Below are 144,179 nucleotides of genomic sequence, written 5' to 3' on the forward strand. Positions count from 1 at the left end.
ATCTTTCCTCATAACTTAAATTTTCCATGCCCCTAATTAGCTTCGTTGCTCTTCTTTGTATTTTTTCCAACTCCAGGGCATCCTTTCTATGAACTGGAGCCCAGAACTGAACTGCATATTCTAGATGAGGCCTCACTAATGCTTTGTAAAGTGGTAATATTACATCCCTGTCCCGCGAGTCCATGCCTCTTTTAATACACGACAATATCCTGCTGGCCTTTGAAGCAGCTGATTGACACTACATGCTGTTATTGAGTTTATGATTTACAAGTACACCCAGATCCTTCTCAACAAGTGAATCCGCCAGTGTAGCGCCCCCTAGGACATATGATGCTGCAGATTATTACACCCAGATCCTTCTCAACAAGTGAATCCGCCAGTGTAGCGCCCCCTAGGACATATGATGCATGCAGGTTGTTGGTACCCAGATGCATAACTTTACATTTATCTACATTAAACTTCATTTGCCAAGTGGACGCCCAAACACTTAGTTTGTTTAAATCTGCCTGTAATTCATGAACATCTTCCATAGTCTGAACTATATTGCATAGCTTGGTGTCATCTGCAAAAATAGAAATAGTGCTATTAATCCCATCCTCTATATCATTAATAAATAAGTTGAATAATAGTGGTCCCAGCACTGAACCCTGGGGTACACCACTTATTACCGGGGACCATTCAGAGTAGGAATCATTGACCACAACTCTCTGGATACGGTCCTTGAGCCAATTCTCAATCCAATTACAAACTATATTTTCTAAACCTATAGTCCTTAATTTACCCATTAGGCGTCTATGGGGGACAGTGTCAAATGCCTTTGCAAAGTCCAAAAACACTAAATCCACAGCGGCCCCTCTGTCTAGACTTCTGCTCACCTCTTCATATAAACAGATTAGGTTAGTTTGACAACTTCTGTCCTTAGTAAAACCGTGCTGGCTGTCACTTATAATGCTATTTATTGTCACATAATCCTGTATATAGTCCCTCAATAGCCCCTCAAACATTTTCCCCACGATGGATGTTAAGCTTACTGGTCTATAATTACCCGGCGAAGACCTAGAGCCCTTTTTGAAAATAGGCACCACATTTGCCCTGCGCCAGTCCCTTGGCACTATACCAGTCACTAGAGATTCTCTGAATATTATGAAAAGGGGGACAGAAATAACTGAACTAAGCTCCTTAAGAACTCTAGGGTGTAACCCATCTGGTCCCGGGGCCTTGTGCACATTTATTTTATTTAATTTAGCTTGGACCATATCTACATTCATCCAATTCAGTATATCAACTGATATATTAACAGCACTGGCTGCGGCTACATCAGCTGCTCTTTCTTCTGTTGTATATACAGAGCTAAAGAACCCATTTAGTAACTCTGCCTTCTCATGATCCCCTGTGATCAACTCCCCATTACCATTATCTAGGGGTCCTACATGTTCAGACCTTGGCTTTTTTGCATTTATATGCTTGAAGAATTTTTTAGGATTTGTTTTACTATCCTTGGCCACCTGCCTTTCATTTTGTATTTTTGCTAATTTTATTACATTTTTACAGATTTTATTAAGCTCTTTATATTTTACAAAAGCTACAGATGTACCCTCAGATTTGTATTTTTTAAATGCCCTTTTTTTGTCATGTATTGCCCCTTTCACAAAAGGTGTAAGCCATGTGGGGTTTAATTTGAGTCGTTTATACTTGTTACCTATAGGAATACATTTTGCACTATAATAACTCAAAGTAGATTTGAAAATCTCCCATTTATCATTTGTTCCATTATTTGACATTAGTTCTTCCCAGTCCATATCCTGAATTGCCGCCCTCATCCTGGGGAAATTGGCTTTCTTAATATTAAATGTTTTTGCCCTCCCAGCCTGCGTTTGTTTTTTACAGTATAGGTAAAATGTAACTATATTGTGATCACTGTTACCGAGGTTTTCACGAACATTGACATTCCCAACAAGATCTGCATTATTAGAAATGACCAGATCCAACAGAGCTTCACCTCTAGTCGGGTCTTCCACAAACTGGCCCATAAAATTTTCCTGCAACAGGTTGAGGAAATGTCTCCCCTTTGCAGTTGAAGCCGAACCATGACACCAATTAATATCCCGGAAATTAAAGCTAATTTTTTCTCATTTCCACAAGGACTGAAGGAGAAAAAACACCACACAATTTGGAAAGCAATTTCTCCCGAGTAAAACAATACCCCACATGTGGTAATAAACGGCTGTTTGGACACACGGCAGGGCTTAGATCGGATAGAGCACCATTTGGCTTTTGGAGTTCACATTTAGCAGGAATGGTTTGCGGAGGCCATGTCACATTTACAAAGCCCCTGAGGGGATAAAACAGTGGAAACCCCCCCACAAGTGACCCCATTTTGGTAACTACACCCATTGAGGAAATTATCTAGGGGTACACTGAGCGTTTTGACCCTCCAGGTTTTTTGCAGAAATTATTGTAAGTAGGCCCTGAAAATAAAAATCGAAATTATTTCAAAGAAAATGTAATTTTAGCTAATTTTTTCTCATTTCCTCAAAGACTGAAGGAGAAAAACCACCACAAAATTTGTAAAGCAATTTCTCCCGAGTAAAACAGTACCCATGTGGTAATAAACGGCTGTTTGGACACACGGCAGGGTTTAGAATGGAAAGAGCGCTATTTGGCGTTTGGAGATCACATTTAGCAGGAAAGGTTTGTGGAGGCAATGTCGCATTTGCAAAGCCCCTGAGGGGACAAAACAATGAAAACGCCCAAAAAGTGACTCCATTTAGGAAACTACACCCCTTGAGGAATCCATCTAGGAGTATTGTGAGCATTTTGACCCCATAGATGTTTCATAGAATTTATTAGAATTGGGCAGTGAAAATAAAAACAATCCTTTTTCTTCAATAAGACGTAGCTTTACCCCAAAATTTTTTGTTTTCTCAACAAATAAAGGACAAAAAGAACCCAACATTTGTAAAGCAATTTCTCCCGAGTACGGCAATTCCCCATATGTGGTCATAAACTGCTGTTTGGGCACACGGCAAGGCTCAGAAAGGAAGGAGCGCCATTTGGAGTGCAGATTTTGCTGGATTGGTTTCTGGGCACCTGTGGGACCAAAACTGTGGAAACCCCCCAGTAGTGACCACATTTTGGAAACTACACCCCTCAATGCATTTACCTAGGGGTGTAGTAAGCATGTTAACCCTGCAGGTGTTTTGTAGAAATTAGTGAGCACTCGATGTTGCAGAGTGAAAATGGGATTTTTTTTCCATAGATATGCCAATATGTGGTGCCCAGCTTGTGCCACCATAACAAGACAGTTCTCTAATAATTATGCTAGGTTTCCTGGTTTTAGAAACACCCTTCATGTGGCCCTAATCTTTTGCCTGGACATTCGACCAGGCTCAGGAGTGAAAGCGTATCATGCGAAATTGAGGCCTAATTTGGCGATTTATAAAGTATTGGATCACAATTGCAGAGTCTCAGATGTGAAATAATAAAAAGAAACCCCTGAGAAGTGACCCCATTTGGAAACTGCACCCCTCATGGCATTTATTAAGGGGTGTAGTGAGCATTTTCACCCCACAGGTCTTTTCCATAAATGATTGTGCTGCTGATGGTCCAAAGTAAAAATGTATATTTTTCCCTAGATAAGCCATTTCAGTGGCAAATATGTCATGCCCAGCTTATGCAACTGGAGACACACAACCCAAAATTTTAGGAAACTGTTGTTTGGGCACACTGTAGGGTTCAGATGGGTGGGAGCGCCATTTGGCTTTTGGAGCGTGGAATTTGCTTGGTAATAGTTTTGTTTGGAGGGCATGTGTGAGCTGGGAAGAGTACATCAGGGGCATAGTCAGGAGGTATAATAATGGGGCCTGTGAAGCAATCCTTTCTGCACAGGCCAGTGTCACACTGATACAGTGAAGGAAATAAGTATTTGATCCCTTGCTGATTTTGTAAGTTTGCCCACTGTCAAAGACATGAACAGTCTAGCATTTTTAGGCTAGGTTAATTTTACCAGTGAGAGATAGATTATATAAAAAAAAAACAAAACAGAAAATCACATTGTCAAAATGATATATATTTATTTGCATTGTGCACAGAGAAATAAGTATTTGATCCCTTTGACAAACAAGACTTAATACTTGGTGGCAAAACCCTTGTTGGCAAGCACAGCAGTCAGACGGTTTTTGTAGTTGATGATGAGGTTTGCACACATGTTAGATGGAATTTTGGCCCACTCCTCTTTGCAGATCATCTGTAAATCATTAAGATTTCGAGGCTGTCGCTTGGCAACTCGGATCTTCAGCTCCCTCCATAAGTTTTCGATGGGATTAAGGTCTGAAGACTGGCTAGGCCACTCCATGACCTTAATGTGCTTCTTTTTGAGCCACTCCTTTGTTGTCTTGGCTGTATGTTTCGGGTCATTGTCGTGCTGGAAGACCCAGCCACGAGCCATTTTTAATGTCCTGGTGGAGGGAAGGAGGTTGTCACTCAGGATTTGACGGTACATGGCTCCATCCATTCTCCCATTGATGCGGTAAAGTAGTCCTGTGCCCTTAGCAGAGAAACACCCCCAAAACATAATGTTTCCACCTCCATGCTTGACAGTGGGGACAGTGTTCTTTGGGTCATAGGCAGCATTTCTCTTCCTCCAAACACGGCGAGTTTAGTTAATGCCAAAGAGCTCAATTTTAGTCTCATCTGACCACAGCACCTTCTCCCAATCACTCTCAGAATCATCCAGATGTTCATTTGCAAACTTCAGACGGGCCTGTACATGTGCCTTCTTGAGCAGGTGGACCTTGCGGGCACTGCAGGATTTTAATCCATTACGGTGTAATGTGTTACCAATGGTTTTCTTGGTGACTGTGGTCCCAGCTGCCTTGAGATCATTAACAAGTTCCCCCATGTAGTTTTCGGCTGAGCTCTCACCTTCCTCAGGATCAAGGATACCCCACGAGGTGAGATTTTGCATGGAGCCCCAGATCGATGTGGATTGACAGTCATTTTGTATGTCTTCCATTTTCTTACTATTGCACCAACAGTTGTCTCCTTCTCACCCAGCGTCTTACTTATGGTTTTGTAGCCCATTCCAGCCTTGTGCAGGTCTATGATCTTGTCCCTGACATCCTTAGAAAGCTCTTTGGTCTTGCCCATGTTGTAGAGGTTAGAGTCAGACTGATTCATTGAGTCTGTGGACAGGAGTCTTTTATACAGGTGACCATGTAAGAGCTGTCTATAATGCAGGCACCAAGTTGATTTGGAGCGTGTAACTGGTCTGGAGGAGGCTGAACTCTTAATGGTTGGTAGGGGATCAAATACTTATTTCTCTGTGCACAATGCAAATAAATATATATCATTTTGACAATGTGATTTTCTTTTTTTTTTTTTTTATATATAATCTATCTCTCACTGGTAAAATTAACCTAGCCTAAAAATTCTAGACTGTTCATGTCTTTGACAGCGGGCAAACTTACAAAATCAGCAAGGGATCAAATACTTATTTCCTTCACTGTATATGGCGTCCTTTCTTATCCCCCTTTTGGTCCACACTCCGCACCTTTGCAGTTTGGGGAATTTTGCTGGGAAGTGTTGTCCTGGTATAATACAGGCACCCTCGCTTCCAGCAGATATGTTTGGGCCCTCCCCTTCCTGGTTCCCTAATTTTAGATCCTTGATAAATCGCCTCTTGAAACAGAAGAAATGTTCCCCTCGGGCACAACTACATATTTTTTATTTCCTCACTTATTGGAGCCATAACTCATTTTATTTTTTCATAGACGTAGCGGTATGAGGGCTGTTTTTTTTTTGCAGGACGAGTTGTAGCGATTATTGGTACCATTTTGGGGTACATGCAACATTTTGATCACCTTTTATCCTATTTTTTGGGAGGCCAGGTAAACAAAAAAACGCAATTCTGGCACAGATTTTTTAGGTTTTTTTATACAGCGTTCACCATGCGTTATAAATTACCTGTTAACTTTATTCTGTGGGTCCGTACGATTCCGGCGATACCTAATTTACAGAACTTTTTTATGTTTTACAACATTTTGCACAATAAAATTGCTTTTGTAATAAGAATGTATTTTTTCTGTCGCCAAGTTGTGAGAACCATAACTTTCCAATTTTTTTGTCGACGGAGCTGTATGAGGGCTTGTTTTTTGCGGGACGAGCTACAGTTTTTATAGGTACCATTTTTGGATACGTGCGACTTTTTGATCACTTTTTATTCCAATATTTGTAGGGCAAAGTGACCAAAAAACAGAATCTCAGGTAAAGTTTTTACGGGTTTTTATTTACGCTGTTCACCGCGTGCAATAAATAATATAATATTTTGATACCTCAGGTCGTTAATGTCGCGGTGATACCAAATACGTATGGTTTATAATTTTTTTTCAATAATAAAGGACTTGATAAGAGAAAAAGGGCGATTGTGTTTTATTTTATTACTTGAAACTTTTATTGTTTTCAAACTTTTCACTTTTTTTTACACTTTTTTATACTTTCTTTTACACTTTTTTCAAGTCCCACTAGGGGACTTGAAGTTCCAACTGTCTGATGGTTTTTTTCTGATACATTGCACTACCTACGTAGTGCAATGTATTAGATCTGTCAGTTATTCACTGACAGCAAGCCGATTAGGCTTCGCCTCCCGGCGGGGCCTAATCGGCTTCCGTAATGGCAGAGCAGGAGGCTATTGTGTCTCCTGTTGCCATAGCAGCAGTCGCCAGTCCTGATTGCCTGTCAGGGCTGGTGATCTGCTAGTAACCACTACGATGCAGCAATCACTTTCGATTGCTGCATCAAAGGGGTTAATGGCAGGGATCGGAGCTAGCTCTGGTTCCTGCCATTACAGGTGGATGTCAGCTGTAACATACAGCTGACTTCCACCGCTGATGACGCCTGATCAACTCCTGAGGCGGCGCCATCTTGCCGGCGGCTACGCCGGGCGGATCTTGACCGGCTTCCGTGCTAGGCAGACCGGGAGGCCAGTATTTGGCCTCCGGTTGCCATTGCAGCCACCGGAACCCCGGCAATTTCATTGCTGGGGTTCCGATGAGCTGCAAACACCTTGAGTGCAGCACTCGCATTTGAGTGCTGCACTTAAGGGGTTAATAGAGGGGATCGAAGCTAATTTCGGTCCCCGCCATTACAGCCGGATGTCAGCTGTAAGATACAGCTGATATCCGGCGATGATGGCACCGACTCAGCTTCAGAGCCGGTACCAAACATTTGGCGTATGGATACGGCAATTTGCGGGAAGTCATAGCTTTCCATGGCGTACCCATACGGAAAATGTCGGGAAGGGGTTAATGTAAGGATGTGTACACTTAATTGTGCAGCAACGCTTGTTGTCTCCATTCTATGTCAGTGTGGGAAGTAGATGTCCGGCCTTATGATTTTGTGATATGTGATAGACCCAGAATCCCAATCACCAAACCAAAGAATGCAAAATAAAGACACAAAACATTATAATTGGGTGTTAAATGGTCAAAACTTTTATTATATTATATGACCAAACCCAAAATGGCAAACCTCCGACTCACGAAGAGTCACCCTCCAGCACGCAGGAAAGGAAAAACCCCCTGTGGGGGAAACCTCTAGGGAAACCATGGCTGGAGGATTGCCCTTCCTCTGGGCTTAGAAGGTGCCAAAATATCATTTGTAACAGAATTTGTACGTTTTCTCAGATTTTCAAGGAAAGACATTACAACGAACGAACGAACGACATAAAACACATAAATCGGCTGATCTGGTTGGCTAGGCGGATGTCTCTCTTCCTGGGCACCTATTAAAATGAATGGGCGATGCTCGGTTGAGACGGGTCCTCCAGAGGGGTCCTCCAGATGCCTCCTTGTAGCACCTGTCTCTGCTCCGGCTAATAGGGGGGATCTCCTGCTGGAAACCCCCCTCTACTACAGACAACCCGTATGAAGAGGATGGCATCACTGTGATGAAGAAGTGGTCTGGGGTGAAGGGTTTCCCTGCTAGAACCTACAAATGACATCAGGTCGGCATTGGTGGGGAAGTCAAGCTCAAGGTCCTCAGTCCCATCCAATATGGCGCTGAATGGGGCAGTAAAACCTTCTAATATGGAATCTTCTTTATGTCATAAACATTTGTATTTCAGCACCTTCATCATCATTACTACAGGAATTTATTACCACTGCACAACTCAGACATTGTGACGTCACCCACAGTGGTCTGAAGTGTTAACCCTTTACTGACTGGCAGTGTACTTACCACAGAGGCCATAAAGCTGAATAGAACATATCAGCGGCCATAAAGGAAAAGGGATAATGCAGGGAGCATCTCCGCACAAGAACAATCCATGACAAAGGGTTGTCCAGGATGAGATAACTTGTCTGCTTTCTCCAAAAACCAGCACCACACCTGTCCATAGGTTGTGTGTGGTACTACAGCTCATTACCATTCACTTCAATGGAGCAAACCTGCAATACCAGATACAACCTGTGGATAGGTGTGGTGCTGTTTTTGGAAGAAAGCAGCCATATTTTTCTAATCCTGCACATTCCCTGTTAGAAATAGTTAAAAAAAAGGGGGGAGAAAATAAATTTAAAAAAGGTAAAAAGAGGAACTCTGAGGTAAAAGAAATCAAACTAGACTGAAAGGAGTCTGCTGGAGGTGCCAGATGGAAAGACAGATTTCTGCCATGGGGACCAGATGAAATTTATCTTGAAGGGGGGCTTCAGAGAGTGGGTTTTAGCACCATAATTGTAATGACCCGCAGAATCAAGTTATCATGCAATCCATGCCGCCCGATGATCACAGTTTTTTTAATTCACCCCACAAAATGTAGGGGTTTTTTTACATTTTTTTTGAATACATTATATGGTACATTAGGCCACAGGGTAAATTCCACGTAAACAGCGCATTTCATTGGTTAACTGTTTAACCCCTTAGTGACCACCAATACGCCTTTTCACGTGAGTCACTAATGGGCTTTAGGCTAGGCTGACACCTTTTCACGTCAGCCTAGTCTAAGTCCTGCACGGGTCTCCCGTGCAGGCTGGAGCCGGGGCTCAGCTGTCTGATGACAGCTGAGCTCCTGCTCCAACGCCCGCGATCGAAGTTTACTTCGATCGCGGCCGTTTAACCTGTTAAATGCCGCCGTCAATAGCGACCGCGGCATTTAACTTTGTTTACAGAGGGAGTGAGCTCCCTCTGTCACCCATCGTCAGCCCGCAAATGCAATTGCGGGTCTCCGATGGGTTGTCATGGCAGCCGGGGGCTTGATAAATGCCCCCAGGTCTGCCCTGGACATATGCCTGTTAGGACGCGCCGGAGGCACGTCCTAATAGATTGCCTGTCAGATTTACACTGACAGGCAATAATGTTCTGGTATACGAAGTATACCAGAGCATTATAGCAGCGATCTGAAGATCGCACAGTAAAGTCCCCTAGTGGGACTAATAAAAGAAGTCATAAATGTGAAATAAAGATTATTAATAAAAATTACAGTAAAAAAATAAATAAAACCATTTTTTTCCATAAAAAGTGGTTTTATTTAGTAAAAGTGTAAAAAATAAATAAAAGTACACATATGTGGTATCGCCGCGACCGTAATGACTCCATTAATACAGCTAATATGTAATTTAAACCGCAAGGTGAACACCGTAAAAAAAAAAACGCAAAAAACAATGGCGAAATTGCAATTTTTTTCCATTGCCCCCCAAACAAGTCATAATAAAAATGAATCAATAATTGCCATGCACCCTAAAACAGTACCAATCAAAACTACGTCTCGTCCCGCAGAAAACAAGCCCAAAAAATCACTACATTGATGGAAAAATAAAAAAGTTATGGCTCTTGGAAAGCGACGATGCAAAAACAAATAATTTTAGTTCAAAAGAGTTTTTATTGTGCAAAAGTCGTAAAACATAAAAAACCTCTACATATGTGGTATCGCCGTAATCGTACCGACCCATAGAATAAAGGTAACATGTTATTTACGTCGCATAGTGAACGGCGTCAATTTAAAAACGCATAGAACAATGGCGGAATTTCAGGTTTTTGTTATAATCCCCCCCAAAAAGGTTAATAAAAGTTAATATAAAAATTATATGTACCCTAAAATGGTGCTATTAAAAAGCACAACTAATCCCGCAAAAAACAAGTCCACATACAGCTATATAGACGAAAAAATAAAAAAGTTATAGCTCTTTGAATGCGACTATAGGAAAACAAATAAAATAGCTTGGTCATTAGGGCCTAAAATGGGCTGGTCACTAAGGGGTTAAATGATACCAGTTCAAGTGACCTTGATCGAAAAACACCATAAGACATTTTTTCCCAATTAACCTTCTAATTGGGCCTAGCATGTGTGATACTGTCTGCTAAGCCGTTGTATCTAAGCATATTATATGTGATACTGTCTGCTGAGCCGCTGTCTCCTATCAAGTAGCAGAGCTATCAGGTGTCATAGTCTTAGGCCTCATTTACACGAGCGTAATATACGCGCGTGCGACGCGCGTGCTTTTCACGCGTGTCTTACGCACCTATATTAGTCTATGGGGCAGTGTAGACGATGCGTGAATTTTGCGCAGCGCGAGTGCGTTGCGTAAAACTCACGACATGTTCTATAATCGTGCGTTTTTCGCGCATCACGCACCCATTGAAGTCAATGGGTGCGTGAAAACCACAAATGCCGCATGGAAGCACTTCCGTGCGAACTGCGTGATTCGCGCAAGAGTGGTCAAAAGGATGAATGTAAACAGAAAAGCACCACGTGCTTTTCTGTTTACAAACATCCAAACGGAGTGTCAAATTAGAGAACTCCTTTTGACCGAACCCGGCAAAAAATGTTCGGGTACGCGACAGCAGGAGACAGTCACTGTCCACGGTGCTGAAAGAGTTAAACTGGTTCAGCACCATGGACAGTGACTTCCGATCACAATATACATATACGTGTAAAAAAAACAAGAGGTTCTGACTTACCGAGAACAACCGGCTTCTTCCTCCAGTCCGACCTCCCGGGATGACAATTCAGTCCAAGTGACAGCTGCAGCCAATCACAGGCCAAGCACAGGCTGCAGCCAATCACAGGCTGCAGCGGTCTCATGGACTGCCGCGTCATCCTGGGAGGTGGGGCCGGATGACAAGAGAGGGACGCGTCACCAAGGCAACGGCCGGGAGACCGGACTGGATGAAGCAGGAAGTTCATGGTAAGTATGAACGTCTTTTTTTGATTCACAGGTTGGTGTATATTGTGATCGGAACTCACTGTCGAGGGTGCTGAAAGAGTTACTGCCGATCAGTTAGCTCTTTCAGCACCTTGGACAGTGACGGGCGTCGACTAGCCTCATCTCTATGATGGCGGCTGCGCGAAAATCACGCAGCCGCGCATCATACACGGATGACACACGGAGCTGTCAAATGCCTTTTGCGCGCGCAAAACGCAGCGTTTTTTGCGCGCGCAAAACGCACACGCTCGTGTAAATCAGGCCTTAGGGTTCACACGCAAAGTCAAAAATGGCTGAAAATTACAGAGCTGTTTTTAGAGAACACAGACTTTGATTTACAGCCGTTTTTGAAGCTGGAAACGTTTTTTTGAGGTGTTTTTTTCTAGATGTTTTTGGAGCTGTTTTTCCATTGACACAATGAAAAACATCTCCAAAAACGTCTCAAGAAGTGACATGCTCCTTCTTTTTACGTGACGTTTTAAAATACAATAGGCAGATGTTTGTAGGCATTGGGCTACCGATTTTTCAGTCGTATTTGAAGGTGTTTACGCCCCGAAATACGCCTGAAAACACAGCGTGTGAATATACCCTTAAAGATACACTGTCTCAGATATATAAATCTTTTTTTTTTTTTTTTTTTGTGGTGTGGGCAAACACATGTCTTGTGTCACAAGACAGTCTGATTAGTGGGGGAGATACAGGGTCTGGCTTAAGCCTTTTGTTACACACTCAATGTAAAATTGTACACTAGCTCGGAGCTGGCGTTGATTTCTGCTTTACATTACGCCCGTTACTGGTGTAAATGATAGTAAAATTGTCGGCCCTTTCCGCAAAGCGCCACACACTTTTCAAAAAGTGCCAAGCGCAGCATAAACTGCCCAAAAACTTTCCCGCACTTTTGGGACTTTTCTATGCCAGATTAGTGGCTTAGCAAGGTTAATAAATTCTCCTCTAAGGCTACAGACAGTAATACAATATCTTAATGCAAGGATCTGTACACTCCGTGTCTGACTGAGGTACCTTGGACCCACCAAAGGAAATAATTATTTTGAGTCTAAACTTCAAGCTATATAGAAATAATTTGAACACTCTTAATTGTGTACTAAAAACGTGTGTAGTAAAACAAATACCAATATTCCCACCATATTGTGACAGATATCAGTCCTACACAGGCATTCTGCAGACCATATAAGTGAATACAGTGCAGTGAAATTCAGTGACTCACACGTGACATCTTCTCAGATTGGAGTCGTTCACGTTCTCTTTTCTTCTTCATCCGGCCCAGAACGCCATGATGACTTCTTCCAGTCTTCTTCATCTCCAATGCCCAAGCGCGTACCACAAGATACGTCATGAAAGTGTTCATGTAACCTAGATACCATGTGTAATGACGGGGTAGGGAGACAGACAGGTGAGCCCTAATCTACCCGCCACTCAGTCCCTGCCTACTTGCACGGCCCGTCTTAGGCGACGGCGTACAACTGGACGACGGTCCCTATGCTCAATATGTGCACGACAGACAAACACACAAGGGTACACAGAAGCTAAGGGAAATGGGGCCGTGAGCAACAGGCGTAGTGAACGAGCCGAGTCAAACCAGGAGTGTACGAGGTAACAAACGCAGAGCAGGAGCGTAGTCAGTAAAGCCAGGGTCAAAATGAAGCAAGGACAATAATAATAGAAGGAGCAGCAGAGCCAGGAAACAGGAAAGCATAACAGGCAAAGACAAGCAGGAAATGAAGGTATAAATAGACCGAGGGCGGGAGCTAGAACCGTCTGGCCAGGCTGTGATAGGATCTCCCACTCCTGAGCCTACCAGCCTAAGTGGTAGCAGATTGAGTCACTCTATCAGACCTAGGAGCAGGTGCAGACTGATTAAACACGGGCGTCGATACAGAAGCTGTGTCTGGCAGATCCTTTACAATATCCCCCCTCTTATGAGGGGCCACTGGACCCTTTCTAGATGGACCTGGCTTATTGGGGAACCGAAGATAGAACCGCCAGAGCAATACACCAATGTGAACATCCCTGGCGGGTACCCAAGTCCTCTCCTCATGCCTGTATGCTCTCCAATGGACCAGGTACTGGAGGGAGCCTTGGACCATCCACAATCTTGGCCACCTCGAATTCTACCCCTTCAGGGGTGAGAACAGGGACCGGAGGTTTCCTCGAGGTAGCCAAGGACGGGGAGCAGCGTTTCAGGAGGGAGGCATGAAACACGTTGTGTATTCAAAAAGACGGGGGTAACTCCAGTCGGAAGGAGACAGGGTTAAGGGCGTCAATGAAATAAAATTAACAGAAAAACATGACATCATGCATTCATTACCCCATTTGGTAAGATCCCCAGTATTCCAGTTACACGTGGGATTATGCATCTGCAACCAGGGAAGGCCTAAAAGCAAATTGGACGACAATCCCTGCATCACCAGTACAGAGCACTGCTCCAAATGCATGGAGCCAACAATGAGTTCAAGAACAGGGGTATGCAGAGTAAAATAACCATTAGCAAGTGGAGGGGAGTCGTTACCCACTACCGGGACAGGTTTAGGCAAATCAATCAATGGCATAGCTAGAGACATAGCAAATTCCACAGACATAATATTAGCAGAAGTCCCTGAATCCACGAAGGCACTGCCGGTAGCAGACCTACCCTCAAAAGAGACCTGAAAGGGAAGCAATATCTTATTAGGTTTCATATTTACGGGAAATACCTGTGCGCCCAAGTGACTTCCCCGATGGTCACTTAGGTGCGGAAGTTCTTCCGGCTGCTTATTCTTACACCTAGGACAGTTGTTCACTTGATGCTTGTCATCCCCACAGGAGAAGCAGAGACCATTCTTCATGCGGAGCTCTCTACGTTGTTGGGGAGACACAGAGGCCCCGAGTTGCATTGGTTCATCCGAGTTTTCCCGTGGAAGTACGAAGCAACGGAACCTCGGGAGCCATAATGGAGGAGCCAAAGGAGAAAGCACAAAAACGTTCAAGTCGTCGTTCCCTGAGACGTTCGTCAAGAGTCGTACCGCTAAAGCCATAACCTGATCTAGGGAGTCAGAAGAGGGATAGCTAACTAGCAGGTCTTTCAGGGCGTTTGACGGACCCAATCTAAACTGGCACCTCAAGGCAATATGCCACGTCACAGCGTATTCAAATCATGGAAGCGTCCGGTCTACATGACTACCGACCGTCATGGTGTGCAAACCTTAGATCAAAATTTCGACATATAACTAACTAACTCTAAACCTCATAAGGTAATTTTCTTTAGCTATTATACCAGGATGTAGGCGGAGGACTAGGCTAAGAGAATGGAAAGTGGCCGAGGCGGGAGTTGGGCCAGAGTGAATATGACGCTTGACTGGGGTCTGGGGAGGGGAAGGGGAGAGAGACAGCTGGGAAGGTGGGAGCAGAGGGGCAACATAAAAAAAAATATTAAACTGAATCTACTGCTTTAAAACAGTCACTCACCAAGTTGCAGAGCTGGCCGCTGCTTCTGGCCCCTGCATGGGTCCCATTCCTTTCTACAAACCAATTACCGCTGATCATAACCTTGATGAGCGGCGGCTGCCCACTTTATTTTACTTTTGTGGCCAGGCCCCTGACAGTAGTACCAGCGGTACTACCCTGATGGCAGGCCTGTTTTCAGGGGTACTAGCCAACTACGTCACAGATAACCCAAGTTTCAAGACCATTGAAAGTTATGGATTTTTGGCATCCCAAGGGTTTATAAGAACAATAGGGAATTCTAGCAGTAAGTATTCTGCCTATTTCTTGGCTAATACTCCTAATCAAATTCCTTCTTCCAGCAGATTTTTTAAAGATTCCTTACATGTGGTGCTTGGTTTCGCCACAAGTTTGCGATATGTCGATTCATTGTCTAAAATGGTATGAACGTGTCTTGGATATAAACAGGAATCTAGAACAACTCCTGCTCCGTAAGATTTGGAGGACACAGTTATACGCTGGATATATGGTGAGCACCTCTGTGTTTTCACCTTTAGCCCTTATGTGTATATAGTGAACCTTTTAGAAGGTTAATCTTTACCCGCTAAGGTGGAAGGGTTGGTTCCAATGCCTAGTTATGGTGGTGTCTGAGGAAATAAAGGTCCTTTTAGACGTCCCGATACTGACCATGAAAACCAGCTCCAATCGACGATACAGCGTATCACAAGGAGCAATCATCGGTAATGTATGGGGGCAAACAATCGTTACTACACCAGACCCCGCACCGATCTGCCAGTCCAGCTGCCTCCGGGCACTGGACAACACTGCCGGAGTGGTGAGGTAAGTACATTTTTAAAATGTATTTTATTGTCTGATTGGGGGGGCAAACAGTCTGATTGGGTGGGAGGTATGGGTCTGGCACGGACCTTTGCCTTGATATGCCCCCCAGAGATAAATCTGGGCCACACTATACACATAGATTTCTTCTATAATTTATATCAGTTACTGGCGTAAATTGTAGTAAAATTGTTGGCCATTTCTTCTAAGCCCTGCCCATTTTTTGCCCCCAAAAATGTTGACATTTGCGCATTTTGTGAATTTTTTACGCTAGTAAACTGTTGTAGAAAGGTTAATATGTTCCCCCCAAAGGCTACAGACCGTAATACAATATATTAATGTAAGGATGTGTGCAGCAACACTTGTTGTCTCCATTCTATGTCAGTGTGGGAAGTAGATGTCCGGCCTTATGATTTTGTAATATATGATAGTCCCAAAATTCCAATCACCAAACCAAACAAAACACAGGCCGGACAGACCCTGCCACAGTGGAGGGTAGGCCAGACATGACGGGGATAGGAGGGAGGATCGTGTCACAGCCAAAGGTGAGGGTTAGTGGAGGGGTTGGGTCTAGGAGAGGGAGGGGATCCGGTGAGGGTTAGCCGAAAGTGCGCTGAATTCCCGGTCTTTTGGTCGGGAGCAGCGCACGGAGTAAGACATCCATCCACGCATCTCCCATCCGGCGGCCATCTTACCTCATGTCAGCGCAGCAGTTCATTGAGCAGATGCGGGCGGCGGCTGCTGCATTCAGCCCCGCCTGGTTGGAGGAACAAGCTGCAGCGGTGGCCAACGCTCCGGTACCTTCGGCTGTCTCTCCCCCGCGCCGGGCCCCGACGCTCGTGTCCTCCAGAAAGGCTGAGCCCCAACATTGCTCCTCGGACTCGGCGCCGCAGAGGGAGCGCTGTGAGGGACCCTCCGCCTCGGGCGTCTGGCAGCACTGATACTGCAGCCGTTTCCACTTCGCGGCGGAGTCCATCGGAGGTGTGGGGGGTGTGGCCTCTACTTCCGGTCACCCCTCCACTCGCCAGTTCTACGCCGGGTTCCATGGTTCGGACGGCTGCCCCTGGGGATGTGCCAGCTGGGGGTGGAGCCCCACGGCGAAACGGAGGAAGCAAGGGACCTGCATTGGGCCGCAGGCCTAGGTCGTCCGTTTCGAGGGTGACTTCCGGGCGGCGAGCTGCCAGAGAGAGAGCATGGGAGCCCGCCCCTCCCCCACCTCGGTTCCGGCCGTTGAGCACACCTGTGCATGCTGCCATGGATGGGGGACCAGATCTGCCGAAGACCTTGAGGATGGGGAGCTTCGTGGACAGGACGGTCCAGCTGATGGGTCCACAGCGCCTGTGCAGCTCGGTGAGTCGTTTTCACCGTCTTTACCTTTTCCTGTTATACTTATGTCTCCTGTTTCAGGGGAGGGTTCCGCGGTTGGGGAGCGGGTATGTGATGTGGGGCCTGGGTTTGTGAATGTTGGGGGTGGGGGGTATAGTCTGCGAGAGTTGGTCGGTTACGTTAAGGAATTGTTAGGTCTCGCGGTCTCCTGTGGCGGCGTGGGTGGGGGCTGGTGGGGTAGGGTTTAATGCCCCGGCGGCGGACGCTGCGAGTGTAGGAGCAAATACGGAATCGGTGGCTGTGTCTGTTCAGACCGACTCGGCGGCGGCGGTTTATGGTGTTCGGTAGGACGATAAAGCCAGGGGGAGGTTTATTTGTGTTTTGAAGGACCTTTGGGGGCAAACTTGAAGCAGGAAGTTCGGGAAAAAATTTGGAACGACGAGTACGTTGAAATGTTTTCATTGTTGCCCCTGGAAAAATTTAATCTGTAGAAGGGGTAGCGAGATGAGAGTAAGAAGGAGGAGGAGGAAAAGCATTGTTACCGCCTTATCCTTAAGACATTTGTTAACTGGTTGCAAGCGTTCGCCATTTTGGCCAGTGTTATTGGTGAAAAGGCTCTGGAACATTGCTCCCCCCTGTTTTGCTATATGGATGTCATCGGGGAAGCCCATAGGGTATATGGGGGGTAGCTTGGCTACGTTATGATGAGCAGTTTAGACAACGGAAGGCGGTTCGGCTCAATATTAGGTGGGACCACAAGGATATTGCCCTGTGGTTACGGGTAACGGCTCCGGTTCGACCGGGCCAGTCCTTTCCCGGGAGCGGGGGGGGCAGGAGTCTGGTCAATCCAGCTCAGGGGGCAACGCAAAGCTCGGGCTGTGCTGGCAATACAATGAGGGACAGTCTAAATTCGGTGCAGGTTGCAAGTTCAAGCACCTTTGTTCTCAATGCAATGGGGCATCCCATGGGGCATCTAAATGCTTGTGCAAGGGAAAACGAGGTGGGGGAGGGGGTTTTAACGCCAGTTATGGGGGTGACGCCAGTGAAGCTGGAAAGGATGGTCAGGTTTCTAAATAGTTATCCGGACAGGGCCAGCGTGCAGTTGTTGTTTGATGGTTTTAATGTGGGTTTTTGTATCCCACTCCCCTCCTCACAGGGTCCCCTTTTCCATAAAAAATCTGAAGTCAGCTTACCAGCATCCTGACGTGGTTAGGGAGAAGTTGGCAAAAGAGGTGGATTTGGGGCGCATGGCGGGGCCCTTTAGTTCTCTCCCCATCCCGGGTTTGGTCGTCTCCCCGCTGGGGGCTGTCCCGAAAAAGGAGGCAAACAAATACCGTTTGATTCACCATTTGTCTTATCCTAAGGGCTTGTCGGTTAATGACGGGATAGATCGGGATCTTTGCTCGGTCGTGTATACGTCATTCGACGCGGCGGTGCAGTGGGTGCTTTTTCCATGGTAGGGGGGCGTTAATGGCCAAGACGGATGTCGATGCGGCTTTTCGGCTGTTGCCGGTGCATGCGGATAGTCATCGTTTACTGGGGTGTTTTTGGGGGAGCGGTTTTTATGTGGATCGGTGTCTCCCCATGGGTTGTTCCATTTCTTGTGCGTACTTTGAGGCGTTTAGCTAATTTTTGGAATGGGTGGTCAAATCTGTGGCGGGGGTGGATTCGATCATTCATTATTTAGACGATTTCTTGTGCGCAACGATCTTGGGGCCCGCCCGTTCCGTGAATTGGTTCGGGACATAAAACACGATCTGTTGCACCTGTGGTCGTTGTACCCGAACTTGATCACGGTGTGGTCGGATATTGTGCCTAGAAAATCCTGGCGTTTGGCATGGTCGGTGGAGCGGATCAACAAAGCCAGCATAAAAGTTAACAGGGCGGTGTCTGCATTTGTTGCGCGGAATGGTGGCATATGTGTTCGGCACTGGGACTTGGAAGCTGGAGTTGGAGCGTATTGGAGTGCAGATGGTGTTCACCTGAATGATGTGAGAACAGATTTCTGGTGCTTGGGATTGCAGGATGGCATTGAGAGGGCTATTTTGTTGTGGCGGGACTCTCAGGCTTGAGGGGGTCAAGGCCTGTTCGCTGTGGCTGGGGAGTCCTTGGAGTTAGACAAATAATTATTGGGGGGGGTGCATCGTGGGTATGGATCCCCTCGGGTTTTAAAGATGAAAGGACACTGTCTGGCGGTTGGATAGTGTGGTTTCCTTAGGGTGTTATCCCTTGGGAGAGGTGGCAGTTACCTTACGGCATCTGCCAGGAATATTGGTGCCTCTGAGCTGGGTTTTTACGGCTGGGGGTAAAATGGTGGGGCAGATAGCCGGTAACATAAAAAGTTAATGATAGCTCCAAGGACTTCTCCTAGTCTATGTGTTAATGTTTGTTTGTCAGTGGTGTCTGACGTGTTTGGGTTATAATTTATGGTTCGTGCATTATTGATTTATTATTGTTTTTGTTAATAAATAATATGGATATTATTTATTTATGGTTAATTGAGTTAACTAACTTTTATATTTATTTCTTAATAAAATGGCTGCTGTGGCCACTTTATCCAAACCCTCGGAGTCGAGTCTTCTTGAGAGAAAGGTGTGGGTTATGAATGGGGAAGAGATATATAGGTAAGTGTAATTTGCATACACATACATCACTCGACTTACCCCAAGTCATGCAAAATAAAGACACAAAACATTATAATTGGGAGTTAAATGGTCAAAACTTTTATTATATTATATGACCAAACCCAAAATGGCAAACCTCCGACTCACGAAGAGTCACCCTCCAGCAGCAAGGAAAGGAAAAACCCCCTGTGGGGGAAACCTCTAGGGAAACCATGGCTGGAGGATTGCCCTTCCTCTGGGCTTACAAGGTGCCAAAATATCATTTGTAACAGAATTTGTACATTTTCTCCGATTTTCAAGGAAAGACAATACAATGAACGAACAACATAAAACACATAAATCGGCTGATCTGGTCGGCTAGGCGGATGTCTCTCTTCCTGGGTACCCATTAAAATGAATGGGCGATGCTCCTTTGAGACGGGTCCTCCAGAGGGGTCCTCCAGATGCCTCCTTGTAGCACCTGTCTCCGCTCTGGCTAATAGGGGGGGATCTCCTGCTGGAAAACCTCCTCTATTACAGACAACCCGTATGAAGAGGATGGCATCACTGTGATGAAGAAGTGGTCTGGGGTGAAGGGTTTCCCTGCTAGAACCTCCAAATTACATCAGGTCGGCATTGGTGGGGAAGTCAAGCTCAAGGTCCTCAGTCCCATCCAATATGGCGCTGAATGTGGCAGTAAAACCTTCTAATATGGAATCTTCTTTATGTCATAAACATTTGTATTTATGACATCAGCGCATTCATCATCATTACTACAGGAGTTTATTACCACTGCACAACTCATACATTGTGACGTCACCCACAGTGGTCTGAAGTGTTAACCCTTTACTGACTGGCAGTGTACTTACCACAGAGGCCATAAAGCTGAATAGAACATATCAGCGGCCATAAAGGAAAAGGGATAATGCAGGGAGCATCTCCGCACAAGAACTATCCATGACAAAGGGTTGTCCAGGATGAGAGAACTTGTCTGCTTTCTCCAAACACCAGCACCACACCTGTCCATAGGTTGTGTGTGGTATTACAGCTCATTACCATTCACTTCAATGGAGCTAACCTGCAATACCAGATACAACCTGTGGATAGATGTGGTGCTGTTTTTGGAAGAAAGCAGCCATATTTTTCTAATCCTGCACAGCCCCTGTTAGAAATAGTTCAAAACAAAGGGGAGAGAAGAAATAAAAAAAAGGTAAAAAGAGGAACTCTGAGGTAAAAGAAATCAAACTAGACTGAAAGGAGTCTGCTGGAGGTGCCAGATGGAAAGACAGATTTCTGCCATGGGGACCAGATTAGTTGAAAAACTATGCAGTTCATCTTCGAATGCAGCGTCACAAAAACAAATTATTTTGTAAAAAAATTAAAAAGTGTTTTTTTTGTGCAAAACTAGAAAAACTTTTACATCCATGTTGGTTCAGGAGTCCTGGTGGTCCTCCGTGGGCTTTACCCATGGAGTGTTTGGAGACATGTTGGAGCTGTGGGGGAATGGTAGGTACGCTTACTGACATCTGATGGGATTGTAGGCACATCGCACCATTTTGGGTGGCAATAAATGCTCTCTTCGAACATGTCCTCTCCGCTCCATTCTCTCCAGATCTATTTCTTTCCAGAAGAAGGTTCTCCTCCATTTATTCAGACTAGGTTGTGCCTAGACATTGGAAGTCTACAATTCCCCGGTACAAATCTAAATGTTTGGCCACATTCACTGATATTCAGAATCCAGCAACTCTGCCGATTGTTGAAGTAATCTCAGGCATTTTCTGAGTAGTTGACCGCTAACCCCCTCCACTCTGCTACCTCGCTGTAGTGCCCGACCATTACATTGTTTTCTTCTCTCTCTGTAATTGTCGTCTGTCTATTGCTTGTTGTAATAAAGATTGAGCAGAGTTACTGCAGTTAAGCGGTGACCTTTAGCAAGACAAACTAGGGTATACAACAACGCTCAGGCAAGGAACCAGTGGGCAGGGCCCCTTATTATCCAGCAGCCATTTGGGCTGATAATTGATGTAAGGCAGCTGGACGCGTAAAGGCCCTCTAAGGCCGTGCACGCACGGGCGCGCGTGCCCTGCGGTACACAGTCCGAGGACCCGGAAGAGAGTGTCGGCGTCTCCCTAGAGGGAGTACATGCCGAGAAGAGAGGCGTCCATGGCCGGGATCGTCAAGGGGTAAGTCAGAACGACGACCCCCGGCCATGGACGTAACATACGTCCTGCTCCTGAGGTGACCTCAGGGAGGACAGAAACCTGCCATGGAACCGAATAGACTGGGGTGGTGGACATTGTTAGGTAAAGCAACCGAAAATGCAGCATGGATCAATATAGCCCACTAAATGTATGAAAATAGAGAAATGTTTAAACAAAGTCACACGGGCTGATCCAAGGGTGTTCACCCAAAAGCATCATAATAGAATATATAACCCGAAAAAGAAATGATGCTGAAGAGACACGTAATGTATAAGGAAATAGAAAAATACTTTATTAACATACATGGTATGAGACAATAGACAATGCATAAAAACAGAAAAAATCCATAGACCAACAGTTAAAAAAAGGGACAATAGGCTGTGTATCAGTCCAATATTCATGAGTGGCAGATTAGTATCTGTGATTTGACTTTCAGGAGATAGTGTATATAATATGCATATAATAAGGCCAATAAACCTTAGCTATACATCTAGTAAACTTGTGAAACCGAAATAAGGTCCACAGTAAAATAGAAGGTTAGTAAACAATGCCATGTGTAAATATAACACTATGTAAGATGGCGATACAATGTAAGTGCAAAATATTGGTGAGCTACATAAGCAAAAACTAGCAAAAGTAGATAGACCATGAATATGGTCAAATGTAAATAGATACAACAATATGGATGCAGCGATATATAGCGAAAAATGAGGTCTATATCTATATGCACAAATACAACCTGGAGGAAAGAATCAATGGATGCATAATAAAGGTGGCAATTTAAAGCGGATAAAACATACCCATGATGGGATGCCAAGGAAGACACACAGCCAACGTCCACCCCAACGCGCGTTTCGGCGCAAATGCCTTCGTCTGGGGGTGGCGTTGGAACATAAACAGAGACCATATGAATGGGACCGGACCAATAGGAGAAAGCCTGCATCACCTGCATAATATTCCTGAGATGGTAGCCTCGCTGCCTAATTATCGGTCGCTGTATCCTGGACCGTGAAGTGGCCACGCCCCCGAGACACGCCAGCCGCGAGGCGCCGGAACCAGAAACACGCGACCGCGTCAACAAAGACCCGGTCACGTGAATGCGGACCCGACGCGTCGGGGGTGACGGGAGACGGGGGCCGGTAACCACGAACCAATAGAAGAGTGACACAGTGAGGTAGGATACTGCAGGACATAGGCGATTTAAAGGAGACAATATACTGTCATAAGAAAACGTGCATTTGTATTATTATATTTAGATAATACATACGACCATCTGAACCATCAAATAACATCAGTATTTAAACCAGATCGTAAGGTAGTCATCACTGAAATGTATACATGTGCATACCATTTACAAAATAAACAAACAAAAGAAAAAGAGAGAACTTTTTCTGTCAGATCGGATGCCTTTGATGAACCGGGTCCTCTTTTTGGCCCGTTTCATTGACGACATCTTTTTGATCTGGCAGGGGACTCCAGATGAACTATCATCGTTCATCAATACATTGAATCAAAATATTTTAAACATTAAACTTACTTACAAGTGGAGTCACCAGAGTATTGACTTCTTAGACATTCTCATTAAAAAGGACGTAAATGGTTTCTTACAGACCGACCTCCATCGCAAAGAAACGTCAACCAACTCACTACTTCATGCTTCATCCTCACACCCCCGACATACGATCGAAGCGATTCCAACTGGACAATTTCTACGGATCAAAAAGATCTGCTCAACTCCTGAAGATTTAAAATTTCGATCTAATGAATTAAAGGATCGATTTATCAAGAGGGGATATAGTCACCGTAATATCAACAAAGCACACCGCCGAGCACAACAAACTCCCCGGGAACAACTACTTCAGGTAGTTCCTAAAGAGCAACGTAAATCTAAGGTGAGATTTGTGACGACCTTCAACTCACGTTGGGTGGAGATGCGTGACTCCCTGTGTAAATTCTGGCCGGTGTTGTTGACTGACCCGATCTTGCAAAAGGTTTTACCAAGTTACCCGGCAATGGCGCCCCGCAGAGCATGTAATCTGTGTGACACTATAGTTCACAGTTATCTTACACCGGTTAAACCGGGTAAGGTGTTCGGCACAAAAGGTCCGAAATGGGGGTGTAGGTCATGTGGTGACTGTTTAAGCTGTTCCAACATTGAGCGTGCAGAGTTCTTCTCCGATTCCAGTGGTATCAATCAATTTAAAATTTGCTGGCCAATTACCTGCAGTACAAAGGGAGTCATTTATTACGCAACATGTCCATGCGCTAAGATTTATATAGGCATGACTACCCGTGAACTGCGAATTCGCGTAAGAGAACACGTCCGAGATATAGAGAGTGCCAAAACAGTAGGTGATGTAGAACAGCTCAAAACGGTCCCTAGACACTTTCGACTCCATCACTTATGTAATTCTAAATTACTGAAGGTAAAAGGGATTGATCACATCAATACTCACATGAGAGGCGGTGATCTAAAGAAACTTCTCCTACAGAGAGAATGCAAGTGGATCTGGAAACTCCAAACGTTATTCCCCAAAGGTTTAAATGAAACCACTGGTTTTTCTGCATTTCTCTGATTGCCAGTTTATTTTAGTGGTGTTGGGTACATTTTACTGTTTTAAACTTCATTCATCATTTTTTGTGTGATTTTAATTATGTATATACTTTCTTCCATAGAGTTCAGAAGTATATGTCTTATTTCATTATATTTTGGAGTCCTATTTTCTTGGGTCTTCATGCCATTCTTTATGAGTCTACGGGATCGCTTACAATTGATGGTCAACTCTATTGGAGTATATGCAAAATGCTGTTCCACCGGCAACCTACGGAATCATACTTTGGCCACATGTTTATTTTATGTATTTGTGTGCATGTACGAGTGCATATATTGTTATATGTCTGTCTCGATATAATCATGTACATTCATGTATTTTCCTGCATATGAATATGCTATGTATCACTGCCAATATACATGTTTATATTATAATCTACCCCCTTTTTTTCTTATGTTTAGTTTACGTTTTATCGTATTTTTTGAGCAGTATGTGCTCTATTTTTTTCATTCATTTATTTTTATCTTCATTTTTTGCTTCAATATACTTACTCACACTTCTTATTCCTGTAACATGCATTTTTCATCTTCCACTTGCAGTATGTATATTCTTTTACTGCTGTATACACATTATCATTATATTTATTATTATATTTATATATGTGTGTATGTCTCTATATACATTCATATATATGTATATTTGTACATACATTTCTCACTTTTGACTATTTGTGCACATGCACTCATACACATGCTTTGTTTTGTTTTTTCTTTTGTTTGTTTATTTTGTAAATGGTATGCACATGTATACATTTCAGTGATGACTACCTTACGATCTGGTTTAAATACTGATGTTATTTGATGGTTCAGATGGTCGTATGTATTATCTAAATATAATAATACAAATGCACATTTTCTTATGACAGTATATTGTCTCCTTTAAATCGCCTATGTCCTGCAGTATCCTACCTCACTGTGTCGCTCTTCTATTGGTTCGTGGTGACCGGCCCCCGTCTCCCGTCACCCCCGACGCGTCGGGTCCGCATTCACGTGACCGGGTCTTTGTTGACACGGTCGCATGTTTCTGGTTCCGGCGCCTCGCGGCTGGCGTGTCTCGGGGGCGTGGCCACTTCACGGTCCAGGATACAGCGACCGATAATTAGGCAGCGAGGCTACCATCTCAGGAATATTATGCAGGTGATGCAGGCTTTCTCCTATTGGTCCGGTCCCATTCATATGGTCTCTGTTTATGTTCCAACGCCACCCCCAGACGAAGGCATTTGCGCCGAAACGCGTGTTGGGGTTGACGTTGGCTGTGTGTCTTCCTTGGCATCCCATCATGGGTATGTTTTATCCGCTTTAAATTGCCACCTTTATTATGCATCCATTGATTCTTTCCTCCAGGTTGTATTTGTGCATATAGATATAGACCTCATTTTTCGCTATATATCGCTGCATCCATATTGTTGTATCTATTTACATTTGACCATATTCATGGTCTATCTACTTTTGCTAGTTTTTGCTTATGTAGCTCACCAATATTTTGCACTTACATTGTATCGCCATCTTACATAGTGTTATATTTACACATGGCATTGTTTACTAACCTTCTATTTTACTGTGGACCTTATTTCGGTTTCACAAGTTTACTAGACGTATAGCTAAGGTTTATTGGCCTTATTATATGCATATTATATACACTATCTCCTGAAAGTCAAATCACAGATACTAATCTGCCACTCATGAATATTGGACTGATACACAGCCTATTGTCCCTTTTTTTAACTGTTGGTCTATGGATTTTTTCTGTTTTTATGCATTGTCTATTGTCTCATACCATGTATGTTAATAAAGTATTTTTCTATTTCCTTATACATTACGTGTCTCTTCAGCATCATTTCTTTTTCGGGTTATATATTCTATTATGATGCTTTTGGGTGAACACCCTTGGATCAGCCCGTGTGACTTTGTTTAAACATTTCTCTATTTTCATACATTTAGTGGGCTATATTGATCCATGCTGCATTTTCGGTTGCTTTACCTAACAATGTCCACTACCCCAGTCTCTTCTGTTCCATGGGAGGTTTCTGTCCTCCCTGAGGTCACCTCAGGAGCAGGACGTATGTTACGTCCATGGCCGGGGGTCGTCGTTCTGACTTACCCCTTGACGATCCCGGCCATGGACGCCTCTCTTCTCGGCATGTACTCCCTCCAGGGAGACACCGACACTCTCTTCCGGGTCCTCGGACTGTGTACCGCAGGGCACGCGCGCCCGTGCGTGCACGGCCTTAGAGGGCCTTTACGCGTCCAGCTGCCTTACATCAATTATCAGCCCAAATGGCTGCTGGATAATAAGGGGCCCTGCCCACTGGTTCCTTGCCTGAGCGTTGTTGTATACCCTAGTTTGTCTTGCTAAAGGTCTCCCAGAGTTTTCCAGTTCCCAGTGTTACCCGTTCCTGCTGTACCCTGTATCCCGTGCTATCGTCACCTGCTGTGAAAGTCAAGTCGTGTCTTCCTGCTGCATCCGCGGCGTCACCTGCTGTGAAAGTCAAGTCGTGTCCCTGCCACGGTCTACATTGCCTCAGGTACACGTTCAGAACTATAGACATGGTTTTGTACCTTGTTGGCCAGCTGCTACCCCGCTACGCGGTACGGCCCTGTGGGTCCACACCCCGCGCCGTGACAACGTAGAAGAATATTTATCACCGCTTAACTGCAGTAACTCTGCTCAATCTTTATTACAACAAGCAATAGACAGACGACAATTACAGAGAGAGAAGAAAACAATGTAATGGTCGGGCACTACAGCGAGGTAGCAGAGTGGAGGGGGTTAGCGGTCAACTACTCAGAAAATGCCTGAGATTACTTCAATAATAATAAACTCCTGTAGTAATGATGATGAATGCGCTGATGTCATAAATACAAATGTTTATGACATAAAGAAGATTCCATATTAGAAGGTTTTACTGCCACATTCAGCGCCATATTGGATGGGACTGAGGACCTTGAGCTTGACTTCCCCACCAATGCCGACCTGATGTAATTTGTAGGTTCTAGCAGGGAAACCCTTCACCCAAGAGCACTTCTTCATCACAGTGATGCCATCCTCTTCATACGGGTTGTCTGTAATAGAGGAGGTTTTCCAGCAGGAGATCCCCCCCTATTAGCCAGAGCGGAGACAGGTGCTACAAGGAGGCATCTGGAGGACCCCTCTGGAGGACCCGTCTCAAAGGAGCATCGCCCATTCATTTTAATGGGTACCCAGGAAGAGAGACATCCGCCTAGCCGACCAGATCAGCCGATTTATGTGTTTTATGTCGTTCGTTCATTGTAATGTCTTTCCTTGAAAATCTGAGAAAACGTACAAATTCTGTTACAAATGATATTTTGGCACCTTCTAAGCCCAGAGGAAGGGCAATCCTCCAGCCATGGTTTCCCTAGAGGTTTCCCCCACAGGGGGTTTTTCCTTTCCTGCGTGCTGGAGGGTGACTCTTCGTGAGTCGGAGGTTTGCCATTTTGGGTTTGGTCATATAATATAATAAAAGTTTTGACCATTTAACACCCAATTATAATGTTTTGTGTCTTTATTTTGCATGACTTGGGGTAAGTCGAGTGATGTATGTGTATGCAAATTACACTTACCTATATATCTGTTCCCCATTCATAACCCACACCTTTCTCTCAAGAAGACTCGACACCGAGGGTTTGGATAAAGTGGCCACAGCAGCCATTTTATTAAGAAATAAATATAAAAGTTAGTTAACTCAATTAACCATAAATAAATAATATCCATATTATTTATTAACAAAAACAATAATAAATCAATAATGCACGAACCATAAATTATAACCCGAACACGTCAGACACCACTGACAAACAAACATTAACACATAGACTAGGAGAAGTCCTTGGAGCGATCATTACCTCTTTATGTTACCGGCTATCTGCCCCACCATTTTACCCCCAGCCGTAAAAACCCGGCTCAGAGGCACCAATATTCCTGGCAGATGCCGTAAGGTAACTGCCACCTCTCCCAAGGGATAACACCCTAAGGAAACCACACTATCCAACCGCCAGACAGTGTCCTTTCATCTTTAAAACCCGAGGGGATCCATACCCACGATGCACCCCCCCAATAATTATTTGTCTAACTCCAAGGACTCCCCAGCCACAGCGAACAGGCCTTGACCCCCTCAAGCCTGAGAGTCCCGCCACAACAAAATAGCCCTCTCAATGCCATCCTGCAATCCCAAGCACCACAAATCTGTTCTCACATCATTCAGGTGACACCATCTGCACTCCAATACGCTCCAACTCCAGCTTCCAAGTCCCAGTGCCGAACACATATGCCACCATTCCGCGCAACAAATGCAGACACCGCCCTGTTAACTTTTATGCTGGCTTTGTTGATCCGCTCCACCGACCATGCCAAACGCCAGGATTTTCTAGGCACAATATCCGACCACACCGTGATCAAGTTCGGGTACAACGACCACAGGTGCAACAGATCGTGTTTTATGTCCCGAACCAATTCACGGAACGGGCGGGCCCCAAGATCGTTGCGCACAAGAAATCGTCTAAATAATGAATGATCGAATCCACCCCCGCCACAGATTTGACCACCCATTCCAAAAATTTGCTAAACGTCTCAAAGTACGCACAAGAAATGGAACAACCCATGGGGAGACACCGATCCACATAAAAACCGCTCCCCCAAAAACACCCCAGTAAACGATGACTATCCGCATGCACCGGCAACAGCCGAAAAGCCGCATCGACATCCGTCTTGGCCATTAACGCCCCCTACCATGGAAACGCACTTACTGCACCGCCGCGTCGAATGACGTATACACGACCGAGCAAAGATCCCTATCTATCCCGTCATTAACCGACAAGCCCTTAGGATAAGACAAATGGTGAATCAAACGGTATTTGTTCGCCTCCTTTTTCGTGACAACCCCCAGCGGGGAGACGACCAAACCCGGGATGGGGAGAGAACTAAAGGGCCCCGCCATGCGCCCCAAATCCACCTCTTTTGCCAACTTCTCCCTAACCACGTCAGGATGCTGGTAAGCTGACTTCAGATTTTTTATGGAAAAGGGGACCCTGTGAGGAGGGGAGTGGGATACAAAAACCCACATTAAAACCATCAAACAACAACTGCGCGCTGGCCCTGTCCGGATAACTATTTAGAAACCTGACCATCCTTTCCAGCTTCACTGGCGTCACCCCCATAACTGGCGTTAAAACCCCCTCCCCCACCTCGTTTTCCCTTGCACAAGCATTTGGATGCCCCATTGCATTGAGAACAAAGGTGCTTGAACTTGCAACCTGCACCGAATTCAGACTGTCCCTCATTGTATTGCCAGCACAGCCCGAGCTTTGCGTTGCCCCCTGAGCTGGATTGACCAGACTCCTGCCCCCCCCCCCCGCTCCCGGGAAATGACTGGCCCGGTCGAACCGGAGCCGTTACCCGTAACCACAGGGCAATATCCTTGTGGTCCCACCTAATATTGAGCCGAACCGCCTGCCGTTGTCTAAACTGCTCATCATAACGTAGCCAAGCTACCCCCCATATACCCTATGGGCTTCCCAGATGACATCCATATAGCAAAACAGGGGGGAGCAATGTTCCAGAGCCTTTTCACCAATAACACTGGCCAAAATGGCGAACGCTTGCAACCAGTTAACAAATGTCTTAGGGATAAGGCGGTAACGATGCTTTTCCTCCTCCTCCTTCTTACTCTCATCTCGCTACCCCTTCTACAGATTAAATTTTTCCAGGGGCAACAATGAAAACATTTCAACGTACTCGTCGTTCCAAATGTTTTCCCGAACTTCCTGCTTCAAGTTTGCCCCCAAAGGTCCTTCAAAACACAAATAAACCTCCCCCTGGCTTTATCGTCCTACCGAACACCATCAACCGCCGCCGCCGAGTCGGTCTGAACAGACACAGCCACCGATTCCGTATTTGCTCCTACACTCGCAGCGACCGCCGCCGGGGCATTAAACCCTACCCCACCAGCCCCCACCCACGCCGCCACAGGAGACCGCGAGACCTAACAATTCCTTAACGCAACCGACCAACTCTCGCAGACTATACCCCCCACCCCCAACATTCACAAACCCAGGCCCCACATCACATACCCGCTCCCCAACCGCGGAATCCTCCCCTGAAACAGGAGACATAAGTATAGCAGGAAAACGACTCACCGAGCTGCACAGGCGCTGTGGACCCATCAGCTGGACCGTCCGGTCCACGAAGCTCCCCATCCTCAAGGTCTTCGGCAGATCTGGTCCCCCATCCATGGCAGCATGCACAGGTGTGCTCAACGGCCGGAACCGAGGCGGGGGAGGGGCGGGCTCCCATGCTCTCTCTCTGGCAGCTCGCCGCCCGGAAGTCACCCTCGAAACGGACGACCTAGGCCTGCGGCCCAATGCAGGTCCCTTGCTTCCTCCGTTTCGCCGTGGGGCTCCACCCCCAGCTGGCACATCCCCAGGGGCAGCCGTCTGAACCATGGAACCCGGCGTAGAACTGGCGAGTGGAGGGGTGACCGGAAGTAGAGGCCGCACCCCCCCACACCTCCGATGGACTCCGCCGCGAAGTGGAAACGGCTGCAGTATCAGTGCTGCCAGACGCCCGAGGCGGAGGGTCCCTCACAGCGCTCCCTCTGCGGCGCCGAGTCCGAGCAGCAATGTTGGGGCTCAGCCTTTCTGGAGGACACGAGCGTCGGGGCCCGGCGCGGGGGAGAGACAGCCGAAGGTACCGGAGCGTTGGCCACCGCTGCAGCTTGTTCCTCCAACCAGGCGGGGCTGAATGCAGCAGCCGCCGCCCGCATCTGCTCAATGAACTGCTGCGCTGACATGAGGTAAGATGGCCGCCGGATGGGAGATGCGTGGATGGATGTCTTACTCCGTGCGCTGCTCCCGACCAAAAGACCGGGAATTCAGCGCACTTTCGGCTAACCCTCACCGGATCCCCTCCCTCTCCTAGACCCAACCCCTCCACTAACCCTCACCTTTGGCTGTGACACGATCCTCCCTCCTATCCCCGTCATGTCTGGCCTACCCTCCACTGTGGCAGGGTCCGTCCGGCCTGTGTTTTGTTTGGTTTGGTGATTGGAATTTTGGGACTATCATATATTACAAAATCATAAGGCCGGACATCTACTTCCCACACTGACATAGAATGGAGACAACAAGTGTTGCTGCACACATCCTTACATTAATATATTGTATTACGGTCTGTAGCCTTTGGGGGGAACATATTAACCTTTCTACAACAGTTTACTAGCGTAGAAAATTCACAAAATGCGCAAATGTCAACATTTTTGGGGGCAAAAAATGGGCAGGGCTTAGCAGAAATGGCCAACAATTTTACTACAATTTACGCCAGTAACTGATATAAATTATAGAAGAAATCTATGTGTATAGTGTGGCCCAGATTTATCTCTGGGGGGCATATCAAGGCAAAGGTCCGTGCCAGACCCATACCTCCCACCCAATCAGACTGTTTGCCCCCCCAATCAGACAATAAAATACATTTTAAAAATGTACTTACCTCACCACTCCGGCAGTGTTGTCCAGTGCCCGGAGGCAGCTGGACTGGCAGATCGGTGCGGGGTCTGGTGTAGTAACGATTGTTTGCCCCCATACATTACCGATGATTGCTCCTTGTGATACGCTGTATCGTCGATTGGAGCTGGTTTTCATGGTCAGTATCGGGATGTCTAAAAGGACCTTTATTTCCTCAGACACCACCATAACTAGGCATTGGAACCAATCCTTCCACCTTAGCGGGTAAAGATTAACCTTCTAAAAGGTTCACTATATACACATAAGGGCTAAAGGTGAAAACACAGAGGTGCTCACTATATATCCAGCGTATAACTGTGTCCTCCAAATCTTACGGAGCAGGAGTTGTTCTAGATTCCTGTTTATATCCAAGACACGTTCATACCATTTTAGACAATGAATCGACATATCGCAAACTTGTGGCGAAACCAAGCACCGCATGTAGGGAATCTTTAAAAAATCTGCTAGAAGAAGGAATTGGATTAGGAGTATTAGCCAAGAAATAGGCAGAATACTTACTGTTAGAATTCCCTATTGTTCTCATAAACCCTTGGGATGCCAAAAATCCATAACTTTCAATGGTCTTGAAACTTGGGTTCTCTTTGACGTAGTTGGCTAGTACCCCTGCAAACAGGCCTGCAATCAGGGTAGTACCGCTGGTACTACTGTCAGGGGCCTGGCCACAAAAGTAAAATAAAGTGGGCAGCCGCCGCTCATCAAGGTTATGATCAGCGGTAATTGGTTTGTAGAAAGGAATGGGACCCATGCAGGGGCCAGAAGCAGCGGCCAGCTCTGCAACTTGGTGAGTGACTGTTTTAAAGCAGTAGATTCAGTTTAATAACTTTTTTTTATGTTGCCCCTTCTCTCCCACCTTCCCAGCTGTCTCTCTCCCCTTCCCCTCCCCAGACCCCAGTCAAGCGTCATATTCACTCTGGCCCAACTCCCGCCTCGGCCACTTTCCATTCTCTTAGCCTAGTCCTCCGCCTACATCCTGGTATAATAGCTAAAGAAAATTACCTTATGAGGTTTAGAGTTAGTTAGTTATATGTCGAAATTTTGATCTAAGGTTTGCACACCATGACGGTCGGTAGTCATGTAGACTGGACGCTTCCATGATTTGAATACGCTGTGACGTGGCATATTGCCTTGAGGTGCCAGTTTAGATTGGGTCCGTCGAACGCCCTGAAAGACCTGCTAGTTAGCTATCCCTCTTCTGACTCCCTAGATCAGGTTATGGCTTTAGCGGTACGACTCTTGACGAACGTCTCAGGGAACGACGACTTGAACGTTTTTGTGCTTTCTCCTTTGGCTCCTCCATTATGGCTCCCGAGGTTCCGTTGCTTCGTACTTCCACGGGAAAACTCGGATGAACCAATGCAACTCGGGGCCTCTGTGTCTCCCCAACAACGTAGAGAGCTCTGCAGGAAGAATGGTCTCTGCTTCTCCTGTGGGGATGACAAGCATCAAGTAAACAACTGTCCTAGGTGTAAGAATAAGCAGCCGGAAGAACTTCCGCACCTAAGTGACCATCGGGGAAGTCACTTGGGCGCACAGGTATTTCCCGTAAATATGAAACCTAATAAGATATTGCTTCCCTTTCAGGTCTCTTTTGAGGGTAGGTCTGCTACCGGCAGTGCCTTCGTGGATTCAGGGACTTCTGCTAATATTATGTCTGTGGAATTTGCTATGTCTCTAGCTATGCCATTGATTGATTTGCCTAAACCTGTCCTGGTAGTGGGTAACGACTCCCCTCCACTTGCTATTGGTTATTTTACGCAGCATACCCCTGTTTTTGAACTCATTGTTGGCTCCATGCATTTGGAGCAGTGCTCTGTACTGGTGATGCAGGGATTGTCGTCCAATTTGCTTTTAGGCCTTCCCTGGTTGCAGATGCATAATCCCACGTGTAACTGGAATACTGGGGATCTTACCAAATGGGGTAATGAATGCATGATGTCATGTTTTTCTGTTAATTTTATTTCATTGACGCCCTTAACCCTGTCTCCTTCCGACTGGAGTTACCCCCGTCTTTTTGAATACACAACGTGTTTCATGCCTCCCTCCTGAAACGCTGCTCCCGTCCTTGGCTACCTCGAGGAAACCTCCGGTCCCTGTTCTCACCCCTGAAGGGGTAGAATTCGAGGTGGCCAAGATTGTGGATGGTCCAAGGCTCCCTCCAGTACCTGGTCCATTGGAGAGCATACAGGCATGAGGAGAGGACTTGGGTACCCGCCAGGGATGTTCACATTGGTGTATTGCTCTGGCGGTTCTATCTTCGGTTTCCCAATAAGCCAGGTCCATCTAGAAAGGGTCCAGTGGCCCCTCATAAGAGGGGGGATATTGTAAAGGATCTGCCAGACACAGCTTCTGTATCGACGCCCGTGGTTAATCAGTCTGCACCTGCTCCTAGGTCTGATAGAGTGACTCAATCTGCTACCACTTAGGCTAGTAGGCTCAGGAGTGGGAGATCCTATCACAGCCTGGCCAGACGGTTCTAGCTCCCGCCCTCGGTCTATTTATACCTTCATTTCCTGCTTGTCTTTGCCTGTTATGCTTTCCTGTTTCCTGGCTCTGCTGCTCCTTCTATTATTATTGTCCTTGCTTCATTTTGACCCTGGCTTTACTGACTACGCTCCGGCTCTGCGTTTGTTACCTCGTACACTCCTGGTTTGACTCGGCTCGTTCACTACGCCTGTTGCTCACGGTGTTGCCGTGGGCAACTGCCCCATTTCCCTTAGCTTCTGTGTACCCTTGTGTGTTTGTCTGTCGTGCACATATTGAGCATAGGGACCGTCGTCCAGTTGTACGCCGTCGCCTAAGACGGGCCGTGCAAGTAGGCAGGGACTGAGTGGCGGGTAGATTAGGGCTCACCTGTCTGTCTCCCTACCCCGTCATTACACATGGTATCTAGGTTACACTTTCATGACGTATCTTGTGGTACGCGCTTGGGCATTGGAGATGAAGAAGACTGGAAGAAGTCATCATGGCGTTCTGGGCCGGATGAAGAAGAAAAGAGAACGTGAACGACTCCAATCTGAGAAGATGTCATCTGTGAGTCACTGAATTTCACTGCACTGTATTCACTTATATGGTCTGCAGAATGCCTGTGTAGGACTGATATCTGTCACAATATGGTGGGAATATTGGTATTTTTTTTACTACACACGTTTTTAGTACACAATTAAGAGTGTTCAAATTATTTCTATATAGTTTGAAGTTTAGACTCAAAAGAATTATTTCCTTTGGTGGGTCCAAGGTACCTCAGTCAGACACGGAGTGCACAGATCCTTGCAGTAAGATATTGTATTACTGTCTGTAGCCTTAGAGGAGAATTTATTAACCTTGCTAAGCCACTAATCTGGCATAGAAAAGTCCCAAAAGTGCGGGAAAGTTTTTGGGCAGTTTATGCTGCGCTTGGCACTTTTTGAAAAGTGTGTGGCGCTTTGCAGAAAGGGCCGACAATTTTACTATCATTTACACCAGTAACGGGCGTAATGTAAAGCAGAAATCAACGCCAGCTCCGAGCTAGTGTACAATTTTACATTGAGTGTGTAACAAAAGGCTTAAGCCAGACCCTGTATCTCCCCCACTAATCAGACTGTCTTGTGACACAAGACATGTGTTTGCCCACACCACAAAAAAAAAAAAAAAAAAGATATATATATCTGAGACAGTGTATCTTTAAGGGTATATTCACACGCTGTGTTTTCAGGCGTATTTCGGGGCGTAAACACCTTCAAATACGACTGAAAAATCGGTAGCCCAATGCCTACAAACATCTGCCTATTGTATTTTAAAACGCCACGTAAAAAGAAGGAGCATGTCACTTCTTGAGACGTTTTTGGAGCTGTTTTTCATTGTGTCAATGGAAAAACAGCTCCAAAAACATCTAGAAAAAAACACCTCAAAAAAACGTTTCCAGCTTCAAAAACGGCTGTAAATCAAAGGCTGTGTTCTCTAAAAACAGCTCTGTAATTTTCAGCCATTTTTGACTTTGCGTGTGAACCCTAAGGCCTGATTTACACGAGCGTGTGCGTTTTGCGCGCCAAAAAACGCTGCGTTTTGCACGCGCAAAAGGCATTTGACAGCTCCGTGTGTCATCCGTGTATGATGCGCGGCTGCGTGATTTTCGCGCAGCCGCCATCAAAGAGATGAGGCTAGTGGACGCCCGTCACTGTCCAAGGTGCTGAAAGAGCTAACTGATCGGCAGTAACTCTTTCAGCACCCTCGACAGTGAGTTCCGATCACAATATACACCAACCTGTGAATCAAAAAAAGACGTTCATACTTACCATGAACTTCCTGCTTCATCCAGTCCGGTCTCCCGGCCGTTGCCTTGGTGACGCGTCCCTCTCTTGTCATCCGGCCCCACCTCCCAGGATGACGCGGCAGTCCATGAGACCGCTGCAGCCTGTGATTGGCTGCAGGCTGTGCTTGGCCTGTGATTGGCTGCAGCTGTCACTTGGACTGAATTGTCATCCCGGGAGGTCGGACTGGAGGAAGAAGCCGGTTGTTCTCGGTAAGTCAGAACCTCTTGTTTTTTTTACACGTATATGTATATTGTGATCGGAAGTCACTGTCCATGGTGCTGAACCAGTTTAACTCTTTCAGCACCGTGGACAGTGACTGTCCCCTGCCGTCGCGTACCCGAACATTTTTTGCCGGGTTCGGTCAAAAGGAGTTCTCTAATTTGACACTCCCTTTGGATGTTTGTAAACAGAAAAGCACGTGGTGCTTTTCTGTTTACATTCATCCTTTTGACAGCTCTTGCGCGAATCACGCAGTTCGCACGGAAGTGCTTCCGTGCGGCATGCGTGGTTTTCACGCACCCATTGACTTCAATGGGTGCGTGATGCGCGAAAAACGCACGATTATAGAACATGTCGTGAGTTTTACGCAACACACTCGCGCTGCGCAAAATTCACGCATCGTCTACACTGCCCCATAGACTAATATAGGTGCGTAAGACACGCGTGAAAAGCACGCGCGTCGCACGCGCGTATATTACGCTCGTGTAAATGAGGCCTAAGACTATGACACCTGATAGCTCTGCTACTTGATAGGAGACAGCGGCTCAGCAGACAGTATCACATATAATATGCTTAGATACAACGGCTTAGCAGACAGTATCACATATAATATGCTTAGATACAACGGCTTAGCAGACAGTATCACACATGCTAGGCCCAATTAAAAGGTTAATTGGGAAAAAATGTCTTATAGTGTTTTTCGATAAAGGTCACTTGAACTGGTATCATTTAACCCCTTAGTGACCAGCCCATTTTAGGTCCTAATGACCAAGCTATTTTATTCGTTTTTCTATAGTCGCATTCAAAGAGCTCTAACTTTTTTATTTTTTCGTCTACATAGCTGTATGAGGACTTGTTTTTTGCGGGATTAGTTGTGCTTTTTAATAGCACCATTTTAGGGTACATATAATTTTTTTATTAACTTTTATAGTGTTAGCTAAAGCTAGTGTCAACTAATACCCCATGTTTCATGGATATTTCTTACTATGTATACTACACTTTTTTTCAGGACGCAGCCGGGTCTTATATGCTGGGAGGGCATGATGTGCTGGCGTTTTGTTTGGAATGCAGAGCAGCCCGCTTTAGCTAACACTAGCGGCGTTACAAATAGGCTGTTATTCGGCAAGATACGCCATGCCTGACGACCAGCACATTATCCCTCCACGTATTACACATAGTACTGACACCCCATGTACTATTCACAGCACTGACCCCCTATTCATCACATTTATTTATTATTTATTTATTTTTATTACATTATTACACAGTTCTGACACTTTCATACATACATATTTATTTTTTACCATCCATTCACACCCTAGCACTACACTGACACTCTTTATCGCACACCTTTGAGCACTTAGTTTGCCACTCCCCTCAAGACTAGTGGGAGGGGCTATCACTATTTAATGCACACTCCTTCTGCAGCATTCTTTGACCCGTCTGCGTCCTGATGGGAACGGGTTTTCACCCACCCACCTACCTAGTAAGTATGGCCTTTTTGGTGGTTTTGAATCTATTAGGACGAGCCTCCGGTGCGTCCTAACAGGCATATGTCCAGGGCAGACCTGGGGGCATTTATCAAGCCCCCGGCTGCCATGACAACCCATCGGAGACCCGCAATTGCATTTGCGGGCCGCCGATGGGTGACAGAGGGAGCTTACTCCCTCTGTAAACAAAGTAAAATGCTGCGGTCGCTATTGACGGCGGCATTTAACAGGTTAAACGGCCGCGATCGAAGTAAACTTCGATCGCGGGTGTTGGAGCAGGAGCTCAGCTGTCATCAGACAGCTGAGCCCCGGCTCCAGCCTGCACGGGAGACCCGTGCAGGACTTAGACTAGGCTGACGTGAAAAGGTGTCAGCCTAGCCTAAAGCCCATTAGTGACTCACGTGAAAAGGCGTATTGGTGGTCACTAAGGGGTTAAACATTTAACCAATGAAATGCGCTGTTTACGTGGAATTTACCCTGTGGCCTAATGTACCATATAATGTATTCAAAAAAAATGTAAAAAAAAACATACATTTTGTGGGGTGAACTAAAAAAAAACCTGTAATTCCGCCATTTCTGTTTTAATTTTACAGTGTTCATCGGGCGGCATGAATTGCATGATAACTTGATTCTGCGGGTCGCTACGATTATGGTGCTAAAACCCACTCTCTGAAGCCCCCCTTCAAGATACATTTCATCTGGTCCCCATGGCAGAAATCTGTCTTTCCATCTGGCACCTCCAGCAGACTCCTTTCAGTCTAGTTTGATTTCTTTTACCTCAGAGTTCTTCTTTTTACCTTTTTTAAATTTATTTTCTCCCCCCCTTTTATTGAACTATTTCTAACTGGGGCTGTGCAGGATTAGAAAAATATGGCTGCTTTCTTCCAAAAACAGCACCACACCTATCCACAGGTTGTATCTGGTATTGCAGGTTTGCTCCATTGAAGTGAATGGTAATGAGCTGTAATACCACACACAACCTATGGACAGGTGTGGTGCTGGTGTTTGGAGAAAGCAGACAAGTTATCTCATCCTGGAGAACACTTTGTCATGGATAGTTCTTGTGCGGAGATGCTCCCTGCATTATCCCTTTTCCTTTATGGCCGCTGATATGTTCTATTCAGCTTTATGGCCTCTGTGGTAAGTAAACTGCCAGTCATTAAAGGGTTAACACTTCAGACCACTGTGGGTGACGTCACAATGTATGAGTTGTGCAGTGGTAATAAACTCCTGTAGTAATGATGATGAATGTGCTGATGTCATAAATACAAATGTTTATGACATAAAGAAGATTCCATATTAGAAGGTTTTACTGCCACATTCAGCGCCATATTGGATGGGACTGAGGACCTTGAGCTTGACTTCCCCACCAATACCGACCTGATGTCATTTGGAGGTTCTAGCAGGGAAACCCTTCACCCCAGACCACTTCTTCATCACAGTGATGCCATCCTCTTCATACGGGTTGTCTGTAATAGAGGGGGGTTTCCAGCAGGAGATCCCCCCCTATTAGCCAGAGCGGAGACAGGTGCTACAAGGAGGCATCTGGAGGACCCCTCTGGAGGACCCGTCTCAAAGGAGCATCACCCATTCATTTTAATGGGTACCCAGGAAGAGAGACATCCGCCTAGCCAACCAGATCAGCTGATTTATGTGTTTTATGTCGTTCGTTCATTGTATTGTTTTTCCTTGAAAATCTGAGAAAACGTACAAATTCTGTTACAAATGATATTTTGGCAGCTTCTAAGCCCAGAGGAAGGGCAATCCTCCAGCCATGGTTTCCCTAGAGGTTTCCCCCACAGGGGGTTTTTCCTTTCCTGCGTGCTGGAGGGTGACTCTTCATGAGTCGGAGGTTTGCCATTTTGGGTTTGGTCATATAATATAATAAAAGTTTTGACCATTTAACTCCCAATTATAATGTTTTGTGTCTTTATTTTGCATTCTTTGGTTTGGTGATTGGGATTCTGGGTCTATCACATATCACAAAATCATAAGGCCGGACATCTACTTCCCACACTGACATAGAATGGAGACAACAAGCGTTGCAGCACAATTAAGTGTACACATCCTTACATTAAGATATTGTATTACGGTCTGTAGCCTTTGGGGGGAATATATTAACCTTTCTACAACAGTTTACTAGCGTAGAAAATTCACAAAATGCGCAAATGTCGACATTTTTGGGGGCAAAAATGGGCGGGGCTTAGCAGAAATGGCCAACAATTTTACTATAATTTACGCCAGTAACTGATGTAAATTATAGCAGAAATCTATATGTATAGTGCGGCCCAGATTTATCTCTGGGGGGCGTAACAAGGCAAAGGTCCGTGCCAGACCCATACCTCCCCCCAATCAGACAGTTTGCCCCCCAATCAGACAATAAAATACATTTTAAAAATGTACTTACCTCACCACTCCGATTCTCCCTCCCGGATTCCCTCAGGCTCTTACAGCAGGCCGCAGCACGTAGAAAGTACTGATGACAGGCCGCGCTGCAGCTAAAAGATGGCACACATTTATTAAGAGTCATTCGCCTGTTAATAAATGTGTTGCATCTTACTCCAGCAAACTGTTTAACCCCTTCGCACTCAGCGACGTACTATTCCGTCGCGCTAACCAATACGTTCGCGCTCAGCGATGGAATAGTACGTCGCGGGAGTAACGGCCATTTCGGCAGTCCTCCCAACAAATACAGGAGCTGTGACAGCTGCTGTCTCGTACAGCAGCTGCCGCAGCTCCTACAGCGGGGACCGATCGCTGTGTCCCCGCTGATTAACCCCTGAAAAGCCCTGTTCAATAGTGATCACGGCTTTTTAGGGGTTAAGCTACAATCGCCAGCCTGCTACGCGATAGCGGCTGGCGATGGTGACTATGGCAACCGGACACCAAACAATGGCGTCCGGCTCTGCCATCGACGGAAGCCTAGTGGGTCCTGCTTGCTGTCCTTGAGTAGCTGACAGCTCTAATACACTAATACACAATATTAGAATAGCGATCAGGGACTCCTGCCCTCAAGTCCCCTAGTGGGACAAAGTAATAAAGTAAAAAAAAGATGTGTAAAAATAAGAAAATAAAAGTAATAAAAGTAAAAGTCCCCCCTTTTCCCTTATCAGTCCTTTATTATTAATAAAAATATATAAACAAACAAATAAACGATACATAATTGGTATCGCCGCGTCCGTAACGGCCTGAACTACAAAATTATTTCATTATTTATCCCGCGCGGTGAACGCCGAAAAAGAAAATAATAATAAACCGAACCACAATCACAATTGTTTGGTCACTTCACCTCCCAAAAAATGGAATAAAAAGAGATCAAAAAGTCGCATGTACCGAAAAATGGTGCTGATCGAAACTGCAGTTCATTACGCAAAAAATAAGTCCTCGCACGGCTTTATTGATGGAAAAATAAAAACGTTTTGGCTCTTAGAATAAGGAACACAAAAAGTGAATGATTGTTTACAAAACGTATTTTATTGTGCAAACGCCATAAGACATAAAAAAACTATAAACATCTGGTATCGCCGTAATCGTATCGCCCCGCAGAATAAAGTGAATGTGTCATTTATAGCGCACGGTGAACGCTGTAAAAAAATAGGATAAAAAAACAATAGTAGAATTGCTGTTTTTTAGTCACCACGCCACCTAAAAATAGAATAAAAACTGATCAAAAAGCCGCATGCACCCCAAGAAAACTACAATGGATTCCTCAAGGGGTCTAGTTTCCAAAATGGGGTCACTTTTGGGGGTTTTCCACTGTTTTGGCACCACAAGACCTCTTCAAACCGGACATGGTGCCTAATAAAAAGGAGGCCTCAAAATCCACTAGGTGCTCCTTTGCTTCTGAGGCCGGCGCTTCAGTCCATTACCGCACTAGGGACACATGTGGGATATTTCTCAAAACTGAAGAATCTGGGCAATACGTATTGAGTTGCGTTTCTTTGTAGACACTGAAGCTCCTAGGGAGAGTGTTAGGGACTGCGAGGGGTTAAAGAAAGAATGGAACATTTAAATAATACCCAGGACCAGGATTGGTGAACAAGGGGTAAGAGGGGCGTGGTTAAGGAGATATAAGGCTGGGGGTTTGGGGCAAAACGCCCTCTTACCTTCAAGCTGCAGCGGGAGAAACACCTGCCCTCCCTCCCTCCCCTAGTGGTTTTGGTTTGTCATTGTTCTACGGTTATATTCTTGTTCTGGCGTTTTTCTGTTTCTTTTGTAGATGTCACAGCTGGCGGAGAGTATGGCGAAGAAGACGGAGTTAGTACCCTACATGCCTGATGGAGTACAGGGAGCATCGGCATTTCAGGAGAAGGAGAAAAGGAAAAATATATGTCTTCATGCCGATGGTTGTGAATAATAATAAAGCTGTGGCCACAAAGAAGGTGTTGGTGTTTTTATTTTAATTAAGGATGGTATAAGGTCCTGGGCAGGTAAGGTTGATAATGGGTCCTTGCAGTCCTTGTAAAACCTTTTGTGTTATAAAAAAAATGGTATAAAGAGGATTTTCTGACAAAAAAAAAAAGTTAATTTCACCTCTACTTTGCTCTAAATTCCTGTGAAACACCTAAAGGGTTCATAAACTTTCTAAATGCTGTTGTCAATACTTTGAGGGGTCTAGTTTCTGAAATGGGGTGTTTCATAGGGGTTTCTAATATATAGGCCCCTCAAAGCAACTTCAGAACTGAACTGGAACCTAAAAAAATAAATAAATGAGGCAATACTTCGCTTCTTACATTATACTGATAATGAGCCGTGCCCACCCCGAGATGACCCCGAGTTTTGACCGTTTGTATAAACGGAGACCCCTATTAGACCGTTTCAGTGCCCGGTTTTCCCAGCATACACCCCCGAGAAGGGTATTTCTATTGATGAGTCCTTGGTAGATTTTAAAGGGAGGCTTCAATTCCGCCAGTACCTGCCGGGTAGGATGGCAAGGTATGGCATGAAGATGTATAAGCTGCGAGAGTGCATCAGGGTATACCTACAAATTTAGGATATATAAAGGGAAGGACACCAGTATTCAGCCCCCAGAATGCCTTCCCCCCCCCCCCCTTACTGGGAGTTAATGCAAAAATTGTGTGTGATTTGGTTCACCCACTGCTGGACCAGGGTTGTCACCTCTACCTGGATAATTTTTATACCAGCGTCCCACTCTTCAACTGCCTCGCTTCCAGAAGTATTGTGGCATGCGGCACTGCTAGAAGAAATCTGAGAGGCCTCCCTAAGACTCTGCAGGGCAAACAAGAAGGGGTGAGCGCAGGGCACATTCTAGCAGCAACATATTGTGTGTCACGTACAAGGACAAGAGAGATGCCACACCAATACCCATGTACCTGTACGAGGTACCAGTACAGAGACCCCCAAACCAGACTGCATCCTGGGCTACAATAGGTACATGGGAGGGATGGACTTGTAAGATCAAGCCCTGAAGCCCTACAGCGCCATGCAGTGTGGTATAAGAAGCTGGCCGGGCACATCATACAGATGGCTTTGTACAATGCGTACATGCTATATCGATGTACAGGCCAGAGGGGAACTTTCCTGGAATTTCAAGAGGTGGTTATCAAGAACCTAATCTTTAGGGACCAGGAAGGTGGGGGGGGCACCCAGTACTTCTGGAAGCGGGGCCACACGCATCGTACCAGGGCAACACTTTCCAGGAGAAGTTCCCCAAACTGGCAAGAAGGGAAAAAGTCAAAAGAGGTGCAAAGTCTGCTATAAGAGGGCGATAAGGGAGGACACAATATATCAATGTGACGCGTGTCCCGAATAACCAGAGCTCTGTATGAAAGTGTTTTAAAATTTATCATACATCCCTTGGTTTATTACTTACCCTGATGCACTCCGCACAGCTTATCCCCCTCATCTTTCCCCTCTGGGCCCTGCTCTGTGCCCAGGCAGTTGATAACAGCCACATATAGGGTATTGCCATACCCGTGAGAACCAACATTACAGTTTATGGGTTGTATGTCTCCGGTCAAAATGCTCACTACACCTCTAGATGAATGCCTTAAGGGTGTAGTTTTTAAAATGGGGTCACTTCTCGGGGGTTTCAACTGTACTGGTACCTCAGGAGCTTCTGCATACATGACTTCACACCAAAAAATCCCCAGTAGGCCAAATGGTGGTCCTTTCCTTCTGAGCCCTCCCATGGGCCCAAACAGCAGTTTATCACCACAAATGGGGTATTGCTGCACTCAGGACAAATTGCGCAACAGAATGGGGTATTTTATTTATTGTGAATATAAGACATTTTCAGCCAAAACTACATATTATTGGAAAAAAATAATTTTGTTTTAATTCCCAGCCCAATTCAAATAAGTTCTGTGAAAAAACTATGAGGTCAAAATGGTCACAACACCCATAAATGAATTCCTTGAGGGGTGTAGTTTCCAAAATGGGGTCACTTCTGGTGGGTTTCCATTGCTTTGATACCTCTGGGGCTCTGCAAATGCGACATGGCACCCGAAAACCAAACAAGCAAAATCTGGACTCCAACAAACACATAGCGCTCCTTTCATTCTGAGCCCTCCCATGGGCCCAAACGGCAGTTTATCACCACAAATGCAGTATTGCCGCACTAAGGACAAATTGGGCAACAAAATGGGGTATTTTGTTCCCTGTGAAAATAAGAAATTTTGATAAAAAATGACATCTTGCGGGGCTGGGGGGCGTGGCCGGATGAGCATGGAGTGAGACGTGTGTGCCTCAGCTCCTGAACACCAGGCATTACAAACGGCCCTAAGCGGCTCTAAACGGCTGAGAAAAGACCCAGCAAGTGTACTGAGAGCGGCACTTAAGTCCTGCTTTCTGCCCTGCAACATGGGGAAAGCTAAAAAGAAAGCAAACTCTTCTAGACTTACAGAGTTCTTTCCCTCCACGAGGTCCCAAAGTGGCGCCGGCGGCTTCCAGGCTGTGAGAACGGATGTGAGAACAGCTAAAGAGGGACCTTCTTCTCCTGCTTCCTCGCTGCAATCTTCAGCTAGTGGGAGAGACCACACCCGGTCCTCTCATGGATCCTCTCCTCAGATGCAAAGTGATACAACCAGGGGCCGAGTGAGTACTCATGTTGTTCCTCATACTCTGTCTCCTATGCCACATATGCAAAGTACAGAGACTTGTCTCTCCCCTGCTATGCACGCATCACAGTCTACGGCTTCGCCTGTATCGGAAGATACTTTAAAAATCTTACTGGATAGTTTGATAACCTCTCTCCAGTCTGACATTCAAGCTGCTTTTAAAAATATCCAAATGGAATTTGCTGCTCTGGGAGAACGTACCTCTCATATGGAGGATAAAATGGCTGACTTCTCAGCAGCGCATAATGAGCTGGTAGACATCAACAATTCTTTAGAAGAGGGAGTGGGGTCCTTACGTTTAAAGGTGGCGGATTTGGAAGATCGGTCCCGCCGCAATAACGTGCGGTTTAGAGGCATATCTGAAGCGATAAAACCGGAACAACTTGAAGAATTTCTTACTGATTTTTTTGTGGCGCTAGTACCCGATGTCTCTGTGTCAGATTTGCTTATTGATAGAGTGCATCGTATACCAAAACCCAAAGAATGACCTGCCACTATTCCATGGGATGTGATCGCTCGTTTACACTTCTATCGATTTAAAGAGAAGATGATGCAAGCCGCCAGACAACCACCTCTTCTTCCATACAGGTTTCAAGGTGTCTCCGCGTTCACGGATCTGTCAGCGATTACATTGGCGAAACGACGGGAGTTCCAAGATGTGGCGAAGATTTTAAGATCGCACAATGTTCAATATCGCTGGGGATTTCCTGTCAAGCTCATTATCACTAAAGATGGTCGGAAAGTGATTGCGAACAATCCAGCCAAAGTTCTGCAACTGCTTCAGGAATGGCATTTATCTCCGATTGCTTCCCTTCCTAAATCGCTAAGATCCAGATCCTTACCTAGATTGGAGAAGGAATGGGAAACTAAAGATCCTGACTGACTGCCTCTTGTATGTCTTGATAAATTCTGATATGATTCCTAGGGCTGTGTTCACACTGAGTTTTTTGCAGGAGGAAAATTCCTCCTGCAAATACTTCTCCAGACGGTTTTTTGCACAGTGGTTTGACAAAAACTCGTCAAAACACTCCGAGGCGTTTTTTTTCCCCTCTTTCTGACTGATTGAAATGGTGTTTTGGAGGCGGAAACCGCCTCAAGATGGGTCATGACGCTTCTTTTTACCGTGATGCGTTGTTTGTTTTTTTACTCGCGGTAAAGAAAACTCGTCCAACTCCCATTGAAATCAATGGAAAGCATTTTCGGGCGGTTTTGCGGCGCGGTTTCCGCGTCAAAAAAGGAAAAGGAAAAGGAGAAAAAAAAAAAGGGGGAAAAAAATAAAAAACTCGTAAAAAAAACCTCAGTGTGAACAGGGCCTAAAGGTTATTGCAGAATATTCTCTGTACTTCAGAAAGGGCTATGACATAACTGCCTGTTGTATATCCTTGCTGTATTTTCTTACATGCCATGGTATGGTTCACGGTGATACTCTGCAATTGATGTGTTTCACCTTCCCCCCTCTACGTCTCACCTTAGGGTTTGATGTCCTCCCTCTCAGGATACTGTTTCATTGTTGTATGTCCGTTTTTGTTAACTCCGGTCTATACAGGGCAGGTCAAAGCTGCTCTGGAAACCTCTATCTCAGACATGTAGTAAGTCAGTGGGTCTCAGGTCATTGTCTTTTAGCAGATGCATTTCATGTCTTAAAATGGTGCTACAGGTCGTTTCGCTTAACACTAAGGTTATGTTCACGGAGTATTTTGCTGAGTTTTTTGACGCGGAAACTGCGTCGCAAAACTCAGCAGAAACGGCCCGAAAACGCCTCCCATTGATTTCAATGGGAGGCGTCGGCGTCTTTTTCCCGCGAGCAGTAAAACTGCCTCGCGGGAAAAAGAAGCAACATGCCCTATCTTCGGGCGCTTCCGCCTCTGACCTCCCATTGACTTCAATGGGAGGCAGAGAAAGCGTATTTTGCGCTGTTTTATGCCCGTGGCGCTCAATGGCCGCGGGCGAAAAACGGCACGAAAATTGCCGCGAAAATCGGCGTGCATGGAGAGGAATATCTGCCTCAAACTTCCAAACAGAATTTTGAGGCAGATATTCCTCCTGCAAAATACCCCGTGTGAACATAGCCTAAAGGACTTAATAGTCCGTTTAAACGTTCTATGGTATGGAAAGAGGCGAAACAGTCCCATGCGGATATCGTATGTTTGCAGGAAACCCAGTTAAATCCGGTAGATGTAAGTAGGCTGCACCATAAGCAATTTGTGACTATATATGCCTCCCCGGCTTATCACAAAAAAAGGGGAGTCGCAATTGCGATTAGAAACTCTGTGGCTTTTATACTTAGGGAGTCCCATATAGATCCATATGGACGTTTTGTGATATTGATATGTGACATTAATAATATTACCTACACTCTGGTCGCAATTTATGCGCCCAACCAAAAACAGTTACGTTTTTTTCAATCACTGTTTAAACTTCTCAATAAGCATCGGTCGGGTTCGGTGTTACTTATGGGAGACTTTAATAAAACAACGTGGCCCGCACTAGACTCCTCAGCTCCTTCAGGGTCAGATAAACCGTCCGACTTGTACAATATTACTCAAAAAGAAATGCTATTAGATGTGTGGCGGCTCCAGATGTGCGGCGGCTCCAGCGTCCCTCAGAGAGAGATGACACCTTTTTCTCTCATCCACATAAGACATATTCACGGATAGATATGTTTTTTGCGGATGCTTTTTTGTTTCGTACAATAATATCTACAAAAATAGGTAATATCGATTGGTCCGATCATGCGCCCATTTATTTATCCATTGCAGAAAGATATAGTACTCCTCCTGCGAACCAATGGCGACTTAACAATTATTTTCTATCTGCCCCTCAATTTGCTAACAAATCCGCTGATTTATTGCAAGAATTTTTTTTGCTCAATGATACTGCCGAGGTGTCCTCGGCTACGCTTTGGTGCACACACAAAGCTTATATGCGAGGTGAATTTATCAGTATTGCAGCTGGAGATAAAAGACAGAACAATGAATTGAGACTTCAGTTGTCATCCAACATCACTCAATGAAGTGCTTCCAACAAGCTGTCTTACTGTCCACACAGGGCTGCTCAAGAATTTACAGAATCAACTCCACCAACTTGACCTTTATAAATATGAGCAGTCCCTGAGAAAGGTGAAGGCGCGTTATTATGGATATAACAATAAAACCAGCGCCTTATTAGCTTCACATCTCAGAGATCGGCTCAATCTAGGATTCCTTTCCTTTATAATAGTAAGAATGAAAAGGTATTTGATCCTCAAGGCGTAGCAAATGTACTGGCAGATTACTATGCAGATCTAGATCATCTCAAGGATCATTTAGATACCCCACAGCCTTCTGTGTCCATGATTTCTTCCTTTCTACAGGACATGACTTTGCCTTCAGTCACCTCTCATCAGTTGGAGATGCTCTCTGCTAGTATATCTGAAACTGAAATCCTCCAGGCTATAAAGTCCTTGAAACCTCATAAGGCTCCTGGCCCCGATGGTCTCACGGTAGACTACTACTAAAAATGTGGTTCTCTTCTCCTACCCCATTTATTGAATCTGTGTATTGATGTACAGCAAGGTGGTCATTTCCCTGTGGAAATGTTAAAAGCTACAGTAGTTGTTTTACCTAAACCGGGGAAAACTCCGGACAAACCGGGTAACTTCAGACCTATATCATTGCTGAATACAGACTTAAAATAGTTTGCTAAAATAATTGCGGAACGCCTAGCCGGAATTTTGCCTGATTTGATACATCAGGATCAGGTGGGATTTGTAAAGGGGAGGCTCTCATCTGATAGCACAAGGCGTTTTGTGGACTTGTTGGGCCTGGTGGAGCGAGATCGGACGCCTTCTGTGCTTCTTTCCTTGGACGCGGAGAAGGCCTTCGATCGGGTCCATTGGGGATATTTGCAGTTACTTCTGGAGGCATTTGGAATTCATGGTACGGCGCATCATAGTATAATGGCCCTATATTCTTCTCCCTCTGCATTGGTATTTACCTCTGGATGTACATCAAAATTTTTTAACATAACCAATGGGACTCAACAAGGGTGTCCTTTATCTCCACTCATCTTTACCTTGGTGATGGAGCCGTTGGCTACTTCCATTAGGTCATCTGTTGCTATTAGTGGGATAACGGTGGGGGATATATCTCATAAAATTGGCTTATTTGCGGATGATGTGCTCATTGCTATATCTGACCCTGAGACATCTCTATTAGAGGTCACTAAGATATTGGAGGCTTTTAGTGCAGTTTCGTATTATAAGCTTAATGTTACCAAGTCTATGGTTTTGAGTATGAATATTTCTCGTCTTCTTTTGGACTCTCTCCGGAAGAAATTTCTGTTTGTTTGGGTTTAGCACTCTTTCTCATACTTAGGAATACAACTTACCTACCCCACCTCTCTTCTATATAATTATATACCATTGGTATCTGCGATAGAAGCAGACTTATCCAAGTACATGAAGTATGAGGCATCATGGGTAGGGAGAATCTCTGCAGTTAAGATGATGATCCTCCCAAAAATACTATATCTATTTAGAAATGTACCTATTCTGCTATCGGTATCTTATCTTAAAAGACTCCAAGGTATAATTAATAAATATATATGGAAAAACTCCCGCCCTAGTGTAGCTGCGGAGGTATTATACCAGCCAATTATCAAAGGGGGTTTGGGTCTCCCGAACTTGGCTCATTATTATTATGCAGCAATTTTGGATCAAGCCAGAATGTGGAAGACTAAAGTTCCTATGAAACATTGGATTTCTATGGAAAAGAAATTACTTGATGGATCTTCTGTAGAAACGCGCATGTGGCTATTGTCCACTGGTGCTAAAATATCGAAATCTTCTTTTTTAACGATTGATGCAGGGCTCCAGGTCTGGAAAAAATTTACTGTTATTCACCCTATAATCCCGGTGAGATTTTCTGATCTTCCTCTTCGACTGCTTCCGCTTCTGATACCTGATATTGATATCCAAAATTGGCTGTTGTCCGGCATTGAGTGTATTTCTGACATTATGGAGCAAACTCATCTAATGGCATTAATAATAATAATAATAATAATAATAATAATAATAATCTTTATTTATATAGCGCCAACATATTACGCAGCACTTTACAATTTAGAGGGGACATGAAACAAACAATATCAGACATTACATAGTGACAAAGTTCATTTACAATTCAAACCTGGAGAGTGAGGACCCTGCTCGCAAGAGCTTACAATCTATGAGGACATAAGGGAGACACAAAGTGTAATAGTGTTTGTTCTGTACAATGGTCCGGCCATTTTTATACACATGCGGTGGTAACATAAAGCTGCATGAGCCGGTCACCAGCCACTATCCGTGTATGACGGACATGAAGAGAAGGAGTGTGAGGGAATCTTATTCTGATGACTAATCTAAAAGGAGGGCCATGGAAAGGAGTCAGATTAGGGAATGTTATAGGCCTGTCTAAATAGATGTGTTTTCAGGGCACGTTTAAAACTGTGGATATTGGGAATTAATCGGATTGTCTGGGGTAGCGCATTCCAGAGGACGGGTGCAGCACGAGAGAAATCTTGGAGACGGGAGTGGGAGGTTCAGATTATGGAGGATTTTAATCTAAGGTCGTTGGCAGAACGTAGAGCCCGAGTAGGGTGGTAGACAGAGATGAGGGAGGAGATGTAAGGAGGGGCAGCACTGTGGAAAGCTTTGTGGGTGAGAGTAATAAGTTTGAATTTTATTCGGAAGGGGATGGGCAACCAGTGCAGTGACTGGCACAGATTAGAGGCGTTGGTGTAGCGGTTGGTCATAAAGATGAGCCTGGCTGCTGCATTGAGGATAGATTGGAGAGGGGAGAGTTTAGTGAGGGGAAGACCGACTAGTAGTGAGTTACAGTAGTCAAGACGAGAGTGAATCAGAGAAACAATGAGAGTTTTGGCGGTTTCCTCCGTAAGAAAAGAGCGGATTCTGGAGATGTTTTTGAGGTGAAAATGACAGGAGCATGAAAGTGATTGTATGTGAGGAGTAAAGGAAAGATCTGAGTCAAAAATAACCCCGAGACAGCGGGCGTGCTGCTTAGGAGTGATGGTAGTGCCACACACCGAGATGGAGACATCAGGTTTAGGGAGGTTCGTAGATGGTGGGAACACAAGGAGCTCAGTTTTAGAAAGATTCAGTTTCAGATAGAGAGAGGACATGATGTTAGAGACAGCGGACAGACAATCACTGGTGTTCTGTATTAGAGCAGGGGTGATGTCACGGGAAGAGGTATATAATTGGGTGTCATCAGCGTAGAGATGGTACTGGAAGCCAAATCTGCTGATGGTTTGTCCAATAGGAGCTGTGTAGAGAGAAAAGAGCAGCGGACCTAGGACTGATCCCTGAGGAACACCGATAGCAAGAGGAAGAGGAGAAGAAGTGGAACCAGCAAATGACACACTGAACGAGCGGTCAGAGAGATAGGAGGAAAACCAAGAGAGAGCCGCGTTCTTGAGGCCAATAGAGTGGAGCATGTTAAGTAGGAGTTTGTGGTCTACAGTGTCAAAGGCTGCAGAGAGATACAAAAGAATAAGGAGAGAGGATTTACCGTCTGATTTAGCCACCAAGAGATCATTTGAGACTTTAGTAAGGGCAGTTTCTGTGGAGTGTAGAGTGCGGAAACCAGATTGTAAGGGGTCTAGAATGGAGTTAGCAGAGAGATAGCAGATAAGGCGAGAGTAGACCAAGCGTTCCAGGAGTTTGGAGATGAAGGGCAGATTAGAGACTGGTCGGTAGTTAGCAGCGCTGGATGGGTCAAGAGTTGTTTTTTTCAGTAATAGGTTTATAATGGCATGTTTAAAAGCAGAGGGAAAGATACCAGAGGAAAGAGAGAGGTTAAATATTTTAGTCAGGTGACTAGTGACAGCTGGGGAGAGGGACTGGAGGAGGTGTGAGGGGACAGGATCACTAGGGCAGGTAGTAGGACGAGAAGAAGAGAGGAGCCTCGAGACTTCTTCTTCAGTTATTGGGTCAAATGCTGAGAGTGAAGAAGAGGGAGTGCGGGAGGGAAGGGGATTGATGTTACTAGGGGGCTGGGAGATAATATCATGCCGGATATTGTCAATTTTAACTTTAAAATAAGTGGCCAGGTCTTCAGCACTGGGATCTGTGATTGGCGTCTGCACTTTAGGACTAAGGAGGTAGTGAAAAGTATCAAAGAGGCGTTTTGGATTATTAGATAGTGTGGAGATGAGAGAAGTGAAATAGACTTGTTTGGCGCGGTGAAGGGCAGAGTTGTAAGTTTTGAGCATAAATTTGTAATGGAGGAAATCTGCATCCAAATGCGATTTTCTCCACAGTCGTTCGGCACATCTCAAGCACCGCTGAAGAAAGCGGGATTGAGGCGTGTGCCAGGGTTGTCGTCGTCTTTGTCGGGTGGTTCGGAGTGTAGGGGGGGCTGCTTCATCCAATGCATTTTTGAGAGTGTTATTATAAAGTTTGGCAGCCAGATTGGGACAGGAGAGGGAAGAGATAGGGGACAATGAGGACTGTAGACTGTCTATGAGTTTCACAGTGTTAATGGCATGTAGATTTCTGTATGTCTGATACGTAGGGATGACCTGAGGAGGCAGAGAATATTTGATCGTAAAGGAGAGAAGATTGTGGTCAGAAAGCGGGAGAGGAGAGTTAATAAAGTCAGAAACTGAGCAGAGCTGGAAGAAGACCAGGTCAAGTGAATGCCCGTCATGTGTAGGAGAGTGACAAACCTAGGGACGAGGTTAAAGATAGAAACTGGGAGGCAGATGAGGAGATTGGGTTATCAATGGGGATGTTGAAGTCACCAATGATGAGAGTGGGTTTTTCAGAGGATAGAAACTGTGGAAGCCAGGCAGCAAAATGATCCAGGAATTGGCGGGGTGAGCCCGGTGGGCGGTAGACAACTGCCACTCGGAGGGAAAAAGGGTGAAAGAGTCTGAGGGTGTGGACTTCAAAAGAGGGAAATGTGAGTGAGGGGACCGGGGGAATGACCTGAAAAGTGCAGTGTGGAGAAAGAAGTATACCTACTCCTCCACCCTGCCTGTTCTCAGGTCCGGGGTATACCTACTCCTCCACCCTGCCTGTTCTCAGGTCTGGTGTATACCTACTCCTCCACCCTGCCTGTTCTCAGGTCTGGTGTATACCTACTCCTCCACCCTGCCTGTTCTCAGGTCTGGTGTATACCTACTCCTCCACCCTGCCTGTTCTCAGGTCTGGTGTATACCTACTCCTCCACCCTGCCTGTTCTCAGGTCTGGTGTATACCTACTCCTCCACCCTGCCTGTTCTCAGGTCTGGTGTATACCTACTCCTCCACCCTGCCTGTTCTCAGGTCTGGGGTATACCTACTCCTCCACCCTGCCTGTTCTCAGGTCTAGTGTATACCTACTCCTCCACCCTGCCTGTTCTCAGGTCTAGTGTATACCTACTCCTCCACCCTGCCTGTTCTCAGGTCCGGGGTATACCTACTCCTCCACCCTGCCTGTTCTCAGGTCTGGGGGCATAAGAGAACTGGAGACCACCATAAGATAGAGCAGCAGGGGAAGCAGTGTCAGACAGGTGTAGCCATGTTTCTGTAAGAGCCAGAAGGTTGAGAGAGTTAGAAAGGAATAAGTCATGAATAAAAGTGAGTTTGTTGCACACGGACCGAGAGTTCCAGAGAGCACAGTTAAAAAAGACAGGAGAAGACATACAAGGAATGGCAAGAAGATTTGCACTGTTTCTATGTGTGGCAGGTAAGTGGTTGAGCTTGGCAGAAGAAAAGGGAGGCCCAGGGTTGGGAGAGATGTCCCCTGCAGCTAGTAGCAGGAGAATGGAGAGAGACAGCAGATGGTTATGTGATTTATGAGAGTGATTTTTATGTTGGGCAGTGGGATGGGATGGGTTAAGTTGATTGAGGAAAGTGAATAGTGAATGGGAGCTGTACATGGGCGAGGCAAGGAGAGAGGGACTGATGTGGAAGGAGAGAAGGACTGATGTAGACTGTTTTTTGGCAAGGCTTAAATGGGCGATAGGATTGTAAACCAAGAGCAGCTATAATGCTGAGAGCGGTGGCAAACATGTTTGTTTGTAAACAGATAGTTTGAATTCTAATAATTAGAGCATGTGATTGTTTGTTTTGGTAATGCAGCTTACCTGTCACTGACCCTGTCCAACTGCCATGTATAACTGCCAGGACACTTTAACAGTATGACACTTAGACAGAGATGACTTCTGCCGTCGTGCCCCCCTGCACGAGTGCCTTCCCCATATGCTACATCTAAATTTATAGGGGAGTAGATGCTCAGATCTAGGCCTAATTAAGCTCGTTCAGCTTAATATGTCTGAAGTACAACATACCCCGTAGGGACTTCTATAAATTCCTTAGAATACGTCACTTGTTGAGTACATTGCCTCCTCTGATTGATTCCCCTAAAACGCCTTTTGAATTGTCATTCACTAATCTGGATAAAACATGCAAAGGGATATCAAAAATGTATAAGGTATTGTGTGAGGGTTTGCTTCGGGAGGAATTTCCTTGTCTGGGGCATTGGGAGAGAGATCTAGGAATCCCTATAAGTACGCAGGATTGGGAAGCCACTTTCAATCTATCTTGTTCTCTCTCAATGTGCGCTACACATTTGGAAGCGTCTAGGAAAATAATGTATAGGTGGTATTACACTCCTAGTCGTTTGTCGCGGATATATCCAACATCATCAGATAGGTGCTGGAGGTGCCTCACTTCTAAGGGTACCATCCTCCATATTTTCTGGGAGTGTACAGTATTGTCCAGCTTTTATCAGCAAGTAGAACATTTCTTACGATCTCTTTTAGGGGTTCACATTCAGCTCGCCCCTGCTCTAGCCCTACTGCATGTGGGATTGGTGGATTTCTCTCCGGGTGTCAGAAACATACTTTTTCATGTATTGCTGTCTGCAAAAATATTGATTGCAAAATACTGGAAATGTACAAAAGTGCCTAGTATGAGTGAAGTGATTTTATATGTTAACAATAATTGTGTTATGGAACACGCTTTAGCCTCTATTCAAGGGTCCTACGCTCGTACTTCCTTATGGGATCAATGGGCTGACTCTACTTACTCCGACATACTCTTATGATTACCTTAGTCGAATATGTGGTCAATTTGTCGTGAATGGATCCGGAGTTTTGTTTGTTTGTATGTTTCCTTTTTTTTTTTCTGTAAAAAATGTGGTCCTTATCCCAATGCTTTGTTTGCAATGTTTCATTGCTGTATGTAATGATTAGATGTATACTGGATCAATAAAAATCTGTTTATTAAAAACACCGGCCTCCTCCATTTCCCCTCTAGCCGTCCTTTCCATCTCCAATATAGGTGTGTTTTCTGCCATTTTAGGTAGAAAAAGAAAATAATCAATTTGCTTACCATTTAGGCAAAGTAGCAGGAGAGTATAGTATGCAGCTTCTCAAACTCTAACTTGGTAGGGAGCTGTCTGTTTTTTTTTTGTTTTTTTTTAATAGTAACTTTTTATCTAGTCTAGAACATCATGTTCAATCACACAATATTAAAACATACGTAAAAAGCATGATTATATATCAGCATGGCTCTTAATAAATTTGACACAACTTTGGCTGTCAAGGCTCCACAAACTGAAATCGACGCCAGAAACAATCTGCCATGGATTTCCGCTATAATTTCCGCCAATGCCTGATGTAACTTATAGTAAATCTGTCGAGCAAGAGGACCTCACCTCCCGTTGTTGCATATAACCAATGGGTGGAATTTAAAAAGACTGGCATTTTTATACGCCAATATTAAACCGAAGCCTACTGAAATAAGCTTTGAACTATTCGGACCACGGCTTAGAGCATCGGTAGCACTCTGACCGGGGATTCCAGTACTAGTGGGCCCCCTGACGTTACCGCCTTTTTATGGACAATGACGTCAGGGGTTCCCTCTAGAAGTCGAGTCCCCAGCCACAGCTTTGCCAATGGTCTGGTCTGGGACACTTGCATTAGAAAGCCCCTCACGTCACTGTCGATACATGGACAGTAAAGTCAGGGGATCCTACAGAAGCAGAATCCCCGGCTACCGCGTTGCCGACGCTTTGGCCGGCGATTCCGGCATCTCAAAGCCCCTAACATCACTGTCCATATCTGGACATTGACGTCAAGGGCTCCATCCAGGAGCGGAATTACTGGCCAGAGCATTGGCAACGCTCTGGCCTTAAATTCTCGCATTACAAAGCCCTTAATATTACTATCTATGTAACGTCAAGGTTTCCTCCAGGAGCAGAATCCCTGGCCAGAGCATTGCCAATGCTCTGGTCGGGGATTCCAACATCTCAAAGCCTCTAACGTCACTGTCCATATTTTGACCCTGGCATCAGAATCTCCCTCCAGGAGCGAAATCCCCAGCAAGAGCAATGCCGAGGTTCTGGCCTAGGATTTCGGCATCTTAAAGCTCCTGAACTCACAGTCCATTTATGGATAGTGTTGTCAGGGTCTCCTCAAGGAGCGGAATTCCCAGCCAGAGCGTTGCCAACGTTCTGCCTGTGGATTCTAAGTTTTGAAGCTCCTAACATCACTGTTCATATATGGACAGTGATGTCAAGAGCCTTCCCAAGACAGGGGCCCCCAGCCAGAGGGCTTTCGATGCTCTGGCTGGAGACTCCATAGTTGAAAGCCCCTGACATCACTGTCCATATATGGAAAGTGACATCACAGGCTCCCTCAAGAACCGGTTTTCCCTGCCACAGCATTGTCGATGCTCTGGCTAGGGATTCCAGCATCTCAAATCCTCTGACGTCACTGTCCATATATACACAGTGACGTTAGGGGCTTCCTCCAGGAGCAGAAACCTTGTCCAGAGTGTTGCCGATGTTCTAGCCTAGGATTCCGGCATCTTAAAACCCCTGTAGTCACTGTCCATTTATGGACAGTAACGTCAGGGGCTCCTCCAGGGGCCGAATCCCAGGCCAGAGCAATGCTAACACACTGGGTGTGGATTCTTGATTTTGTTTAAGCCCCTAACATCACTGTCCATATATGGACAGTAACGTCAGGGGCTTTCCTGAGCCTAGTGCTTAAAGTAGCTCTGTGCCCGAGAAATTCAGGTAACATATCCCACTGTATGTGTATACAATGGGATACATTGAGGCCTTCCGTTGGAGGTATACGTACAGTCTTCTCCCGACGTATACCTCAGTCGAAAAGAAAAAAACTTAATATGAACATACTCTAAGAAGCCCACAGCTCTGAACAAATTTGGCGCACCTTGGGTGTTCAGTGCTCCACAAACAGATACCTACGCCAGCTAGCATAGCTTTCAGCTATAATATCCGCTGGTGTAAATTATATTAAATCTGTCATGCAGCATAAAGTCTCAAAAAGCTAACATTGTTACTCAAAACAGGCGTGCGTGAAAATTTCCAATTACAATACTTCACAAAATTACGGATTTGAAAAATATTTACTTTTGAGCTACTTTGCCTAAATTGTTAGCAAATGGATTAAAAAAACACCCAGGAAAAAAAAGCAATTAAAAAACTATGCCCTCCTCCATTTCCCCTCTAGCCATCCTTTCCATCTCCAAAATGGTGTGCTTTCTGCCATTTTAGGTAGAAAAAAAAAATCTATTTGCCTACCATTTAGGCAAAGTAGCAATAGAATATAGTATGCAGCTTCTCAAACTCTACCTTGGAGAGCTGTCTGGTTTGTATTTTAATAGTAAGTTTTTAATCTAAATTTACTTTTTACTCTGTTATTTTTTCGTTCAAAATTTCGAGCTCACATTGACTTGGTCCTCCACTATAGGACCTCTCTATCTATTGAACTAAGTATCATTACTAAAACTTATCTGAATCTGATTCTTATACATCTAGTTACTACTTCTGATCATACAGTGCAGTCAGCCATGGATCCTCCCGGCGGAGCAGAGGCTGTCCCCTATGGCAGCTACCTCCGAATTACTCTCCAAGAGCTGTGCCGGTTCCGGCGTATTGCCTTCTCGTCCCGCGACATCAATGATCGGCTGATTGAGAAGCTCCAAGCCTGGTAACCTGGCGAACCCGGCTGAGATGGGAGAGATGGCCGAGGGTGACGTTGACTACTGCCCCGATAAACCGGCCAGTCGCCAGGGAACCGGCCGTAGCGCCATCTCGGACACCCAGGCCCTGCGGATGGGGGATCTGCTGACCGCTCTGGGGCCTCAAAGCTCCGAGGCCGAGCGCCTGATCATCGTTGGGGCCGTGGCCCGTGCAGTGGCACCCCCAGAACCAACAACCCCAAACCCTGCCGGGCCCCAAAGACCCCAACTACGATACAACGACCTCCCCAAGTTGGATCCTTCGTCCACGGATATCGATGCGCACCTAACCATGCTGGAGACACAGCTACAGGTGCATGACATCCCCACCACCGAATGGGCTCGCTACGTGGGGCCCAGCCTGCAAGGGAGGGCCCTTGAAGTCTACCGGAGCCTAGGTCCAGAGGACGGAAGGGACTACGGTTGCCTCCGGGACGCTCTGCTGAAGAGGTATGCAATCACCCCAGAGACTTACAGAGAGCGGTTCCGTAATTTGACGCTCGCCGGCCAGGGTACCCATGTGGAACTGGCAGCCCAGCTCCGCTTAAGCTGCTCCAGGAGGGCCGAGGGGAAGAAGGCCTTCAGTCGGGAGGCCCTGGAGGACCTCGTCATTTTGGAGCAACTCCTCTCCAGGATGGAGGTCCCCGTTCGTGCCTGGATCGTGGACCGCCACCCCAGCACCCCTGAAGATGCCGCCACCCTGGCCGACGAGTTCTTGGCCCACCGACCCCAGTGGAGAAGCCTTCCGCGCCAGGACCAACGCCGAGAGCTCCGAGCCCCTACCAAAATAGCGGAACCACCCCGGCCAACTTCGATGAGACCCCAGCCGACGGGACTGCCCCCTGGCCCAATCAACGGTGCCCTTTCCCAGACCAACCCCAACCCGGGTCGCCTTTTGCCCGGAGGCAGGCGACCCCGATGAGTGTGACCACCTCCTAGATGCACCAGAGGTGGAGGAGGTGGTCTACCACGTAGAGCTTGCGAGCCTCGTGACGAACCAGGTCCCTGTCAACATGCAGGGCCACCGACAGCCCGTGGTGCTGGGACGTCGCACCGTCCAAGGACTCCGTGACTCGGGGGCATCCCTCACCCTGGTAAGAGCGGACCTGGTTCCCCAGTCTAAGGTTCTTCCCCAGCGATTAGCCCGGATTGCCCTGGCGGACGGACAGCAGCGGTCCATTCCCTGCGCCAGAGTCTACCTGGACTGGGGCCCTGGAAAAGGGGAGGTCGAAGTCTGGCTCATGCCGGATCTCCCCGCCGATGTCTTATTGGGGAACAACCTTGGGAACGGTCTCACAAGTCAGTTCGCTGGGGCCGTGACCCGCAGCCAAGCCCGGGAGAACCTTTACCGGCCTCCACCACCGACCCGTGTAACCACCGAGGCTCCTCTTCCGGAAGCCCCGCCCCCCGAACCACCGGTGGTAAGTACCCAAGCCCCTGATGCCTCACAACTTACCGACCTGACGAACCCCCCGACAGACCTGGGGAGGTGGATAGGGTCGCTTTTAGGGAGGCCCAGCATACGGATCCTTCCCTGTCCTCTGCCCGTAGCCTGGCCGATCGACCACCCAGTGGAGGGGCCCAGGCAGGGTTCCAGTGGGACAACGGGCTGTTGTACTGGGTCAAAGCCCCGACCAAGCCCGCGTCACCCTGGACCACCTCCAAACAGCTGCTTGTTCCCCAAGCCTACCGTGCACGACTGTTAGCCCTGGCCCACGATATACCCGCGGCGGGTCACACTGGGACCAGGTCCACCAGGGCCCGGCTCTCGAAGGCTTTCTTTTGGCCAGGGCTGACTGAGGACGTGCGGCGGTACCGAGCTTCATGCTCTGTCTGCCAACGGGTGGCGGGGGCCCCGCGCAAGGTGCCGCTCAAGCAGCTGCCCCTCATCCGAGAGCCCTTCCAGCGGGTGGCCATAGATCTGGTTGGCCCCATTAATCCGCCCAGCCGAGGGGGAAAGCGTTACATCCTAACCTTGGTAGACTTCGCTACCAGATACCCGGACGAAGTGGCTCTGTCCTTCATATATGCCGAGCACGTCGCCCAGGGACTCATGGACATCTTCAGCCAGGTGGGGTTCCCGCGTGAGGTACTCACAGACCAGGGATCTCAATTCCAGGGAGAACTCATGCAGGACTTCTGGAATCGGCACGGGGTGAGTTCTCTAAGAACCACCGCCTAACACCCCCAAACGAACGGACTGTGTGAAAGGTTCAACGGTACCCTCAAGCAGTTGCTACTCCGATACGTCCACTCGGAGGGGAGAGACTGTGACCGCTCCTTGCAGCAGCTTCTCTTTGCCTATCGAGAGGTGCCGCAGGAGTCTACCGGGCACTCCACATTCGAGTTGCTGTTCGCGAGGCGGGTCCGGGGACCCTTGGACTTAGTCCGGGAAGGTTGGGAAGGGAAGTTTGCAAGCCCGGAGATCCCGGTAGTAGACTATGTGAGCCAAATGTGGGAGCGCCTAGCACGGCTGATGGATTTGGCCCATCAGCGATTGGAAGTAGCTCGAAGCCGTCAACGGGACGAGTACAACCGTAGCGCCCGACACCGAGAGCTGGGGGTGTGGGAGAAGGTACTGGTCCTCGCGCCAGTACGAGGCAACAAGTTGCAGGCCAATTGGGCTGGACCGTACACTGTAGTGGGGCGACAGGGGACGACAAACTACCTAGTAGCCCACGACAAAGCAGAAAAGCGGGTACGGAACTACCACATAAACCGGCTCAAGGCCTATGTGGTAAGGGAGGTAGGAGCGGTCGCGATATGCTGCCAGCCCATGGACAACCCTGACGTGGACCGCATCCCTGACCTACTGGCAGAGGCCCGACGCCAGACAGGGCTGGCAGATGTGCAGCTTGAAGTCCAGCTATCGTGCTTGCAGAGTAGGGAGATGGGGGAGGTGTTAGCAGCCCAGGAGGCCCTGTTCACCGCGTCCCCCGGACGTACCTCCCTAGTCGCTCACGAGGTCGACACTGGAGTAGCCCGACCCCTGAGGCAGCCCGCGTTCCGAGTGACTCCCTCAGTGCTGTCCGCGATGAGAAAAGAAGTAGAAGACATGCTGGAGATGGGGGTCATTGTACCATCTCACAGTCCTTGGGCCGCCGGCGTTGTGTTGGTCCCCAAGAAGGACAAAACCACGAGGTTCTGTGTAGACTACCGGCGGCTTAACGAGGTAACCGTTACGGATGCCTATCCGATGCCCCGGATTGATGAGCTGCTCGATAGGCTGGGAGGGGCACGCTTCGTGTCCACTCTGGATCTCAGCAAGGGCTACTGGCAGATTCCTCTGACCAAGGAAGCCCAAGAGCGCTCGGCGTTCATCACCCCGTTCGGCCTGTTTGAATTTACGTGCACGCCGTTCGGAATGAAGAACGCCCCCGCGACCTTCCAGAGGGTGGTCGACCGGATCCTCGTGGGGTGTCAGGAGTTTGCCCAGGCCTACCTGGATGATATCGCTATCTTTAGCGAGACTTGGGAGGAACACTTGGGGCACGTGGCGCAGATCCTGGAGCGCATCCGGTACGCCGGCCTCACCATCCGCCCCGACAAGTGCCAGATGGGGATGGCAGAAGTCGCCTACCTGGGGCACCGAATGGGCAGCGGACAGATCCGCCCCGAGGCGGCCAAGGTGGAGTCCATTCTCCATTGGCCCCGGCCGGCCAATCAGAAGCAGGTTAGGGCCTCTCTGGGAGTCACAGGGTACTACCGAAAATTCATCCGCAGTATAGTACCCTGGCCAAGCCCTTGACCGACTTGCCGTCCAAAAGATTCAGTCGACTGATGCCCTGGTCCCCTGACTGTGAGGCGGCCTTCGGGAGCCTTAAGACTGCCCTCTCCACCTCCCCTGTCCTGGCTGCCCCTGACTTCCACCGGCGGTTCATAGTCCAAACCGATGCCTCAGACGTCGGGTTGGGAGCGGTACTGAGCCAAGTGGACGAGGCGGGCCACGAACACCCGGTCGCGTACCTCTCCCGGAAGTTGCTGGACCGAGAGAGGGCATACACAACCATTGAGAAGGAGTGCCTGGCTGTTGTGTGGGCTCTAAAGAAGCTCCAGCCCTACGTTTATGGGAGGGAGTTCACAATAGTCACAGACCACAGTCCTCTCAGTTGGTTGAACCGAACCGCCGGGGACAATGGGCGTATACTACGGTGGAGCCTGGTCTTACAATCCTATAACTTTACCATCTCACATAACAAGGTCCGGGACCACGGGAATGCTGATGGACTCTCTCGGCAGCAGGACACTGATGGGCGGAGACTGACAGCACCGGGCCCACATCTCATCACTGACCCGACAGAGGGTCAGCAGGACTGATTCTGGATCTAAGCTGGGGGAGGTCTGTGGCGGAACGGGTGACGTTTACAGGCATTGTACCCAAATACAGGTTAAGCCTGCCGCAAACCGTCGCACTCCCGCCATCCGGGTGCCATAGCTTAGATGGCGCCCGGTGCTAGATGGGGATATGTCCCCTCAAACTGCATTACGTTATGTTTGATAACCAGTTAATTTGTATTGCATTGTATTCAGTGCTGCTTCACTGTCCTCCCCCTCTAGGGTTAATCTTACACTGAAGGAGAATGAGTCACAGGCTGAGAGCGGGAACTTATCTAATGTAAATAAGAAAAAAGGAGGGGGCCTGTTTCCTGAGGGAGGGGTGAGTGAGGGATATAGTGGTGCTGGATGAGTTCTCAGTTAGTTGCATCCCAGGAGAGGATGAGATAGCAGTGTGAGCTGCAGGCAGGGGATGTCTACCTCAGAGATGGTACCTGACCTAGGGACAGTAATAGAGGACAAGTGCTGGAGTCCCATCTAACTAAGGAGGATCTGGAGACACCCCAAAGGATGAAAGGTACAGTGGAGAGACCCCATAGTGAGGTAGCCTCTCCCATCCAGCCCAGAGGGGAGAAGCAGCGATGCATTGGTTCTGTGTGTGTCTGTCCCTGTTAATAAACGCGCCGCTGTGGTTTGTCCCCTGTTAATCTGTGTCGCCTGAATCTATCGCCCACATTCTCTTGGCGTAAACCGACCCCCACTGACCCGCTTTCGCCACAGATATTTAAAGCCATATATGCACAGTAAAGTGAGAGGCTTTCTCTACAAGCGTAATTCCCGGCCACAGAGCTGCCAACGCTCCGACTTGGAATTCTCACATTACAAAGCCCCTAATGTCACTGTCTATGTACAGACAGTAACATCAAGGGATCCTCCAGGAGCAAAATCCATATATGGACAGTGACGTCAGGGGCTCCCTCCAGGAGTGGAATCCCCAGCCAGTGCAATGCCAGTGTTCTGGCCTAGGATTTTGGCATCTTAAAGCTCCTAACGTCAGTGTCCATTTATGGACAGTGTTGTCAGGGGCTTCCCTAGGAGCAGAATCCCCAGTCAGAGCGTTGCTAACGTCAGGGGCTTTCCGAGCCTAGTGCTTAAAGTAACGCTGTGCCCGGGGAGTTCAGGTGATATATCCCACTCTATGCCTATACAGCCTTCCGTTGGAGGTATACGTAGAGACTTCTCCCGACACATACCTCTGAAGAAAATAAAAAATTGAATGTGAACATACTCCAAGAAGCCCACTGCTCTGAATAAATATGGCGCAACTTGGGTTGTCAGTGCTGCACAAACTGACATCTACACCAGTTAGCATAGATGTCAGCTACAATATCCGCAGGTGTAAATTAAATATGTCATGCAGAAGATCTGCTCTTCCGCTGGTCCCGACTTACTAGTTGAAAAGACGCGAAAACAGCATAAAGTCTCAAAAAGCTAACATTTTTACTCAAAACGGGCATGCGCCAAAACTTCCCATTACATTACTTTACAATATCATGTATTATAAAGACATTTACTTTTGAGCTACTTTGCCTAAATCGTTAGCAAATGGAAAAAAAAAACACCAAGGAAAAAAATTTAATTAAAAAACTACGGCCTCCTCCATTTCCCCTCTAGCCGTCCTTTCCATCTCCAAAATGGTGTGTTTTCTGCCATTTTAGGTAGAAAAATTTCTAATTGCTCACCATTTAGGCAAAGTAGCAGGAGGGTATATTATGCAGCTTCTCAAACTCTACCTTGAAGAGCTGTGTGGTTTGTATTTTAATAGTAACTTTTTAATCTAAATGTACTTTTTACTCTGCCTGACTTGGTATTTATTTGTTCAGAGTTTCAAGCTCACATTGACTTGGTCTTTCCCTATAGGACCTCTCTATCTGTTGAACTAAGTATCATTACTAAAACTTATCTGAATCTGATTCTTAAACATCTAGCCATTACTTCTGATCATACAGTACTGTCAGGCAAGCATATCAAATTCAATCACACAATATTAAAATAAGTAAGGAGCATGGATACATATCAGCATTACATACACATAGGAAGAACTTTTTATTGTCAAATCTTGCTCTAAAGAGCTTAAAAAAAATACTTTCAATTCATTAAAGCTCATATCCGACTACCTTAATTCATTTACCCTACCTTAACAACTAACAATGTCACTTGTTGTGATAATTGACTTTTAAGTCCTAAAGCTGGTTACATGAATGCAATGGGGGAATTTATTAGGACTGGCATTTCATATACCGGTTTTAAACAGAAACCTTCAGAAGTAAGTTGCCATAAATTTACTAAGAAGCGGACGGCTCTTAATAAATCTGCCGCAACATGGGCTGTCAGGACTCCACAAACTCAAAGCTATGCCAGATACAAGCTTGCATAGATTTCCGCTATGATTTAAACTAATTTCTGTTGTGTTTATATTGAATCTGTCGTGCAGCAGAACCCCCTACCGCTGGGACCCACTTCCTGTTTGGAAAGAGGCGAAAGCAGCATAATTTTCCAAAAAAACATAATTTTTTTTTAAAAACAGGCGTGAAACATAATTTGCAACTTTTCTTCTGTCAGATAACTACCACAAGATATTTAATAAGTCCCCCTCAATGTCTTTATTTTGACCCATTACATTGCTTTACAAAATCAAGTATTATAAACACATCTACTTTTGAGTTACTTTGCCAAAATTGTCAGCAAATAGAATAAAAAACACCTAGGAAAAAAATGCAATTTAAAAACACCGGCCTCCTCCATTTCCCCTCTAGCCGTCCTTTCCATCTCCAATATAGGTGTGTTTTCTGCCATTTTAGGTAGAAAAAGAAAATAATCAATTTGCTTACCATTTAGGCAAAGTAGCAGGAGAGTATAGTATGCAGCTTCTCAAACTCTAACTTGGTAGGGAGCTGTCTGTTTTTTTTTTTTTAATAGTAACTTTTTATCTAGTCTAGAACATCATGTTCAATCACACAATATTAAAACATACATAAGAAGCATGATTATATATCAGCATGGCTCTTAATAAATTTGACACAACTTTGGCTGTCAAGGCTCCACAAACTGAAATCGACGCTAGAAACAATCTGCCATGGATTTCCGCTATAATTTACGCCAATGCCTGATGTAACTTATAGTAAATCTGTCGAGCAAGAGGACCTCACCTCCCGTTGTTGCATATAACCAATGGGTGGAATTAAAAAATACTGGCATTTTTATACGCCAATATTAAACAGAAGCCTACTGAAATAAGCTTTGAACTATTCGGACCCCGGCCTAGAGCATCGGTAGCACTCTGACCGGGGATTCCAGTACTAGTGGGGCCCTTGACGTTACCGCCTTTTTATGGACAATAACGTCAGGGGTTCCCTCTAGTAGTCTAGTCCCCAGCCACAGCTTTGCCAATGGTCTGGTCTGGGACACTTGCATTAGAAAGCCCCTCACGTCACTGTCGATACATGGACAGTAAAGTCAGGGGATCCTACAGAAGCAGAATCCCCGGCTAGAGCGTTGCCGACACTTTGGCCGGCGATTCCGGCATCTCAAAGCCCCTAACATCACTGCATATCTGGACATTAACGTCAAGGGCTCCTTCCAGGAGCGGAATCACTGGCCAGAGCATTGGCAACACTCTGGCCTGAAATTCTCGCATTACTAATCCCTTAATATTACTATATATGTAACGTCAAGGTTTCCTCCATGAGCAGAATCCCTGGCCAGAGCATTGCCAATGCTCTAGTCGGGGATTCCAACATCTCAAAGCCTCTAACGTCACTGTCCATATTTTGACCCTGACATCAGAATCTCCCTCCAGGAGCGGAATGTCCAGCTAGAGCAATGCCGAGGTTCTGGCCTAGGATTTCGGCATCTTAAAGCTCCTGAACTCACAGTCCTTTTATGGATAGTGTTGTCAGGGTCTCCTCAAGGAGCGGAATTCCCAGCCAGAGCGTTGCCAACGTTCTGCCTGTGGATTCTGAGTTTTTAAGCTCCTAACATCACTGTTCATATATGGACAGTGATGTCAAGAGCCTTCCCAAGACAGGGGCCCCCAGCCAGAGGGATTTTGTTGCTCTGGCTGGGGACTCCATAGTTGAAAGCCCATGACATCACTGTCCATATATGGAAAGTGACATCACAGGCTCCCTCAAGAACCGGTTTTCCCTGCCACAGCATTGTCGATGCTCTGACTAGGGATTCCAGCATCTCAAATCCTCTGACGTCACTGTCCATATATACACAGTGACAATATAGGCTTCCTCCAGGAGCAGAGACCTTGTCCAGAGTGTTGCCGATGTTCTAGCCTAGGATTCCGGCATCTTAAAACCCCTGTAGTCACTGTCCATATATGGAAAGTAACGTCAGGGGCTCCTCCAGAGGCCGAATCCCAGGCCAGAACAATGCTAACGCACTGGGTGTGGATTCTTGATTTTGTTTAAGCCCCTAACATCACTGCCCATATATGGACAGTAACATCAGCGGCTTTACCGAGCCTAGTGCTTAAAGTAGCTCTGTGCCCGAGAAATTCAGGTGACATATCCCACTGTATGCGTATACAATGGGATACGTCGAGGCCTTCCGTTGGAGGTATACTTAGTCTTCTCCCGACGTATACCTCAGTCGAAAAGAAAAAACTTAATGTGAACATACTCTAAGAAGCCCACAGCTCTGAACAAATTTGGCACACCTTGGGTGTTCAGTGCTCCACAAACAGATACCTACGCCAGCTAGCATAGATTTCAGCTATAATATCCGCTGGTGTCAATTATATTAAATCTGTCATGCAGGAGGTCTCCTCTCCCGCTGGTACCAACATACTATTTAAAAGATGCGAAAACAGCATAAAGTCTCAAAAAGCTAACATTGTTACTCAAAACAGGCGTGCGTGAAAATTTCCAATTACAATACTTCACAAAATTACGGATTTTAAAAATGTTTACTTTTGAGCTACTTTGCCTAAATTGTTAGCAAATGGAATAAAAAAAACACCCAGGAAAAAAAAGCAATTAAAAAACTATGGCCTCCTCCATTTGCCCTCTAGCCATCCTTTCCATCTCCAAAATAGTGTGTTTTCTGCCATTTTAGGTAGAAAAAAAAAATCTATTTGCTTACCATTTAGGCAAAGTAGCATTAGAATATAGTATGCAGCTTCTCAAACTCTACCTTGGAGAGCTGTCTGGTTTGTATTTTAATAGTAAGTTTTTAATCTAAATTTACTTTTTACTCTGTTATTTTTTTGTTCAAAATTTCGAGCTCACATTGACTTGGTCCTCCACTATAGGACCTCTCTATCTGTTGAACTAAGTATCATTACTAAAACTTATCTGAATCTGATTCGTAAACATCTAGTTACTACTTCTGATCATACAGTACAGTCAGCCAAGCATACCAAGTTACCAAGTTCAATCACACAATATTAAAATGAGTAAGGAGCATGGATACATATCAGCATTAGATACACATGGGTAGAACTTATCATTGTCAAACCTTGTTCTTAAAGCTTAAAAAAATGGTTTCAATTTATTAAAGATCATATCCGACTACTACCATAACAATTGACAGACATCAGGGGCTCCTTCCAGGAGAGTAATCACTAACCAGAGTATTGCCGACGCTCTGGCCATGGATTCCTGGGTTTTTAAACTCCTAACATCTCTGTCCATATAGTGAAAGTGACATCAAGGGCTTTCCCAAGTCAGGAGTTCCCGGCCAGTGAGTGCTTGCGATGCTCTGGCCGGGGACTCCAGAGTTTAAAGCCAAATATGGATATTTAAAGCCATATATGCACAGTAAAGTGAGAGGCTTTCTCTACAAGCGTAATTCCCGGCCACAGCGCTGACAACGCTCTGACTTGGAATTCTCACATTACAAAGCCCCTAATGTCACTGTCTATGTACAGACAGTAACATCAAGGGATCCTCCAGGAGCAGAATCCATATATGGACAGTGACGTCAGGGGCTCTCTCCAGGAGTGGAATCCCCAGCCAGTGCAATGCCAGTGTTCTGGCCTAGGATTTTGGCATCTTAAAGCTCCTAACGTCAGTGTCCATTTATGGACAGTGTTGTCAGGGGCTTCCCTAGGAGCAGAATCCCCAGTCAGAGCGTTGCTAATGTGAAAGATGATTTATTTGCTTATATTCTCTGTATGAAATTATATTGTGAATTATCAAGCAGGATGCCGAATTACTAAGATCTGTATTATGTGAAAGTGATGATAATGTTTAAATGATTTAGTTTCGTGCAGCAGCCTTCTTGTCTGGAGTTCCCATCTTGGTTCTTTTGTAGTGAATAGGAAAGTCATTGTTCCTTTAATACAAGTAATGTTGATTTTGTATGTTTTATCTTTGACCTTGGTTCCCATGTGAAGTTGGATAGGGAGTGAGATGGGAGGATGGCAAGTATGCGTGAGGGAAGGTCTCCCCCCATCTCCACGAGGATATTCTGTCCAAAAGAGAGATAAGAAACCTGTAAACATAATGTGTGAAGAATTATAATGATGTATCTGGGATGTACGTTATGATATGCTTTTTACTGAATAACAAATATTGTTACATTGTCTCTGATTGGTTTACCTCAAGCCTACACCCCTTCTGAATTTCAGTTTAACAGTTTGAGTTTGGTAATAAATCCTTCAGAGGAGCATTTTGAACATATAAGCGTGTCTGTGTGTTTTCTTCTCCTCTCTCGATATATATCGGTGAAATATCCTAATTAGGATACTGACTAATGGAGTCTGGCCTTGAGAGTCTGTTGGGACTCGTATAAATTTCAGTCTAATATATTTTGAGCGATGGATTTCCACGACAGAAATGGTGCCGATAAAACCCAGGAAGATTGCACGTCTGATAAGCTGTCACTGGAGAGGTCTGGCTTTGCATCTGTGAATTACAAAAAACCGCGGTAGGTAAGGAGCTTATTCTTACACCATTCACACATGTATTGCGTAAGCCTTGGAATCCAGCTGTCAGAACGTCACTTCTTTATGGATGAGACTCCTTAGTCAGAACGGGTTGAAAGATGGATCCAAAAAGGTATGTTGAAGCTTTTTGTGTGATGAAGGATTGCAGGTGTGTACGTGATCTTAACCCCTTAAGGACGCACCCTAGTTTTGGCCTTAAGGCTCAGAGCCCATTTTTCAAATCTGACATATTTCACTTTATGTGGTAATAACGTCGGAATGCTTAAACCTACCCAAGCGATTCTGAGATTGTTTTCCCGTGACACATTGGGCTTCATATTCGTGGTAAAATTTGGTCGATATATTCAGTGTTTATTGGTGAAAAATTGCAAAATTTAGTGAAAATTTGGAAAAAATTGCATTTTTCAGAATTTTAATGCATCTGCTTGTAAAACAGACAGTTATACCACCCAAAATAGTTACTAGTTCACACTTCCTATAAGTCTACTTTAGATTGGCATTGTTTTTTGAACATTCTTTTATTTTTCTTGGACGTTACAAGGCTTAGAACATAAACAGCAATTTCTCATATATTTAAGAAAATTTCAAAATCCTTTTTTTTAAGGTACTTCTTCAGTTCTGAAGAGGCTTTGAGGGGCCTATGTATTAGAAACCCTGATAAAACACCCCATTTTAAAAACTAGACCCCTCAAAGTATTCAAAACAGCATTTAGAAAGTTTTTTTAACCCTTCAGGCATTTCACAAGAATTAAAGCAAAGTGGAGGTGAAATTTGCAAATTTCATCTTTCTTGCTGAATTTAAATTTTATTCATTTTTTTTCTGTAACACAGAAGGTTTTACCAGAGAAACACTACTAAATATGTATTGTCCAGATTCTGCAGTTTTTAGAAATGTCCCACATGTGGCTCTAGTGCGCTCGTGGACTAAAACACAAGCCCCAGAAGCAAAGAAGCACCTAGTGCATTTTGAGTCCTCTTTTTTATTAGAATATATTTTAGGCAGCATGCCAGGTTTGAAGAGGTGTTGAGGTGCCAAAACAGTAGGAATCCCCAAATAGTGACCCCATTTTGGAAACTACACCCCTCAAGGAATTCATTTATGGTTGTTGTTACCATTTTGACCGCACAGTTTTTTCACAGCACCTATTTGAATTGGGCTGTGAAATTAAAAAAATGTCATTTTTTCCAATAAGATGTCATTTGTGATCAAAATTTATTATTTTCACAGGGAACAAAATACCCAATTTTGTTGCCCAATTTGTCCTTAGTGCGGCAATACCCCATTTGTGGTGATAAACTGCCGTTTGGGCCCATGGGAGGGCTCAGAATGAAAGGAGCGCTATGTGTTTGTTGGAGTCCAGATTTTGCTGGATTGGTTTTCGGGTGCCATGTTGCATTTGCAGAGCCCCAGAGGTAACAAAGCAATGGAAACCCACAGAAGTGACCCCATTTTGGAAACTACACCCCTCAAGGAATTCAAATATGGTTGTTGTTACAATTTTGACCGCACAGTTTTTTCACAGCACCTATTTGAATTGGGCTGTGAAATGAAAAAAATTACATTTTTTCCAATAAGATGTAATTTTTTATCAAAATTTCTTATTTTCACAGGGAACAAAATACCCCATTTTGTTGCCCAATTTCTCCTGAGTGCAGCAATACCCCATTTGTGGCGATAAACTGCAGTTTGGGTCCATGGGAGGCCTCAGAAGTGAAGTAGTGCTGTGTGTTCTTTGGAGTGCAGATTTTGCTGGTTTGGTTTTCGGGTGCCATCTCGCATTTGCAGAGCCCCAGAGGTATCAAAGCAATGGAAACCCACTAGAACTGACCCCATTTTGGAAACTACACCCCTCAAAGAATTCATTTATGGGTGTTGTGACCATTTAGACTCCATAGTTTCTTCACAGAACTTATTTGAATTGGGCTGGGAATTAAAAAAAAATATTTTTTTTCCAATAATATGTCGTTTTAGCTAAAAAATTCTTATTTTCACAAGAAATAAAATACTACATTTTGTTGCCCAATTTGTCCTGAGTGCGGCAATACCCCATTTGTGATGATAAACTGCTGTTTGGGCCCATGGGAGGGCTCAGAAGGAAAGGAGCGCTATGTGTTTGTTGGAGTACAGATTTTGCTGGTTTGGTTTTCGGGTGCCATGTCGCATTTGCAGAGCACCGGAGGTATCAAAGCAATAGAAAACCACCAGAAGTGACCCCATTTTGGAAACTACACCCCTCAAGGAATTCATTTATGGGTGTTGTGACCATTTTAACCCCACAGTTTTTTGACAGAACTTATTTGAATTGGGCTTGGAATTAAAACAAAATTATTTTTTTCCAATAATATGTAGTTTTGGCTGAAAATTTCTTATTTTCACAAGAAATAAAATACCCCATTCTGTTGCACAATTTGTCCTGAGTGCAGCAATACCCCATTTGTGGTGATAAACTGCCGTTTGGGCCCATGGGAGGGCTCAGAACGAAAGGACCACCATTTGGCCTACTGGGGATTTTCTCGTGCAAAGTCATGTGTGCAGAAGCCCCTGAGGTACCAGTACAGTTGAAACCCGCAAGAAGTGACCCCGTTTTAAAAACTACACCCTTAAGGCATTCATCTAGAGGTGTAGTGAGCATTTTGACCGGAGAGATACACCCCATAAACTGTAATGTGGGTTCTCCCGGGTATGGCAATACCCTACATGTGGCTGTTATCAGCTGCCTGGGCACACAGCAGGGCCCAGAAGGGAAAGACGAGGGGGGATAAGCTGTGCGGAGTGCATCAGGGTAAGTAGAATTGGGGTAAATTATAAAACAAGGGATGTATGATACATTTTAAAACACTCTTTCATACAGAGCTCTGGTTTTTCGGGACACGCGTTACATTGATATATTGTGTCCTCCCTTATACCACTCTTATAGCAGACTTTGCACCTCTTTTGACTTTTTCCCTTCTTGCCAGTTTGGGGAACTTCTCCTGGAAAGTGTTGCCCTGGTACGATGTGTGTGGCCCCGCTTCCAGAAGTACTGGGTGCCCCCCCCAGTTCCTGGTCCCTAAAGATTAGGTTCTTGATAATCACCTCTTGAAATTCCAGGAAAGTTCCCCTCTGGCCTGTACATCGACGTAGCACGTACACGTTGTACAATGCCATCTGTATGATGTGCCCGGCCAGCTTCTTATACCACACCGCATGGCACTGTAGGGCTTCGGGACTTGATCTGACAAGTCCACCCCTCCCATGTACCTATTGTAGTCCAGGATGCAGTCTGGTTTAGGGGTCTCTGTACTGGTACCTCGTACAGGTACATGGGTACTGGTGTGACATCTCTCTTGTCCTTGTACTTGACACACAATATGTTGCTGCTAGAATGTGCCCTGCGCTCACCCCTTCTTGTTTGCCCTGCAGAGTCTTAGGGAGGCCTCTCAGATTTCTTCTAGCAGTGCCGCATGCCACAGGACTGGAAGCGAGGCAGTTGAAGAGTGGGACGCCGGTATAAAAATTATCCAGGTAGAGGTGGTAACCCTGGTCCAGCAGTGGGTGCACCAAATCCCACACAATTTTTGCATTAACGCCCAGTAAGGGGGGGCATTCTGGGGGCTGAGCACTGGTGTCCTTCCCTTCATATATCCTAAACCTGTAGGTATACCCTGATGCACTCTCGCAGCTCATACATCTTCACGCCATACCTTGCCCTCTTACCCGGCAGGTACTCGCGGAATTGAACCCTCCCTTTAAAATCCACCAAGGACTCATCAATAGAAATACACTTCTTGGGGGTGTATGCTTGGGAAAACCGGGCACTGAAACGGTCTAATAGGGGTCTCCGTTTATACAAACGGTCAAAACTGGGGTCATCTCGGGGTGGGCACGGCTCATTATCAGTATAATGTAAGAAGCGAAGTATTGCCTGATTTTTTTTTTTTTTTTAGGTTCCACTTCAGTTCTGAAGTTGCTTTGAGGGGCCCATATATTAGAAACCCCTATCAAACACCCCATTTTAGAAACTAGACCCCTCAAAGTATTCACAACAGCATTTAGAACGTTTATGAACCCTTTAGGTGTTTCACAGGAATTTAGAGCAAAGTAGAGGTGAAATTAAAAAAAAATTTTTGTCAGAAAATCCTCTTTATACCATTTTTTTTATAACACAAAAGGTTTTATCAGAGAAACGCAACTTAATACTTATTGCCCAGATTCTGCAGTTTAGAGAAATATCCCACATGTGGCCCTAGTGCGGTAATGGACTGAAGCACCGGCCTCCGAAGCAAAGGAGCACCTAGAGGATTTTGAGGCCTCTTTTTTATTAGGCACCATGTCCGGTTTGAAGAGGTCTTGTGGTGCCAAAACATTGGGAACCCCCCAAAAGTGACCCCAATTTGGAAACTAGACCCCTTGAGGAATCCATTGTAGTTTTCTTGGGGTGCATGCGGCTTTTTGATCAGTTTTTATTCTATTTTTAGGTGGCGTGGTGACTAAAAGACAGCGATTGTACTATTGTTTTTTTATTCTTTTTTTTTTTACTGCGTTCACCGTGCGCTATAAATGACATATTCACTTTATTCTGCGGGGCGATACGATTACGGCGATACCAGATGTTTATAGGTTTTTTTTATGTCTTATGGCGTTTGCACAATAAAATACGTTTTGTAAACAATCATTCACTTTTTGTGTTCCTTATTCTAAGAGCCATAACGGTTTTATTTTTCAATCAATAAAGCCGTGCGAGGACTTATTTTTTGCGTAACGAACTGTCGTTTCTATCAGTACCATTTTTAGGTACATGCGACTTTTTGATCTCTTTTTATTATTTTTTTTGGGAGGTGAAGTGACCAAACAATTGTGATTGTGGTACGGTTTATTATTATTTTCTTTTACGGCGTTCACCGCGCGGGATAAATAACGAAATAATTTTGTAGTTCAGGCCGTTACGGACGTGGCGATACCAATTATGTATAGTTTATTGGTTTGTTTATATATTTTTATTAATAATAAAGGACTGATAAGGGAAAAGGGGGGATTTTTACTTTTATTACTTTTAAAACTTTTATTTTCTTATTTTTACACATCTTTTTTTAACTTTTTTTTAACTTTATTACTTTGTCCCACTAGGGGACTTGAGGGCAGGAGGCCCTGATCGCTATTCTAATACACTGCACTACATGCGTAGTGCAGTGTATTAGAACTGTCAGCTACTCACTGACAGCAAGCATAGTGGGTCCTGACTTCGTCAGGACCCACTAGGCTTCCGTCGATGGCAGAGCCGGACGCCATAGTTTGGTGTCCGGTTGCCATAGCCACCATCGCCAGCCGCTATCGCGTAGCAGGCTGGCGATTGTAGCTTAACCCCTAAAAAGCCGTGATCACTATTGAACACGGCTTTTAAGGGGTTAATCAGCGGGGACACAGCGATCGGTCCCCGCTGTAGGAGCTGTGACAGCTGCTGTACGAGACAGCAGCGTCACAGCTCCTGTATGTGACGGGAAGACGGCCGAAATGGCCGTTATCCCCGCGACGTAATAATCCGTCGCTGAGCGCTAACGATGCAGTTAGCGCGACGGATTATTACGTCGCTGAGCGCGAAGGGGTTAAACTGTTTATTTGAAAGACATGAGAGAATTTTTGCCAGCAAATACATAGTTAACAATTGTGAGATGTCTTTGGAATGCAGTGATGTAGCGCATGGCAGAGAGAAGTCGTAACTCACATGTGAAGTATTTGAAATGCAAAGATTGTAGTTTGGACTGTGAGGAAAAAACAAAACTTGTGCTTGCTGCTTTGTTGCAGCGTTATTTGTTATTTAGTTGTGTAAAATTGTTGAGGATTAATAGTTGTTCTGTTACCCGTTTGTCTGGGATTATAGTTGGGAGGTACTGACTGGTATTGGCTCAGACCCATAGACAGTTGTGAGTAATATCATGTAGTACCACAGGAGCTTCAATGGTTAAGTCCTGATAATGTAGAATCCAGTGCAAGGAGAAGCAATTGTGTCTATATTGAATTTGCACTCAATACCATTACCCAGTGCAACAGGGAAAAACTTTGAATACTGTATTAGAAAATCATTTATATTTTCCTGGCTCATTGCCAGACAGTGATATTGTGTGTAAGGGTCCATAAACCAGTTGTATGCATTGCCAGACTGGCATAAGGTTGGAATCAGTACAGACTGATTTCTAGCACATGATAATCCGGCATATACACTTTGATGTAAAATAACATCCAAGTAATTAAGTCTGTAGTAGAATAACATCAGACCGCTGGATTGAATACCGTTGTAATATAACATCCTGTATTCAATGAATGACCCTGACACTTATCCCAGGTGCCACCTGTGTCGTAGTAGTAATTACAGTGAAGGACATTGGTATTGGATCAGACCCATAGCCCGTAAAGAAATTATCACCAACATAGATAACAACCCCCTAAACTACAACCCACAGAGTGAACGGCTGAGCGGGGAGGATAATATATTTATGTTACCAAATATAATTTGCATGTGAAACCATTGCAAAGTGCTAGAGGAAAGAGTTTGGGATATATGTTACATTACGGGCTGTATGAACTGGAAGACACCCCCCGGCAGCAAGTGTTCTGCATAAGTGAAGTGTTACCAACTCCTGCTTGAATCAATGGAGGTTCATGAATGTCGATTGTGTTGAAGAATTTGCTCTTGTAATTGTTGATTGGCAGCATTTTGTCTGTTCTTGATGTTCAATCCAGTGAGGGATCAGAGAATCCTACTGCTAGAATGTCTGGAGGAACGACTTTTGATATCGTATTGGTAAGACAGTCCAGGAGATAGACTGGTCTGAGATATTTGTCGGCAAACTTGGCCTGTTTGCCTGGAGGTGGGGGATTTACCGGAAATCACCCTACTGCTCTCCGAACATGGGGTCAGGAGGAAGTTGGACAAAGATGCTTTGGGGCACTGGTCCCGGCCAACATTAGAATGAGCAAAAGGAGCTGGGGCTTTAATTGTAAAGTATGTGAAGGCAAAATAACACACTGAAAAAAAAATAGTTGAAGAGGCTGGCAGCGTAAGAAGGATGTTTGCATGTGATCAGGTGATTACAGGTAGTTACAAGTAAGATGATGTGAGAAAGAACAATTTAAATACAGGTGTAAATTTTCATTGGAAGAGTGAAGAAAACGGAGCAGCCAGGTACATTGCAGTGACTGACGTGGGTCAGAACGGGGGGAGTGTAATGTGTAATGTGATGTGACATCTGTGTGATGTGTGATACATATGTAATGTGATGTGACATCTGTGTGATGTGTGATACATATGTAATGTGATGTGACATCTGTGTGATGTGTGCAATGTAACATGTGTGATGTGATGTGACATCTGTGTGATGTGTGTAATGTAACATGTCTGAAGTTTGAAACTAATGGCCACAATAAAAGCAGAACTATATTGTATGTTTCCTATTTTTAACAGCAGTAATGTCTAAAAATGTTAGTGTTTTGTGTATGGGGTTAAAATCAGTTCCACTTTTTTTTCATTTTTTTTATGCAACGTGTTTTATTTTCGCGCAGCACAGTCGTCTGTAACTACACCAAGCGAGAAAAATATTACAGCCGGCTGGATCTGTTTGTAGAAAGATAAAAGCTATACTGCAGATTAATGTGTTATAATGTGATAAGATTTAATGTTGGAATGTTCTGATGTTGATTCAAATGAATTAAACTACAGATATTGTGAGACACGGGGTCTTGAAAATGTATGAGCCCCCTCTGTTCCCTATTCTTATGTACAGCTTATTGGTTTGCAGTAATTTATATTACCAGATATATTATTTTCTGTGTTATTGAATAACTAATTACATTTGTCTTGGTTTTTTTTGTTTTCACACATGAGGCGCGTGCTATGGGGCTGCCTAAATGTTATTTTTGAAAATGTGAGATGTTTTACAGGTAAATGGTTGCAGGTCATTTTAAAGATAAAATGTATTTTTGTCAGGAGAAAGTAATCTTTTTTGTTCCAGGCTGTTGTGTATTACAAGGGGTTAAACTAGTGCCCCCCCCCCCCCGATAGAGTGCCTAATCTCATTATGTTAATATGTAGTTTTGAACCCTGCTACATTACTTTCGCAAAGTCCAAATAGGAGGGAATGGTGAAGGGACTGATCAGGTAGTTTTGTTTTGTGTTTTATTTTGTTTTGAATTAATGAATTTGGTTCTAGGAGATCTACAAAATGTGTATGAGCTTCAAGGAGTAACCCAGATTAAATGTGTATGACAGTAACCTACATTTTGAGGTTTTTCTGTGTAGATGGTTCCAGATCCTTCCAGAACGGTGAAGCTGTGCTGTAGTCTCCACCCAATATGAGGTATTGTGTAAGAGACCATCCCCCTCCAGCCAATTTACACAGGAGGCAGAGGTGACGTCACTCACAGATGAGTCTTTATAGATTTAGATGGGGAGAAGGCAAAACAAAAAAATTGTTTGAATATTGTTTATTTTATGCCAGATTTCAGTAACATATTTTGTTTATTTTTGTATTAATCAGGTATTTACAGGACCTGGTGGGTGGGATTTACAAGTGTTCTGGATCATCAGATAAATGTGGAACAATAAAACTCCACCCTTTTGAAATGTTCTATCTATATGTGACATGGGTTTCCAATGTAAATTTGTAATGTAGACATACTTTATCATATACAGCATGTGTAGAACAGGATACGAGGCACAAGGTAAATTACCCAGAAACCACTCTCACCTTCTTGTTCATCTCAAGGAGCGGAGCTGGAGGTGCTCGCTGAGGCTGTAACCTGGCAGAAGGTAAGACGGCCGACATATACACTGACTCTAGGTCTCTAGGTACGCTTTTGGCATCACCCACAATTATGGGCCCATTGGTAGTAGGAACTTTATTGGATCATTGGGTAAGCCAATTGAGAGAGCAAGAGAAAACAGAACTGACAACAAGGGTATGTGCAGCCAGGTGTCAGTAAATTGGCTTGTCCCTGGATACAATAATGCCACCACTAGGTTTGTAGCAGCCGGCATGATGTGCGCACGGCATGACATAGGTAAAACAGCAAAGGTACCTGTGAAAAGTGCAGCCCGGCCAGATTACCCGTCCCAGCGACTGCAGAACATACAACTACCCGAGGAAGAAGTGTATGACAATGTGCTCGTGTGTGTAGACCTGTTCTCAGGGGGGCCTGAAGCTCGGCCTGTATTTTCCCCACTGCAGACGTTGTGTGTAAGTGACAGGGGAACAATGTTATCCCAAGTATTGACCTGATGTTTGTACAATAAGATATCAGCAGTTCTTCAGATGTTATTCCAAAGTTAGTTTGTTTAATAATTGTATTTAAGAAGTGTTGTGGGAATATTAAATACTGAAGTTAAGCTTTATGTAAAGTTCTGGACAAGCCTTAGCATTGGACTATTAGAGTCATGTGTCAGATAAAAGGTACAGAAGTGGAATATTCCCATTTTAAAACATTTTTAGTTATTTGTTTTTTGTCGTTGTTATTGTGAAAGGAAAATTCTGTGCAGTGTTTGTGTGTGTGTGTGTGTGTGTGTGTGTATATATATATATATATATATACATATATATATATATATATATATATATATATATATAAAAAGAACAAAAATGAGTTTGCATGTATCATTTCTAGTTATTGCTCAATGTGAACGTTTGATGTAAAGATGTTATTTGTTAATGTTTTTCTTCAAATTAATTATTTGATTAAGATCAATTAATGTTTGTACAATGAAACAGCTTGTTCTCCACAGGAAGAGTCCAACTTGGAGCGGAAGGCGTGAGAACCAGATTCTAACAGAATGTGGACGGATAAGGGAACGTGAACCGGTAAGACCCAAGGCACTCTTGATGGCTTTTGCATTGATGGTGTATGACCTCACATATGCCCCAAGACTGCAAGGATCGATTTGGTAAGATCTAATTGGTATGTCCCAGGCTTTACAGCTGATGCTGCTAAATTCTGTTAGAGCTGTTTGATTTGCCTACAGAACAGTCCTGGCAGACCGGTGCCAACCTTATCATACCCTTCTCCCACGAAGAGAACAGACCTTGAGAGGCCTTCCCATGCAATACAAATTAGAGTAAGGAAAATTGGTTTGCGACATTTGTCAGATAAACATGTGGAATCTGTGTATATTTTGGTGTGCTGGAAATGTTCCAGGAAATCAGCTCAGATCAAGGTACAAATCCTGCTGGAAAGCGTGACACCAAGTGCAAATGAAACGTACCCAATAATTACACATCTTCTAGGTGCCCTGTCCATTGGAACAGAGAAGTAAAAGGTGTTTGTTTGATTTAGTTTAAGGGCCTGACATTGTTATTGTATGTACTTAGAACAACTTTTATAGTACGTAGATGTTATCACCAGATTAGTAACAATTGACAAGGGTTGGGGTTCCCCAGCAAGTGCCAGTAAACATGAACTAAAAGATTTTTAATACGATGAACTCCATTACTGAGGTGCGGCAGGCGCAGCCGGAGCCAGTACAACGCGTTTGTCATGAACTGACGGAAGTGTCACAATTCCAAGCAGCCGCCCAGACAAGTAAGAAGACAGATGAGCAGAGGGTTTGTGGGGTCACAATAACACCCCACTAATCCGCCTACGTGGGATCTCACACCAGGCTCACAGCATGAGGTTTTGTGTATAGCCCGGTGACATAAACTAAAAGAGACGGTGTCTGACAGATGAAAAGGACCAAATCAAGTCCTGATGACATCAGCAAAGTTCCAAGTAAAGACCAAAGACCTGAGTGAATCCGTCAGCAGTATCAAGTGTTCTAATCAGAAGACAGGAGAAGAAGAGGACGATGATGTACATGACTTGTTGATACACTGGTGGGACCCCATACCCTAACCGGACATTGGTGATGGCATCATATTAGTTGTGGCCCTATTGATATATTGTTTGAGTTTCATAATCATAATATATATAATTTCTGTAATTTAATATGAGAAAAAGGGAGGTTTGTGAAGGATGATTTATTTGCTTATATTCTCTGTATGAAATTACATTGTGAATTATCAAGCAGGATGCCGAATTACTAAGATATGTAATATGTGAAAGTGATGATAATGTTTAAATGATTTAGTTTCGTGCAGCAGCCATCTTGTCTGGAGTTCCCATCTTGTCTGGAGTTCCCATCTTGTCTGGAGTTCCCATCTTGGTTCTTTTGTAGTGAATAGGAAAGTCATTGTTCCTTTAACAGGTTCCCGACCGCTGGCCGTAAATATACGGCCAGCGGTCAGGGTCTCTAAAGTCCGCCGTATAGACTATTTACAGCGGCACTTCAGAGACTGTGCACGCGCGATCGCTGTGACAACCAATCACAGCGATCACATGCATTTCTGCATAGAAAACAGTGTGCACGCGATCGCGTGCACACAGCCCTGTGCCCACGCTGTTACCAACAGCTCTGGGCACTCGGCAGAGTATCAGGGACCAATCTTTTGGCCCCTGAACATGTGATCGCTGTGACAACCAATCACAGCGATCACATGCATTTCTGCATAGAAAACAGTGTGCACGCGATCGCGTGCACACAGCCCTGTGCCCACGCTGTTACCAACAGCTCTGGGCACTGGGCAGAGTATCAGGGACCAATCTGATGGTCCCTGAACATGTGATCGCTGTGAAAACCTATCACAGCGACCACATTTGTTTTATTTTGACTTTTCTGGCAGTAAATCTCCTGCCTCTTTTCTTCTCCTCAAACATTGTTTCAGTTTGAGGAGAAGAAGAGACTCGGGAGAATTGCTGCCAGAAGATTACAGTTACAGTTACACAAAAAATACAGTTACACTCTAAAACATTCTCTGTATAGATAGATTTCTATCTATCTATACAATCTATCTATCCATCTATCTTTTTTTCCATATATCTACCTTTCTATCTTTTATTCTATTAGAATAGGCAGGTAGGGAGTATATAATTATATATATATCCACATATATATAATATATATAGCAATAGCGGTTTATTTTTTTGTTAGCGGTAGTGTAGATATATATAGCAGTTAGTTTGTGTGTTTTATATAAAAAAAAAAATTTGTTTAGTTAGTGTTAGTGTTAGTTACGTTATGGCGAGGAAGTTGTTTAGCGCCGTGGAGGCATACGCCATGCTGTGGTCTGAGTCGGAGACCGCATCAGAGATGGCGTCCGAGATGGAACCTGTTTTAGGTAGTGACGATGACAGCGTCACTTCAGGTTCATCTTCAGGGGACGTTGTCCCTGATGCAGTTGAAACTGCAGAACTTGAAAGCGCAGGGCCAAGTAGCGCTGTAGCACGGGACAGCCTGGTCCCTTCAGTCCAGGCTCTTGTATGGGCACCTGCCCCATCTTTTGGGCCTAGAATCCACGGATTTACTGCCACTCCTGGCATAACCGTGGACAATACAAATTTTGTCCAAATGGATTACTTCCATTTATTTATAACGGACGACATCCTAAATCAGATTGTCCACGAAACAAATTTATATGCCACTCAATATATAAGGCGGAAACCTTCATCCACCCATGCCAGAGATTGGACGCCCACCAATTTTCTGGAATTAAAAAAAAATTTGGGGCTCACCCTAAATATGGGTATTGTCAAAAAGCCCTCCATTAGGTCTTACTGGTCAACAAGAACCGCCCAAGCCACCCCAGTATATTCTGCAGTAATGCCCAGGTCTCGTTATGAGACAATAATGAGGTTCCTCCACTTCAATGACAACGCACAGGCCCCCCCAAGTACCGATGCAAACCGGGATCGGTTGTTCAAAATAAGACCGCTAATAAATTCCCTGAATAATTTATTTCTGCAACTCTACACCCCTGAGCAGAATGTAAGTGTGGACGAATCCCTCCTCAACTTCCATGGCAGACTTAGCTTTCGCCAATATCTACCTTCCAAAAGGGCAAGATATGGCGTTAAGCTCTACAAATTGTGTGAAAGCGGGTCAGGATATACCACCGCCTTCAGAATTTATGAAGGGCGGGACCGCACAATAAATGTTCCTGGATGCCCCCCTGATCTTTCCACCAGCAGTAAGATTGTGTGGGAGATAATGCAGCCTCTGCTTCACAAGGGGTACCACCTGTACGGTGATAATTTTTATTCCAGTGTGCCTCTGTTTAGGCATTTGCATGCTGCAAGGACTGGGGCATGTGGTACCATGCGCAAAAACCGAATTGGTTTTCCACAGCAATTAGTGGGGAAGCGCATGGTAAAGGGGGACTCCTGTGCTTATGCATCTGAGGAATTGCTGGCGGTCAAGTTCAGGGATCGCAAAGATGTGTATGTGCTAAGCACGATTCATACCGCAGGAACAGTGGCAGTGAGGGAAAGAGGGGCAACATCGGACAAGCACAAACCAGTGAGCGTGTCCGAATATAACAAGTACATGGGGGGGGTTGGATTTAAGCGACCAGGTTTTACAGCCCTATTTAGTAAAACGCCAAACTAAAACCTGGTACAAAAAAGTGGCCATTTATCTGTTACAGGTGGCAAATCCACAACTCATCTGCGCTCTACAAAAAAAACAGAGGCAGAGACACATACCTGGATTTCCAGGAGAAAATTATTGAAGGCCTCATTTTTGATGTTCAGGACACCCGAGAATGCCCCCAGTCTGAGGATGTCACGCGACTGACTGAAAGACACTTCATCAGTCGGATTCCCCCAACACCAACCAGAAGCAACCCCCAGAAAAAGTGCCGCGTCTGCAGAAAAGACGGGCACCGCAAAGATTCCCGATATTTCTGTCCCTCATGTCCCTCACAACCAGGCCTGTGCATTGAGCCATGTTTTAAAAAATACCACACTGTTCAGAATTATTAGATTTTAGTTAATTCGTTGAAAATATATTTGCCCTACATTACGTTTTTATTTTTCCCCTGATTTTACTCCAAGGGTGGGGGAGGGAATGGGTGAGGGGTGGATGTCATGTTTGATGTTCTCTAAAGTTCATCTGCTGGAGAGCTCCATGCGCATAAACCTGCAATTTCTTATTTTAGAAAACTCCAAAAAATAAATTCCCATTGTACCCCTAGATGAATATTTTGGGATTTCTGCTTCAAGAGCAGATATTTTGGACGTGTTATAGAAACTCTGTTGAGTTTTGTAAAACCAGCTTTGAAAAAAAGCGATTTGTGAAATAATCTTCTTCTATCGTCCGCCCTCCTACTTCTCTATGTGATAATAAGGCCCACATATTTGGTATCCCCGTGCTCAGGAGAAGTGGCAGAATTTGAAAGGAGATGAATTTTGTCCGTGGTCTATACCGTGTGTGAAAAATGCAGGTATAAACTGACGCATTTGCTAAAAAATAGCTGAATTTTTTTTGTTCCATCTTATTCAAGAAACTTTCAGAAGAAAACTGGACTGGCTAAAAATATGATAAACCCCTTGAAGGAAACCTTGTGGGGTCTACTTGTGTGAATGAAGTCATTTATGGGGTGATTCTAATGTTTCAGCAGCATTAGGCCCCCCAGAAAACAGTATGCGGCTATAAAATCAAGTGCAGAATTCATGGACCAAAAAGCCTCCTTTTATGCCAAGCCCTGGCACATGCCCGCACAGTGAATAAGGCACACATATTTGGTATCCCCATGCACGGGAGAAGTGGAAGAATGTGAAAGGAGATGAATTTTGTCCGTGGTCCATACCGTGTGTGAAAAATGCTGGCATAAACTGGCGCAATTGCTAAATTCTTGCATTTTTTTCCAATTTTGCCCACTTTAGAGAAAAAAATAAAAATGATATATACTGACAAATGCCACTAAAACAAAGCCCTATCTGTCCTTTAAAAAGAGTGTAAAATTCAAAGATGAACTTTATTCACCTGCTGAGTTATAGTCATCTAAAGAAGCGCATAGCAAAATTGTGAAATTTGCTCTGGTCATTTAGCTGTAAAACAGCCCAGTCCTTAACCGGTTAATGTAAGGATGTGTACACTTAATTGTGCAGCAACGCTTGTTGTCTCCATTCTATGTCAGTGTGGGAAGTAGATGTCCGGCCTTATGATTTTGTGATATGTGATAGACCCAGAATCCCAATCACCAAACCAAAGAATGCAAAATAAAGACACAAAACATTATAATTGGGTGTTAAATGGTCAAAACTTTTATTATATTATATGACCAAACCCAAAATGGCAAACCTCCGACTCACGAAGAGTCACCCTCCAGCACGCAGGAAAGGAAAAACCCCCTGTGGGGGAAACCTCTAGGGAAACCATGGCTGGAGGATTGCCCTTCCTCTGGGCTTAGAAGGTGCCAAAATATCATTTGTAACAGAATTTGTACGTTTTCTCAGATTTTCAAGGAAAGACAATACAATGAACGAACAAACGACATAAAACACATAAATCGGCTGATCTGGTTGGCTAGGCGGATGTCTCTCTTCCTGGGCACCCATTAAAATGAATAAGCGATCCACGGATGAGACGGGTCCTCCAGATGCCTCCTTGTAGCACCTGTCTCCACTCCGGCTAATAGGGGGGGGGGATCTCCTGCTGGAGACCCCCCTCTATTACAGACAACCCGTATGAAGAGGATGGCATCACTGTGATGAAGAAGTGGTCTGGGGTGAAGGGTTTCCCTGCTAGAACCTACAAATTATATCAGATCGGCATTGGTGGGGAAGTCAAGCTCAAGGTCCTCAGTCCCATCCAATATGGCGCTGAATGTGGCAGTAAAACCTTCTAATATGGAATCTTCTTTATGTCATAAACCTTTGTATTTATGACATCAGCACCTTCATCATCATTACTACAGGAGTTTATTAACACTGCCGCCTCATTCATTGTGACATCACCCACAGTGGTCTGAAGTGTTAACCCTTTAATGACTGGCAGTGTACTTACCACAGAGGCCATAAAGCTGAATAGAACATATCAGCGGCCATAAAGGAAAAGGGATAATGCAGGGAGCATCTCCGCACAAGAACAATCCATGACAAAGGGTTGTCCAGGATGAGAGAACTTGTCTGCTTTCTCCAAAAACCAGCACCACACCTGTCCATAGGTTGTGTGTGGTATTACAGCTCATTACCATTCACTTCAATGGAGCTAACCTGCAATACCAGATACAACCTGTGGATAGGTGTGGTGCTGTTTTTGGAAGAAAACAGCCATATTTTTCTAATCCTGCACAGCCCCTGTTAGAAATAGTTCAAATAAAGTGGGGGGAGAAGGAGAAGAAGGGGGGAGGGAAAGAAGAAATAAAAAAAAAGGGAAAAAGAGGAACTCTGAGGTAAAAGAAATCAAACTAGACTGAAAGGAGTCTGCTGGAGGTGCCAGATGGAAAGACAGATTTCTGCCATGGGGACCAGATTAGTTGAAATGTATCTTGAAGGGGGCTTCAGAGAGTGGGTTTTAACCCCTTCCCTCCCTATGAAGTGCTGTTGCATTGAAAAACTATGCAGTTCATCTTCGAATGCAGCGTCACAAAAACAAATTATTTGTAAAAAATAAAACTATATAAATTTGGTATCGCCATAATCGTAACGACCCGCAGAATCAAGATATCATGCAATTCATGCCGCCCGATGAACACTGTAAAATCAAAACAGAAATGGCGGAATTACAGGTTTTTTTTCAATTCAGCCCACAAAATGTAGTTTTTTTTAATTTTTTTTAAAATACATTATATGGTACATTAGGCCGCAGGGTAAATTCCACATAAACAGCGCCATTCATCTGTTAACTGTTTAAATGATACCAGTTCAAGTGACTTTTATCGAAAAACACCATAAGAAATGTTTTCACAATTAACCTTCTAATTGGGCCTAGCATGTGTGATACTGTCTGCTAAGCCGTTGTATCTCAGCATATTATATGTGATACTGTCTGCTGAGCCGCTGTCTCCTATCAAGTAGCAGAGCTATCAGGTGTCATAGTCTTAGGGTTCACACGCAAAGTCAAAAATGGCTGAAAATTACAGAGCTGTTTACAGAGATCACAGCCTTTGATTTACAGCCGTTTTTGAAGCTGGAAAAGTTTTTTGAGGTGTTTTTTTCTAGATGTTTTTGGAGCTGTTTTTCCATTGACACAATGAAAACATCTCCAAAAACGGCTCAAGAAAAGACATGCTCCTTCTTTTTACGTGCCGTTTTAAAATACAATAGGCAGATGTTTGTAGGCATTGGTCTACCGATTTTTCAGGCGCATTTTAAGGTGTTTACGCTCCGAAATACGCCTGAAAACACAGCGTGTGAATATACCCTTATAGATACGCTGTCTCAGATATATATATCTTTTTTTTTTTTTAGGGGGTGAGCAAAACACATGTCTTGTGTCACAAGACAGTCTGATTAGTGGGGGAGATACAGGGTCTGGATTAGGCCTTCTGTTACACACTCAATGTAAAATTGTACACTAGCTCGGAGCTGGCGTTGATTTCTGCTTTACATTACGCCCGTTACTGGCATAAATGATAGTAAAATTGTCTGCCCTTTCCGCAAAGCGCCACACACTTTTCAAAAAGTGCCAAAGGCAGCGTAAACTGACCAAAAACTTTCCCGCACTTTTGGGACTTTTCTATGCCAGATTAGTGGCTTAGCAAGGTTAATATATTCTCCTCTAAGGCTACAGACAGTAATACAATATCTTACTGTAAGGATCTGTACACTCAGTGTCTGACTGAGGTACCTTGGACCCACCAAAGGAAATAATTCTTGGGGGTCTACCCTTCAACTATATAGAAATAATTTGAACACTCTTAATTGTGTACTAAAAATGTGTGTAGTAAAACAAAGACCAATATTCCCACCATATTGTGACAGATATCAGTCCTACACATTCATTCTGCAGAACATATAAGTGAAATTCAGTGACTCACTAGTGACATCTTCTTAGATTGGAGACGTTCACATTCTCTTTTCTTCTTCATCCGGCCCAGAACGCCATGATGACTTCTTCCAGTCTTCTTCATCTCCAATGCCCAAGCGTGAACCACAAGATACGTCATGAAAGTGTTGATGTAACCTAGATACCACATGTAATGACGGGGTAGGGAGACAGACAGGTGAGCCCTAATCTACCCGAAACTCAGTCCCTGCCTACTTGCACCGCCCGTCCTAGGCGACGGCGTACAAGTGGGCGATGGTCCCTATGCTCAATACGTGCACGACAGACAAACAGACAAGGGTACACAGAAGCTAAGGGAAATGGGGCAGTTGCCCACAGCACCACGGTGAGCAATACGTGTAGTGAACGAGCCGAGTCAAACCAGGAGTGTACGAGGTACCAAACGCAGAGCAGGAGCATAGTCAGTAAAGCCAGGGTCAAAATGAAGGAAGGTCAATAATAATAGCAGGAGCAGCAGAGCCAGGAAAGAGGAAAAAATCACAGGCAAAGACAAGCAGGAAATGATGGTATAAATAGAACGAGGGCGGGAGCTAGAACCGTCTGGCCAGGCTGTGATAGATTTTCCCACTCCTGAGCCTACCTGCCTGAGTGGTAGCAGATCGACTCACTCTATCAGACCAAGGAGCAGGTGCAGACTGATTAACCACGGGCGTCGACACAGAAGCTGTGTCTGGCAGATCCTTTACAGTACCCCCCCTTTTATGAGGGGCCACTGGACCCTTTCTAGGTGGACCTGGCTTATTGGGGAACCGAAGATGGAACCTCCTGAGAAATACCCCAGTGTGAACATCCCGGGCGGGTACCCAAGTCCTCTCCTCAGGCCCGTATCCTCTCCAATAGACCAGGTACTGGAGGGAGCCTTGGACCATACTGCTGTCCACAATCTTGGCCACCTCGAATTCTACCCCTTCAGGGGTGAGAACAGGAACTGGAGGTTTCCTCGAGGTAGCCAAGGACGGGGAGCAGCGTTTCAGGAGGGAGGCATGAAACACGTTGTGTATTCGAAAAGACGTGGGGTAACTCCAGTCGGAAGGAGACAGGGATAAGGACCTCAATGACCTTGTACGGCCCTATATACCGGGGAGCACATTTATTAGACGGAACATTAGGGCGCAAATTTTTGGAAGACAGCCACAATAGATCCCCGACCACAAACAAGGGGTTAGCAGAACGTCTTCTATCTGCCTGTGTCTTTTGAATGCTCTGGGACGCCTCTAGGTTCTTCTGAACCTGGGCCAAGACTGTGCACAGTTCCCGATGAATGACATCTAACTAGGGATTATTGGAACCACCAGGTGAAACAGAGGAGAAACCGTGAATTAAACCCAAAATAACAGAAAAAGGGGGAGACCCCTGACGAGTTACTGACCCGGTTATTAAGTGAAAATTCGGTGAGGTAAATTAAGGAGACCCAATCATATTTACAGTCAGAGAAAAAACACCTTAAATATAGTTCTAGAGACTGATTAGACCTCTCGGTTTGGCCATTAGTTTCAGGATGGAAGGCCGAGGAGAAGGACAGAGCAATCTCCAACTTTTTACAGAAAGCTCTCCAAAACAATGAAACAAATTGTACAAAGTGGCACATCTTACTGAAGCGGTCTACTACAACCCACACCACCGACTTGCCTTGAGATGGAGGCAGATCGGTGCTAAAATCCATGGAGATATGGGTCCAAGTTCTCTGGGGAATGGGCAAATAACATAGTAAGCCTGCTGGTCGGAACCTGGGAGTCTTGGACCTAGCACAAATTTCACAAGCCTTAACGTCTTTAGGCAACCCAGGCCACCAATAGTTTCTGGCAATGAGGTGATTGGTACCCAGGATGCCTGGATGCCCAGATAGTGCAGAGTCATGATTTTCCACCCTTAGCCAGAATTGCAGGGGAACAAACAGCTTGTTCTCAGGAAGGTTCCCGGGAGCTGAACCTTGATCAGCCGAAATTTCGGAGACTAAGTCAGAATCAACAGAGGAATTGATTATACCTCGGGGCAAAACACAAGCATGATCTTCATCCGAAGGAGGGCTGGCCATGAAACTACGCGACAGTGCATCATCTTTAATATTTTTAGACCCAGCCCTATAGGTGACCAAAAAGTTGAATCTAATAAAAAGCAACGCCGATCGAGCTTGTCTCGGGTTTAGCCTCAAGGCAGATTCTAGGAAAACCAGATTCTTGTGGTCGGTAAGGACCATTACCTGGTGCCTAGCCCCCTCCAGGAAGTGGCGCCACTCTTCAAATGCCTATTTAATGGCTAAGAGTTTGCGGTTTCCAATGTCATAGTTACTTTCAGTGGGCGAGAACTTCCTGGAGAAGTAGGCACAGGGACGGAGATGGGTGAGGGACCTGGTACCCTGGGACAGGACAGCACCCACTCCCACCTCGGAGGCGTCAACCTCCACAATGAATGGCTCCATTCGGTTAGGCTGAATCAGCACTGGGGCCGAGATAAAGCACTTCTTAAGGACCTCAAAAGCCTGGACCGCCTCCGGAGGCCAGTGGAGGAGATCAGCACCTTTGCGAGTAAGATCCGTAAGAGGTTTAGCGATAACCGAGAAGTTAGCAATAAATCTCCTGTAATAATTATCAAACCCCAGGAAGCACTGTAACACCTTCAGGGAGGCAGGTTGGACCCATTCAGCCACAGCCTGAACCTTGGCAGGGTCCATGCGGATTTCATGAGGAGTGAGGATTTGACCCAAAAATGGTATCTCCTGCACCCCAAACACACATTTTTCGGTTTTAGCAAACAGTTTGTTTTCCAAGGGCCTGGAGCACCATCCTGACATGCTCAATGTGGGAGGACCAGTCCTTGGAAAACACAAGAATGTCATCAAGGTACACTACAAGAAATACCCCCAGGTAGTCTCTTAAAATCTCATTTATGAAATTCTGGAAGACCGCGGGAGCATTACACAACCCAAAGGGCATGACGAGGTATTCAAAATGAACTTCGGGCGTGTTAAACGCAGTCTTCCACTCATTCCCCTCTCTGATGCGGATAAGGTTATAAGCCCCCCGAAGATCAAACTTAGAGAATCATTGGGCCCCCTGAACCTGATTGAAGAGATCAGGAATCAAAGGAAGGGGATACTGGTTCCTTACAGTGACCTTATTAATGTTTCGGTAATCGATGCATGGCTTAAGAGCACCATCCTTCTTCCCTACGAAGAAGAAGCCAGCACCTACCGGAGAAGTAGAGGGGCGAATGTAATCCTTGGCCAGGCATTCCTGGATATACTCTCTCATGGCTTCACGTTCGGGACAAGAGAGATTAAATATCCTACCCTTAGGGAGCTTAGCTCCTGGTACCAAATCGATTGCGCAATCATATTCTCTATGAGGAGGTAACACTTCGGAGGCCTTTTTAGAAAAAACATCAGTGAAGTCCTGAATAAACTCAGGTAGAGTGTTCACCTCCTCAAGGAGAGAAATAAAATTAACAGAAAAACATGACGTCATGCATTCATTACCCCATTTGGTAAGATCCCCAATATTCCAGATAAAACGTGGGATTATGCATCTGCAACCAGGGAAGGTCAATAACCAAATCGGACGATAATCCCTGCATCACCAGTATAGAGCACTGCTCCAAATGCATGGAGCCAACAATGAGTTCAAAAAGAGGGGTATGCTGTGTAAAATAACCATTAGCAAGTGGAGTGGAGTCGATACCCACTACAAGGACAGGTTTAGGCAAATCAATCAATGGCATTGTAATGATGGGGGTAGGGAAACGGACAAGTGAGCCCTAATCTACCCGCCACTCTGTCCCTGCCTACTTGCAACGACCCGCCCTAGGCGACGGGGTACAACTGGGCGGCGGTCCCTATGCTCAGTAAGTGCACGAGACAAACAGACAAGGGTACATAAAGCTAAGGGAAATGGGGCAGTTGCCCACGGCAACACCGTGAGCAACAAGAGTGGTGAACGAGCCGAGTCAAACCAGGAGGGAACGAGGTACCAAACGCAGAGCAGGAGAGTAGTCAGTAAGCCAGGGTCAGTATGGAGCAGGATCAAATAGTTAGAAGCTGTAGCTGGGCCAGGAAACCACACGAGAAGAATCACAAGCAAAGGAGGAACAGGAAAGGCAGGTATAAATAGACAGAGGGCGGGAGCTAGCTCTGTCTGGCCAGGCTGCAATAGGCTCTCCCGCTCATAAGCCTGCCATCCTGAGAGGTGGAAGATGGAGTCAGTCTCAGAGACATAGACTCAGGTGCAGACTGATTACCTATGGGCGTATACACAGAAATTGTGCCTGGCAGATCCTTTACAGGCATAGCTAGAGACATAGCCAATTCCACAGACATAATATTAGCAGAAGACCCTGAATCCACGAAGGCACTGCCGGTAGCAGACCTACCCTCAAAAGAGACCTGAAAGGGAAGCAAGATCTTATTAGGTTTCATATTTATGGGAAATATGTGTGCACCCAAGTGACCTCCCCGATGGTCATTTGGGCGCGGAAGTTCTTCCGGCTGCTTATTCTTACGCCTAGGACAGTTGTTCACTTGATGCTTGTCATCCCTACAGTAGAAGCAGAGACCATTCTTCCTGCAGAGCTCTCTACGTTGTTGGGGAGACACGGAGGCCCCGAGTTGCATTGGTTCATCCGAGTTTTCCGTGGAAGAACGAAGCAACGGAACCTCGGGAGCCATCATGGGGGAGCCAAAGGAGAAAGCACAAAAACGTTCAAGTCGTCGTTCCCTGAGACGTCGGTCAAGATGTACCGCTAAAGCCATAACCTGATCTAGAGAGTCTGAAGAGGGATAGCTAACTAACAAGTCTTACAGGGCGTTCGACAGACCCAATCTAAACTGGCACCTCAAGGCAGGGTCATTCCACCGAGAAGCTACACACCACTTCCTAAATTCAGAACAGTACTCCTCAACGGGTCTCTTACCCTGACATAAGGTCACCAGCTGACTCTCGGCAAAGGCAGTCTTGTCAGTCTCGTCATAAATGAGCCCGAGAGCAGAAAAAATAGATCAACAGAGGAAAGTTCAGGGGCGTCAGGAGCCAAGGAGAAGGCCCATTCTTGGGGCCCGTCCTGGAGCCGGGACATAATTATACCCACTCGCTGGCTCTCAGAACCTGAGGAGTGGGGCCTTAGACGGAAATAGTGCCTACAACTCTCCCGAAAGGAGAAAAAAGTCTTCCGGTCCCCTGAGAACCGGTCAGGCAACTTGAGGTGGGGTTCAAGAGGTGAGGTGGGGGGCACTACCAGGGTAGCATCACGCTGGTTGCCCCTCTGAGCCAGGGCTTGGACCTGTAGGGAGAGGCCCTGCCTTTGCTGAGCCAGGGTCTCAAGGGGGTCCATAGTTGTGTCAGGGACCAGGGTAGAAAAGGCATATGGGCCTGTGATTATGTAATGACTGAGAGCAGGAGCGTAGTCAGTAAAGCCAGGGTCAAAATGTAGCAAGGTCAATAATAATAGCAGGAGCAGCAGAGCCAGAAAACAGGAAAGAATCACAGGCAAAGACAAGCAGGAAATGAAGGTATAAATAGACCGAGGCCGGGAGCTAGAACCGTCTGGCCAGGCTGTGATAGGTTCTCCCACTCCTGAGCCTACCAGCCTGAGTGGTAGCAGATCGAGTCACTCTATCAGACCTAGGAGCAGGTGCAGACTGATTAACGACGGAGGTAGACACAGAAGCTGTGTCTGGCAAATCCTTTACACCACGTTCCCGTGACCCAATGTGCCACGTCACAGCGTATTCAAATCATGGAAGTGTCCGGTCTACATGACTACCGACCGTCATGGTGTGCAAACCTTAGATTAAAATTTCGACATATAACTAACTAACTCTAAACCTCATAAGGTAATTTTCTTTAACTATTATACCAGGATGTAGGCGTAGGAGTAGGCTAAGAGAACGGAAAGTGGCCGAGGCGGGAGTTGGGCCAGAGTGAATATGACGCTTGACTGGGGTCTGGGGAGGGAAAGGGGAGAGATACAGGTGGGAAGGTGGGAGCAGAGGGGCAACATAAAAAAAATTATTAAACTATTTTTTTTAAATGCTGCTGGGGAACCCGCTCAATCCACTATATAAGGCTGTGCTACAGTGCTTGGGAATAAGTGACTGGGGCAGAAGAGGATGGAGGCGCAGCCTTATATAGTGGATCGTGCGGGTTCCCCAGCAGCATTTAAAAGAAACAGGATCCTGACCTGTCCACAGAGTTTAAGGTAGCACAGAGTATTTCAGGAGATGAGCGTGCGGATATTGTGCGGGGTGGTGACTTGCCAATCATGTGAAGGTGTTATAGAGGACAGGAGTGGAGGAGAAGTAACAGACTGAGAGCTACGTAATGGTAAGAGCAGAGTTCACAGCAGCACAGAATATTTCAGGAGAGGAGCGTGCAGATTCAGTGCTGCTGTGAACTCTGCTATTACCATTACGTAGCTCTCAGTCTGTTACCTCTCTTCCACTCCTGTCCTCAATAACACCTTCACATGATTGGCAAGTCACCACCCCGCACAAGATCCGCACGCTCATCTCCTGAAATACTCTGTGCTGCCTTAAACTCTGTGGACAGGTCAGGATCCTGTTTCTTGTATAGCGCAGCCTTGTATAGTGGATCGATCGGGTTTCCCAGCAGCATTTAGAAATCCACAGAGTTTAAGGCAGCACAGAGTATTTCAGGAGATGAGCACGGCCGGGCACGGCCGGCCACGGGTAGCCGGTCGTTTTTCCGAGCCGTGCTCCCATTATAAAGTATAGGAGCACGGCCCGTAAAATAAAGAAATAGAACATGTTCTATCTTTTTAACGGCACAGGCACCTTCCCGTGAGAAAACGGGAAGGTACCCGTGGCTAACAGAAGTCTATGGGCCCGCTATTTCGGGTCGTAATTACGACCCGTAATAACGGGTGTATTTACGGTCGTGTGCATGAGGCCCCGTAATGACGGGTGGCTACATGTGTGCACCCGTCATTACGGCAGCGTTGCAAGGCGACGTCAGTAAATAGTCACTGTCTAGGTTGCTGAAAGAGTTAACTGATCGGCAGTAACTGTTTCAGCACCCTGGACAGTGAATTCCGATCAGAATATAGAGTAACCTGTAAAAAAAAAAGACGTTCATACTTACCGAGAACTTTCTGCTTCCTCCAGTCCGGTCTCTTGGCCGTTGCCTTGGTGACGCGTCCCTCTCGACATCCGGCCCGACATTCCTGGATGACGTTACAGCCCATGTGACCGCTGCAGCCAATCACAGGCTGCAGCGGCCTCTGCAGCAAATCACAGGCTGCCGTGTCAGAAAAGAAGGTCGGACTGGAGGAAGAAGAGGGACTCGTCACCGAGACAACGTCCGGGTACGTATGAAATGCTTGTTATTTTATTTTTAATCAGCAGCCTCTTTTCTCTATCAGTGATTGATAGAGACAAGTGGCTGCCGATTAGTATAATATTTTTGACCGGGTTCGGTCAAAACGTGTTCGGCCGAACCCGGTGAAGTTCGGATTCGCTGCGAACCGAACTTTTCCCTATGTTCGGACCGAAACCGGGTTCGGTTGTCCCGTTTCGCTCATCTCTAACCTTGATGAGCGGCGGCTGCCCACTTTATTTTACTTTTGTGGCCAGGGCCCTGACAGTAGTACCAGCGGTACTACCCTGATGGCAGGCATGTTTGCAGGGGTACTAGCCAGCTACGTCACAGATAACCCAAGTTTCAAGACCATGCAAAGTTATGGATTTTTGGCATCCAATGGAATATGGGAACAATAGGGAATTCTATCAGTAAGTATTCTGCCTGTTTCTTGGCTAATACTCCTAATCCAATTCCTTCTTCTAGCAGATTTTTTAAAGATTCCTTACATGTGGTGCTTGGTTTCACCACAAGTTTGCGACATGTCGATTCATTGTCTAAAATGGTATGAACGTGTCTGGGATATAAACAGGAATCTAGTACAACTCCTGCTCCGTAAGATTTGGAGGACACAGTTATACGCTGGATATATGGTGAGCCCCTCTGTGTTTTTCCTTTAGCCCTTATGTGAATATAGTGACCCTTTTAGAAGGTTAATCTTTACCCGCTAAGGTGGGAGGGTTGGTTCCAATGCCTAGTTATGGTGGTGTCTGAGAAAATAAAGGTCCTTTTAGACGTCCCGATACTGACCATGAAAACCAGCGCCAATCGTCGATACAGCGTGTCACAAGGAGCAATCATCGGTAATGTATGGGGGCAAACAATCGTTACTACACCAGACCCCGCACCGATCTGCCAGTCCAGCGGCCTACGTTCACTGGACAACACTGCCTGAAGCAGATGGCTCCAATCACTGCATAGCGGCCGTTCGGCAGAACTGCAGCTCGGCCTCTATTCTTTGACCGGAGCCATCTGCTTCCGGCAGTGTTGTCCGGTGCCCAGAGGCAGCTGGAGTGCCGGATCCGTGCGGGGTCCAGGTGTCGGACACGCACCAATCATATACTGATGACCTATCAAGTGGATAGGTCATCAGTTGTCAGAACGTGGAAAACCCCTTTAAAGGGAAGGTGTCACGGAAGGTGTCACGGAATTCGGCACATACATCCCCATAGAGAATGCGAACGGGAGCCGTTCCATTCACTATAGCGTACACCGTCTGTGTGGGAACGGCGCATGCGCCACTCCCACACAGACCAAAAGGAAGGTCTTTGGTAGAGCGACATCCGGCACAATTTTCATGTGGACCGGAAGCCACGGCCGGACAGTAAGATGACGACTTCCAGTCGTGGCTTCCGGCCATATGTTTAAAGCAGCGCAGACGCAAGGACTAGGAGCGGCAGGGCGGAGGCAGCAGCGGCAGCGGCGGCAGGAGCAGGTAAATTATGTTTGTGTATGTGATGTGTGTGTGTATGTTAGTGTTATACTGTCTGCTGAGCACTGTATCTAATCCTCCTACACTGTGCATTCACTCAGAAAATGGCGGCACACAGTGTAGGAGGTGTGAACATTCAACCCCCTCCTTTCTCCTGGCACTAGCCAGGATAAAGGAGGGGGGATTCTGTGAGGACACTAGAGTGAGTGTGTCTACTACAAATTTGCAGCATAAGGCAATGAGGTTGCTTTACCACATGCCAATGCTGCAATTTTGGGAATTGCTCCCTCTAGTGACCAGCACCTGGAAATGTTATAAATTAGAATCTAATTTATAATATTTCCTGACTTGTGAAAAAATTAAAAAAAATTAAAACAATGTGTAATCATTTATATACTAACTGTTTAACTGAAAAAAAATAAACCATTCTAGCGACACATTCCCTTTAATACTGGCGTTTCATACACCAGTCCTATTAAACAGTTTGCTGGAGTAAGATGCAACACATTTATTAACAGGCGAACGACTCTTAATAAATGTGTCGCATCTTTTAGCTGCAACGCGGCCTGTCATCAGTACTTTCTAGGTGCTGCGGCCTGTCATCAGTACTTTCTACGTGCTTCGGCCTGCTGTAAGAGCCTGAGGGGATCCGGGAGGGAGAATCGGAGTGGTGAGGTAACTACATTTTTAAAATGTATTTTATTGTCTGATTGGGGGGGCAAACAGTCTGATTGTGGGGAGGTATGGGTCTGGCACGGAACTTTGCCTTGTTACGCCCCCAGAGATAAATCTGGGCCGCATTATACATATAGATTTCTGCTATAATTTACATCAGTTACTGGCGTAAATTACAGTTAAATTGTTGGCCAATTCTGCTAAGCCCTGGCCATTTTTTGCCCCCAAAATTTTGACATTTGCGCATTTTGTGAATTTTCTACGCTAGTAAACTGTTGTAGAAAGGTTAATATATTCCCCCCAAAGGCTAAAGACCGTAATACAATATCTTAATGTAAGGATGTGTACACTTAATTGTGCTGCAACACTTGTTGTCTCCATTCTATGTCAGTGTGGGAAGTAGATGTCCGGCCTTATGATTTTGTGATATGTGATAGACCCAAAATCCCAAGCACCAAACCAAAGAAAGCACAGGCCGGACGGACCCTGCCACAGTGGAGGGTAGGCCAGACATGACGGGGATAGGAGGGAGGATCGTGTCACAGCCAAAGGGGAGGGTTAGTGGAGGGTGTGGGTCTAGGAGAGGGAGGGGATCCGGTGAGGGTTAGCCGGAAGTACGCTGACTTCCCGGTCTTTTTGTCGGGAGCAGCGCACGGAGTAAGACATCCATCCACGCATCTCCCATCCGGCGGCCATCTTACCTCATGTTAGCGCAGCAGTTCATTGAGCAGATGCGGGCGGCGGCTGCTGCATTCGGCCCCGCCTGGTTGTAGGAACAAGCTGCAGCGGTGGCCAACGCTCCTTTACCTTTGGCTGTCTCTCCCCCGCGCCAGGCCCGGCGCTCGCGTCCTCCAGAAAGGCTGAGCCCCGACGTGGCTCCTCGGACCCGGCGCCGCAGAGGGAGCCCTGTGAGGGACCCTCCGGCTCGAGCGTCTGGCAACACTGATACTGCAGCGGGTGCCAGGGTCGGGAGGAATTACCGCTTCACGGCGGAGTTCAGCGGAGGTGGGGGGGTGTGGCCCCTACTTCCGGTCGCCCCTCCACTCGCCAGTTCTACGCCGGGTTCCATGGTTTGGACGGCTGCCCCTGGTGATGTGCCGGCTGGGGGTGGAGCTCAACGGCGATCTGGAGGAAGCAAGGGACATGCATTGGGCCGCAGGCCTAGGTCGTCCGTTTCGAGGGAGACTTCCGGGCGGCGAGCTGCCGGCCCTCCGGTGCCGGTCAACTGCCAGAGAGAGAGCCTGGGAGCCCACCCCTCCCCCACCTCGGTTCCGGCCGTTGAGCACGCCTGTGCGTGCTGCCATGGATCGGGGACCAGATTTGCCGAAGACCTTGAGGATGAGCTTCGTGGACAGGACGGTCCAGCTGATGGGTCCACAGCGCCTGTGAATCTCGGTGAGTCGTTTTCACCGTCTTTACCTTTTCCTGCTATACTTGTCTCCTGTGTCGGGGGAGGGTTCCACGGTTGGGGAGCGGGTATGTGATGTGGGGTCTAGGTTTGTGAATGTTGGGGGTGGGGGGGATAGTCTGCGAGAGTTGGTCGGTTGCATCAAGGAATTGTTAGGCCGGCTCGACGGGACGGAGGTCGCCCCTTCACGGTCTCCTGTGGCGGCGTGGGTGGGGGCTGGTGGGGTAGGGTTTAATGCCCCGGCGGCGGTTGCTGCGAGTGTAGGAGCAAATACAGAATCGGTGGCGGTGTCTGTTCAGACCGACTCGGCAGGGGCGGTTGATGGTGTTCGATTGGACGATATAGCCAGGGGGGAGGTTTATGTGTGTTTTGAAGGACCTTTGGGGGCACACTTGAAGCAGGAAGTTCGGGAAAAAAATTGGAAGGACGAGTACGTAGACATTTTTTCATTGTTGCCCCTGGAAAAATGTAATCTGGAGAAGGGGAAGCGAGATGAGAGTAAGAAGGAGGAGGAGGAAAAGCGTAGTTACCGCCTTATCCTTAAGACATTTGTTAACTGGTTGCAAGCGTTCGCCATTTTGGCCAGTATTATTGGTGAAAAGGCTCCGGAACATTGCTCCCCCCTGTTTTGCTATATGGATGCCATCAGGGAAGCCCATAGGGTATATGGGGGGTAGCTTGTCTACGTTAAGCAGTTTAGACAACGGAAGGCAGTTCGGCCCAATATTAGGTGGGACCACAAGGATATTGCCCTCTGGTTATGTGTCCTTTCCCGGGAGCGGGGGGGGGGGGCAGCAGGCCAATCTGGTCAATCCAGCTCAGGGGGCAATGCAAAGCTCGGGCTGTGCTGGCAATACAATGAGGGGCAGTGTAAATTCGGTGCAGGTTGTAAGTTCAAGCACCTTTGTTCTCAATGCAATGGTGCGTCCCACGGGGCATCTAAATGCTTGTGCAAGGGAAAACGAGGTGGGGGAGGGGGGTTTAATGCCAGTCATGGTGGTGATGCCAGTGAAGAAGGAAAGGATGGTCAGTTTTCTAAATAGTTATCCGGACAGGGCCAACACGCAGTTGTTGTTTGATGGTTTTAATGTGGGTTTTTGTATCCCCTCCCCTCCTCACAGGTTCCCCTTTTCCATAAAAAATCTGAAGTCAGCTTACCAGCATCATGACGTGGTTAGGGAGAAATTGGCAAAAGACGTGTATTTGGGGCGCATGGCGGGGCCCTTTAGTTCTCTCCCCATCCCGGGTTTGGTCGTCTCCCCGCTGGGGGTTGTCCCGAAGAAGGAGGCGAACAAATACCATTTGATTCACCATTTGTCTTATCCTAAGGGCTTGTCGGTTAATGACGGGATAGATAGGGATCTTTGCTCGGTCGTGTATACGTCATTCGACGCGGCGGTGCAGTGGGTGCATTTCCATGGTAGGGGGGCGTTAATGGTCAAGACGGATGTCGAGGCGGCTTTTCGGCTGTTGCCGGTGCATGTGGATAATCAGCGTTTACTGGGGTGTTTTTGGGGGGCAGTTTTTATGTGGATCGGTGTCTCCCCATGGGTTGTTCCATTACTTGTGCGTACTTTGAGGCGTTTAACTCATTTTTGGAATGGGTGGTCAAATCTGTGGTGGGGGTGGATTCGATCATTCATTATTTAGACGATTTCTTGTGCGCAACGATCTTGGGGCCCGCCCGTTCCGTGAATTGGTTCGGGACATAAAACACGATCTGTTGCACCTGTGGTCGTTTTACCCGAACTTGATCACGGTGTGGTCGGATATTGTGCCTAGAAAATCCTGGCGTTTGGCACGGTCGGTGGAGCGGATCAACAAAGCCAGGGTAAAAGTTAACAGGGCGGTGTCTGCATGTGTTGCGCGGAATGGTGGCATATGTGTTCGGCACTGGGACTTGGAAGCTGGAGTTGGAGCGTATTGGAGTGCAGATGGTGTTCACCTGAATGGTGTGGGAACAGATTTGTGGTGCTTGGGCTTGCAGGATGGCATTGCGAGGGCTATTTTGTTGGGGCGGAACTCTCAGGCTTGAGGGGGTCAAGGCCTGTACGCTGTGGCTGGGGAGTCCTTGGAGTTAGACAAATAATTATGGGGGGGATGCATCGTGGGTATGGATCCCCCCGGGTTTTAAAGATGAAAGGACACTGTCTGGCGGTTGGATATTGTGGTTTCCTTAGGGTGTTATCCCTTGGGAGAGGTGGCAGTTACCTTACGGCATCTGCCAGGAATATTGGTGCTTCTGAGCCGGGTTTTTACGGCTGGGGGTAAAATGGTGGGGCAGATAGCCAGTAACATAAAAAGTTAATGATAGCTCCAAGGACTTCTCCTAGTCTATGTGTTAATGTTTGTTTGTCAGTGGTGTCTGACGTGTTTGGGTTATAATTTATGGTTCGTGCATTATTGATTTATTATTGTTTTTGTTAATAAATAATATGGATATTATTTAATTATGGTTAATTGAGTTAACTAACTTTTATATTTATTTCTTAATAAAATGGCTGCTGTGGCCACTTTATCCAAACCCTCGGTGTCGAGTCTTCTTGAGAGAAAGGTGTGGTTTATGAATGGGGAAGAGATATATAGGTAAGTGTAATTTGCATACACATACATCACTCGACTTACCCCAAGTCATGCAAAATAATGACACAAAACATTATAATTGGGTGTTAAATGGTCAAAACTTTTATTATATTATATGACCAAACCCAAAATGGCAAACCTCCGACTCACGAAGAGTCACCCTCCAGCACGCAGGAAAGGAAAAACCCCCTGTGGGGGAAACCTCTAGGGAAACCATGGCTGGAGGATTGCCCTTCCTCTGGGTTTAGAAGGTGCCAAAATAGAATTTGTAACAGAATTTGTACATTTTCTCAGATTTTCAAGGAAAGACAGTACAATGAACGAACAACATAAAACACATAAATCGGCTGATCTGGTTGGCTAGGCAGAAGTCTCTCTTCCTGGGCACCCATTAAAATGAATGGGCGATGCTCGGTTGAGACGGGTCCTCCAGATGCCTCCTTGTAGCACCTGTCTCCGCTCTGGCTAATAGTGGGGGATCTCCTGCTGGAAACCCCCCTCTATTACAGACAACCCGTATGAAGAGGATGGCATCACTGTGATGAAGAAGTGGTCTTGGGTGAAGGGTTTCCCTGCTAGAACCTACAAATTACATCAGGTCGGCATTGGTGGGGAAGTCAAGCTCAAGGTCCTCAGTCCCATCCAATATGGCGCTGAATGTGGCAGTAAAACCTTCTAATATGGAATCTTCTTTATGTCATAAACATTTGTATTTATGACATCAGCACCTTCATCATCATTACTGCAAGAGTTTATTAACACTGCCGCCTCATTCATTGTGACATCACCCACAGTGGTCTGAAGTGTTAACCCTTTAATGACTGGCAGTGTACTTACCACAGAGGCCATAAAGCTGAATAGAACATATCAGCGGCCATAAAGGAAAAGGGATAATGCAGGGAGCATCTCCGCACAAGAACAATCCATGACAAAGGGTTGTCCAGGATGAGATAACTTATCTGCTTTCTCCAAACACCAGCACCACACCTGTCCATAGGTTGTGTGTGGTACTACAGCTCATTACCATTCACTTCAATGGAGCAAACCTGCAATACCAGAAACAACCTATGGATAGGTGTGGTGCTGTTCTTGGAAGAAAGCAGCCATATTTTTCTAATCCTGCACAGCCCCTGTTAGAAATAGAAAAAAAAAAGGGGGGAGAAAAGAAATTAAAAAAATGTAAAAAGAGGAACTCTGAGGTAAAAGAAATCAAACTAGACTGAAAGGAGTCTGCTGGAGGTGCCAGATGGAAAGACAGATTTCTGCCATGGGGACCAGATTAGTTGAAATGTATCTTGAAGGGGGCTTCAGAGAATGGGTTTTAACCCCTTCCCGCCCTATGAAGTGCTGTTGCATTGAAAAACTATGCCATTCATCTTCGAATGCAGCGTCACAAAAACAAATTATTTTGTAAAAAATAAAACTATATAAATTTGGTATCGCCGTAATCGTAACGACCCGCAGAATCAAGTTATCATGCAATTCATGCCGTCCGATGAACACTGTAAAATCAAAACAGAAATGGCGGAATTACAGGTTTTTTTTCAATTCACCCCACAAAATGTAGGTTTTAAAAAAAAAAAAAAAAAAACATTATATGGTACATTAGGCCGCAGGGTAAATTCCACATAAACAGCGCCATTCATCGGTTAACTGTTTAAATGATACCAGTTCAAGTGACCTTTATCGAGAAACACCATAAGAAATGTTTTCACAATTAACCCCTTAAGGACGCAGCCTAGTTTGGGCCTTAAGGCTCAGAGCCCATTTTTCAAATCTGACATATTTCACTTTATGTGGTAATAACGTCGGAATGCTTAAACCTATCCAAGCGATTCTGAGATTGTTTTCTCGTGACACTTTGGGCTTCATGTTCGTGGTAAAATTTGGTCGATATATTCAGTCTTTATTTGTGAAAAATTGCAAAATTTAGAGAAAATTTACAAAAAATAGCATTTTTCAGAATTTAAATGCATCTGCTTGAAAAACAGACGGTTATACCACCCAAAATAGTTACTAGTTCACATTTCCCATATGTCTACTTTAGATTGGCATCGTTTTTTGAACATTATTTTATTTTTCTTGGACGTTACAAGGTTTAGAACATAAACAGCAATTTCTCATATTCTTAAGAAAATTTCAAAAGCCTTTTTTTGAAGGTGCCAGTTCAGTTCTGAAGTGGATTTGAGGGGCCTATGTATTAGAAACCCCCATAAAACACCCCATTTTAAAAACTAGACCCCTCAAAGTATTCAAAACAGCATATAGAAAGTTTTTTAACCCTTCAGGCATTTCACAGGAATTAAAGCAAATTGGAAATGAAATTTGCAAATTTCATTTTTTCTGCTGAATTTCAATTTTATTCAATTTTTTTTTAGTAACAGAGAAGGTTTTACCAGAGAAACACTACTAAATATGTATTGTCCAGATTCTGCAGTTTTTAGAAATGTCCCACATGTGGCCCTACTGCGCTCGTGGACTAAAACACAAGCCCTAGAAGCAAAGAAGCACCTAGTGCATTTTGAGGCCTCTTTTTTATTAGAATATATTTTAGGCAGCATGCCAGGTTTGAAGAGGTGTTGAGGTATCAAAACAATGGAAACCCACCAGAAGTGACCCCATTTTGGAAATTACACCCCTCAAGGAATTCATTTATGGTTTTTGTTATCATTTTGACCGCACAGTTTTTTCACAGCACCTATTTGAATTGGGCTGTGAAATGAAAAAAATGATATTTTTTCCAATAAAATGTCATTTTTGATCAAATTTTCTTATTTTCACAGGGAACAACATACCCCATTTTGTTGCCCAATTTGTCCTTAGTGCGGCAATACCCCATTTGTGGTGATAAACTGCCGTTTGGGCCCATGGGAGGGCTCAGAAGGAAAGGAGCGCTATGTGTTTGTTGGAGTCCAGATTTTGCAGGATTGGTTTTCGGGTGCCATGTCGCATTTGCAGAGCCCCAGAGGTATCAAAGCAATGGAAACCCACCAGAAGTGACCCCATTTTGGAAACTACACCCCTCAAGGAATTCATTTATGGTTTTTGTTATCATTTTGACTGCACAGGTTTTTCACAGCACCTATTTGAATTGGGCTGTGAAATGAAAAAAATTATATTTTTTCCAATAAGATGTCATTTTTGATCAAAATTTCTTATTTTCACAGGGAACAACATACCCCATTTTGTTGCCCAATTTGTCCTTAGTGCGGCAATACCCCATTTGTGGTGATAAACTGCCCTTTGGGCCCATGGGAGGGCTCAGACGGAAAGGAGCGCTATGTGTTTGTTGGAGTCCAGATTTTGCAGGATTGGTTTTCGGGTGCCATGTTGCATTTGCAGAGCCCCAGAGGTATCAAAGCAATGGAAACCCACCAGAAGTGACCCCATTTTGGAAACTACACCCCTCAAGGAATTCATTTATGGTTTTTGTTATCATTTTGACCGCACAGTTTTTTCACAGCACCTATTTGAATTGGGCTGTGAAATGAAAAAAATGATATTTTTTCCAATAAGATGTCATTTTTGATCAAAATTTCTTATTTTCACAAGGAACAACATACCCCATTTTGTTGCCCAATTTGTCCTTAGTGCGGCAATACCCCATTTGTGGTGATAAACTGCCCTTTGGGCCCATGGGAGGGCTCAGAAGGAAAGGACCACCATTTGGCCTACTGGAGCTTTTCTGGTGCTAAGTCATGTGTGCAGAAGCCCCTGAGGTACCAGTACAGTTGAAACCCCCGAGAAGTGACCCCATTTTAAAAACTACACCCCTTAAGACATTCATCTAGAGGTGTAGTGAGCATTTTGACCCCACAGGTACTGTGTAAAAGATAATGCGCAGCAGATGGTGCAGTGTGAGATTTGCAATTTTATATATGTATATGCCATTTCAGTGTCCAATATAGTGTGCCCAGCATGCGCCACGGGAGATATACACCCCTTAAATTGTAATGTGGGTTCTCCTGGGTACGACAATACCCTACATGTGGCTGTTATCAGCTGCCTGGGCATACGGCAGGGCTCAGAAGGGAAAGATGAGGGGGGTAAGCTGTGCGGAGTGCATCAGGGTAAATTAAAAATCAAGGGATGTATGATACATTTTAAAACAATCTTTTATACAGAGCCCTGGTTTTTCGGGACACGTGTCACATTGGTATATTGTGTTCTTCCTTATCCCCCTCTTATAGCAGACTCTGCACCTCTTTTGACTCTTTCCCTTTCCACCGGTTTGGGGACCTTCTCCTGGAAAGTGTTGCCCTGGTACGATGCGTGTGGCCTCGCTTCCAGAAGTACTGGGTGCCCCCCCTTCCTGGTCCCTAAAGATTAGATCTTGAAATTCCAGGAAAGTTCCCCTCTGGCCTGCACATCGACGTAGCACATACGCATTGTACAAAGCCATCTGTATGATGTGCCCGGCCAGCTTCTTATACCACACCGCATGGCGCTGTAGGGCTTCAGGACTTGATTTGACAAGTCCATCCCTCCCATGTACCTATTGTAGTCCAGGATGCAGTCTGGTTTGGGGGTGGCCTTTCCTTCATATATCCTAAACCTGTAGGTATACCCTGATGCACTCTCGCACAGCTTATACATCTTCACGCCATACCTTGCCCTCTTACCTGGCAGGTACTGGCGGAATTGAACCCTCCCTTTAAAATGTACCAGGGACTCATCAATAGAAAAACACTTCTCGGGGGTGTATGCTTGGGAAAACCGGGCACTGGAACGGTCTAATAGGGGTCTCCGTTTATACAAACGGTCAAAACTGGGGTCATCTCGGAGTGGGCACGGCTCATTATCAGTATAATGTAAGAAGCGAAGTATTGCCTCATTTATTTATTTTTTTAGGTTCCAGTTCATTTCTGAAGTTGCTTTGAGGGGCCCATATATTAGAAACCCCTATCAAACACCCCATTTTAGAAACTAGACCCCTCAAAGTATTCACAACAGCATTTAGAAAGTTTATGAACCCTTTAGGTGTTTCACAGGAATTTAGAGCAAAGTAGAGGTGAAATTTACTCTTTTTATACCATTTTTTTTATAACACAAAAGGATTTATCAGAGAAACACAAATTAATACGTATTGCCCAGATTCTGCAGTTTAGAGAAATATCCCACATGTGGCCCTCGGGCGGTAATGACTGAAGCACCGGCCTCCGAAGCAAAGGAGCACCTAGTGGATTTTGAGCCCTCCTTTTTATTAGGCACCATGTCCGGTTTGAAGAGGTCTTGTGGTGCCAAAACATTGGAAACCCCCCAATAGTGACCCCAATTTGGAAACTAGACCCCTTGAGGAATCCATTGTAGTTTTCTTGGGGTGCATGCGGCTTTTTGATCAGTTTTTATTCTATTTTTAGGTGGCGTGGTGACTAATAAACAGCAATTCTACTATTGTTTTTGTATACTTTTTTTTTTACAGCGTTCACCGTGCGCTATAAATGACATATTCACTTTATTCTGCGGGGCGATACGATCACGTCGATACCAGATGTTTATAGTTTTTTTTTATGTCTTATGGCGTTTGCACAATAAAATACGTTTTGTAAACAATCATTCACTTTTTGTGTTACCTTATTCTAAGAGCCATAACGTTTTTATTTTTCAATCAATAAAGCCGTGCGAGGACTTATTTTTTGCGTAACGAACTGTATTTTCCATCAGTAGCATTTTTAGGTACATGCGACTTTTTAATCTCTTTTTATTCCATTTTTTGGGAGGTGAAGTGACCAAACAATTGTGATTGTGGTACGGTTTATTAATATTTTTTTTTACGGCGTTCACCGTGCGGGATAAATAACAAAATAATTTTGTAGTTCAGGCCGTTACGGACGCGGCGATACCAATTATGTATAGTTTATTTGTTTGTTTATATATTTTTATTAATAATAAAGGACTGATAAGGGAAAAAGTGGGACTTTTACTTTTATTACTTTTAAAACTTTTATTTTCTTATTTTTACACATCTTTTTTTAACTTTTTTTTAACTTTATTACTTTGTCCCACTAGGGGACTTGAGGGCAGGAGGCCCTGATCGCTATTCTAATACACTGCACTACATGCGTAGTGCAGTGTATTAGAACTGTCAGCTACTCACTGACAGCAAGCATAGTGGGTCCTGACGTTGTCAGGACCCACTAGGCTTCCGTCTATGGCATAGCCGGACGCCATTGTTTGGTGTCCGGTTGCCATAGTCACCATCGCCGGCCGCTATCGCGTAGCAGGCCGGCGATGGCAGCTTAACCCCTAAAAAGCCGCGATCTCTATAGAACGCGGCTTTTAAGGGGTTAATCAGCGGGGACACAGCGATCGGTCCCCGCTGTAGGAGCTGTGACAGCTGCTGAACAAGACAGCAGCGTCACAGCTCCTGTATGTGTCGGGAGGACGGCCGAAACGGCCGTTACTCCCGAGACGTACTATTACGGCATGGAGCGCGAACGATACAGCTGCCATGACGTAATAGTACGTCAAGGAGCGGGAAGGGGTTAACCTTCTAATTGGGCCTAGCATGTGTGATACTGTCTGCTAAGCCTTTGTATCTAAGCATATTATATGTGATACTGTCTGCTGAGCCGCTGTCTCCTATCAAGTAGCAGAGCTATCAGGTGCCATAGTGTAATGAAACGGGCTAGGGAGACGGACAGATGAGCCCTAATCTACCCGAAACTCAGTCCCTGCCTACTTGCACGGCCCGTCCTAGGCGATGGCTTACATCTGGGCGACGGTCCCTAAGCTCAATATGTGCACAACAGACAAACAGACAAGGGTACACAGAAGCTAAGGGTAATGGGGCAGTTGCCCATGGCAACACCGTGAGCAACAAGAGTAGTGAACGAGCTGAGTCAAACCAGGAGAGTACATGGTGCCAAACGCAGAGCAGGAGAGTAGTCAGTAAAGCCAGGGTCAATATGAAGCAGAGGTCAATAGGAAAAGCAGGAACAGCAGAGCCAGGAAGGAAGAGAATCACAGGCAAAGGACAAGCAGCAAGTGAAGGTATAAGTAGACAAAGGCGGTAGCTAGGACCGTCTGGCAAGGCTGTGATAGGTTCTCCCACTCCTCAGCCTACCAGCCTGAGTGGTAGCAGAACGAGTCACTCTAGAAGACCTAGGCACAGATGCAGGATGATTACCCACGGGCATTGATACAAATGCTGTGTCTGGCAAATCCTTTACACTTAGACATTAAATGGGCCTTTGAAGAGTGGCGCCACTTCCTGGAGGGGGCTGGGCACCAGGTAACGGTCCTTACTGACCACAAGAATCTGGTTTTCCTAGAGTCTGCCCGGAGGCTAAACCCGAGACAAGCTCGATGGGCGTTGTTTTTTTACGAGATTCAACTTTGTGGTTACCTATAGGGCTGGGTCAAAAAATATTAAAGCTGATGCTCTGTCGCGTAGCCTCATGGCCAGCCCTCCTCCTGAGGAGGATCCCGCTAGTATTTTGCCCCCATGTATAATCATATCCTCTGTGGATTCAGACTTAGTCTCCAAAATTGCGGCTGATCAAGCTTCTGCTCCCCAGAACCTTCCTGAGAACAAGCTATTTGTTCCCCTGCAATTCGGCTAAGGTTGCTCAGGGAGAATCATGACTTCGCACTATCTGGCCATCCAGGCATCCTGGGTACCAAGCACCTCATTTCTAGAACCTATTGGTGGTCTAGGTTGCTTAAAGACATTAAGGCCTACGTCGCCGCTTGTGAAATTTGTGCTAGGTCCAAGACTCCCAGGTCCCGACCTGCGGGCTTACTATGTTCTTTGCCCATTCCCCAGAGACCTTGGACCCATATCTCCATGGATTTTAGTCCCTGTCTACTTGCACGGCCCGTCCTAAGTGACGGCGTACAACTGGGCGACGTTCCCTACGCTCAATAAGTGCAAGACAGACAACACAAGACAAGGGCACACAGAAGAAAAAGGGGGAGGTAGGGGCAGTTGCCCACGGAAACACCGTGAACAACAGGCAGTGGTAAACGAGCCGAGACAAACCAGGAGAGTACAAAGTAGCAAATCAGAGCAGGAGAATAGTCAGTTAAGCCAGGGTCAATAGGTAACAACGGTTAATAAGGTAAATAGCAAGAATCACAGAGCCAGGAAACCAGACAATCACAGGCAAGGAATATGCTGCAAGTGAGGGTAAAAATAGACCAAGGGCGGGAGCTAGAACCATCAGGCCAGGCTGTGATAGGTTCTCCCTCTCCTCAGCCTGCCAGCCTGAGGAGGATCCCGCTTGTATTTTGCCCCCAGGTATAATCATATCCTCTGTGGATTCAGACTTAGTCTCCGAAATTGCGGCTGATCAAGGTTCAGCTCCCGAGAATCTTCCTGAGAACAAGCTGTTTGTTCCCCTGCAATTCTTGCTAAGGTTGCTCAGGGAGAATCATGACTCTGCACTATCTGGCCATCCAGGCATCCCGGGTACCAAGCACCTAATTTCTAGAACCTATTGGTGGCCTGGATTGCCTAAAGACGTTAAGGCCTACGTTGCCGCTTGTGAAATTTGTGCTAGGTCCAAGACTCCCAGGTCCCGACCAGCGGGCTTACTATGTTCCTTGCCCATTCCCCAGAGACATTGGACACATATCTCCATGGATTTTATCACTGATCTGCCTCCATCCGAAGGTAAGTCGGTGGTGTGGGTTGTAGTAGACCACTTCAGTAAGATGTGCCTCTTTGTACCCCTCAAGAAACTACCCAATGCCAAGACGTTAGATACCTTGCTTGTCAAACACATTCTGCGTCTCCATGGGGTTCCTGTCAATATTGTTTCTGACAGAGGGGTACAATTTGTTTAATTGTTTTGGAGAGCCTTCTGTAAGAGTCTGGAGATTGATCTGTCCTTCTCCTCGGCCTTCCATCCTGAAACTAATAGCCAAACTGAGAGGACTAATCAGTCTCTAGAACAATATTTAAGGTGTTTTATCTCTGACTGTCAAGATGATTGGGTCTCCTTCATTCCCCTCACCGAATTTTCCCTTAATAACCGGGTCAGTAACTCGTCAGGGGTCTCCCCCTTTTTCTGTAATTTTGGGTTTAACCCACGGTTCTCCTCCGTTTCTCCTGGTGGGTCCAACTATCCCGAGGTAGATGTCATTCATCGGGAACTGTGCACAGTCTGGGCCCAGGTTCAGAAGAACCTTCAGGCGTCCCAGCACACAAAAGAATCAGGCAGATAAAAGACATTCTACTAAACCCTTGTTTGTAGTCGGGGATCTGGTGTGGTTGTCTTCAAAAAATGTGCGCCTTAAAGTTCCGTCCAAAAAATTTGCTCCCCTGTATATAGGGCCATACAAGGTCAGTGAGGTCCTTAACCCTGTCTCCTTCTGGCTGAGGTTACCCCCATCTTTTAAAATACACAACGTGTTCCATGCCTCCCTCCTGAAACGCTGCTCCCCGTCCTTGGCTACCTCGAGGAAACCTCCGGTCCCTGTTCTGACCCCTGAGGGGTAGAATTCGAGGTGGCCAAGATTGTGGACAGCAGAATGGTCCAAGGCTCCCTGCAGTACCTGGTCCATTGGAGAGGATACGGGCCTGAGGAGAGGACTTCGGTCCCCCCCGGATGTTTACGCCGGGTTATTGCTTAGGAAGTTCCATCTTCGGTTCCCCAACAAGCCAGGTCCACCTAGGAAGGGTCCAGTGGCCTCTCATAAAAGAGGGGGTACTGCAAAGAATTTGCCAGACACAGCGTCTGTGTCAACACCCGTGGTTAATCAGCCTGCATCTGTGCCTAGGTCTGCTAGAGTGACTCGTTATTCTACCACTCAGGCTGGTAGGCTGAGGAGTGGGAGAACCTATCACAGCCTGGCCAGACGGTCCTAGCTCCCGCCCTTTGTCTACTTATACCTTCATTTCCTGCTTGTCCTTTGCCTGTCATTCTCTTGCTTCCTGGCTCTGCTGTTCCTGCTTTTCCTATTGACCTCTGCTTCATATTGACCCTGGCTTTACTGACTACTCTCCTGCTCTGTGTTTGGCACCACGTACACTCCCGGTTTGACTCGACTCGTTCACTACTCTTGTTGCTCACGGTGTTGCCATGGGCAACTGCCCCATTTCCCGTTAGCTTCTGTGTACCCTTGTAAGTTTTGTCTGTCGTGCACATATTGAGAGTAGGGACCGTCGCCCAGTTGTACGCCGTCACCTAGAATGGGCCGTGCAAGTAGGCAGGGACTGAGTTGCGCGTAGATTAGGGCTCACCTGTCTGTCTCCCTACCCTGACATTACACTAAGAGTTTGCGGTTGCCAACGTCATAGTTTCTCTCAGTGGAGGAGAACTTCCTGGAGAAGTAGGCACAGGGACGGAGATGGGTGAGAGACCTAGTACCCTGGGACAAGACAACACCCACTCCCACCTCGGAGGCGTCAACCTCCATGATAAATGGCTCCATTTGGTTAGTCTGAATCAGCACTGGGACAGAGACAAAGCACCTCTTAAGGACCTCAAAGGCCTGGACCGCCTCTGGAGGACCAGTCCTTAGAAAACACAAGTATATCATCATGGTACACTACAAGAAATACCCCCAGATAGTTTCCTAAAATCTCATTTATGAAATTCTGTAAGACCGCGGGAGCATTACACAACCCAAAGGGCATGACAAGATATTCGAAATGACTTTCGGGTGTATTAAACGCAGTCTTCCACTCATCCCCCTCTCTGATCCGGATAAGGTTATAAGCCCCCCGAAGATCGAACTTAGAGAACCATTGGGCCCCCTGAACCTGATTGAAGAGATCAGGAATTAAAGGAAGGGGATATTGGTTCCTTACAGTGATTTTATTTAAATTTCGGTAATCAATGCACGGCCTAAGACCACCATCCTTGTTCCCCACGAAGAAGAAGCCAGCACCTACCGGAGAAGTAGAGGGGCGAATGTAACCCTTGGCCAGGCTTTCTTGGATATATTCTCTCATGGCTTGACGTTCAGGACAAGAGAGATTAAATATCCTACCTTTAGGGAGCTTAGCTCCTGGTACCAAATCGATTGCGCAATCGTACTCTCTATGAGGAGGTAACTGTTCGGAGGCCCTTTTAGAAAAGACATCAGCGAAGTCCTGACTAAACTCAGGTAGAGTGTTCACCTCCTCAACGAGAGAAACCAAATTATCAGAAAAACATGACGTCATGCATTCATTACCCCATTTAGTAAGATCACCAGTATTCCAGTTAAAAGTGGGATTATGCGTCTGCAACCAAGGAAGGCCTAAAATCAAATCGGACGATAACCCCTGCATCACTAACACAGAACACTGCTCCAAATGAATGGAGCCAACATTGAGTTCAAAAACAGGGGTAAGCTGCGTATAATAACCATTAGCAAGCGGAGTGGAATCAATACCCACTACCGCGACAGGTTTAGGCAAATCAATTAATGGCATAGCTAGAGACATAGCAAATTCCACAGACATAATATTAGTAGCAGACCCTGAATCCACAAAGGCACTGTCGGTGGCAGACCTTCCATCAATAGAGACCTGAAAGGGAAGCAAGATTTTATTAGGCTTCATGTTTGCCGGAAATACCTGTGCGCCCAAGCGAGGGTAAAAATAGACCAAGGGCGGGAGCTAGAACCGTCAGGCCAGGCTGTGATAGGTTCTCCCTCTCCTTAGCCTGCCAGACTGAGTGGTAAGAGACCACGTCACTCTAGCAGACCTTGGAGCTGATGAAGGCTGGTTAACCCCAGGCGTCGGCACTGAACCTATGTCTGGCAAACCCTTTACATATAGTCTTAGGGTTCACACGCAAAGTCAAAAATGGCTGAAAATTACAGAGCTGTTTTCAGAGAACAGATATCAGTCCTACACAGGCATTCTGCAGACCATATACACTACCGTTGAAAAGTTTAGGGTCACTAAGAAATTTCCTTATTTTTGAAAGAAAAGCACAGTTTTTTTCAATGAAGATAACATTAAATTAATTAGAAATACACTCTATACATTGTTAATGTGGTAAATGACTATTCTAGCTGCAAACGTCTCGTTTTTAATGCAATATCTACATAGGTGTATAGAGGCCCATTTCCAGCAACCATCACTCCAGTGTTCTAATGGTACATTCTGTTTGCTAACTGTGTTAGAAGGCTAATGGATGATTATAAAACACTTGAAAACCCTTGTGCAATTATGTTAGCACCGCTGTAAAGAGTTTTGCTGTTTAGAGGAGCTATAAAACTGACCTTCCGTTGAGCTAGTTGAGAATCTGGAGCATTACATTTGTGGGTTCGATTAAACTCTCCAAATGGCTAGAAAAAGAGAGCTTTCATGTGAAACTCGACAGTCTATTCTTGTTCTTAGAAATGAAGGCTATTCCATGGGAGAAATTGCCAAGAAACTGAAGATTTCCTACAACGGTGTGTATTACTCCCTTCAGAAGACAGCACAAACAGGCTCTAACCAGAGTAGAAAGACAAGTGGGAGGCCCCGCTGCACAACTGAGCAACAAGACAAGTACATTAGAGTCTCTACTTTAAGAAATAGATGCCTCACAGGTCCTCAACTGGCAGCTTCATTAAATAGTACCCGCAAAACGCCAGTGTCAACGTCTACAGTGAAGAGGCGACTCCGGGATGCTCGTCTTCAGGGCAGAGTGGCAAAGAAAAAGCCATATCTGAGACTGGCTAATAAAAGGAAAAGATTAATATGGGAAAAAGCACACAGACATTGGACAGAGGAAGATTGGAAAAAAGTGTTATGGACAAACGAATCGAAGTTTGCGGTGTTTGGATCACACAGAAGAACATTTGTCAGACGCAGAACAACTGAAAAGATGCTGGAAGAGTGCCTGACGCCATCTGTCAAGCATGGTGGAGGTAATGTGATGGTCTGGGGTTGCTTTGGTGCTGGTAAAGTGGGAGATTTGTACAAGGTAATAGGGATTTTGAATAAGGAAGGCTATCACTCCATTTTGCAATGCCATGCCATACCCTGTGGACAGCTCTTGATTGGAGCCAATTTCATCCTACAACAGGACAATGACCCAAAGCACGCCTCCAAATTATGCAAGAACTATTTAGGGAAGAAGCAGGCAGCTGGTATTCTATCTGTAATGGAGTGGCCTGGCCAGCGCAGTCACCAGATCTCAACACCATAGAGCTGTTGTGGGAGCAGCTTGACCGTATGGTAAGCAAGAAGTGCCCATCAAGCCAATCCAACTTGTGGCAGGGACTTCTGGAAGCATGGAGTGAAATTTCTCCCGATTACCTCAGCAAATTAACAGCTAGAATGCCAAAGGTCTGCAATGCTGTAATTTCTGCAAATGGAGCATTCCAAGACCAAAGCAAAGTTTGAAGGAGAAAATTATTATTTCAAATAAAAAAATATTATTTCTAACCTTGTCAATGTCTTGACTATATTTTCTAGTCATTTTGCAACTCATTTGATAAATATAAGTGTGAGTTTTCACGGAAAACACAAAATTGTCTGGGTGACCCCAAACTTTTGAACGGTAGTGTAAGTGAATACAGTGCAGTGAAATTCAGTGACTCACAGGTGACATCTTCTCAGAATGGAGTCGTTCATGTTCTCTTTTCTTCTTCATCCGGCCCAGAACACCATGTTGACTTCCAGTCTTCTTCATCTCCAATGCCCAAGCGCGAACCACAAGATATGTCATGAAAGTGTTGATGTAACCTGTACAGCACGTTCACGTGACCCAATGTGCCACGTCACAGCTTATTCAAATCATGGAAGCGTTCAGTCTACATGACTACCGCCCGTCACGGTGCGCATACCTTAGATTAAAATTTAGACATATAACTAACTCTAAACCTCATAAGCTAATTTTCTTTAGCTATTATACTAGGATGTACAATTCTATATTTAAATATTATCATATTCGTCATGTGTCCTAGTATACCCACATCCAGCGATGGGTGGGATGGGTGAAACATAAAATAGTTTTCCATGAGTTTTGGACTGCGATGTGCTGCTGATCTCCCCTTTTGGGGGTAATATACAGGGAATATGGGGGTTATATAAGGGACTCCCATCATCCCTGTATATACCAGCCATCATCCCCATATATAACCACCATTATCCGTGTATGTACCAGCCCACCATTATCTCAGTATAAAATCTCCATCACCCCTGTATATCCCATTAGGGCGGGCACTGTCAGCTTGCTGTGGCTTGCAGGCATTGTGGCTAAAGAAGAAGTAAATGGGGTGGGCATTGAGGACACCATGGACCAATAGGATGCCTGAAATGCCGGTATATGGGAGAAGTCCAGCAGAATCTGAAAATATTCCTCCTGATTGCTTAGGCTGGTTTCACACGACCTATTTTCAGACGTATACGAGGCGTATTATGCCTCGTTTTACGTCTGAAAATAAGGCTACAATACGTCGGCAAACATCTGCCCATTCATTTGAATGGGTTTCCCGACGTACTGTGCAGACAACCTGTCATTTATGCCTCGTCAAAAGAAGTGCAGGGCAATTCTTTTGACGTAATTTGAACTCAATGAAGCACAGCTCAAAATTTACCGCTGTCAGAGAAGCCTCGCAAAATGCGAGGAGGAGCATTTACGTCTGAAACGAGGCAGCTGTTTTCTCCTGAAAACAGTCTGTCTTTTCAGACGTAAAAGCCTTCTACCGTGTGCACATACCCTTAAAGGCTATGTACACCTTTGCACTGTTTTTTTTTAATTGGCTTGTATGTATTTTGTAAAATAAATCACATTTCTAATTGGTCTACCATATGTCTTCTGTACCTGCAGTGTATTTCAGTTCATGGCCAGCTGCTGTATTTAGTTATCTCTCTAAGGCCCTGTTCACACCTGCGTTGGTGTGTTTTGTTGTTCTGCCCCATCAGTGGTGCAGAACAAAGGAATAACGGAAGCAACTGTTCCGTCGCACAACGGACACCGCCACCTGCCGACAAAACCCATTGACTTTAGTGGGTTTCATTGGCTTTCCGTCAGGCGGGGGGCCGTGATTTTACCAGAGACAATAGTGCAGATGTGAACGAGGACTTATCCGTCAGTCATCACCCTAATGGCAAACTGAGCAGCTCCTCCTTTGCAGGCTCATGAACAAGCATTTACTGTGGAATCTGCGCATGTGCATGGTCCTAATTACTGCATACCTCCTAACCGTCCTGGATATAGGGGGGCAGTCCAGGATTCCGGGCGCTGTTACGCTGTCCCAAGCGGCCGGTGGTATGTCTTGGTGTCAACTGTATCTGCGTCCTCAGGATGCAGATACAGTTTAATCCAATGCTAATGAAAGGGATCGTCAGCTCCCTGCTTCTGTATTATTACCACTCGCCGAGGAATTCCCGGGCACAGCGCTACTTTAAGCGCGGAGCCCCTTGTCTCACTATCCATATATGAACATTGACGTTGGGGACTACTCCTGGAACGGAATCCACTGCCTTTGCATTGCCGATGGTCTGGCCGGGGATTCCGCTCCTAGGCGGAACCCCTGATGTCACTGTCCATATATGTACAATCACATCAAGGGCTCCTTCTGGAGAGCAATCCTTGGCCACAGCGTGGCCGACGCTCTGGACAGAGATTCTGCTCCTATAGGGAATGCCTTACGTCACTGTCCATATATGGACAGTGACGGCAGGGGCCCCTCCTGGAGTGGAATCCCTGGGGGGGTGGCACCATCTATATGGGCACTGTGTGTGACACTATCTATATGGGCACTTGCGCTTTATATGTGCGCACTGGTACTAGGGGTAGCTAAGGGGGAATTAAACTGTATGGGGGCAGCTTTTTGTCATTATACTGTGTGGGGGTCCTATGGGAACATAATAATGAGTGGGCTGAACCGGGTATGTGTGGGCGGAGATTACTTTGATTAGGTACTTGAAAGTTGGTAGGTATGTTTACTGGTGTGTGCTGGGGCAGAGCGAGTGTGCCTGCTCCAAATTTGCAGCATAAGGCAATGAGGTTGCTTTACCACATGCCAATGCGGCAATTTTGGGAATTGCTCCCTCTAGTGACCAGCACATGGAAATGTTATAAATTAGAATCTGATTTATAATATTTCCTGACTTGTGAAAAAATTAAAATATTAAAACAATGTTTAATCATTTATATATTAACTGTTTAACTGAAAAAAAATAAAAATCCTAGCGACACATTCCCTTTAGTGAGGACAATTTGACCAAAAAAGAACGGAAAGCATTAAAAGAGTTGAAAAATTTAAAAGATGTTATAATCAAACCAAGTGATAAAGGTGGGAATGTGGTCCTCCTCAGGGAGGAATACTATGTCGGTGAGATCAAGAGGCAATTAAATACTAATTCTTATGTTACCCTAACTGGTAACCCCATTCCAGATTTAACACACACACTAAATAGAAAACTGATGTTTGCTGTGGATGAGGGCTTGATAAGTAAACAAGAACTCCATTACTTGGAGATAAAGGAGCCACGTATACCTACCATGTATGTGCTTCCCAAGGTACACAAAAATAGAGATACCCCACCTGGCAGGCCAATTATCTCAGGGTGTGATGGCCCAACTGATCACCTTGGGAAATACATAGATGAAAAACTTAAACCATTTGTGGGTGTGCTCCCCTCTTTTGTCTTAGACACAGGAGATCTCCTAAGTAAATTGGAAAAACTTACGATTGAGGGTGATTTTCTGCTCGTGGGATTGGATGTAGAATCGTTGTATACCTCCATCCCCCATGAGGCTGGATTAAGGGCCGCTGCGCATTTCCTGGAGAGACGAGGTGGGGAATGGGCCCATCAAAATGAATTCATTATAGAGATGTTGGAATTTGTCCTGAACCACAATTGCTTCTCATTTGATGGCAAATATTATCGCCAAGTACAGGGGACAGCCATGGGGTCCTCTTGTGCACCTTCATATGCATGTTTACATCTGGGATGGTGGGAAGAATTTATTGTATATCCCCACCCTCTCTTTAGGAGATGCGCGGCTACCTGGCTCAGATACATGGATGATGTGCTCCTATGTTGGAAGGGATCGGTGGAAACCCTGGAAGAGTTTATTAAAGATCTCAATACGAATAGTTTGAATCTTTTCTTGACATTTACTTCAAGTGAGACTAATATCAGTTTTCTAGATTTAAATATTCACAGGGAAGGAAATCAGCTTATGACTACGACTTTCCGTAAACCAACGTCAGGAAATAGCCTTTTGGCAGCAAGTAGCCATCACCTACCTTCCCAAATTAAGGGAATCCCAATAAGTGAATTTCTTCGAATCAGACGTAACTGCTCTAGATTTGAAGACTTCAAAGGAGAGGCTCAAGATTTAACATCGCGCTTTTTAAATAGGGGATATCCTAAAAAAATTATAAAAAAAGGGTATAACAGAGCCATAAGACAAGATAGGAGGGAAATTCTTGAAAGGGTTAAAAAAGAAAAACATGATAATAGAGTACGGTTCATCTCAAGGTATGGTTCCCATTGGAATTTACTACGTAATTTAATGATTAAAAATTGGCCTCACCTAACTTTGGATAAAAGGATTGGTTCAATAGTAGGTGAGATACCAAGTATGGTTCCAAGAAAAGCCCCTACTTTAAAAGATATTCTAGTCAGTTCTGAATTTAAAAGAAAGACCATAGATAACGAAACATGGTTGAATAAACGGCCAAAGGGGATGTATATGTGTGGCTCTTGCAATTGTTGCAAATATGTTTTGAAATCCGATACCTTTTTTGGCAGCGAACATAAAAGAGAATTTAAGGTTTATAATTTTATCAACTGTCGTTCAACTATGGTGGTGTATTCAATTATTTGTCCATGTGGTAAGCAGTATATTGGAAAAACGAAACGGGAGTTACAGATAAGAATTAGGGAACATCTTTCAGACATTACAAAGGGCGAAATGAAAAGCCCATTGGCAGCACATTTTAAATTACATCATGGACAATCAACCAAGGGCTTAAAATTTATGGGAATCTACCAACTTTTTGAGGATAGAAGGGGTGGGGATCGTAACCGTATTCTTTTACAGAAAGAAACGATGTGGATTTATACATTGGGAACCCTCAACCCTAGAGGTCTTAACAATGAAATAAAATTGAATATGTTTTTATGACATGCGTCTTTGTGGTGTAATATGATTGCCCGTCTTTTGGATACCTCTAATGGATTGATTACCTTGTGACCTATTCTCAAATGGTTTGATTCGACCCAATCTAAGTAAATATATTTTTTCACTCCTTGAAAATAGGAGGGAATAGACTTATGGGATGAATAAAGAACTAACTGTTATGATTTTATGCCTCCGAGTGGTGGGGACTGGGTCCCTACAGATTTTTATCTGTTGTGGACCCGCTCCCTGCCCTTCGGAGACAGACATTAAAATCCTTGGATTCCGGAAGCGTTTTTGCCCTAATTTGGGAAAGCCTGTTTTATATCCCTTTATGTTTTGGAAGTGATCTTGTCGGTTTGGCATTTGGGTGGGGGTTGCGTGGATCCTTAAGGGCCGGCTGTGTAACAGCGTCCCGTGATTTTTCCACGCACCAACCAGCGAACTAATTTTCCTTTTATAAATACTTTTTTTCTCTGGATAAATTGATAGGTCCTATGGATGTTCTCTGTCCCTGGGTGATGGGGACTCGGTCCCTCCGGAAATATTCTCGGGGTTGGACCCACTCCCTGTCACCCGGGTACAGAGGATGCCTTGCCTGATTTTCGGCAGATAAAAATTAGCGGGACACTATCATATTACTGTAATAAATAGGTACTTTATGGGCTTAATGCTTTATGGACAGTCCGTTGACAGGTGCAGCGTCAAATTAGTGTTATACCATCTGAAATGCAACATGGATCTCTCATCATTTATTTAATTTTTTGGATTTTTTTATTTATTTTTATTTTTTTATTTTATTTTCTTATTTATTATTTATATAATTTTCAGTTATATTTTATTTATTATAGACACTGCTGATCACTAATGGGTTTGTTAGTTATAAATGAATTTTTCTTAATCCAAAAAATGGGAATTTACTTGCAATGTACTGTGTGTATGTTTTGGTATTTTATATATTTATATATGTATATTCCCGGATAGAAATGTATGATGAAATACTGAGGGGAATCTATAAATATGGACAAAACATGTGTAGAATTGGACGTTTTGGATTTGAATCATTGGATTCTATGAGTACTTAATGTAATATTTTTACATATGGGCCCAGTTCCCTTTAAATTTGGCACTATAAAGATGCCAGACTTTACTGAACTCACAAAATGGCTCTGAGGAAATCCCGGTTCGGGATGAAACATGTCAGCTGATCAATTAGTCTACACCTGGCAGGTAGTGACGTCAACCTTGCCTCGTCTTGCAGTCTCCAGTGTTGCCAGAAAAAACCAACGTGGATACCAGCATATTACGATACCGACTCTCCAATGAGGAGTGTGTTCCATTGCTATAATTTGCTCACCTTGGGTGAAACCTCGGCTGCCCCCGAGTATAGGAAGATCCAAGCTATTCAACATAAGGATTGACCGTGGATGGAGTGGATATAAGGAGAACCTTCCATGTGGGAATTGTGATCTGCCAATGATGAGATTGAAGGGGTGAAAAACGCGATTGATATATTTTTTTAAAATCTGCCTTAACTCTACAATTGCTCCAGGAGGAGGAACATAGTGAAAAAGAGTGAACTTTCAGTCCACCTTGAGTTGCGAGATCAACATAAAGATGAGTATTCAACTCTTTATCTATATTTGCATGGCTATTACATAAGAGGAACTGCTCCTGTTGGTTTCGGACCAAAATTCTAAAAGAAGGAGGAAAAAGCAAAAAATGCAAGTGTGAACTGAGACCAATGGTGTCTGAATAAAAATTTAACGTGGATACCAGCATAGCAGGATTCCGACTCTTAAATGTAGGAGCGTGCTCCATTGCTTAAATTTGCTCACCTTTGGGTGAAATCTCGGCTGCCCCCGAGTATAGGAAGATTTAAAGATGAATATTTAACTCCTTATATACAATTGCATTGCTATCACACAAGAGGAACTGTTTCTGTTGGTTTCGGACCAAAATTAGAAAAGAAGGAGTAAAAAGAAAAAAGCGCAAGTGTGAACGGAGACCAATGGTGTCTGGATAAAAAAAATCTTCAGAACCGGTTCTTATAGCTAATCTCTTATATGGGTCTGATTATGGCTTATGTATAGAACACCTATTACCTAGATATCTCATCATGACATGTCATTGTGTTTAGAGGGGGATAAATTAATGGCAGTAATGTTATAAAAGTCTGTGTTGGTATCCTGGCCAGGAGACATTTTTTTTTACTTATGTACATCTAGTTTGAAACAAATGTGTTTTCTCAAACCCTTTTCTTTTCCTATAAAAAATCTTTGTATTATGGATAAAAGAGGAAAGAGATATATTTATATATGAAAAATCTTTAAAATATATTTTTATATGGAATTTAATAAAAATTTATATAAAATTATTCTTATCCCAAAGAGTGCCTGGTATGTTTTGGAAAAATTGTTTTGTTTTTTTTCTTTTTGAATTCCCTTTAATACTGGCGTTTCATACACCAGTCCTATTAGGGTATGTTCACACGTAGTCAACCAAAACGTCTGAAAATCCAGAGCTGTTTTCAAGGGAAAACAGACCCTGCTTTTCAGACGTTTTTTTACCAACTCGTTTTTGGAGCTGTTTTCATTGGAGTCTATGAGAAAACAGCTCCAAAAACGTCTGAAAGAAGTGTCCTGCATATAATGTATATAAGGCTATGTGCACACACACTAATTACGTCCGTAATTGACGGACGTATTTTGGCCGCAAGTACCGGACCGAACACAGTGCAGGGAGCCGGGCTCCTAGCATCATAGTTATGTACGATGCTAGGAGTCCCTGCCTCGCTGCAGGACAACTGTCCCGTACTGTAATCATGATTACAGTACGGGACAGTTGTCCTGCAGCGAGGCAGGGACTCCTAGCATCGTACATAAGTATGATGCTAGGAGCCCGGCTCCCTGCACTGTGTTCGGTCCGGTACTTGCGGCCGAAATACGTCCGTCATTTACGGACGTAATTAGTGTGTGTGCACATACCCTTAGTGTCCTGCACTTCTTTTGACGAGGCTGTATTTTTACGCGTCGTCGTTTGACAGCTGTCAAACGACGACGCGTAAATAACAGGTCGTCTGCACAGTACGTCGGCAAACCCATTCAAATGAATGGGCAGATGTTTGCCGACGTATTGGAGCCGTATTTTCAGTCGTAAAACGAGGCATAATACGCCTCGTCTACGTCTGAAATTTGTCCGTGTGAACATACCCTCAAACAGTTTGCTGGAGTAAGATGCAACACATTTATTAACAGGCGAACGACTCTTAGGGTATGTTCACACGGCGGGGGTCCGTAACGGCTGAAATTACGGGGATGTTTCAGCCTGAAAACATCCCCGTAAATTCAGCCGTACCGGCATGTGCAGGCGCTTGAACGCCGCGTCAATTACGGCCGTAATTAGCGCTGCTATTCATTGGAGTCAATGAATAGCGGCTCCAATTACGGCCAAAGAAGTGACAGGTCACTTCTTTGACGCGGGCGTCTATTTACGCGCCGTCATTTGACAGCGGCGCGTAAATATACGCCTCGTGTGAACAGACAAACGTCTGCCCATTGCTTTCAATGGGCAGATGTTTGTCAGCGCTATTGAGGCGCTATTTTCGGGCGTAATTCGGGGCAAAAACGCCCGATTTACGTCCGTAAATAGGCCGTGTGAACATACCCTTAATAAATGTGTTGCATCTTTTAGCTGCAACGTGGTCTGTCATCAGTACTTGCTACATGCTGCGGCCTGTCATCAGTACTTTCTATGTGCTGCGGCCTGTCATCAGTACTTTCTATGTGCTGCGGCCTGTCATCAGTACTTTCTACGTGCTGCGGCCTGCTGTACATTTTTAAAATGTATTTTATTGTCTGATTGGGGGGGCATACAGTCTGATTGGGGGGGAGGTATGGGTCTGGCACGGACCTTTGACTTGTTACGCCCCCCAGAGATAAATCTGGGCCGCACTATACATATAGATTTCTGCTATAATTTACATCAGTTACTGGCGTAAATTATAGTAAAATTATTGGCCATTTCTGCTAAGCCCCGCTCATTTTTTGCCCCCAACAATTCTGACATTTGCGTATTTTGTGAATTTTCTACGCTAGTAAACTGTTGTAGAAAGGTTAATATATTCCCCCCAAAGGCTACAGACCGTAATACAATATCTTAATGTAAGGATGTGTACACTTAATTGTGCAGCAACGCTTGTTGTCTCCATTCTATGTCAGTGTGGGAAGTAGATGTCCGGCCTTATGATTTTGTGATATGTGATAGACCCAGAATCCCAATCACCAAACCAAAGAATGCAAAATAAAGACACAAAACATTATAATTGGGTGTTAAATGGTCAAAACTTTTATTATATTATATGACCAAACCCAAAATGGCAAACCTCCGACTCACGAAGAGTCACCCTCCAGCACGCAGGAAAGGAAAAACCCCCTGTGGGGGAAACCTCTAGGGAAACCATGGCTGGAGGATTGCCCTTCCTCTGGGCTTAGAAGGTGCCAAAATATCATTTGTAACAGAATTTGTACGTTTTCTCAGATTTTCAAGGAAAGACAATACAATGAACGAACGACATAAAACACATAAATCGGCTGATCTGGTGGGCTAGGCGGATGTCTCTCTTCCTGGGCACCCATTAAAATGAATGGGTGATCCACGGATGAGACGGGTCCTCCAGATGCCTCCTTGTAGCACCTGTCTCCGCTCCGGCTAATAGAGGGGGATCTCCTGCTGGAAACCCCCCTCTACTACAGACAACCCGTATGAAGAGGATGGCATCACTGTGATGAAGAAGTGGTCTGGGGTGAAGGGTTTCCCTGCTAGAATCTCCAAATGACATCAGGTCGGCATTGGTGGGGAAGTCAAGCTCAAGGTCCTCAGTCCCATCCAATATGGCGCTGAATGTGGCAGTAAAACCTTCTAATATGGAATCTTCTTTATGTCATAAACATTTGTATTTATGACATCAGCACATTCATCATCATTACTACAGGAGTTTATTACCACTGCACAACTCATACATTGTGACGTCACCCACAGTGGTCTGAAGTGTTAACCCTTTAATGACTGGCAGTGTACTTACCACAGAGGCCATAAAGCTGAATAGAACATATCAGCGGCCATAAAGGAAAAGGGATAATGCAGGGAGCATCTCCGCACAAGAACAATCCATGACAAAGGTTGTCCAGGATAAGATAACTTGTCTGCTTTCTCCAAACACCAGCACCACACCTGTCCATAGGTTGTGTGTGGTACTACAGCTCATTACCATTCACTTCAATGGAGAAAACCTGCAATACCAGATACAACCTGTGGATAGGTGTGGTGCTGTTTTTGGAAGAAAGCAGCCATATTTTTCTAATCCTGCACAGCCCCTGTTAGGGTATGTTCACACGGCCTATTTACGGACGTAATTCGGGCGTTTTTGCCCCGAATTACGTCTGAAAATAGCGCCTCAATAGCGCCTCAATAGCGCTGACAAACATCTGCCCATTGAAAGCAATGGGCAGACGTTTGTCTGTTCACACGAGGCGTATATTTACGCGCCGCTGTCAAATGACGGCGCGCAAATAGACGCCCGCGTCAAAGAAGTGACCTGTCACTTCTTTGGCCGTAATTGGAGCCGCTATTCATTGACTCCAATGAATAGCAGCGCTAATTACGGCCGTAATTGACGCGGCGTTCAAGCGCCTGCACATGCCGGTACGGCTGAAATTACGGGGATGTTTTCAGGCTGAAACATCCCCGTAATTTCAGCCGTTACGGACCCCCGCCGTGTGAACATACCCTTAGAAATAGTTCAAAAAAATGGGGGAGAGAAGGAGAAGAAGGGGAGAGGGAAAGAAGAAATTAAAAAAAGGGAAAAGAGTAACTCTGAGGTAAAAGAAATCAAACTAGACTGAAAGGAGTCTGCTGGAGGTGCCAGATGGAAAGACAGATTTCTGCCATGGGGACCAGATTAGTTGAAATGTATCTTGAAGGGGGGCTTCAGAGAGTGGGTTTTAACCCCTTCCCGCCCTATGAAGTGCTGTTGCATTGAAAAACTATGCCGTTCATCTTCGAATGCAGCGTCACAAAAACAAATTATGAAGTAAAATATAAAACTATATAAATTTGGTATCGCCATAATCGTAACGACCCGCAGAATCAAGATATCATGCAATTCATGCCGCCCGATGAACACTGTAAAATAAAAACAGAAATGGCGGAATTACAGGTTTTTTGTTCAATACACCCCACAAAATGTAGGTTTTTTTTACATTGTTTTTTTAATACATTATATGATACATTAGGCCGCAGGGTAAATTCCACATAAACAGCGCCATTCATCGGTTAACTATTTAAATGATACCAGTTCAAGTGACCTTTATCGAAAAACACTATAAGACATTTTTTCCCAATTAACCTTCTAATTGGGCCTAGCATGTGTGATACTGTCTGCTAAGCCGTTGTATCTAAGCATATTATATGTGATACTGTCTGCTGAGCCGCTGTCTCCTATCAAGTAGCAGAGCTATCAGGTGACATAGTCTTAGGGTTCACACGCAAAGTCAAATATGGCGGAAAATTACAGAGCAGTTTTCAGAGAACACAGCCTTTGATTTACAGCCTTTGATTTGAAGCTGGAAACGTTTTTTTGAGGTGTTTTTTTCTAGATGTTTTTGGAGCTGTTTTTCCATTGACACAATGAAAAACATCTCCAAAAAACGGCTCAAGAAGTGACATGCTCCTTCTTTTTACGTGCCGTTTTAAAATACAATAGGCAGATGTTTGTAGGCAATGGGCTACCGATTTTTTCAGGCGTATTTGAAGGCGTTTACGCTCCGAAATACGCCTGAAAACACAGCGTGTGAATATACCCTTATAGATACGATGTCTCAGATATATATATATATATTTTTTTTTTTTTTTTTTTTAGGGGTGTGGGCAAAACACATGTCTTGTGGCACAAGACAGTCTGATTAGTGGGGGAGATACAGGGTCTGGCTTAGGCCTTTTGTTGCACAATCAATGTAAAATTGTACACTAGCTCGGAGCTGGCGTTGATTTCTGCTTTACATTACGCCCGTTACTGGCGTAAATTATAGTAAAATTGTCGGCCCTTTCCGCAAAGCGCCACACACTTTTCAAAAAAGTTCCAAAGGCAGCGTAAACTGACCAAAAACTTTCCCGCAATTTGGGATTTTTCTATGCCAGATAAGAGGCTTAGCAAGGGTAATAAATTCTCCTCTAAGGCTACAGACAGTAATACAATATCTTAATGCAAGGATCTGTACACTCAGTGTCTGACTGAGGTACCTTGGACCCACCAAAGGAAATAATTCTTGGGGGTCTACCCTTCAACTATATAGAAATAATTTAAACACTCTTAAATGTGTACTAAAAACGTGTGTTGTAAAACAAAAACCAATATTTCCACCATATTGTGACAGGTATCAGTCCTACACAGGTATTCTGCAGACCATATAAGTGAATACAGTGCAGTGAAATTCAGTGACTCACATGTGACATCTTCTTAGATTGGAGTTGTTCACGTTCTCTTTTCTTCTTCATCCGGCCCAGAACGCCATGATGACTTCTTCCAGTCTTCTTCATCTCCAATGCCCAAACGCGAACCACAAGATACGTCATGAAAGTGTTGATGTAACCTAGATACCACGTGTAATGACGGGGTAGGGAGACAGACAGGTGAGCCCTAATCTACCCGCCGCTCAGTCCCTGCCTACTTGCACGGCCCGTCCTAGGCGACGGCATACAACTGGGCGACGGTCCCTACGCTCAATATGTGCACGACAGACAAACAGACAAGGGTACACAGAAGCTAAGGGAAATGGGGCAGTTGCCCATGGCAACACAGTGAGCAACAGGCGTAGTGAACGAGTCGAGTCAAACCAGTGTACCAAACACAGAGCAGGAGCGTAGTCAGTAAAGCCAGGGTCAAAATGTAGCAAGGTCAATAATAATAGCAGGAGCAGCAGAGCCAGAAAACAGGAAAGAATCACAGGCAAAGACAAGCAGGAAATGAAGGTATAAATAGACCGAGGCCGGGAGCTAGAACTGTCTGGCCAGGCTGTAATAGGTTCTCCCACTCCTGAGCCTACCAGCCTGAGTGGTAGCAGATCGAGTCACTCTATCAGACCTAGGAGCAGGTGCAGACTGATTAACCACGGGCGTCGACACAGAAGCTGTGTCTGGCAGATCCTTTACACCACGTTCCCGTGACCTAATGTGCCACGTCACAGCGCATTCAAATTGTTGAAGTGTCCGGTCTACATGACTACCGACTGTCATGGTGTGCAGACCTTAGATCAAAATTTTGACATATAACTAACTGACACTAAACGTCATAGGGTAATTTTCTTTAGCTATTATACCAGGATGTAGGCGGAGAAGTAGGCTAAGGGAACGGAACGTGGCTGAGGCGGGAGTTGGGCCAAAGTGGATATGACACTTGACTGGGGTCTGGGGAGGGGAAGGGGAGAGAGACATGTGGGAAGGTGGGAGCAGAGGGGCAACATGAAAAAAATAATTAAACTGAATCTACTGCTTTAAAACAGTCACTCACCAAGTTGCGGAGCTGGCCCCTGCATGGGTCCCATTCCTTTCTACAAACCAATTACCGCTAATCATAACCTTGATGAGCGGCGGCTGCCCACTTTATTTTACTTTTGTGGCCAGGCCCCTGACAGTAGTACCAGCGGTACTACCCTGATGGCAGGCCTGTTTTCAGGGGAACTAACCAACTACGTCACAGATAACCCAAGTTTCAAGACCATGCAAAGTTATGGATTTTTGGCATCCCATGGAATATGGGAACAATAGGGAATTCTATCTGTAAGTATTCTGCCTGTTTCTTGGCTAATACTCCTAATCCAATTCCTTCTTCTAGCAGATTTTTTAAAGATTCCTTACATGTGGTGCTTGGTTTCGCCACAAGTTTGCGATATGTCGATTCATTGTCTAAAATGGTATGAACGTGTCTGGGATATAAACAGGAATCTAGAACAACTCCTGCTCCGTAAGATTTGGAGGACACAGTTATACACGCTGGATATATGGTGAGCACCTCTGTGTTTTCACCGTTAGCCCTTATGTGTACATAGTGAACCTTTTAGAAGGTTAATCTTTACCCGCTAAGGTGGAAGGGTTGGTTCCAATGCCTAGTTATGGTGGTGTCTGAGGAAATAAAGGTCCTTTAAGACGTCCCGATACTGACCATGAAAACCAGCACCAATCGACAATACAGCGTGTCACAAGGAGCAATCATTGTTAATGTATGGAGGCAAACAATCGTTACTACACCAGACCCCGCACTGATCTGCCAGTCCAGCTGCCTCCGGGCACTGGACAACACTGCCGGTAGAGGATTGCTCAGATCACTGCATAGCGGCCGTTCGGCAGAACTGCAGCTCGGCCTCTATTCTTTGACCGGAGCCATCTACTTCCGGCAGTGTTGTCCGGTGCCCAGAGGCAGCTGGAGTGGCGGATCGGTGCGGGGTCCAGGTGTCGGATACGCACCGATCAAATACTGATGACCTATCCAGTGGATAGGTCGTCAGTTGTCAGAACGTGTAAAACCCTTTTAAAGGGAAGGTGTCACGGAAATTTTTTTTTTTATATATATATATTTATAATATTGCTTTTAGTATGTCATTAAAATAAATTGTATTTATTTGTGTTTTTTTGTTGTACTTTTTACTTTTTTCCTTCTTTTACTTCTCTATGGGGGCAGCCATTTTTTTTTCATCTCTCTGTATCTTTCCATTAACGACACATACAGAGATGGAATACGGCACATATATTCCCATAGAGAATGCGAACGGGAGCCGTTCCATTCACTATAGCGTATGCCGTCTGTGTGGGAAAGGTGCATGCGCCACTCCCACACAGATCAAAAGGAAGGTCTTTGGTAGAGCGACATCCAGCGCCATTTTCATGTGGACCGGAAGCCACGGCCGGACAGTAAGATGAGGACTTCCGGTCGCGGCTTCCGGCCATATGTTGAAGGCAGCGCAGACGCAAGGACTAGGAGCGGCAGGGCGGAGGCGGCGGCAGGAGCAGGTAAGTTATGTTTGTGTATGTGATGTGTGTGTGTTTATGTTAGTGTTATACTGTCTGCTGAGCACTGTATCTAATACTCCTACACTGTGCATTCGCTCAGAAAATGGCGGCACACAGTGTAGGAGGTTTGAACATTCAACCCCCTCCTTTCTCCTGGCACTAGCCAGGATAAAGGAGGGGGGATTCTGTGAGGACACTAGAGCGAGTGTGTCTACTACAAATTTGCAGCATAAGGCAATGAGGTTGCTTTACCACATGCCAATGCGGCAATTTTGGGAATTGCTCCCACTAGTGACCAGCACATGGAAATGTTATAAATTAGAATCTAATTTATAATATTCCCTGACTTGTGAAAAAATTTAAAAATTAAAACAATGTGTAATTACTTATGTACTAACTGTTTAACTGAACAAAATTAAATTAAATTCCTAGCGACACATTCCCTTTAATACTGGCGTTTCATACACCAGTCCTATTAAACAGTTTGCTGGAGTAAGATGCAACACATTTATTAACAGGCGAACGACTCTTAATAAATGTGTCACATCTTTTATCTGCAACGCGGCCTGTCATCAGTACTTTCTACATGCTGCGGCCTGCTGTAAGAGCCTGAGGGGATCCGGGAGGGAGAATCGGAGTGGTGAGGTAAGTACATTTTTAAAATGTGTTTTATTGTCTGATTGGGGGGCAAACAGTCTGATTGGGGGGAGGTATGGGTCTGGCACGGACCTTTGCCTTGTTACGCCCCCCAGAGATAAATCTGGGCCGCACTATACATATAGATTTCTGCTATAATTTACATCAGTTACTGGCGTAAATTATAGTAAAATTGTTGGCGATTTCTGCTAAGCCCCGCCCATTTTTTGCACCCCAAAAATGTCAACATTTGTGTATTTTAGTAAACTGTTGTAGAAAGGTTAATATATTTCCCCCCAAAGGCTACAGACCGTAATACAATATCTTAACCCCTTCCCTCTTTAGCCACTTTTGACCTTCCTGACAGAGCCTCATTTTTCAAATCTGACATGTTTCACTTTATGTGGTAATAACGTCGGAATGCTTTCACCTATCCAAGCGATTCTGAGATGGTTTTCTCGTCACACATTGGACTTGATGTTACTGGCAAAATTTGCTCGATATGTTCAATATTTAATTGTGAAAAACACCAAAATTTAGCGAAAAATTGCAAACATTTGCATTTTTCTCAACTTAAATGTATCTGCTTGTAAGGCAGGCAGTTATAACACACAAAATGGTTGCTAACTAACATCCCCCATATGTCTACTTTAGATTGGCATCGTTTTTTGAACATCCTTTTATTTTTCTAGGACGTTACAAGGCTTAGAACTTTAGCAGCAATTTCTCACTTTTTCAAGAAAATGTCAAAAGGCTATTTTTACAGGGGCCAGTTCACTTGTGAAGTGGCTTTGAGGGCCTTATATTTTAGAAACTCAAAAAAAGTCACCCCATTTTTAAACTTTCACCCCTCAAAGTATTCAAAACAGCATTTAGAAAATTTCTTAACCCTTTAAACTTTTCACAGGAATTAAAGCAAAGTAGGGGTGAAATTTACAAATTTCATATTTTTTTGAAGAAATTAATTTTTAATCCAATTTTCTTTATAACACAGAAAGTTTTACAACAGAAATGCAATTCAATATCTATTGCCCAGATTCTGCAGTTTTAGGAAATATCCCACATGTGGCCCTAGTGTGCTACTGGACTGAAGCACCGGCCTCAGAAGCAAAGGAGCACCTAGTGGATTTTGGGGCCTTATTTTTATTTGAATATATTTTAGGCACCATGTCAGGTTTCAAGGGCTCTTGCGGTGCCAAAACAGTGGAAATTCCCCAAAAGTGATCCCATTTGAGAAACTACACACCTCAAGGAAATTATCTAGGGGTATACTGAGTGTTTTGACCCCCCAGGTTTTTTGCAGAAATTATTGGAAGTAGGCCCTGAAAATTTCCGCAAAGACTGAAGGAGAAAAAGCACCGCAAAATTTGTAAAGCAATTTCTCCCGAGTAAAACAGTACCCCACATGTGGTAATAAACGACTGTTTGGACACATGGCAGGGCTTAGGGTATGTTCACACGGCCTATTTACGGACGTAAATCGGGCGTTTTTGCCCCGAATTACGCCCGAAAATAGCGCCTCAATAGCGCTGACAAACATCTGCCCATTGAAAGCAATGGGCAGACGTTTGTCTGTTCACACGAGGCGTATATTTACGCGCCGCTGTCAAATGACGGCGCGCAAATAGACGCCCGCGTCAAAGAAGTGACCTGTCACTTCTTTGGCCGTAATTGGAGCCGCTATTCATTGACTCCAATGAATAGCAGCGCTAATTACGGCCGTAATTGACGCGGCGTTCAAGCGCCTGCACATGCCGGTACGGCTGAAATTACGGGGATGTTTTCAGGCTGAAACATCCCCGTAATTTCAGCCGTTACGGACCCCCGCCGTGTGAACATACCCTTAGAACGGATGGAGCACCATTTGACTTTTGGAGTTCACATTTAACAGGAATGGTTTGCGGAGGCCATGTCACATTTACAAAGCCCCTGAGGGGATAAAACAGTGTAAACCCCCCACAAGTGACCTCATTTTGGAAACTACACCCATTGAGGAAATTATCTAGGGGTACACTGAGCGTTTTGACCCTCCAGGTTTTTTGCAGAAATTATTGGAATTAGGCCCTGAAAATAAAAATCTACATTTTTTTTCAAAGAAAATGTAGTTTTAGAATTTTTATCTAAATTTAATGGACGCAGTTGCTGGCAGTTTAATTTTGAGGATTCTGACTCTTTGTCTTTATTTACGGATGCAGCCGGTAGTATGGGCTACGGGGCATTCTTTAATGGTCAATGGTCGGCTGAGTTATGGCCCAGTGCTTGGCGTGTAAGCAAAGTTACTTCAAATATTGTCTTATTGGAATTATTTCCGGTTTTGGTAGCCATAGTTGTATGGGGTCATTATTTTAAGAATAGGAGAATTTTGTTGTTTACAGATAACAAAGGTGTGGTCTTTGCAATTAACACATTATCTTCAAAATGTGAATTAGTAGTTAAGATATTAAGACATTTAACTTTATGTTGTCTGAAGTTGAACATCTGGTTGAAAGCTAGCTATATAGAAGGAAAAAAGAATGATATAGAAGATTCATTATCTCGTTGTCAGTGGCGGAGGTTCAGAACGATGGCACCAGAAGCGGAGCTTTGTGGAATTCCGTGTCCTCCTCATTTATGGAATCTGATTTGGGACTAATCTATGTTAATATTCAGAGATCCTTGGCTCCAAGAACATGGGCTGATTATTCAGCTGCTTGGAAGGAGTGGGTTAATTTCTGTGTTAATGAGAACTGTAATTTCTTTCATAATGAGGTAGGTCTAGTTTTAAAATTTGTATGTAGCCTGATTAGTAGGAGGCTGTCATTTGCCTCCATTTCTAAGTCTCTGGCAGGCATCTCTTTCTTTCTTAAATTAAACAGTTGTCCGGCTATTTCTTCGCTCTTCCCAGTTAAGCAGCTTTTGAAAGGTTACCATAGGTCAGCTCCGGTTGTGGAAAGACGAAGGCCTATTTCATTAGATTTGTTGTTAAAATTATTCAATGTGTTACATTTAGTTTGTTTTAGTAATTTTGAAGTGTGTTTGTTTAGAACAGCATTTGTGTTAATGTTCTTTGCAGCCTTGAGAATAAGCGAACTGGTGGCAGAGAGTAAAGTTTCAGTCCCGGGCCTTTCATTTCAGGATGTTAGTTGCAAAATTGACCATGTTTTGTTATTGTTAAAAAAATCTAAGACAGATCAATTAGGAAAAGGTCGTTTGGTTAGAATTAATCAGTTTTCGGGTTCTGTTCTTTGCCCAGTTTCTAATGTTAAACATTGGTTGTCAATCAGGCCGAGTCTTGGGGTTGCTTTCCTGATTCATCAGAATGGAGATCAGCTGTCCAGATTTCAGTTTAACTCTGTTTTGAAGAAATGTTTGAAGTCCCTGAAGTTGGAGCATTTAAAAATATCCTCCCATTCGTTTAGAATAGGTGCAGCTACGGAAGCTGCACAGTTAGGAATTGATGAAGGGATTATAAAAAGAATTGGAAGGTGGGAGTCTAATAGATTTAAACTTTATGTTCGACCAGGCTTGTTAGTAGTGTAATTATATATCCACAGGTAAGCGTTTGGTTGTTTGGATCCTTGGCCACTCTTTTATATTTTGGGCACAGAAGAGAGCCGCGAGAAGGTCCTATACAGAAAATTTGTCTATGGATCCGCTAGTTTTTTCGGTTTTTTGGCATGGGGTAAGGGGTTTGCAATGGAAGAACGAGTTTTCTTTAGTTGAATCACTGAGTTCTTATTGGCCGGATCCGAATTTAATTATCATCCATGCTGGAGGCAATGACCTAGGTAAAGAAAAGACTTTGGACTTACTTTGGGAAATGAGAAGGGATATAGCCTTGATAAAATGTCTTTTCCCTGACGCTACTATTTCCTTTTCAGAGATTATTCCAAGACTGCTATGGTCCTCTGGAAATTATAAGTTTTTGAATCGAATCCGTAAAAGGATTAATAGAGCCATGTCTAAATACATGTCGGTCCTCGGTGGTCTTTCTTATAGACACAGTGACCTTGAAGACCTCACAGACGGGCTGTTCAGAAATGATTGTATACATCTTTCTGATGTGGGTATCGACATTTTCAATTTGGGCCTGCAGAATTTAATTGAAGAATGGCTGCGGTGTTTTGGGGGGGCCATGTCTTGGTAATGTCATGGCTTGTGGGGTTTGTCACCCAGCTAATGCTGGGCGGACTTGGTTTTTATTGGTCAAAATATTTATATTTTATTATTTATTCGATTATTTATGGTTATTCTCTTCGAATTATTTTATCTTAGGTTACCCTTAATAAACACCGTGGCCATTTTTATCCAAAGAAACTGTTGTCATGTTTTATTTCATTTTGATTGAGTATTGTGGGGTTTGTGCTACCATGTCAGGGGCCCCCCAGGCTATTGCCTGGGGGACACATGGTCGCACGGCCCCCCATAAGTTGTTAATAAAATATGTTTTTTTGCTTGGTATGTTTTTCTCTCCCCCTTTCCCTCTTTTCTCCATTTGTTATTTTATATTAGAATGGTACTTACCATCGTGGTGTCCCCCGGGTAAGCTGTGCTGGTGGCACGAGCCGGTTTCCAGATGTTTCTGTCTCTGGGCAGTTTGGAGTTGGTCCCAGCTGATTGGACCTAGGTCAGCTGTGCAATTGCATGAGCAGGTTCTGGCAGATTCTATCTCCAGGCAGTTTTGTGGAAGGCCAGCTGATTGGTCATTGATAAAGTCCTAAAGGCGGGAAAATTGGACATAAAAGGAGCAGTTCATCGTGGTCAAGCAGCCAGTTTTTGAAGATTGGACCGTCGCCCACCCTCCCGCCCTATTGTTCTTAAATTCCTTCACGTCACGTTGTTTGTTAGAGGGGTTTGTCACCCAGCTAATGCTGGGCGGACTTGGTTTTTATTGGTCAAAATATTTATATTTTATTATTTATTCGATTATTTATGGTTATTCTCTTCGAATTATTTTATCTTAGGTTACCCTTAATAAACACCGTGGCCATTTTTATCCAAAGAAACTGTTGTCATGTTTTATTTCATTTTGATTGAGTATTGTGGGGTTTGTGCTACCATGGAAAGAGCGCTATTTGGCGTTTGGAGATCACATTTAGCAGGAATGATTTGAGGAGGCAATGTCACATTTGCAAAGCCCCTGAGGGGCAAAACAATGAAAACGCCCAAATAGTGAATCCATTTAGGAAACAACACCCCTTGAGGAATCCATCTAGGATTATTGTGAACATTTTGACCCCATAGATGTTTCATAGAATTTATTTGAATTGGGCAGTGAAAATAAAAACAATCCTTTTTCTTCAATAAGACGTAGCTTTACCGCAAATTTTTTTGTTTTCTCAACAAATAATGGAAAAAAAGAACAAAACATTTGTAAAGCAATTTCTCCCGAGTACGGCAATACCCGGCAATATGTGGTCATAAACTGCTGTTTGGGCACACGGCAAGGCTCAGAAAGGAAGGAGCGCCATTTGGAGTGCAGATTTTGCTGGATTGGTTTCTGGGCACCTGTGGGACCAAAACTGTGGAAACCCCCCAGTAGTGACCACATTTTGGAAACTACACCCCTCAATGCATTTACCTAGCGGTGTAGTAAGCATGTTAACCCTGCAGGTGTTTTGTAGAAATTAGTGTGCACTTGATGTTGCAGAGTGAAAGTGGGATTTTTTTTCCCATATATATGCCAATATGTGGTGCCCAGATTGTGCCACCATAACATGACAGCTCTCTAATTATTATGCTGGGTTTCCTGGTTTTAGAAACACCCTTCATGTGGCCCTAATCTTTTGCCGAACATTCGACCAGGCTCAGGAGTGAAAGCGTACCATGCGAAATCGAGGCCTAATTTGGCGATTTATAAAGTATTGTATCACAATTGCAGAGGCTCAGATGTGAAATAATAAAAAGAAAGCACTGAGAAGTGACCCCATTTGGAAACTGCACCCCTCAAGGCATCTATTAAGGGGTGTAGTGAGCATTTTCACCCACAGGTATTTTCCATAAATGATTGCGCTGCGGATGGTGCAAAGTAAAAATTGATATTTTTTCCTAGAAATGCCATTTCAATGGCAAATATGTAATGCCCAGCTTATGTCACTGGAGACACACACCCCAAAAATTGTTAAAAGGGTTCTCCCGGGTATGACAATGCCATATATGTGGAAGGAAACTGCTGTTTGGGCACACTGTAGGGTTCAGATGGGTGGGAGCGTCATTTGGCTTTTGGAGCGTGGAATTTGCTTGGTAATTGTTTGGAGAGTTTCCGTTTATAATGTGGGGCATATGTGAGCTGGGCAGAGTATATCAGGGATACAATACAACCTATAAATTGGAGTCTAGCACAAGAACAATGAGTAAAACAATGAAAGTTTAATGGATCAATTAAAATGAACAGACATATAAAACAACATAGAGATGAATACCACATGAAGAAGATGGACAACCAGAAATAAAGGAGTATAAAGCGGCACTGTGTACATAGGCTAAGGCACAGCTGTAATACAATGTATTGATAACAATCAATGTGCAAACAGCCAAATATCAAACACTGAAAAACCGCTGGGTAATTTATACAATAGTGAGGAGTATGCTGTAAGATGTCTCAATGTAAGTAACTGGGACAAAAGCCCATAAGTAGTGCAATTACGAGACTACAGCTCCATAAAATGTCATAATACGACAATGAATGCATATCTCTTACCCATGATGACGTGACTGGTGTCCTCCCCGACGCGCGTTTCGGCCCGGAAGCCTTCGTCTGGGGGTGGTGTCATGAAGTGACCTACGGCCTTATAAATAACCCCCCGCCAATCCCCAAAGGGGAAAGAAATACAGTTCCCGAGCGACTGTGCACTCAATCTCACGGACCGGCAAAAGAGCATCCGGGTCACAGACCCGGAAGCCGACAGTATGGAACCCACGTGTCAGGCGTCCGGGTCAGGAACAGGAGGCCAGGGGCCGAAAGCCGGAGCGCGACATCGCGCATGCGCACAGTAGGACTAGTAATATGCCAGAGGATACTGGCAACAACACGCAGCGCCCACTAGGGGCGCGCAATGAGAACCGAACCCGAGATTTAAAACATAAAACCCACAGATAATAATTCAATGAGAATAGCTGTCCCTATCCTTTCCCTAACTAGTATAATACAAGAGGGGAAGGGCATAAAAAAGGGGGAAAAGAAAGAAAGGGGAAAAGAAAAAGTTCATCGGCCTGTACCGAAAGGTAATGTTGAGGAGTCAAAAAATAAAAAATATATAAATAAATAAATAATAAATGAAAAAAGAATATGCATAAGTGTAAATATAATGCATGATGCAACTAAATACTATATAGAATGGCTAAAAAAACATGGTTTTGAGTGTTACGCATCATTACTGCATGCATGACCCATGCCAAAGACCGAATTACACATGTTGCGGTGCCAGATGCACCCCAGCGTCTGTTGCCAGATGGCATGTATTTTATGAGTCTATCGATATGCCCATAATGAAACACACTATAATGGCCGTGTAATGGAGATATACACGTATTATTGATTAACAACTATACGAAGTGTGTTTATCTATATGTTAAAAAGTACAGTCAATTACATAATGTTAAATAAATGTAAAACATGTGAAAAAAACCCGCATGGATGTCAATATTAAGCCAATATATATATATATACATCACCTTAGTGCTGATGCATTTACGTGTATATGTGTTACATAGCTGGCCATATCATGGCTAGTAGTTGATGACAGAACTATAGACGGACTGCAAAAACAGGCCATATGTTGTAATAAACTAGTGGATGTGAGACATGTGAGCGTGCGAGGAACAAACAATGACCAGGGAATTTACAGACTACGGCCATGATCAATAAACACTGAACAAGTGACATGACAAAGCTTGGTGGCTAAAATAATACGGATATGGGTATGAAATGTTAAAAGTGAAATATGAGTAAATGTTGGTGAGTGATACAAGCAAAATATCAAAACCAATGATAATGAGTGATAAGTACCCGTAATATAAAACAATAGTAATACTGTGCAGTGACCAATACTTTAATAAAAAGGACATGACAACAAGTGACGAAACAATCATAAGTGAAGTATATAGTGTTATATAGATGTCCAAAACATCATCGAGGATGAAGTTGCCATCAGTGCAACAAACGTAGGTGCCCCCACCCGTATCCCTTATATAATTAGTGCAAGTTTTATACATCACAAATTATTGCATACATACAAAAACAAGCACTTGATGGATTAACATCACTAAATATGACAAAAAAGATAAAAATATTAAAAATAAAAATTTGTGAGGTTAATACATCATAGAATGTCTGTCAGACATGAAACATTGACAACCAGCAATCATACCACACCCGTGGTGGTGCAATAGAAAAAAGATCACAATAACAGCTATATAGTGTATACCCACGTAGAGGGATGCAGCATATTGTTATCTACTCAAACCAAACAATAGGAAAATGAATACAAAAATAAATAAAAAAATGACATACAGGCTGGAACAGATACAGAGTGGGTATATTCAAGTGTTGGGCCAGGATGAAAATTCATGCTGCCAGGATGCGTCGTCCACAGAGCATAAACACCCATTGGATGGTGGAGGAAGAGAAGTCGTCATAGGCGCAGAAGGTCAGTAGAATGTCATGTCGCAGCACGTACACCATATGCAAATGGCAATCTAGGACAACTAAAAGCAGTCATATGTTAAAAAATTGCTATTGCTGTACACATAACACATTAGTTAAAAACAAAACAACACCGTGAGAGATCCCCACACCCCTATAGGAAAGCTGCAAACCCAAGGGTTTCATTCAACCCCTTTGGTTGTAGTGTTTTGAGTTTCCAAATCCACTTGGATTCTACTCGCATTAATTACACGTCATTACACGTGGTATCTAGGTTACATCAACACTTTCATGACGTATCTTGTGGTTCGCGTTTGGGCATTGGAGATGAAGAAGACTGGAAGAAGTCATCATGGCGTTCTGGGCCGGATGAAGAAGAAAAGAGAACGTGAACAACTCCAATCTAAGAAGATGTCACATGTGAGTCACTGAATTTCACTGCACTGTATTCGCTTATATGGTCTGCAGAATGCCTGTGTAGGACTGATATCTGTCACAATATGGTGGGAATATTGGTTTTTGTTTTACAACACACGTTTTTAGTACACAATTAAGAGTGTTCACATTATTTCTATATAGTTGAAGTGTAGACCCCCAAGAATTATTTCCTTTGGTGGGTCCAAGGTACCTCAGTCAGACACTGAGTGTACAGATCCTTGCATTAAGATATTGTATTACTGTCCGTAGCCTTAGTGGAGAATTTATTAACCTTGCTAAGCCGCTTATCTGGCATAGAAAAGTCCCAAAAGTCGCAATTTGCGGGAAAGTTTTCGGTCAGTTTACTCTGCCTTTGGCACTTTTTGAAAAGTGTGTGGCGCTTTGCGGAAAGGGCCGACAATTTTACTATCATTAACGCCAGTAACGGGCGTAATGTAAAGCAGAAATCAACGCCAGCTCCGAGTTAGTGTACAATTTTACATTGAGTGTGCAACAAAAGGCCTAAGCCAGACCCTGTATCTCCCCCACTAATCAGACTGTTTTGTGCCACAAGACATGTGTTTTGCCCACACCACTAAAAAAAAAAAAAAAAAGATATATATATCTGAGACAGCGTATCTATAAGGGTATATTCACACGCTGTGTTTTCAGGCGTATTTTGGGGCGTAAACGCCTTCAAATACGACTGAAAAATCGGTAGCCCAATGCCTACAAACACTGCCTATTGTATTTTAAAAAGGCATTTAAAAAGAAGGAGCATGTCACTTCTTGGGCCGTTTTTGGAGATTTTTTCATTGTGTCAATGGAAAAACAGCTCCAAAAACATCTAGAAAAAAACACCTCAAAAAACGTTTCCAGCTTCAAAAACGGCTGTAAATCAAAGTTTGTGTTCTCTGAAAACAGCTCTGTAATTTTCAGCCATTTTTTACTTTGCGTGTGATCCCTAAGACTATGACACCTGATAGCTCTGCTACTTGATAGGAGACAGCGGCTCAGCAGACAGTATCACATATAATATGCTTAGATACAACGGCTTAGCAGACAGTATCACACATGCTAGGCCCAATTAGAAGGTTAATTGGGAAAAAATGTCTTATGGTGTTTTTCGATAAAGGTCACTTGAACTGGTATCATTTAAACAGTTAACCGATGAATGGCGCTGTTTATGTGGAATTTACCCTGCGGCCTAATGTACCATATAATGAATTAAAAAAACAATGTAAAAAAAAAACTACATTTTGTGGGGTGTATTGAATTTTTTTTTTTAATTCCGCCATTTCTGTTTTGATTTTACAGTGTTCATCGGGCGCCATGAATTGCATGATAACTTGATTCTGCGGGTCGTTACGATTATGGCGATACCAAATTTATATAGTTTTTATATTTTACTTCATAATTTGTTTTTGTGACGCTGCATTCGAAGATGAACGGCATAGTTTTTCAATGCAACAGCACTTCATAGGGCAGGAAGGGGTTAAAACCCACTCTCTGAAACCCCCTTCAAGATACATTTCAACTAATCTGGTCCCCATGGCAGAAATCTGTCTTTCCATCTGGCACCTCCAGCAGACTCCTTTCAGTCTAGTTTGATTTCTTTTACCTCAGAGTTCCTCTTTTCCCCTTTTTTTAATTTCTTCTCCTTCTCCCCCATTTTTTTGAACTATTTCTAACAGGGGCTGTGCAGGATTAGAAAAATATGGCTGCTTTCTTCCAAAAACAGCACCACACCTATCCACAGGTTGTATCTGGTATTGCAGGTTAGCTCCATTGAAGTGAATGGTAATGAGCTGTAGTACCACACACAACCTATGGACAGGTGTGGTGCTGGTTTTTGGAGAAAGCAGACAAGTTATCTCATCCTGGACAACCCTTTGTCATGGATCGTTCTTGTGCGGAGATGCTCCCTGCATTATCCCTTTTCCTTTATGGCCGCTGATATGTTCTATTCAGCTTTATGGCCTCTGTGGTAAGTACACTGCCAGTCATTAAAGGGTTAACACTTCAGACCACTGTGGGTGACGTCACAATGTATGAGGCGGCAGTGGTAATAAACTCCTGCAGTAATGATGATGAATGAGCTGATGTCATAAATACAAATGTTTATGACATAAAGAAGATTCCATATTAGAAGGTTTTACTGCCACATTCAGCGCCATATTGGATGGGACTGAGGACCTTGAGCTTGACTTCCCCACCAATGCCGACCTGATGTAATTTGGAGGTTCTAGCAGGGAACCCCTTCACCCCAGACCACTTCTTCATCACAGTGATGCCATCCTCTTCATACGGGTTGTCTGTAATAGAGGGGGGTTCCCAGCAGGAGATCCCCCCCTATTAGCCAGAGCGGAGACAGGTGCTACAAGGAGGCATCTGGAGGACCCGTCTCATCCGTGGATCGCCCATTCATGTTAATGGGTGCCCAGGAAGACAGACATCCGCCTAGCCAACCAGATCAGCCGATTTATGTGTTTTATGTCGTTCGTTCATTGTCTTGTCTTTCCTTGAAAATCTGAGAAAATGTACAAATTCTGTTACAAATGATATTTTGGCACCTTCTAAGCCCAGAGGAAGGGCAATCCTCCAGCCATGGTTTCCCTAGAGGTTTCCCCCACAGGGGGTTTTTCCTTTCCTGCGTGCTGGAGGGTGACTCTTCGTGAGTCGGAGGTTTGCCATTTTGGGTTTGGTCATATAATATAATAAAAGTTTTGACCATTTAACACCCAATTATAATGTTTTGTGTCTTTATTTTGCATGACTTGGGGTAAGTCGAGTGATGTATGTGTATGCAAATTACACTTACCTATATATCTGTTCCCCATTCATAACCCACACCTTTCTCTCAAGAAGACTCGACTCCGAGGGTTTGGATAAAGTGGCTACAGCAGCCATTTTATTAAGAAATAAATATAAAAGTTAGTTAACTCAATTAACCATAATTAAATAATATCCATAATATTTATTAACAAAAACAATAATAAATCAATAATGCACGAACCATAAATTATAACCCAAACACGTCAGACACCACTGACAAACAATCATTAACACATAGACTAGGAGAAGTCCTTGGAGCTATCATTAACTTTTTATGTTACCGGCTATCTGCCCCACCATTTTACCCCCAGCAGTAAAAACCCAGCTCAGAGGCACCAATATTCCTGGCAGATGCCGTAAGGTAACTGCCACCTCTCCCAAGGGATAACACCCTAAGGAAATCACACTATCCAACCGCCAGACAGTGTCCTTTCATCTTTAAAACCCAGGGGGATCCATACCCACGGTGCATCCCCCCCATAATTATTTGTCTAACTCCAAGGACTCCCCAGCCACAGCGTACAGGCCTTGACCCCCTCAAGCCTGAGAGTTCCGCCCCAACAAAATAGCCCTCTCAATGCCATCCTGCAAGCCCAAGCACCACAAATCTGTTCCCACACCATTCAGGTGAACACCATCTGCACTCCAATACGCTCCAACTCCAGCTTCCAAGTCCCAGTGCCGAACACATATGCCACCATTCCGCGCAACAAATGCAGACACCGCCCTGTTAACTTTTATCCTGGCTTTGTTGATCCGCTCCACCGACCGTGCCAAACGCCAGGATTTTCTAGGCACAGTATCCGACCACACCGTGATCAAGTTCGGGTATAACGACCACAGGTGCAACAGATCGTGTTTTATGTCCCGAACCAATTCACGGAACGGGCAGGCCCCAAGATCGTTGCGCACAAGAAATTGTCTAAATAATGAATGATCGAATCCACCCCCACCACAGATTTGACCACCCATTCCAAAAATGAGTTCAACGCCTCAAAGTACGCACAAGAAATGGAACAACCCATGGGGAGACACCGATCCACATAAAAACTGCCCCCCAAAAACACCCCAGTAAACGCTGATTATCCACATGCACCGGAAACAGCCAAAAAGCCGCCTCGACATCCGTCTTGGCCATTAACGCCCCCCTACCATGGAAACGCACCCACTGCACCGCCGCGTCGAATGACGTATACACGACCGAGCAAAGATCCCTATCTATCCCGTCATTAACCGACAAGCCCTTAGGATAAGACAAATGGTGAATCAAATGGTATTTGTTCGCCTCCTTCTTCGGGACAACCCCCAGCGGGGAGACGACCAAACCCGGGATGTGGAGAGAACTAAAGGGCCCCGCCATGCGCCCCAAATCCACGTCTTTTGCCAATTTCTCCCTAACCACGTCAGGATGCTGGTAAGCTGACTTCAGATTTTTTATGGAAAAGGGGAACCTGTTAGGAGGGGAGGGGATACAAAAACTCACATTAAAACCATCAAACAACAACTGCGTGTTGGCCCTGTCCGGATAACTATTTAGAAAACTGACCATCCTTTCCTTCTTCACTGGCATCACCACCATGACTGGCATTAAACCCCCCTCCCCCACCTCGTTTTCCCTTGCGCAAGCATTTAGATGCCCCGTGGGGCGCACCATTGCATTGAGAACAAAGGTGCTTGAACATACAACCTGCACCGAATTTACACTGCCCCTCATTGTATTGCCAGCACAGCCCGAGCTTTGCATTGCCCCCTAAACTGGATTGACCAGATTGGCCTGCTGCCTCCCCCGCTCCCGGGAAAGGACTGGCCCGGTCGAACCGGAGCCGTTACCCATAACCAGAGGGCAAAATCCTTGTGTTCCCACCTAATATTGGGCCGAACCGCCTTCCGTTGTCTAAACTGCTTAACGTAGACAAGCTACCCCCCATATACCCTATGGGCTTCCCTGATGGCATCCATATAGTAAAACAGGGGGGAGCAATGTTCCGGAGCCTTTTCACCAATAATACTGGCCAAAATGGCGAACGCTTGCAACCAGTTAACAAATGTCTTAAGGATAAGGCGGTAACTACGCTTTTCCTCCTCCTCCTTCTTACTCTCATCTCGCTTCCCCTTCTCCAGATTAAATTTTTCCAGGGGCAACAATGAAAAAATGTCTACGTACTCGTCCTTCCAATTTTTTTCCCGAACTTCCTGCTTCAAGTGTGCCCCCAAAGGTCCTTCAAAACACACATAAACCTCCCCCCTGGCTATATCGTCCAATCGAACACCATCAACCGCCGCCGCCGAGTCGGTCTGAACAGACACCGCCACCGATTCTGTATTTGCTCCTACACTCGCAGCGGCCGCCGCCGGGGCATTAAACCCTACCCCACCAGCCCCCACCCACGCCGCCACAGGAGACCGTGAAGGGGCGACCCCCGTCCCGTCGAGCCGGCCTAACAATTCCTTGACGCAACCGACCAACTCTCGCAGACTATCCCCCCCACCCCCAACATTCACAAACCTAGACCCCACATCACATACCCGCTCCCCAACCGTGGAACCCTCCCCCGACACAGGAGACAAGTATAGCAGGAAAAGGTAAAGACGGTGAAAACGACTCACCGAGATGCACAGGCGCTGTGGACCCATCAGCTGGACTGTCCTGTCCACGAAGCTCATCCTCAAGGTCTTCGGCAGATCTGGTCCCCGATCCATGGCAGCACGCACAGGCGTGCTCAACGGCCGGAACCGAGGTGGGGGAGGGGTGGGCTCCCAGGCTCTCTCTCTGGCAGTTGACCGGCACCGGAGGGCCGGCAGCTCGCCGCCCGGAAGTCTCCCTCGAAACGGACGACCTAGGCCTGCGGCCCAATGCATGTCCCTTGCTTCCTCCAGATCGCCGTGGAGCTCCACCCCCAGCCGGCACATCACCAGGGGCAGCCGTCCAAACCATGGAACCCGGCGTAGAACTGGCGAGTGGAGGGGCGACCGGAAGTAGGGGCCACACCCCCCCACCTCCGCTGAACTCCGCCGTGAAGCGGTAATTCCTCCCGACCCTGGCACCCGCTGCAGTATCAGTGTTGCCAGACGCTCGAGCCGGAGGGTCCCTCACAGGGCTCCCTCTGCGACGCCGGGTCCGAGGAGCCACGTCGGGGCTCAGCCTTTCTAGAGGACGCGAGCGCCGGGCCCGGCGCGGGGGAGAGACAGCC

The sequence above is a fragment of the Rhinoderma darwinii genome (genome assembly GCF_050947455.1).
Source record: "Rhinoderma darwinii isolate aRhiDar2 chromosome 11 unlocalized genomic scaffold, aRhiDar2.hap1 SUPER_11_unloc_5, whole genome shotgun sequence".
NCBI classification, from domain to species: domain Eukaryota; kingdom Metazoa; phylum Chordata; class Amphibia; order Anura; family Rhinodermatidae; genus Rhinoderma; species Rhinoderma darwinii.